Source organism: Oryctolagus cuniculus, chromosome 14 (genome assembly GCF_051225735.1).
Source record: "Oryctolagus cuniculus isolate XC-2025 breed Fujian yellow rabbit chromosome 14, ASM5122573v1, whole genome shotgun sequence".
Taxonomy (NCBI): domain Eukaryota; kingdom Metazoa; phylum Chordata; class Mammalia; order Lagomorpha; family Leporidae; genus Oryctolagus; species Oryctolagus cuniculus.
The window spans coordinates 24,431,410-24,575,588 of record NC_142880.1 but is presented as its reverse complement, the minus strand read 5'-3'; positions in this window follow the sequence as shown (position 1 = coordinate 24,575,588).

The following is a 144,179-nucleotide window of genomic DNA, read 5'->3' as shown; positions in this document are numbered from 1 at the left end:
AGGCCATAGCAGAGAGCTGTATTGTAGGTGGAGCAGCTGGGACTTGAACCAGCACTCCTATGGGATGCGGGCACTGCAGGTGGTGGCTTTACCTGCTATGCCACAATGCCAGCCCCCAGATAACTCTTTCACATAGGGATTTCATTTCTTTTTGGTAAATTCCCAGTAGTAGGATTGCTGAGTCATACGGTATACTTATTTTCAGCTTTCTGAGATATTTCCATACTGTCTTCCACAATACTTATACTAGTTTACATTCCCACCAAGAGTGGATTAGGGTACTTTTCCCCCCCACATCCTCTTCAGCATTTATTGTTTGTTGATTTCTATGTGAGAGCCATTCTAAACCGGGGTGGGGGGGGTGAGGTGAAACCTCATTGTGGTTTTGATTTGCATTTGCCTGATGGTTAGTGATCCTGGGTATTTTTTCATGTCTGTTGGTCATTTGAATTCCCTCTCTTGAAAATGCCTCCTGAAGTCCTTTTCCTATTTCTTAGCTGAATTGTTTGTTTTGTTGTTGTTGAGTTTCTTGAACTCTTTATAGATTGTGTGTTTTAATCCTTTATCAGTTGCCTAGTTTGCAAATATTTTCTCCCATTCTGTGGGTTGCCTCTTCACTTTGCTGAGTGTTTCCTTTGCATCACAGAAACTTCTCAGGTTGATGTAATCCCATTTGTCAATTTTGGCTTTGATAGCCTGTGCTTCTGGGATCTTTTCCAAGAAGTCTTTGCCTATGCCAATGCCTTGCAGAGCTTTCCCAGTGTTCTCCTATAGCAATTTGATGGTATCAGGTTGTAGATTTAGATCCTTGATCCATTGTTGAGTTGATTTTTGTATAAGATATAAGGTCTTATTTCATACTTCTGCATACAGAGGTCTAATTTTCCCAGCACTATTTGTTGAAGAGACTGTCCTTTCTTCAAGGATTGATTTTCCAGCATTGTTTTGTTGTTTAATGTTGCTTTAACTATTTGGGGGGGTCTCTTCAAAATTGATCAATGCCCAGGGTTATCCCACAGTGGATGCAATACTCACCCACACTGCCACCTGAACCACAGAAAAAATCTTCAGTCCTCAGTGTGAGCATGGATCCCTCTGCAGTGGCCTATCTCAGGCCGTCAGGGAGCTCTGAGTCCTGGCACCAGACATGGTGATTACCCAGAGACCCAGTTACACCTCATGCCCTATCATGCAGTCGTAGAGTTTCCACAGTGACAGCATACAAGTCTCCCACAGCCATGGGGTGCAGAGTATCTGCTCCTTCCCACTAGCCGGTCCCATCCACAGAAGGAGCAGAGACTTACCCAGAGCCAGCTGCTGGAGCCTGTGATATGTTGAGGATGTGGGCACCTCACAGTCCTGTGTGAATGCCCCAGCCTCCTGTCAATCCTGCCAGCCAGACTCAAAGTCAGTGGGGAAAGTGGAATTTTCCCTCTGGTAAAATTCCCAAATCACATGCGTGCACCAGTACCACCTCGGCCTCTATTTGTGTCAAAATGCTGTCTTATCCCTGCCAGTTGCCAGGCATCCTTGTGTGTGAATGGGGAGAAAGAAATGTGTTTTTCTTTTGTTGTGTTAGGTGGGTACCCTGCCCCCCAGTTGGTCTCCAGGCCACACTCAAAGGCAGTGTGGTCCACACGGCTCTCCCTCGGGTCATATTACCAGTGGCACGGGCTGTGGCAGTCTTCTCTCACTTTGCTCCCCAAAGCTGACATCTCCTCCAGTTTCTGGCTGTGGGGATCATGTGTGATTTCTCCACTTCCTGCTTCACAACTGTGCCTTCCACGCTGCTCCACGGCGTCCTTCTCCCTTCTGTGGAATTTCCATTGCAAACCACGCTCCAACTTTCCCCTGGGAATGTGCTGTCCACTTTTCTCCTGCTGCATTTCCCTCATATAGAGCAATGCATTTTTTCCCCATTCAGCCACCTTGCAATCCAAGATGACTTCAATAACAGGAAAAAAAGAGAAATTGAGTAGTCCACAGAAGCCTTGTAGGTTTTATTTTTATTTTTTAGTAGATCTGCTGTGCTTCCTGACACTTTATCCTAAGTGGTGTGTGGCGGTCAGTTGTTAATGCAATGTCATACTCTTCAAAACAGTTCACAGTGTTCTTCTCATGGAGGACAAAATAATCTATTTTTCTTAGGATTCTTTTGAAGAAGTCCAGTGATGAAATCCTTTAATCTCTGTTGACACCTTGATTCACTGTTGAAACACAAAATAATACAATTCTCTTTCCCAATGTCTGGATTCCACAAAGTTCACAAATATCAGAGTGCACAGATATGCCAAATGATAAGATGGAATTTGATATATTTGGGATCTACAGCAGCAACACAATTGGTTCTTTAGACGTTTTGGATAGTTTTTCAGACTTTGCTGTCAAAGGCAGTTGAAGTGAAGCTGACAATGGTATTGGAGGGTCTCATTTTCAAGACTCTGAGGTCAGATTTTCCCTGGACTTTATGACAGCTACACTTCATGTAGAAGGCCACATATGAAGGGGTCTGGGATTCTCAGAATTGTATAATGTCTAAAAGTGTAAGCCAAACTTCTTGAGTTGAGTATATCATCTCAGTTTGAGTCATATTTGCATATCGCCTATACTTTTCATTTTATAAATTTTTAGAACATAGACACATATGTCTATGAAGGGGAGACTTTATATCACTAGTGCACAATATCACATTTCTTACCCCCAAATAGAAAATAACCAAAACATAAACTGGTAGCAGTTCCATAGTGGAAAGAACTACTTTGCCTTTGCTGTGAAGTAGACCTGGGCTAAACACACATGACTTACATGTACAATTCAAATACTTCATTGGTAACATTGGGTAGTTTTTTTTAGAATCATATCATAGACATAGTTGCTTTATTTGTAAAATGGAGGTAATTTCATCTAAATTTTAGTGTACTTCTAAAAAATATGTACAAATGCTATGAGAAAAACCACGTAGCAATACTGAGACAAAGTAGATAATCAGTAAATAGCAGCTCTTAACCATAATCATGTATTTTGAAGCTGTTTTTGAAATTTTCTCCTCATTTCCACCTGCTAAAATCTTACTCAAACTTGAAGATTTAAATTTAGAAATTTATTCTTCTTCCAGAATTTCTCTTATTTTTCCTCCTATAAACAAAATTTATTGCAGCATTGTGAAGTAATTTGAAAACAGAAACACAAAAAGGAAAAAATTGAAAATGTAAACTTTTTTCTTTTATTGCATGTGATTTACTCTAATTTTAAAAAGAAGCAAAGGATGATTAATACAAATATTTGGTGAGTTTTTTTTTCCCAAAGAAGAGCTGTTTTCCAGACACTGGTTTCTTTTTTAATTAACTTAAGAGGAATTTTACATTAAGTGTCATGATTTGTTTTCAGGTTGTAACAACATATACACACACATACACACAAATTTCAGAAGACAACTTTTTAAAATAACAGACTGCTGAACCTAAAGAGATTATAACTAGAGACCTTATACCGATAATAAAAACTCACATAAAGAACAAGATTGTGTTTATGCTTATTCTTTAGCTTGACTTGAAACAGAGTGCCACACACACTAAAACTTGCAGACTAAGTGCTTCTATCATTAATGACGTAAAGCATATTCTGTTTCTGTACTGTTGGATATGTGCCTATCAAGACAGCAGAAGGCTATTAAATCTGAAGAGATCAGAGTATAGCACAGCCTAGAATATCGCCAAATGACTAATACATGTCTATGCATATCACAATTCTTCCTGGCATCATTAGTGTACTTCAAATGAGTTTATGTTGTTAGAGAACAACTATTTAATCTAGTTTAAAAATGAAGCTGGATATTGTTTTTACTTTTTAAGAAGAATTGTTCCATTTTTAAATCAATCAAATCTTTTAAAGATTTTATGTGTTTATTTATTTGAAATTATTTTTTTGAGAGTCAGTGAGTGATCCTATCCATTGGTTCACTCCCCAAGTGCCAGCAATAGACCAGCTGTTCAGGCCTACCTTGTGGATGGTATAAATCCAACTACTTGAGCCATCACAGCTGACTACAAGTGTTGCATTAGCAGAAAGCTGGAGTCAGGAGCTGGAGCTGAAAATCAAACCCAGGCAGTGACAAGCACGTGTCCTAATAAGCGTGTTAAGCACTAGATCAAATGCCCACTGCAAACACTGGAAATGTGAAGGGCAATATCAGATAAACATCTTTCAAGGAGATTGGATTAAAATATATAATACGAAACTAGATTTTTTTCCATAACAGAATCAAAGGTAGCATATGCACGGATTTAAGTGGATGTGTATAACCCCCATTCTCAATAACATGTTATCTTCTTTGACTTTGATCTATTGTAAAAGTAAAAACAAATATGAATATTTTCTCCCTAAGATTATTATGAGCAACATCTGACCTCAGAAGTTGTATGTTTTCATTTTAACACTTTGTATTGTTTATTTATGGCTGCCATAACAAATTAGCACATGCTTAATTGCTCAAAAAAACTACTCATTTACTTTCTTATGGTTCTGTAAGTTAGAAATCCAACCTGGGACTCACTGAGCTAAAGTTAAGATGTGAACAGGGCTGCTTTCCTTCTGAAGACTTGAAGAGAGAATTTATTTTCTTGCCTTTTCCGCCTGCTGGAGATTGTCTGCATTCCTTCTTTGGCCTGCGCTTTCTTCCTCCGTTTTCAAAGCCACAAGTGTCTTAGCTCTCTGACCCAGGTAGGACATGTTCTCTGCTTTTAAGGACATCTGAAATTAGATTCAGCCTGCATGGAGGATTGCAGGATAACATTTCAAAGTCTGTATTCTTAATCACTTTGGCAAATGTGGATATGTGAAGTTAGATATCCACAGTTTCCGGAGATTAGGACATGGACTTTGGGGGCCATTTTCCATCATCCATCCACTTCTAACAAAGAAAAGCAAAAGGAAATTCTATTTAGAGTGCTTCTAATTTACATTGGTTGCCATGGGTCTGGGAAAAGCTGTGGAGGCACAACTTTTAGCTTGTATTTTCAATAATGATCCACTTAGAATGATTTGCATCTTAACAAGACAAAATTGAGAAAATAGAAGTGAGCGCAAAAGTGTTAAACTTTTGGTGCCATTATTTTCACTAGGACAAAAAGGTATTTTACTAGAATTTGGGCTCAGGGAGGCTGTCTGTAGAGGCTCTCAACAATTAACCAACATTGCATAAAGTCCTATAATACAATGGAGGAAAGAATCTTACCTGAATGAATTATATGTGGCTTAAATAATTAATTGTATATAAAAGACCCAAAACAGTACTTGATCCAAACTTATTACTCAACAGAGCATATTTCTGCATCTCTCCTTATAATTCAAGGTAAAATAAATTAGTAACACTATGCCAAAGGGGCAGAGAGTAAATAAAAGAGGAAAAATAGGGTGAATAAAAAAAGTCATTGTTCTCTCCACTTGGCAAGGGACCATAGAGAGTAGATTAAGAGCAGAGACCTTCTGGAGGAAGATCTCTGAGCTCTGTGTGCATCTGTCTAGAAATACCTGTTAGAATCCTGTACCCAGAAACCCTCAAAATGTTTGAATATTTATAATCTGTAAGTGCACAGTTCACTGAGTAAAAAATGTTTGTAGGACTCTTTGGGGAGAAAGACTGGGGAAAGTACGCTACACATTTAATACTGATTTTGCTTCTGAGGGATTAGTCTTTTATTCAGTCATTGGGTCTAAATCTGAAACCTGAATCTGGTCTGGAAACTGGAAAAAAAATCTTATTTGGTGAACTGCTTTCAACCTTCTTCTGATCATTCATTTTTGCTTCTTTTCGGAATATATTTGGATCCTTGTTGACTTCCTGTATGTGAGTAATTACAGATAGCAGATTCCATTAATTATCTCCAGATTAGTCCCTTCTCATCATTGCCCACTCCTTCCAAACATGCTATTCATTGTTTTCCAAGAACTATGTGGCACCGTCCAGTCCCTGATGCTTTAGGAGCCTACATCTCTACATGTGTAGGTCTATATCAAATCCTCTACCCTGAGGCTTAGCCTAGAGGAGAACGCCATGACCGGCATCTCTGAACTCTCGCTGTCCTATAACTGTTTTCAAAATTTAAAATTGCTCAAAACTAAAATAGATTGTTAAAAATAAAATATTCACTATTATGTATTGAATAGTGTCTGTTTAAATTGATCCAATGATGCTTTTCTAACTATCTTGCATGTAATAGATCTAGGTTATGATAGTCTCATTTCTGTATTAGAAAATTTCCAGAAAATAATAGAGAAAGCAAATTTTCAATCAAATGACTCACACAAGGGCTACAATTACATTCAATAATCCTTATAAGTTTATTTTTGCATGAGCTACAGAAAACTTGCACAGAAGGCAAAGGCAAAAAAGGAATGAAAAAGAGTAAAGTATATGAAATCAAACTACAATTTATCTGGTGAAGAAAAAATTATCAGTAATCTCAATCTTACATGAAAACTTAGTTTGGTTTCAGGTATCTTCTTGCATCAGAATGAAATGTTAGAGACTTAGGAGAAGGTGGGAGTAATTCTGTGACCCTGACTCAGCAGAGCTTAAGAATGTGAGCATGAGGGTAAAAGAAATGATTCAAACTGGCAGAAGCACTGAGGGATGTATTTTCAAATACGTCTCTATATATCTATCTATCTGTCATCTATCTATTTATTAGCTATCTATCTATCATCTTACATATAATCATTTTTGCTATAGCATTTTTATTAGCTCATCATGTTTTTCCTTCATACCAATGAATAATAGAACTTCCATTTTCAATAATTCCCCTTTTCTCCTTCTTTGGTACTGCTGACACATCTTCAACATTTACCCTGTCTTGCTACAGAGCTTGCCTTTTAATTAAAGTCTGCCAATAAAAGAGTTCACATTCTTTATCCACAATGACTGGTTTAGGCATGAGTTCCTTCAAGTAAGAGGAATGAGTCATTTTTTGGAAATTTTGATGAAACTAATTTTGAGTAACAGTGCAATGTGAAGTCATCTGACTATCTATCTTTGTCACTTAAAGGGAAGACGACACCTAAAGATGAAGCAAACTTGGAGGGAAACAGATCTGACAGATGGAGGGAGAAACTGATTCCTAATCACATTGTTTGAATGCTTGGGACCTGCCATTTACGAGGTCAGTACATCCATTGGAAGCTCCCAGTGAGTAAACCAATATATTTCCTTTTTTAAATGTCTGTTTAATCTGATTTCTGACTCTACTCATGCTTGTAGTCTGCTGCTACGCAATTAAGATTATGGGCTGCATTTCTTCTCCTCTATGGTTTCTAATTCTGAAGTTTTAAGTTTTATAGAACTTTGCTTTTCCAGCTTCCCAGGCAATGTTTATGTAGGTAGAGAGTGTATTTGGAACATCGTCTTACTGAGAAAATGGGTACCTGGACCTTAGGCTAATTTAGAATCACAGATAATGTGTTTACTATGAACTCAGGTGTCAATTGAACAAACACTGAACTGAACTCCATGGTTTAGCATGAACTAAGGTTTCTCATATTGTCTCATTGACTCAGAAAGTTTTTACAAAACATAATTATCATATATGGTACTGAACACAAGCAGAAGTAGACAAGCTGCATGGGTAGGCAACCAGATCTCTAATTCATTATACAACGTACCTTACAACACATTTCTCTCTATCTCTACTTCTCTCTTTTCAAACCACACTTATCGATGCAGAGGAAATGCATTTATCTTTTATTTGTTTTGAAAGATTTATTTATTTATTTGAAAGTCAGAGTTACAGAGAGAGGAAGATACCTCGAGAGGGAGAGGGAGAGGGGGAGAGAGAGAGAGAGAGAGAGAGAGAGAGAGAGATATGAATCAATCTTCCATTAGCTAGTTTGCCCCTCAAATGGTTGTGGAGGTCAGGGAAGAGCCCGGCCAAAACCAGGAGCCAGGAGCTTCATCCAGGTCACTCAAATGTGTGCAGGGCCCAAGCACTTGGGCCATTTCCACTGCTTTTACCAGACCATTAGCAGGGACCTGGATTGGAAGTGGAGCAGCCGAGACTTTAGTTGGTGCCCATATGTGATGCTGGCGTCTCAGGTGGTGGCTTTATCCACTACACCACAATGCCAGCCCCAAGGGGCACCGGTTCTAGTCCCAGTTGCTCCTGTTCCGATCCAGCTCTCTGCTATGGCCTGGGAAGGCAGTGGAAGATGGCCCAAGTCCTTGCGCCCCTGCACCCGCGTGGAAGGGAAGAAGCTCCTGGCTCCTGGCTTCGGATCGGCGCAGCTCTGGCCGTTGCAGCCATCTGGGGAGTGAACCATTGGATGGAAGACCTTTCTCTCTGTCTCTACCTCTCTATAACTCTGTCTTTCAAATAAAATAAATAAATAAACTCTGTCCTTCAAGTAAATAAAATAAATCTTTAAAAAATGACTGTATATAACTTAAAAAACAATTAATATATACTGAAACCAACACTTTTTTTTTTTCCACAGGCAGAGTGGACAGGGAGAGAGAAAGAGACAGAGACAAGACAGAGAGAAAGGTCTTCCTTTGCTGTTGGTTCACCCTCCAATGGCTGCCGCGGCTGGTGCGCTGCGGCCGGCGCACCATGCTGATCCGATGGCAGGAGCCAGGTGCTTCTCCTGGTCTCCCCTGGGGTGCAGGGCCCAAGCACTTGGGCCATCCTCCACTGCACTTCCTGGCCACAGCAGAGAGTTGGCCTGGAAGAGGGACAACTGGGACAGAATCCGGCTCCACAACCGGGACTAGAACCCGGTGTGCCAGTGCCGCAAGGTGGAGGATTAGCCTATTGAGCCGCGGCGCCGGCCAAACCAACACTTCTTAATCATTACATTTTATTATTATCTGCACTTAAGGTATTTTTGAACATTTTATTTATTTATTTGGAAAGCAGAGCAGCAGGATAAAGAGAGTTTGAGAGAGAGCAGAAAAGAGTGCTCCTTGAGGAGAAAGAGAGAGCGGGCGAGAGCGAGAGAGCAAGCTAAAGAGAGTGCTCCTTGAGTCTTCATTGCTGCCTCTGAGGGCTTGGAAGGACTGGATCAGAGGTACTCCAATATGGAATGCAGGTATCCCACCTGGTGTCTTAATTCCTATGCCCAATTCCCACCCCAGTTATTTTAATTGAATTTTGTGGTGGATTTGCCACATAGTAGCATGTTACTGCTCATCTTTTCTTGCCTTCTCATTCAGGAAAATCATGTTAGTAACTTAAAATTGGCCTTAGTCGGCAGGCACCGCGGCTCACTAGGCTAATCCTCCGCCTAGCGGCGCCGGCACACCAGGTTCTAGTCCCGGTCGGGGTGCCGGATTCTGTCCCGGTTGCCCCTCTTCCAGGCCAGCTCTCTGCTGTGGCCAGGGAGTGCAGTGGAGGATGGCCCAGGTGCTTGGGCCCTGCACCCCATGGGAGACCAGGAAAAGCACCTGGCTCCTGGCTCCTGCCATTGGATCAGCGCGGTGCGCCGGCCACAGCGCGCCAGCCGCGGCGGCCATTGGAGGGTGAACCAACGGCAAAGGAAGACCTTTCTCTCTGTCTCTCTCTCTCACTGTCCACTCTGCCTGTCAAAAAAAAAAAAAAAATTGGCCTTAGTGAGAATGCTCATTCCATGGAAACTGGCAAATGCTAAAAATAAACTCTTTCCCCTGGAATTGATGGTTGGTAAACAACTGCTAGCACATGACTGCATGTAATTTTACAGAAATCCAGCTCTCCTTAAGATAGGAAACCATTTCAAGTAAGAGAGAAGACTATTTTTTGTCATGAACACTTTTATTCAGATTTTTAAAAAACAGGATAAGAACACATAGTATGAATCTTTTCCTTTTAAAAAAATTTTGCTAATTAGAACAGATTTCATAGGTAAAATTCTAAGAAGCTAACCACACTTCCCTCACTCTCTCTTTCCCTCCTCCAAACCCCCTCCCCATTTCTTTTCTTTTTTTAAAAAAATTTTGCAAAAACGTATTTTTGGTATACTCTATAATCACAGGCTTATTGCATCACTAACTATAATATTAAACAAAGAAAAAGTAGAAAAACCACAGTTCCATAGGCATATCAATAAAGACAAAAACAGCAATCAAATCACAAGATGTCTGTTCTGTTCTTACACTTTTTTTGGTATTCTGTTTTAAATATTACATGTAAAACAGCTTGTTAGAATATAAGAATTAGCTGTCTGTCATGGCTAATGAACACTACCAAAAAAGGGGGTTTGTTTGCCATTAATTTAACAAGGAATCCACAGAGATTTGTGAACTGAAATTAGGATTTCAAGAAACAATTCTGGGGCACTGAAACTCAGGTCACCATGGGCTTCTCTCTCATACACTCTCTAGAGTAACTGCTGTTTGTGCAATGACTTCCTTTTGAGACACCACTGTTTATTAATATTTGTGCTTTTAGCTGATTAATGATTCCTTTTGTGTTCAGTAGTTTTTATTACATTTTAGGTAGGAGATCATATGCATGTTTATTTCATAATTAGGTAATGTAAAATTTGTGCTTTCTTTTTTCTGTGCAAACCGTCAAAGTACCTAAATTGTGGAAATAAAGTGTTAAAATGTAAAATGAATGTAACTCCAAAGTGTTTTCTGTGGGAGTTCATTGGATTTGCCAGTGATTTTAGTACATGGCTACTCAATTGCAGCTTTGGCAGAGGTGCTATATTCTTTTATGTTGCAGTATAAGCTGCTAGTTTAAAAGAAGAAATATTAAAAATAAACTGTGCCATTCACTTTTCCCATTACTAAGGGTCTGTTTTTGCTAGTAAAATAGAATCTAGGTTTCTAAAATGTATTAGTAAGATAGTATCTGACAAAATAAAGCAGAAATAAAAAACAATCAGCCAAGCAACCAAACAAAAAATAAAAGAAAAAAAAAATAAGAACGTTTGTTAGCCCAGGGAACACTTTGTGCAGGTATTTTACAGAGTGAAGACTTGGTATTGAGTCTTGCATTGCTAAATGATTTTGCACAGGAATTATATTGACACAATCTTGAAACGCTTTTCCATTAGGAAACCAATTTTCACTTAAGTGGTGAAATCAAGCTGCAGCTTGATTGTTATAGTGAGAAGGATTATCCTGTCAAATCAGATGTGAAGGCAATGTTTGTGTTTAGACAAATACTGAAAATTATTTGAGTGCAAAAGAGCAGCACAGCAATAAAGTTGTAATATAACAAAATAAGCTTTAAAAAAAACTGGCCTCTATTCTTCCCTTAAAATGGAATTTTACAGTGGTTCGCTCAACCTATTCTAAAAAACAGCATCCTACAAAGCTTAATAGTTCTTATCAACAAAAATTTTATTTTGATTATATTGAATGTTTGAGAGACATTTGTTTTCTATACTGGTTTGTATGTGTTATTAATATTGTTTGTTTTTTATCATCTAATATTTAAAGCTTTTCCCCTTTAACTAAAGCCTTTAATTTGGGGTGATTCTTTTGTTATTTATAAGTCATTTTATAAAACTGATTATAAAAAGTTGTTTTTGTAAGACATGTAAACCATAGTTAGGTTGTTTCAAACCTTTCACAAATGAGGAAGTAATAATTTATCAAAACTGACTTTCTCAACGACAAAGTATGTGGCTTTGTTGTGTTCTTTGAATGTAGTCTAATGACAGACTTGTTATTTGAGTTTCTAGTCAATACAAACTACTATCATGAGAAGTATATAGTCTACAGATGATGTAACCTCAGTGTTCCTTAAAAACTAGGTTTTCTAGGGGCCAGCGCCGTGGCACAGTAGGTTAATCCTCTGCCTGCGGTGCCAGCATCCCATATGGGCACCAGTTCTAGTCCTAGCTTCTCTTCTTCCAATCCAGCTCTCTGCTGTGGCCTGGGAAAGCAGTAGAAGATGGCTCAAGTGCTTAGGCCCCTGAACCCGTGTGGGAGACCTGGAAGAAGCTCCTGGCTCCTGGCTTTGGATCGGCATAACATCGGCTGTTGTGGCCATTTGAGGAGTGCCAACGGAAGGAAGACCTTAGGGACTTGGGGCAGGAATTTAGCTTAGTGGTTAAAATGCCAATTAAGATGCCCACATCCTAGGAGTACCTGGATTCAATTCTCAGCTCTGCCTTCTTACTCCAACTTCTTGATAATGCAGACTCTTGGAGATTGCACTAATAACTCATGTAATTTGGGTCCTGCTACCTATGTTGCTGACCTGCATTAAATTTCTGCGTTCTGTTTTCAGCCTCAGCCCAGCCCTGGCCATTGCAGATACTGGAGATATGAAACAACAGATGGGAGTGCTCTCTCTCTCTCCCTCTCTCTCTCTCTCTCTTTCTCTCTCCCTCTCTCTCTCTCTCTCTTTCTCTCTCTCTCTCTCTCTCTCTCTGTGTGTGTGTGTCTGTCTTTCTCTCTCCTTCTCACTCTCAATTTTGTTTTTTAATTCAGGAGTTGACCATGTATTGAGGTAGAATACTCATACATGCCTCTGTGATATGGTCATTAATTACAGAGATAGCAAAAAGTAAACTGATAAGACACTAAGTCCCCAGCCTGGGTGCTATGTCTTGATTGCCTGTGACTACCCTAAATTCATGAGTTGCAGCTATCTCCTGTATTGATGATATTTGAAGGCGGGATCTTTGGGAAGTAATTTGGTCATGAAAAAAGAGCCTTCAGGAAAGGGGTTAATGTCCTTTTAAAAAGGGGAGGCATGGGGTCCCTTTGTTCTCTACCTTGTGAGGGTACAAAGAGAAAGCCTCCATCTACAAACCAGGAAGTGGGCCCTTACCAGCTATGGGATCTGCTGGTTCCTTGATGCTGGAGTTGTCCATCTCTGGATCTGTGAGAAATTGATGTTGGTTGTTTAATTCTTCCACTGGTGGTACCTTTTTTATAGTGATTTGAACTGACTAAAATATTGTTGGTAAGGTCCTTGTATGTATTCTTGAGGCCCTCCTGGAAATGTAGTCTTGGAACACATAGTTAAGAGGTTGTGCTTTTACTATTGCAGTGAAGACAGACATTTTTTTCTTATAATTAAACCTTGGTTGGCATACCCATTGAACTGGTATGGACGTTCATGCATTTGGTCAAAAGCTTTTGGCCAAGGGTAGGGGCTTAACAGAGACAGTTGAATAGTTACTATCTTAGTGATGGCTCTTTGGATTCACCATTCCAAATCCTTCCCCTCTTTTCTTTTTTGTCTGCATCTTTTTCTTTTTTTCTTTTTCTTTTTTAATTTGACAGGTAGAGTTATATACAGTGAGAGAGAGACAGAGAGAAAGGTCTTCCTTCCGTTGGTTCACTCCCCAAATGGCTGCTACAGCTGGCGCTGCGCTGATCCAAAGCCAGGAGCCAGGTGCTTCCTCCTGGTCTCCCATGCGGGTGCAGGGGCCCAAGCACTTGGGCCATCCTCCACTGCCCTCCAGGGCCACAGCAGAGAGCTGGGCTGGAAGAGGGGCAACCATGACTAGAACCCGGCACCCATTTGGGATGCCAGCGCCGCAGGCGGAGGGTTAACCAAGTGAGCCACGGAGCCGGCCCCTTCTCTGCATCTTAAAATTACATTTATCAGAAATAACATAGCTATGGGCTAGGAAGGGAAGTAAGGATCTGGAGAGTCCACAATTTTATAGGAGTTGCAGGATTTCCAAAGGACGGCCATGTATTGTCACGGCAAAAACTCAGGACTCAGAATCAAGAGGTTTCAACTGCAGTTCCAGTTCTGTCATCGACCAGCAGGCATGACCTTGGGGACTTACTTTATTCTTCAATATGATGAGGTGGTTAGAATACTAAGGTCCTTCACAGTCACACATTATATGATTCTACTATGACTTTCACCACTCTGTTTTGTAAATAAGAGATTCAAATCTGAGCTGTGCTATGGAAGCTTAGTACTGTGCTGGTTTTAAAACATATTTTGTTACTTCTTTAAAAAATGAGAAATAGTGTGTGCATACTTTCCTGTAGCCACTGGGCTTTATATCAACTGGTTCTTGATAGTTTTATACCTAAAAGACAACATATATCAAGGGGATGGTCCTCTCTGTAACTCTTGACATATTTTACATCATTGCACCAATGCATTTTCAGCTATTTGTGCCGATGCTACCGTGGTAGTCAAGGTCTGAAGGCGTCCTTGTTTGACTTAATTGAAATGGAGTTTTCTGAACTTCTTAATACTTTATATATATCTTCAAGTGAGAATTGTCAGTGACTACAGTCAGTGATAGAAGAAATGTGTCTTTCTGCAGAAATCAGTGCTTAAATTGTGTCTGTATGAGTACAGTTAAAGTTAATTGAAAATAGATCAATTGAAAATTGAAAATAAGAATAGTAATAGGAGAGGAAGGAGGAAGAAAGGTGGGAAGAATATGTCTCTAAATTTGTATTTATGAAATGCATGAAATTTTGTGTACCTTAAAAACTTTCTGGAGAAAAAGGTTTCTGTGGATCACTATGTTTTCCTGTGACAGAGGTAGATAATGTTCACTATTGTATTTGAGTTGTACAGATTTATTATGATAAATAGTAGGAAATTGGGTAGCCTGGCTGCATACCTGCAATTAAAGGGTTTATTAAAGTCTGTACGCTCTCCAAACTTCAGTATGAATTAAGCACAGTTGTTGCCAATAACTGATCTCTTATTCCTGCATCAATGCTGTTTTTCTCAAAGCAATTGATGTGCTTTGAGTGTCTCCAGTTAGTTAAATATAGATGTGTCTGATTTATTCCAAAAGAATAATTTATGATCTTGCCAAAGAAGGATTTATTGCTTTCTGACTAACAACGTGAAATTCATATTCTCCACAATCAATTCAAAAAGTCAAAGATTAAAATGCAACAACCTGGACAAATCTCAAAAATATTGCACTGAGCAGAAGAAACCCATCCCATACTAGCCTATGGTGATAGATGTAAGAAAGTATTTTGTTATGGAGGGAGCCTTGAATAGGAGGAGCAATGAACTGGCTCAAAGAAGCATGAGAGAACTTTCCAAGGTGATGACCATGATTTATATTTTCTTTTGTGTGATGTTTATACAGGTGTAATACAAATGTCAAAATTAACTGACTTGAGTACTTTAAATATGCATACTCTACTGTGTGGTAATTGTTTTTCATTACAAAATAGCCTAGGAAAGTGTTATTCTGAATGATAGATATTTATATACATAAATAATTACTAAAACTTCCAATTAAAATTATGGGGATTGCTGCTTTCAAAAAGGCAACTTGAGAAACTTTTTGGACCTTCTCTCCATTGAAACAACAAAAATAGCAATACTGATTATGTATAATTCCCCAATAACTCAGAGCTTTTTTTTTTTTTTTTTATAATTCTTTTTTTTTTTTTTTTTTTTTTTTTTTGACAGGCAGAGTGGACAGTGAGAGAGACAGAGAGAGAAAGGTCTTCCCTTGCCGTTGGTTCACCCTCCAATGGCCGCCGCTGCAGCCGGCGCACCGCGCTGATCCGATGGCAGGAGCCAGGAGCCAGGTGCTTCTCCTGGTCTCCCATGGGGTGCAGGGCCCAAGCACCTGGGCCATCCTCCACTGCACTCCCTGGCCATAGCAGAGAGCTGGCCTGGAAGAGGGGCAACCGGGACAGAATCCGGCGCCCCGACCGGGACTAGAACCCGGTGTGCCGGCGCCGCAAGGTGGAGGATTAGCCTATTGAGCCACGGCGCCGGCCGTTTTTTTTTTTTTTTTTGATAACTCAGAGCTTTGTAGAAACTGTTCTAAGGATATACAGGAAATATAAGTAGGAAGTACTAATGGAAAATTCCTAATCAAATTACCCAGAGTTTTGTATTTGGGTCACAACACCATCCTTCTCTCCCTCCCTAGACCTCATGGAAGAAGCTCCTCTCGATAGATGTAACTGGAAACAGGGCTACCACTTCTCCAAGATCTCATTTTAGGACTACAGTACTTGAGATGGGCAAACCATCAACATTTCTTATTGCCCACTTCTAGCTCCATGTTTTAGAATTCTGTTCTACATAGGAACAGTTGAAATGTCTAGTTATTTCTTCTTCCATTCACGCAGGCTGAGGACACTGGGCCCCAGTCACCTGTGTTCTAGCTTATTCATAGTGTGGAAGTTCTACTGTATGAGAGAGCCAGAAATCCCAGAGGTGATTTCACTCACCTTTTACCCCACTACTAAAGGTAAGAGTGTCATTCTGAGAAAAGTGGGCCATTGTCCTTATCTCCAGATTATTGGTTTTTCTTGGAGGGTCCTGAGTACAGAAAGATTCATAGATTTCTCCATGAGAATTTATTTTATTTGGAAAGGAGTGTGAGGAAGTCCAATTCTAAGGGGACTGTTGAAAACAATAAGGACTTTGGTGGTAACCATTTAAGTGAAAGTTGATCATGAGAAAAACATCTAATCAATAGCCAGCTAGAAGCTTAACAAAGATAACCAGAGAAAGCAAAAGCTAACAACATTTGTTTGATGAGAATAAACCCCAAAGACTAGCCTGAAAAGTTAGTCTTTTAAGGGGTTCAAAATTTAATCGTATCACATTTTGAGTAAATTATCCTGAAAGGCATTGTTGAGTACAATAGGGCAACCAGCTGGTAATTGGTAGAGGTTAGTAGCTGGGTATACTACATGCCTTACAGAGGAAAGCAAATAACAGATAAATCAGAGGAGCAGACAGTTCAGGTTCTTATGGTGTGAATGCTAGTGTTCCTCCAAAATTCATGTATTCTAATATAATCCCCAATGCGACAGCATTAAGAAATAAGATGGGGCAGTTTGGTGCAGACACCTACATCCCATATTAGAGTATCTGAGTCAGAGTCACGATTCTGTCCCTGATTCTAGATTCCTACTAATGTACAACTTGGGAGGCAGCCCATGCAATTGAGTCCCTGCCACTTGTTTTGGAGACCCAGATTGAGTCACGGTCTTCTGACTTCTTCCTGGCCTAGTCCCAGCTGTTGTAGACTGAGGAAGGAGCCATTGGAAGGAAGATTTCTGACTCTTTCCCTCTTTCTGCCTTTCATATCTATATCTATATCTTTAAAAGAGGTGGAGCCCATTATATAATGAGGGACGAGCTTCCTGGAAGAGGATTAGTGCTCTTATTGAAGAGGCCCAGAGGAATTGTCGTGCCCCTTTCACAAGGTGAAGGATCACTGTTTAATGAGTCTCCGTGAGCCTTCTTCGCCTTCAGAAGAATTTATTCCAGAAGTAAATGCATGTTTTTGTTTGTTTGTTGGTTTGTTTATTTGTAAGCCACTGAGTTCATGGCATTTTATGGCAGCAGCTTGGATGGACTTAACACAGAGAGACTGTGCATACCCCAAGACTGAGAAATGGCACCAGGGGTTGCACATTGTGAAGAAAATACACTTCACTTAGATAGTTCAGCTAAGTCACACCACAAACAACGGAAATAACAATGTGGTGGGGAAAAGAAGAAGTTCAGGATTCACAGTTGCTACAGTGTTTTTCTAAAATGCCCAGTTTTCAACAGAAAAAGTTCTGGGACATGCAACGAAACAAGAAAATGTGGCCGATAAAACAGGGGCCTTGGAAACTGCCAATGAAAGAAACCAGATGTCATGTTTGACAAAGACTTCAAGACTGTTATTTTAGGCCAGCGCCGCGGCTCAAAGGAGCCAGGGGGCAGGCATTGTGGCATCGTGGGTTAAGTTGCTGCTTGGGATTCCCACATCCAATATTGGAGTATCAGTTTGAATCTCAGCTGCGGCTTCTTTTTTTTTTTTTTTCCCAGGTGTGAGATGTGTAATTGTTGGTCAGGCTTGCTTCTACACTTTTTTTCTCATTTCATCACCCAGAAGTTTCTCATCTTCTTCAGAATAATTCCCATAGTCTTCCCCCTCAAGAGAAGTAACCCACAGTCTTATGGGGGGAAAAGGGTGAAGGTCCATATTCTGCATTTTCTTCAAGCTGGCATATGGGGGCGTCGAGCTGGTTACGGGTACTCTTCTCTTGAGGTCTGCCCTGTGGTGTTGAAGCTTGGCCTTGGAAAAGATGGTCTGGCACGGCCCACAGGGCTGATCGTGTCATCTGACGGACGCACGGACTGGAGGCCCTGTCTCACCATCATCTTCTGGAGCGGGATGCCTTGTGTTCTGCGGCCCCGTGTACCCTGTAACGGCGCGCTGTGTTCTCCGCCCGATTACAGTTACAACGGTCAGAGACCCGCGCCGAGGGGGCTGGGGAAGCCCGGGGAGCCGGGCTGGCGGCGCGAGGGAGGCGGTGTGGAGTGAGAGGCACCCTGCGCGAGCCAGGGAGGGTCGGGAGGAGGACGCGAAGCCCCGGCCGCGGGTCTGAGGCGACAGAGTCCCAGGCAGCGCTCCTGTCACTGAGCTCCGTGACGACTCTGTGCTGCCTCTTGGAAAGGCCGGGGAGTCCGGCACTCGCTTGTCCCCCACCCCCCGCGGCCAGGGGTCATTGGGAGCATCCCAGGGGACCTGGGCCCCATTTCTTCCCATCTGCAACCCAGCGCGGGCCTGCTCCGCGCAGAGGCCGCGCCTCTCAGCTTCTAATACAGTTTCGTGCTAATGCATCCTGGTAGGGGACCTAGCCACCCCCATGGAAGACACAGATGGATTTCCTGGCTCTTGTCCTCTGCCTCAACCAGCTGTAGATGTTGAAGGAAATTGGGTAGTGAACCAGTGTATGGAAGCACTCTCTCTCTAATTCTCATTCTAACTCCCACTCTCTTTTTCTCTTTCAAGTAGCTTAAAATACACAACAAAATTAAAAAATAAAGAACTCAGACACAAAAAGACCACATATTGTGTGATTTCACTTACATTAAATATATGAATAGTCAAGATCATAAAGGTGAAAATTAATTTTTGATGTCCCATGGCTCAGGGGAGGGTCCAGTAGGGAGTAACGGCTTAATGGGTATAGAATTTCCTTTAGGAGTGATGAAATTATTGTGGAGATGTACAGTGGTGATGGTTGTACAATATTGTGATTGTATTAAGTGCCATTGAATTGTACACTTCTAACATAGTAGAAATGGCAGATTTTTTATTATGATATCCCACCACAATAAAATAATGCAAAAAGAAACAAATGAAAATCACATCACTTTATATATTTAAGAATCTTAGAGAATTCCACATAATATCCAGATGTCTCATAAAGTTGCATAAATGCAAAGACATAGGGATTCCAGCACATCATAGCAAACATTTTGAAAGACAAAGGAAATCTTTATAAAAATATTTATTTATTTTAAAGTCAGAGTCACAGAGAGAGGGAGAGAAAGAAAGACAGAGATCTTTCATCTGTTGACTTACTCCCCAGATGGTCACAAACAGCAAATCCGGGAGCCAGGAGCATCATCCTGCTCTCTCTTGTGGGCAGCAGGAGTCCAAGTATTTGGGCCATCCTCTGCTACTTTTCTCAGGCCACTAGCAGGGAGCTGGATTGGAAGTGGAGCAGCAAGTTCTTGAACTGGCTGCTGTACCTGCTATGCTATAATGCCAGTGCCCCAAACACAGTCTAAAAACAGAAAGAGAAAAATGACTTGTCATGTACAAGGAACTCCAATGAGATTATTAAGTGACACATCATATTAAAATCAAAGAAACCATAGGTCAGAAGGTAATGCAATCATATTCAAAATGCTGGTTAAAAAAAACCCTGTCGATCAAGAGCTTTTTGCTCAGCAAAACTACCTTTCAAAAATGCATGTGAGGTAAGCATTCCCACATCAGAGGAAATTCATTGCTAGTAGACCAGGATGAAAGTGACTCCATGTATTCTGAACCTACATGAAGAACAGAGAAGTTCAGTTCTAGACATGTTAGGATTTCTCCATTCCTGACCACCAGTGGCCCACAAGTAGACCTGCTTCTGAATGCTCCTCTGCTTTAATTGCTGCTCACCTGGCTTTGTGAACCTGGGTCTCAATTATTTGTCCTCTGGCTAGTTTCCTGATCCTCTCCCTGCTTCGTGTTAACGCTGGCTCTTCTTTGGTCTTTGGCTTGGGTGTGCTTTTATGTTATTCTCTCCCTGTGTTCTCCTGTCCTGCTTGAGTGCAGGACAGGTTTAGTCTTATCTTCCACCCATTTCTACTATAACCTTCACAATCCAATCAAATTTGATAATACTGACATCATAACTAGGGAGAAAGACTTTAGGTTTATGCATAGTAGGTGCTTTGGCAATAAATAAGTTTAAAATACACATTTTAGATAGCATTTGATCTCATATAATCATGTCATACAAACCCATAGAAAAAGTATGAATTTGGTTATTGTATATTGTCTATTTATCAAAAAATTCTGGGTTTAAGCTGAAAACATAGGAAATAAAAATAATTGCAAAGGCTCTGATTTATTGTATTTAAACAAAACTAAAGAAGTTTATCAATTCTTAGTTGAAAGATTAGATTTTGCAATGCACAATGCCTTTTCTTCAAAAGTAGCAAAACACTATGTATTAATAAAATGTACACAATTTGAATTTACTTGGAAACCAATTGATATTAAGGGTGTGGAAGAGTCATTCATCACCAACGTTTTCTGTAACAAACTTGTATAATATTAAGGTGAGTTTGATGCAATAGCTTAAGTGAAGAAGAGCTAGTTTCTTTGTTCTTGGTATAATTTTGTCACCATATTTCCCTTACGGCTATGCTGTTGAGAATCTCATGGTCAGAAATAACTGGCTTCAGATTCATGAAATTGTTGGGATTTTCACTTCACAACATGAGATTGTTTTGGGCAGAGTGATTTTGGTCCATTTACTATGACCTCTGCTACCCCATCTGTGTTTACAGATAGGTCACTGTGACATCCCAAAGTGGTAATTTGTAGCCAAAAGGACCACAGTATGCACTGGCACTGCAGATTGTGGCAGAGAAGTCTGCAATGAAGGCACGTAGGTGCTTTCTTTCTTTAAGCATTATTTATTTATTTATCTATTTAAGGTAGGTAGGAAGAGAGATATAGGGAGGGAGGGAGTGAGGGGGAGAGAGCGAGCGAGCGAGAGAGAAAAAGAAAGAAACTGGTTCACTCCCTAAATGCCCACAGTTGAGGCTGTGCTGGGTTGAAATCAGGAACCTGGGCCTCATACTGGGTCTCCCACATGAGCGGCAGAGACCCAAGTATTTTTACTATCAACTGCTCTCTTCCAGGGTGCACATCATTAGGAAGCTGGGTTGGGAGCAGATTTGAACCCAGGGACTCAGATATGGAATTTTGTCATCCTTACTGCCATGTCAAATGCCCATGCCAGCTTACATGCTTTCTAAGAAGAGGTGAATATTAGTAAAAATGTTCTCTTTTAATATTTTGTTACAGAATACTTCCTATATAGAGGATTTTTGACTGGACTTTGCTAACTCTGATATGGGCCTTTTTGCTTCAACTCCTTATATTTCCCTCAGATTTCCAGTAGCTCCTGAATTTAAGATTGTGCTGTAGAGGAAAACTGGACTTGGAGTTAGAAAGATCTAAGTTTGGATTCCTGCCTCCATCAGTTACTATCTATATTTTGATGGGGAATATCTTTCATGTATCTGATCCTTTGTTTTCTTTTCTGTCAAATGGGGTCTTCAAAGTTCACAGAAAATGTGCATTATGAAAAAAAAAGCCTGCACAGATTTCAAAATTATTTTGTACCCAAGGAAACTTACCTTTTAATCTCATTTTCCATGAACTTTTTGAAATACCTGTAACTTCTGGTTGTAAAGATTAATTGTGATGATACCTGAGAGGTCACTAAGAGGTTTGCTTTTGAGGTAACACCGGGGATGTTAAGACTACAATACCACAGTGCCAAAAAAATCTGAAAATGCAGATACACAGGAGACACCCTACAGGTTACCTTCTTACTGTATTGCCTTAACCAATGTTGATATCAGACATTGCTAATGGCACTGTAAAAGACACATTTATGCAAGACATTCTCTTTATAAGACAAATGAAGGCTACTGTCCCAAATCTGCAATTTTTGACTTCTAAGATTTCAAAAATGACATCAAAGGGTGTCTCTTCCTATTTTTTAAATCTCTGTTGTTGTCTTGTATAATATGTAGTATTTCACCCGGATTAACTGTATAGTATTTAAATTATAGTTGAGAAATCCAGAAATTGTTGCTTATATTCTTCTATTCAATAATAAACATTTCTTTGGAAATCTTCATGTCAAGGCATACCCTCTTCACGATGGTATTTATTATTGCAGGTTAGACAATATTATAATTCATCTGCAAAGAAAAAACTACCTGTGAGTTATTGTGCCTCATGCTGTAGTTAACAAAGTGAAATGAACTCGGTGACATTTTAAAGTATTTCAGAGATGTTTTCTAAGGTCACCTACGTCATTAGAAGTGCTTTATTTTACCAGGGTCTCTGCTTTCACTTTTGTTACTTGTTACTGTCTACCTTTTCTCATTCTATCTCCTTCTTAGAGAAGGAGACGGAAGTGGGAGGAAGTGTCAATTTTGACAGCTAATTTTGTTGCCATGGTTGCCTGGGATGCCAATGAAAATTGTGATCATGAGGAGGCGATCTAAGACATTTAACTGGGTAACTGCCAGTAAGACCTTACCCGAATAAAATGGGACTACACACTTGTTGGGATGCTGGCTTCTATTTTGGTAACACAAGATTAAGCTTGTTTTTATTTAAATATCTATAATCCAGAGTTTATGTTTCTTCAAAAATGAAGTCCTTAATCTTTATAAAGCCTCTCTTTGGGAAATAGCCATAAAAGCAGATGATTATTTTATGGCTGGCTAGAGCCATAATTAAGAACCCACAGAACTGCCCCTTCAGAGGCCGTAGTGACACAGTGAATGACAGCATTTTAGCTGGAGTATGCCCAGGGATTCGCATTTGCTTCCCAGCTGTGCTGCTAAGGCTGCTTTAGAAGCTGAAAGATCTCTTTTTAAATGCCAATCTAAGTGTCCATTGAGCTGCTTGGGAGAAGACATTCATTTTGTACACTGAGTCTAGAATCATTTATTATTTTGTGTCCAATTGTAAGGTAGTCCTTGGACAGCTAAGAAAGTAATTTCAGTTCATGACTATTAAATGCTTGATTCTATATTTACTAAAAATTGGGGCCAGAGTTGTGGTGCAGTGGGTAAAGCTACCTCCTGTGACTCTGGCATCCCATATGGCCACTGGTTCTAGTCCTGGCTGTTCCACTTCTGATCCAGCTCCTTGCTGATATGCCTAGCAAGGCAGCAGACCTGGTCCCCATGTGGGATACCTGAAAGGGGCTCCTGACTCCTGGCTTCAGCTTGGCTCAGCCTTGACCATTTCAGCCTTTAGGAGAGTAAAGCCGCGGATGGCACACCTCTCTCTTTGTCTCTCCCTCTGTCTCTGTAACTTTGCCTTTCATATAAAGAAAATATATCTTAAAAAATGAAATAAACAAAGTATCTATTAAAAATCTACCTCATGTTGCCAATGGGATAGATTATCAAGTCAGGGAAACAGAGCTCTCATAACACAGAAGAGAATATCTGTAATCAATGAGCATTTGTAATACCATTTGTAATACTATAATATAGGGAAAAACTGGAGTTTCTGATTTACTTAGGAAGGCTTCTTGGGAAAAGTGATGAGAAAGAAAGATCTAAGCAAAATAAAAAGAAAGGGAGAGAACTAACAATACAAAGAGTAGCGTAGTAGAGGAAGACGACATTATACAAAGGGAAGGACATGTACAGAGGCCTAGAGAATAAAGGAAATGGAATAGAAACACGTTTTGTAAGATGATCAAATGATTGAGTGGAGTTGTAAGAGCAAAAGGAGGATCAGATATCAGTAGGGGAAATGACCAGAGGGTTGAGCAGAATACTGGAAGTGAGAGACTTATGAAAGATGGTGTGAGTCTTATGAAAGATTCTAACTTTATTAAATGGTGAATGATGAAGGCCTTCAAAATATCCAAAGAAGGACTGAATGTATACTAATTTTACTTTAACGAAGCCAATTGAGCAGTAGATTATAGATGAACAAAGTGGAGGCCAGGATTCCAGGTATAAGGCTGTAAGATGGCTACAGTAACCCATAATTGTAGTAGAGTGGATACAGACAATGCAATTAATAAAAAGAACAGGGATCAAAGGAAGAGTTTTAGTGATATCTATCTATATATATAGATATTTACCTATATCTATATATCTATATATCCCTATATATCTATATCTTTATATATATCTGTATCTATACCTATATCTATATATCCCTAGGGCTCTGCTATTACTTGCATAAAGGCTAAAAATAAGGCAAGACTAGATGCAGGTTTCTGTTGAGGATATCTGCATGGAGAGAGTTGCTATCCACTGAAGAAGGGAACATAAAGGAAGCAACAGATGATGGGGGTGAGTGAGAGGGCATAGATATCATATTTGGCTTTGAATTTGATATATTTAAATTGTTTATTGGACCTATAGAGGGAAATGTCCAGTCTGCAATTGGATATACATATCAAGAATCTGGGAGGAAGATAGTCTAGCAAAAATTTTAAAAATCACAAGCAGGTATAAAGATTAAACTATGGTAGAAGAAGGGATTTCTTTAGATATATTGTATACAATGACAAGCAATTCCTGTTCAACTTAATTTTTTAATGTTTCGAATTTTCAGCTGAGTTTATAAAAATCTAGCCAGAATTATTCTTTACTTAGATCTCCTACTAAAGTAAGATCCTTACTATGATCTGAATGATACTAGTTCATTAGATTACATATTGTGGGACAGGTGCTGTGGGGTAATGGGTTAAGCAATCACTTGGAACACCAGCATCCAATATGGGAGCTGATTTGAGTCCTGGCTGCTCCACTTGCGATCCAGCTCCCTTCTGATGTGCCTTGGAAAGCAGCAGAGGATGACCCAAGTCCTTGATACCCTGCACTCAGTGGGAGACCATAGGAAGCTCCTGGCTACTGGCTTCAGCCTGGACCAGCGCCTACCATTGCGGCCATTTGGGGAGTGAACTAATGGATGGAAGCTTTCTCTCTCTGTCTCTTCTCTCTCTCTCTCTCTCTCTCTCTCTGTGTATTAATCTGCCTTTCAAATGAATAGAAAAATTTTTTTAAAAAAGACTACATTTTGCTTTCTTTTCAGTAAACTAGTCTACCAAGAAGATTCAATAAAAGGAGTTAATACAATTGATGTGTTCTAACACAAGAAAATACCTTTTCTAGCTGATAATTTATTATTGTATAAAGTTTTCAAATTATTATGTGTCCACATATTATAACTCATTTATCTAATAAGTATAGAGTTTCTGATTTTCTCTGTGTTTTCTGAAAACATCAGGTAAACACACATACTATCAGCATTTAACAAGTATTCATTGTCTCAGGCAAAAGAGGTTATATCAGGACTTTATTCTGGCAATTAAATCACGACTTTATACTTGCAACTGGTGTTTACCAGATTACCCCTCAACTCTAACCACAATTGGATCATCTTTAGAGAATACAAGTATTCTATTGATTAGGGGGAGGTTTTAGTGAGAGTTAAACACATTTAGAGCATGTTTGTGAGATATAAGGAGAGCGGTACTAATAATGTCATGTAGCTATCAATTGGATGAGCTGCTTTATTGAACAGGGGCTCTTTCCATGTTCTTCTTTTTTCATCATTATATTGTCTTCTTCTTGTTCTATTTCAATAAAGTACAATGGAAATAAAATTCAATAATTTAAATCTTCTGAATTGAATACTATAGTGGTTAGGGTAGTGACACAGTTGACCCTAATACAAAACATTTGAACAATTTTCCAGCATTCCATGTTCAAAAACAATGGAATGCATGTATTGTCTTCTGTTATGTATAGAGTCAACTCATTGTCTTATTATTTTACTTGATATTCCTTTGATTATTTTAATGATTAATCATGAAGTTGAATGGTTGATTTTCTCAGAGAAAACTTTTTTTTCACTCATCATTTAACTTTGGAGTGTTTGATATTTTTATGCTTGTTTCTTAGTATTTCTATAATAAAACCTATTGTATTTTCTGTCTTATAATTTCTCCCCACCGAAGTTTAGAAATTCTTTGCTGGCTGGTGCCGCAGCTCACTAGGCTAATCCTCCGCCTTGCGACGCCGGCACAACGGGTTCTAGTCCCGGTTGGGGCGCCGGATTCTGTCCCGGTTGCCCCTCTTCCAGGCCAGCTCTCTGCTGTGGCCAGGGAGTGCAGTGGAGGATGGCCCAAGTGTCTGGGCCCTGTACCCTCATGGGAGACCAGGATAAGTACCTGGCTCCTGCCATCAGATCAGCGCGGTGTGCCGGCCGCAGTGCGCTGGCTGCGGCAGCCATTGGAGAGTGAACCAAGGGTAAAGGAAGACCTTTCTCTCTGTCTCTCTCTCTCTCACTGTCCACTCTGCCTGTCAAAAAAAAAAATTCTTTGCCTATATTAACATTGGTTAAAAATATATCTAAATGTAGGAAAATCACATGGAGGTGCAGAATAATGGTAAGCATTTCTGAGAAATTTGGTGAATTTTTGGTAAATGAAGAAAGCTTCTCCACCCTTATTCATTCATTCATTGAATCAATCAATCTCCTGAATACCAACCATAGACCAAGTGCTATGCTTAATTAGCCATGTTTCTTGCATATATAATGTTGATATTCTTGTGGGACATGAAAAGATATTAAAACAAATATTTGTTTCTGAGATGATATGAGCTATAACAGAGTCATATATGAAGAGTGATAAACATCAAAGAGAAAAATTTTAGTATTTATTATAGAATGAATTAGAGAACTCTTCAAAGGAAGACCTGAACTGGATGGAAAATGATGAGTAGGGACAACTCAAGCAGTAGGAAAAAGAGAGTCATATTCTGAAAGGAGAAAAATATATTTGCAAAAATATACAGACCTTTCTATTAGATTTCAAAATTGATAAAGACAGTGGTCATTACTAACCTGATAAATTTTGAAGCCCTAGAATTTAGCCATCTGCTTTGAAATAGTATATTCTGAGTGCTTAAAAATAAATTAGCAATTAATACGTTCAACTCTGCAAAAAATAATGAGAGGTACAAAGGAGAAGAAAGAGGTTTGTTTTAGATGGAGGATGAGGAGGGGTCATTAGTTGCCATTCCTGAGAATGGTGGAAGAGATGAAGCCTGTGACCAGCCTTGCACCTGACATTCAGTCAATAAGATAAAGGCAGAATTGGCCATTTTATCACCTGACATTGTAATATTATTCAATATTGTATCAAGGTCATCTACCTGATAATGGTTGAGAAGTTAAAAATATTAATTATAGCTTTAAAGTTAACTAAACATAAATTCAAAGTAGAATTTTATAAAGTATTAGTAGGGCAGTCACACGTATGTGCTGAAAAAAAGAGTTAATATCACTACTGAAATGCCACTTACATTATCACCTAGGTTGTAATTTGTACAGTAGACAGCACCCTATTTAGGACTTGTTTCAGAATTGTCAATAGGCCTGATCTGTTTCACCAGTATTGTTGCCATGCAAAACATTGATGATTGTCATAATCTACAATGCCTCAGTGTGTTAGTGCAATGTATTGTGTTTAAGAATATCATGCTGTGGTAGTGTGTGTGTGTGTGTGTGTGTGAGAGAGAGAGAGAGAGAGATAAATGATAATCATGTAACTTCGATGCCATGCTCTGAAGTTATCTAAACTGCAACATTTGATGTGATTTCTGAAGTCAGACTGCCATAGCTGATTTTTTCCTTAACTTCCATTTTCTTGAAGTGAAAAACTGTGTTTTCTCCACAGTTTCAGAGAAAACTGAGGGGTTGTGTTCTACCTTGTGTAGATCTACTAGTGAGGAATTTTTTTATCTGTGCCAAATTTGCTGCTAAATAAAACTAATAAGGATTCATCATGACAAAAGTTTTTTGGTAATGAGGAAAAATTACTGTCTTAAATTTCAGTAAAAAATAGTATTCATAGATACAAACCCAAATGAATACACATTCCATAAATATAGTAACTTTTGTTGAACTGATGTCATTAAAGGATTCCAAAAACAGTTCATATAGTCCCTAAGCTCCCCATGAAACATTACTGGTTTTTCCAGGAGTGGTGTTAATCAAAATCTCTTTGCATTTTCATGCTCATTATTGTAGGCGTTCTACACTTGGGCATGATTTAAATTACCATAAAATGCAATGAATCTGGAGCTGGCGTTAAAATGTTATTAAGATGACAAGTTGTGATCAGTGCCTTCTCAGATGGAGTTGGTGATAGGGGTATCCCATTTATTAATCCTAGCAGAGGTCTTGCGTGGCTACTCATTAATCATTTCCCTTTCATTAAGATGTCTTTAAAGATGTAACAAGGAAAAAAAATCTGTTGTTCATAACACTGCCTGAATATTTTAATCTTGGGTGGCTCAGAGTGACTCTGCATTTGGCATTTGGATTTTCTCTGCTGATTTGTCTCCTTCCTGCTCTCCAATTATTCTTCAATGGCATTTTCCCTGGTCTTTAGTATTGCTAAACACTTGAGAGTCATAATGATTCTCACATCCCAAATTCAGGGCTGTGAAGTATGCCCAACTGTGGAAATCTGGAAGTTAAGGAATACACACACACACACACACACACACACACACACACACATGTGAACCATCTGTTTTTTTGGCAAATTGCCTTATATGCTTCCATAAAAATCATAAATATCAACACCATGCTGATAGAAATAAATATACATAGGAAAGACATAGATTTTCTCTATCCAGTTTTTTGCTTTGTTTTGTAGATATTAATTTGTAAACCATTTGCTTGAATTTGTAATAAGCAAGTAGCTGTGGTTGCCAATGACTTAAGAGCAAAAAAGAGAAATTAAAAGTTAATGGAACACTTAATAATTGAGCTTGAACATTGTGTCTTCTTCCTTTAAGAAATGGTAAGGTAATATCATCATTCAGGTGATACAATCTGAGTACCAAAACTCCTGGGTGCTGCTCTGGTCTACCTAGAATGCTACCTGACTCGGGCTCCTGATGAGCCCCTTCTCATGTAGACTCTGGAAGATATTAGTTATAGTTAGTAAGAAGTTATATAGTTAGTAAGAAGTTATAGTTAGGGAAGATATTAGATATAGTTAGTAATTGGGCTCCTGCCACCCATACGGGAGACCTGGATTGCATTTTCATTTCCTGGCTTTGGCCTCAGCTTGGCCCCAGCTGTTGTGGGAATTTGGGGAAGAAACCAGCAGATTGGAATCTCTCTCTCTCTCTCTGTATGTTTTTTTCTCTTTGATTCTCTCAAATAAAATTAACATCTCAAAACTGATTGTCAAAAGATAAAGTATAACAACAAGATTTTCTTATAATTCTTACTCATTATTTCAGTTTCCTCTTATAGCTAAGTTATCATTCACACACTGTTGTAATCAACAGGAAAAACTATGCCTTTATCTCTAGATATCTGAAAATACATTTTTCTTTACTCTCTCTTATTCTGAACAATTCATCAACTGGGATATATCTAGGATACACTAGATCCCCATAATGGCAGCTGCTCTCCATACTAAGTCAGAACCCTAGGAAACTCTTGACTATTTTTGCTTATACCTGAAATGTACAACCAATATGTAAAGAAAATTTTTGTATTTGTCTTGTTTAAGTACATTGTGGATGAAGAAATCATAATATCCTTTAGATATTTCTTTAATAAAGAAAAAATAAAAATATACTTCTAAGATTTGTACCTAGTCAGTTTACTTACTTGCATGAATAATAAGAGGAATAGAAAAGGTAGTCCCTTCAAATTCATAAATTAATTTATTTAGCTGGATTTTTCCCTGTGGTTGATGACTTTACATCATTAGCAAAGATTGTGGAACAAGGTTTGCAAAAATAAACTCTCTTTAAATGTGGCTCATAATTTTCATGAAGAAATTAAAGACGATAATCTAAAATTCTCTCTCTCTCTCTCTCTTTTTTTTTTTTTTTGGACAGGCAGAGTTAGACAAGGTGAGAAAGAGAGAGACAGAGAGAAAAGTCTTCCTTCCGTTGGTTCACCCCCCAAATGGCCGCTACGGTTGGCGCGCTGTGCTGATCTGAAGCCAGGAGCCAGGATCTCCCATGTGGGTGCAGGGCCCAAGCACTCCACTGCCTTCCCGGGCCACAGCAGAGAGCTGGACTGGAAGAGAGCAACTGGGACAGAATCCAGCGCCCTGACCGGGACTAGAACCCGGGGTGTTGGTGCTACATGCAGAGGATTAGCCTAGTGAACCACAGCACTTCCGATAATCTGAAATCCTAAAGTGCTTTGGGTGGTTGATTCAGGGAGACAGATCTGTGCACGTGCATTCATCAGCCAACTGTGATGGAGGAATTTGTACCAGATTAGTCACCCTGCAATTAACAATTATAAAACCAGAAAAAATCTGTTAGTCTAGTATTTTGGGGTGTTGACAATATGTACTCGTGTTTTCTGCCTAAGGTGTTCTTAGATTAAGAGACAGAGTTTTGGGCAGTTGATAGCAGTAGGAGTCTCTGGAGGCAATGCACCAGAAATCTGAGTGGTGTGTGGGCAGTTGGATGCAGAACTACTGTGGAGACCTCTGCAAGTCATGTTTGTAGACTGGACAGTGCATGTGTAGAACAAGACTACACAAATCTAAGGGGAAGCTGCTACAGGGCCAAGAATGGGTAAGAAATCCCTGAAATTGTGCTGTGCCATGGGTCTCTTTTGAAGGGCAGGGATCATGTATACTAGGACCACTACCTGGAATAATGCCTACTCTAGACCTTTCTTTAAAAGTATAAACTCAGACTGGCATTGTAGTTTATTGGGTTAAACTGCCCATTGCTGGGAGCACCGGTTCAAGCCCCAGCTCATCTGCTTCTGATCCAGTTCCCTGCTAATGTGCTTGGGAAAGCAGTGTAAGATGACTCAAGTATTTCAACTCCTGTCACACAGGTGGGAGACCCAGATAAAGTTCCTGGTTCCTGGCTTCATCCTGGCACAGTCCCTGCATTATGGCCATTTTGGGAGTGAACCACCAAATGGAAGATCTTCCCCCTCCCCGTCCCCGTATCTCTCTGTCATTCAAATAAATAAAAATTTATGGACCCAGGTTTTCAAAAATGTTGCAGTGGAGTCAGAATTTGGAGGTTGAGTCCATTGCAATAGAGGGGATTGGGAGTTAAATGTGTAATCGTATAGAAGACATAAACCAAATCACATAAGTATAAAAAGGTAGAGATTGCCAGGTTGTAAATAAAAGAAGACCTAAATATACGTTGTCCATGAAAGATGCTCTTCAGAAATGAAGATACAAATAGATTAAGGCATATAACTTGTAAACCACACAGCTGAGTAAATTGGAATGGCTATATTCCTAAATTGATTTTAAGATAAAGAGTATCACATAAGATGTTATCATATTTCATAATGGTCAACGTACAGCTTGTTATCAAGACATAATTCAAAATATAACATCAAAAACCATGAACAAAATGTATATAACTAAGAATGAAATTGAGTAGAAAGTAACTTATCCTCAACAAAGTTTATTTTTTAATAGAACCCGCCGGCGCCATGGCTCACTAGGCTAATCCTCCTCCTGCGGTGCCGGCACACCTGGTTCTAGTCCTGGTTGGGGCGCCAGATTCTGTCCCGGTTGCCCCTCTTCCAGGCCAGCTCTCTGCTGTGGCCCGGGAGTGCAGAGGATGATGGCCCAAGTCATTGGACCCTGCACCCGCATGGGAGACCAGGAGAAGCACCTGGCTCCTGCCATCAGATCAGCGCGGTGCACTGGCCGCAGCGTGCCAGCCGCAGTGGCCATTGGAGGGTGAACCAATGGCAAAGGAAGACCTTTCTCTCTGTCTCTCTCTCTCCCTGTCCACTCTGCCTGTCAAAAAAAAAAAAAAAAAAAAAAAAAAGAGAGAGTTAGAATCAAGATTAAATTGCTTTAATAAAGTTGTCTTATGTTGGAGAATGAACAAAGGACATATTTTTACATGTGTTTCTAAGAATTCTGTAAAAATTGTGTAGCATCCATGACCTCAGACTTTGAGAAGACTAGCAGATAATCCACATGTAGTGCTCTGACATTTCTGTTTGACCTATTGTGAACTTCCAAGGTTGGCATTTAGGAAGTTTAGATACTGAATGATTCCATAGAAGGAAAAAAAGCACATGGAGTGAGGATTGTTCTGAGCATACTCCAGGCTCACTGTCTCATTTGGAAGATTTACTTATTTGTTTCATTACTGAATTCTATTTAGTTCTAACAAAAGTACTTCCAAATGTGTATGTTCTGGGTTTACCCATTTTTCTTGTGAGATCATAGGCAATAAACATGCTGACAGTAATTTCTAGGCTTGCTGTTAAAAGCTGTGATTCAGGGAAACAATCAGCATTTAATTTCAGTAGAAACTGGAAAATAAAATAACTTATTGCATATAAAATATTTTTAGGATGTACTATTGTAGCTGTGTTATGCATGTACATGTTCTCACTTAAATTTGAGCAACTTGAGTATTGTTTATGCCTTGAAAATATGCAAGAAAATTTTTGTGATAAAAATTACTAAATGCTTTTTGCATATGCAAAAAGAACTTTCTACAGTGCTTTTAGTAGCAAAGCACTGATTTAAAGGTTAGAAGAGTGACTGTAAATCTGTTATTATGACCCACTCTGAGTCTCTCTAAAACCATGGCCTCTAGGCACTTCATTTGTTAGTAAATATCATGGTGAATGGTAAATGTCTCTCTATTCTTCATTCTCCTTCTTAGATTGGAATAGGTTTATAACACTAGTGCATGCTTGATGCTAACACTGTTGAACAGAGACGTAGCTCGTTTTCTCTCAAAATTACATTTCTAGTTACTAATTGTTTTCATTTTCATAGGATTCACTATAAATCTTGTGTATAACATAATATCTGAGGATATTGAAGAAGCAATCAATTCTAGTTGCTATTTCCACGGCATCATTACTTTTCCTAAGACATAGTACAACACTGAACTCATGTTGATAAACCAGTATTTTAGGAACTAAAGGACTTAAAAATTTATTTATATAAAAGCAACAAATTTTATGTGTTTCATATAGACTATTATAAGAACACAATGACACTTCACACCCCATCCACCATACTTGTTCCCACCCTTCCTTCTCCTTACTTCCTTATTGTTTTTAAATTTTCGCAGTGACATAATTTGAATTTACTTTGTAATCACAAGATTGATGTTCCACCAAATAAAAAATTCAACAAGTAGTAAGTGGACAAACCACTGTTTCTTAGGAGTATAGACAAGGGCTATAAACAATAATCAAATCTCAAAATTGGGGCAGGTGCCATTGCACAGTAGGTTAGTCCTCCACCTGTAGTGCCGGCATCCTATATGGGCGCTGGTTCTAGTCCTGGCTGCTCCACTTCCAGTTTAGCTCTCTGCTATGGCCTGGAAAGCAGTGGAAGATGGCCCAAGTGCTTGGGCCCCTGCACTCGCCTGGGAGACCGGAAGAAGAATCTGGCTCCTGGCTCCTGGCTCCTGGCTTCTGATCTGTGCAGCTCCAGCTGTTGGCGGCCATTTGGGGGGTGAACCAACAGAAGGAAGACCTTTCTCTATGTCTCTCCCTCTCAGTGTCTGTTATTCTACCTCTGAAATAAATACATAAAATCTTTAAAAAATATCTCAACATGTCAACTTCACTCATATATGTGACTTTTTTGTATTGCGCATATTAGTTACCACAAATTAGAGAAAATGTGATATTTGTCTTTTTAGAACTAGTTTATTTCACTAAGCCTACTGGTCTCCTATTGCATACTCTTGTAGTGAAAGACAGAATTTCATTCTTTTTTATAGCTGAATACTATTCCATTGTGTATATAAACTACAATTTCTTCATTCAATGAAGGACTGAGAGGTAAGGCAGATCATCTTTATGGAGTGTGCAGTGTTCAAGGAATTCAATACACATCCCTTTTTCTTCCTTTCAGAAACTGAAAAAGATATATAATTAGTTCTGACCTCCAAGGTTAATGAAATGGGGTGGAAAGAGAAGTGTTCATCCATTTTGTGTGTATGCACAAGAAAAGAAGACTAGGGTCTCTTCTCTGTTTCATGCTTTCTTGATGTTTGGATTTGTCCGTGTGACGTCACACCTGAAATTGGGAAAAATGCCATCCTGGGGAAAGGTACCAGGCAAATATAAGTGACAGAAGGTCAGATGAGAAGGCATAGATATTACCTATGAAGTTGTGGGTCTCAAGGATTATGAAAGTTGAATTTTACCAGGTTGGGGCCATAGAAGTGAAATGACACAGTTGTTAAAAGGATTTCTGGGGCTTAGTATAATACCAGAACAAGGAGGTTCACATACAGAGGAGTAGCTCTTATGTGTTTATGGGAGGAGGAGAGGCTATATATAGGGAAGTTTATGGTTTGTATTGAAGATGCTCAGTCTTGTGTAGGGTAGATACTGGTACATGCCAGGCACTCAATCTAACTTAAAAGTGATATGACATAAAGATGAAAGAAAACTTTTCATAGATACTCACATACATAGATATTAGTTATTGTTTTTCTGTTCCTCACTCCAGTGTTTTGGTTTAAGTTAAATTAAAATGGATAGGAAGATTTTAAATATATATATATATATATATATATATATATATATATATAGCGAGAGAGAGAGAGAGAGAGAGAGAGAGAGAGACAACATCCCTCCAGGCCACTAAGACAACATGTTCAGACACATGAGGTGTGTATATGTGTATGTGTTGTTAATCACATACATTGGAAATTTAAGGAAGGAGTACTTCTTAGTGATTGAAAATGATATTGCTTTCATTACTTAAAGTGTATGGACTTTAATGGAATTGGCCTGAGATATCATCATGTGAGCTACCTATCTAGAAGCAAAGAAATAATTACTGACTTAATTGGCTGGATTAAACTACAAAAGTAGACAATTTCAGATTTGTATTCCGAAATGGTGGTGTACAACCTAAGATGACCAAGAAGTTGATATAAATAATGAAATTATATATTTTGTCCCCTCTCAGAATGTACCAGAGAATGTGACAGTCTTTTCTATTCAGTTTTACATGGCCAATATCTTTCCCAGGTAAATGGGTCATTCTATTTGTATAAATGTGTGATTTAATGAGTGGAAGGGGTTCTTTATTTTGGTAAGCTTGTTATGTTTCATAGCAATTTTGAATTAGATGGATTGATATAGATAAAATTTAGTTAGAATCAAAAGCTTTTACAGTTAAATAAAAAAAGATACAGAAATGATGTCAAGGGTCTCCTTAACCAGGAAGGTTAAGTTTAAAATAATAAAATAATCATATTTGGCAGAACTCTTCTCCCTTTTGCAAAGACATGGAGACAATGAACAGTCTGAATGCACAACAAATTCAATTGAGACTATTTAATTTGTTCTAATTTTATAAAGCATAGTTTTTTTAAAGTTCCTACATGATACTTAATACCAAGAAAAGACCAGTTGATAGTGACTATTATTAGCATCGTTGCCCACCATTGAGATCAAGTATTTGAAAACCGATTGGAAAATATCCTTGTTAAAAATTTTGATTCTATTTCTTTTGTATTCAGGCAGAAGAATGTGCTTCAGCTTTTATGCTCTATTGCTGGCCATACTCTTCCTATATGTTGGTGGTGCTCAAGATAGAGTCATCAGATCCAGGAAGTTTGCAGATTTAGCTGGACTGCCAGTTGACAGCTCATGTTCTGATGAAATTGCAGAGAGTACGCATACTTTAAGTTTTCTGTAATAAATTGTACTATGGAGACCAATGATCTATTGTCTCGTATGATAGGTGCAGTCATCTTTGCTCTTGCCAAGCCTCCATGCAGGTAGAGTAGAACATAGTTCCTTACTCTGCTGTTAGATTAGGAAGGTAACTTTCTTTCTGACTGTGAGTGAACTTCAGCAGAAATATGATTGTGTAATGAATTTATTGCTTGTTTTTCTTGCCTTTTTTTCTAGAGAGACAGATTAAGTGTTGCCCTTTTTTCTAAATCCTGCAATTTGAAGGCACATGGAGCATAGCTCCCTTATATCCACTCTGCCCTACAGCAAATCTGCAGCCTCATTTAATATGAGAGAGAAATAAATTTTGTTGTGAGCTACTAAGACTTGGAGCTTTGTTACTGTAGCCAAAGCTAGCAAATAGAAAATCAGACAATAATAGAATCAGTTTTAGAGAATCAGTAAATCTACTTGACAGGAATTAGATTTCAGGGAAAACTTGTGAAAACTCTTAAGTCAGAAGTGAGAACAAGTGTAAGGACTTTAGGGGAAGATAAAAAGCTAAAGAGATTCAGTTAATACTAGAATACAAGTGAGATACTGGTGGAGTGGTACCTTATGGATGCATCTACACAGATATTATAGAACAAGTTAACAAATCAAGCATTGCTTCAGACATGGGAAACTACAGTGTTCATCTTTTAAGAAATTCATAATCTAGTAAATGGAGTACAGAGATAAAAATGCAAGATTACAAGTGTGTAAATGTATGGAAGAAGTGCCCAGAAGAGAAAAATTAAGTTTGTTTGGAGACTTTTTGAAGATGTTCTATGTAAGATAATATCTGGGTAGAGTTTTGAAAAAAGAACAATAATTTTGCAGCATAAAGAAAGCTAAGAGGGTAATCAAGACACACAGAAGAGCAGGTGTTGTCCAGAATGAACAGTAAACCATCCAATTTGGCAGGAGCAGTAAGTGTTGGCTTATAAAGGTTGGTGGGGTGAGATGAAAATGAGCATTTATGGGTCAAATCAAGGAGAGAATTTTATGCCAAACTGAATAGCTTGGCATTTGTTCTAGGTAATAAAACTTCATTGGGAAAGTTTCTAATCAGAAGAGACAGATGATCTGATTTTCATTTTAGAAAGATCACTTTGGTGGCTCTTAAATGGTCAGTAAGAAAGAGCCAAGACTAGAATCAGGGGATATTAGTCTAAATAGTTTCTTGAATTATTTAATATAGTAGAATACAATCATATTTTGCATATGATTTAAACTGGGGAAACTGCAAATCAAATATGTTAAAAATTGCTTTGGAAAGTTCTTTGGTTTCTTCACATATTAAAACAGGGAGTTCAACAGTAACATCTTTGATGCTAGTGAATAGGTCACTTTCTTGTTGTTTAAGCATCTGATAAGCAGCAGCCTTATGAATTTTTAAGTCTTGGAATACTCATCCTGGTGAGGTATTTACACTGGGATAAGGACAATGTAACTGAGAAAATTGAGAAAATATTAATTTACGTCTCTCTACTCTTGCTTGCAATGAAGTCTGTGTTCATTGAGAAGATGAGAAATTCTTTCACACCTTTTAAATTCTCTGTTGTCTTCTGTTTGTTGTTCTTTTTCTTGAGAAATCATTAAGTTTTATATATATGAGACCCTGTAAGTAAAAGATGATACAATTTGTAACTTAACCTGACTCTTGACATTAAAAATTGTTCAAGAATATGCTCAAGTTAGGTTTTTTTTTTTTTTTTTTTTTTTTTTTTTTGACAGGCAGAGTCGTCAGAGAGAGAGAGACAGAGAGAAAGGTCTTCCTTTTCCATTGGTTCACCCCCCAATGGCTGCTGCGGCCAGTGCGCTGCGACCAGTGCACCGCGCTGATCTGAAGCCAGGAGCCAGGTGCTTCTCCTGGTCTCCCATGCGGGTGCAGGGCCCAAGCACTTGGGCCATCGTCCACTGCACTCCCGGGCCACAGCAGAGAGCTGGACAGGAAGAGGAGCAACCGGCACAGAATCTGGCGCCCCAACCAGGACTAGAACCTGGTGTGCCAGTGCCTCAGGTGGAGGATTAGCCTAGTGAGCCGTGGTGCTGGCCACAAATTAGTTTTTATGAAGATTTTTGAAAAATTTTATTAGAGGGAGAGAGATTGAGAGATAGAGAGAGAGAGAGAGAGAGAGAGAGAGAATATTTTCCATCCTTCAGTTTACTCCCCAAATGGCCACATCAGCCAGGACTGGCTCTGGCCAGAACAAAGCCAGGAACCAGGAACTTCATTCTGGTCTCCCACGTGGGTGCAAGGGCACAGGGACTTGGATCATCTTCTGCTGCTTTCCTAGGCATATTAGCAGGGAGCTGGATTGGAAGTGGAACAGTCAGAGCTTAAACCAGCGCCCGTATGGGAGGCTGGTGTCACAGACAGTGGCTTAACCCTTTATGCCACAACGCTGGCTCTCAGGTTTTGGTTTTGACTTTTGAGAGTTTGGAAATATGTGGAATTAAAAGTCCTTGCTTTGCTCTACAGATCCTTAGCTTTTTAATTTTTAGTTTGTATTGTACCTATTTATGGGGTACAATATGATAATTCTACATCTGTATATGATGTGTACTCATCAAATCAAAGTAGTTAGTTTTTGGCCCTTCTTAAATGTTTATTTTAAAAATTTTTATCTTTTTATTGGGGCAAAAGCTCATTCTTCTTCAAGAAAAGTTGTCTTCCCCCTTCTGGGTTTATGTCTCCTGCTTTGTTTATGTAGTAAAGTCCATGATACATTACAGGTTTTGATAGGATTATTTTTATCTCATTTAAAACATTCAGTCACACTTTGTGGTAAGTGAAAGGCAGTGACTTTATATTCTTAATGAGAATGCTGAAGATCAGGGCGGGTAGTGATGGTGAGGAGGAACTAGAATCCAGATCTAGTGACTAATTTCAGTGCTTTTCAAATTGTTGCTACACCACTAATTAGAAAAGCACTGGCCACAAGCAAACTCTACACTTCCAGCATCAAAAGGTGTCAAGAAACCTTCAGCAGTTTAAAGGATTCTGGTGGCCTGGGTGGATCTTTGTGAAAATTAGAAAATGATTCTCCTTGGAGGGCAGACGGAGTCCCGTGTGATAGCACTTGCCTAGAAGAACACTTTTTACCTCTCTGTCTCTCTGTTGCATGCACACTCTCTCCCTCTTGGTGTGTGTGTGTGTTTGTGTGTATTTTATGTTTTATGTAATCAAAGACAGGTTCTACCTTATACCACACCACTTTACTAGGTGATGTCAGAGTGCTTCTGAACTGATCACTTTTCTTTGGTGTAGTATGGCTCTTAATTTATGTCTTGTAACTCCTTGCTGTGTCTACAAGTCTTTGTGTTTTCTCTCAATCTGCTTTTGCTTTTTAAAGGGACAACAGCTGTTTTGGGGAATATAAATGAAATACATTTAAATAGAATATAATAGTTTTCAAACATGGAAAAATGTGCTCTTTGTTATAATGAGCTAGAAATTGAGAGCCTAACAATGAGCCACAAAAATCTTTTGGAGTTCAGTCATTGAACTTTTCTTCAACAAATTATGTCCTTTTCATTTTCTGTAAACACATTTCTGTGTGCATCTTTTTCCATGGGACAGATATCCCTGCTGCTTTCCGAGATTTAGTGTAATTCTATGCATTTGGAAACAATATCCTTGAAGGGCATCTGCATTAAAGCAGGGCTAGAAATATGTCACAAATGAGTTGTTTCTCTAATTTGCCTTCTCATATGAGGTTGGTAATTGCTCTGTAGAACAGAGCACTATTTTCTTTCTTAAGAGCCCTGGGATTGCTCGAAGTGCAATCAGGAATGAATAGACTGGGGTATGGAAAACACTCCCACACACCCCAACAGAAAATAATTACAACACTTATTTTTAAAATCTCTAGCAATTTAAAACAGGTTCTTCTCAACTTGGTTATGACTCATGTTAAAATGTGTATTCTAAAATGATATGACAATTAAATTTACTAAATTCGACTTTGACATTGTAGGTTTAAGTGAAGCCATCATTGCCTTATAATAAAATCAGTATCAAACCAAAATACACATATTCAAAAAGAACATGAAATATGCCTGTGTGTCCCGTAGTAGTTATATATGGCTCAGAGTAAAGCCTTTTTATATTACATATTTAGCTGTAGATTGGCAGGAGGAGGATAATAAGAGACGCTTCTTGTTAATATTGCAAATAAAGAGTTGGGGAAAAAACAACTAATTAATGTGTTTGACTTTTCATTTTCCCTTGGATTAAAAGATTTCATGTATATGTTTAGTGTCAGCTATTTACTGAATAATCAAGTTTCTTTGCTGGGAAGTTACCATCTGTTGTAATGAGCCCTTGATTAGAAATATGGAAAAATTCTTCAACCATACACTTGCAACCCCTTGCATAAATTCAACTGTGGCATCAGATTAGTTGATGGATCAGCCTAGGCTGATGGATCTCTAGGCTGTTCCTTGATTTCATGATGCTGAGGTTTCCACATGAGTCACAGAAACATTTCCCAGTTCTTGAATCCTCTTTAGGGGGGATTGATCTGTCTAGCCTCAGTTCTGTGATATCCAGGGGATTCAGGCCGTGCCTCTTCTCACTAACCTGCATTCAGTAGAGTTTTTGTCCAAAGTATATTGCCTTGTTTCAACTGGAAAGTATTGTGTGGATCCTTGCACTTCATCCAGAATGTCTTTACATTTACTCCTTGGCCATCCTTGGTGAAATTCCAGTCTTTATTTTTGGTCTTTACCCTTAGCTAAGAAAAAATTTAATGCAGAGCTTTTATTTCATCTTCCTGTGCTGTCAATCTCAAGTGTCCTAAACAGCATCTGCTCTTGATACTTTGCAGCTGAAACATGGGCCGGATTACTCTCGTTTCAGCCCCACTAGCTATTAAAGAAGTCAGTCACAGGCACATCCTGAAGAAACAACCAGCCAGGATTAGGCAAATTTTCTCCAATAAAAGAAGATACAACTCAGTACCCCAGAGTACTAAAGAAAACCTCTTCCATACCCCAGTCTATTCATTCCTGATTGCACTTCGAGCAATCCCAGGGCTCTTAAGAAAGAAAATAGTGCTCTGTTCTACAGAGAATTACCAACCTCTTATGAGAAGGCAAATTAGAGAAACAACTCATTTGTGACATATTTCTAGCCCTGCTTTAATGCAGATGCCCTCTCCCTCTCCTCCCCCTCCCCCTCCCCATTTCTCTCCCTCTTCTTCTTCATGTTTCCAAGCTAACATCCTTCTGGAATACCTTAAATGGACATCCAGGTCTTCCAACCCTTCTCCTAAGATTATTTCCCTAAAATTTGGTTTTAGCAAATACTACTGTTTTATCTAGCTGTTAATAGTTTTAAGATGTCCTATGTTTCCTACCCCTAAAATTGGTTTTAAGAGTTAAGTGCATTTGGGAAACAGCCTATACTCTTTTTTTTTTTTTGTAGAATCACATCACAATATCCATCACCATACTAAGGAATATGACATATATTTTATTAAAATACTTTTCTCTTTGCTTAACAAGATTTATTTCATAAAAATAGAACATGTTTAAAATAAAATGCTTTCAAGTAATGTTACTTGGAACCCAGAACTTCATGTATTTAGGAAGGGAGGATGGTCCTCATGTCTATTTTGTTTACATCAGATGCTAGGTGTATGCATGTAGATGACCTGGTTTTTCAATGATGCTGCACAAAGAGCATTTTAAGAAGTTTTGTACAAGAAATTACCTTCATGAAAAATTTTAAGTGGTCGGTTGCCCCTCTTCCAGGCCAGCTCTCTGCTGTGGCCAGGGAGTGCAGTGGAGGACCAGGATAAGTATCTGGCTCCTGCTTTCGGATCAGCGCGGTGCGCTGGCCACAGTGCGCCAGCCGCGGCAGCCTTTGGAGGGTGAACCAACGGCAAAAGGAAGACCTTTCTCTCTGTCTCTCTCTCTCACTGTCCACTCTGCCTGTCAAAAAAATTTTTTTTAAGTGGTATTCTTTTTCCCACCATCAGGTAGATATGGTTATCTGTGAAAATATCCCTTTTCCTCAAAATTTATGTTCTTTATGATGAAAACACATGAGATAAAGGGAAGAGTATTCTATCCAGAATTTCTTAACTTATTGTTGCTTTAATATCATGAACAACACAGGGATGGTAACACTTATTTATGAATACTATTTTGAAAAGCTGAAACAAGCACTTTAAAATGAAAACTCAGAACACAAGCTAGAATTTAATAATAAATGTCAGTTTCCACATAATAAAAGTCCATTTTCTCCACATTGGTTGGATAAGAGATCAATTGATGTTGTTTTATTTCATATCAAAGGGAATAAAATCTTGTTGAATATTCTGCCTCAAAGGAAAGAGAAAGCGTGCTTTCTAGAGATGTAGGTGTGGAAGTTGATGCAGAGACTTTACAGGGAGGAACTGTCACCCAATGCTGTGTGTCCTGGCTCAGTCATTTAAGAAGGAAACTGTTTTGAAAGAGAGCATGATGAAAGGCGGAGGTCAATTTTTGTTTTTGAGGAGTGGGCATGAGAGAGGGTTCTCATATATTTTTTAACTTTTTATTTCAAAAGAATTTTAAGTTTACCAAAAATAATTTGAGTTGTTCAAAGACTTCCCATATACACTGTGCCCCAGATTCTATTAATAACATTGTAGTGTATTTGTCACAGTACGTAAACCACATCCAACTTTTGATATTTATTTTTAATAAAAACTTCTATCCCTCTCACAACCTCTAATAATTGAAATTTGCTGTTTGTATTGAGTGATTTTTAGCTTTTCCACATGAGGGAAGATCATGCTGTGTTTGCCTGACTTATTTCAGTTAACTTGATGCCTCTAATTCCATCCATTTTGCCATAAATGACATGATTTCTTTTCTTTTCATTGGTGAATAGCATTCAATTGCACAAGTATACCATAATTTCTTTATGCATTCACACGATGGTGGACATCTTGGTTGATTTTGTATCTTGACTGTTGTGAATAGTATGACAATAAACAGGGTGGATTATTTGATGCAGTATTTCATTCCTTTTGAATATATGCACAGTAGTAGAATTGCTTGATCATATAGAAGTTCCATTTCTAGTTTGTTAAGAAATCTCCAATCTCCATACACTGTAGCTGTATTGATTTACATTCCCACTAACAGTGTAAAAGATTTCCCAATTTTCCATATCCTAACCAGCATTTGTTACTTTCTGTCTTTTTTGATAACAGTCATTTTAACAGGGTGAGGTGATATCTCATGGTGGCTTTAATTTTCATTTCCCTACGTCTAGTGATCTTGAATTTATTTTTTCATCTACATGTTGGCCATTTGTGTTTTTTCTCTTGAGAACTGCCATTTGTGACCTTTGGCCAATTTTTAACTGAATTCGTTGCTTTTTATTGTTGTTGTTGTTGAGTTTTTTTGAGTTGCTGATATATTCTGGATATATTTTGCTTGTCTAGGAAACACTTTATTTCTCCTTCCCTTCTAAAGGATAGCTTTGTTGTATATCATGTTTTTGGTGAGAAGTTTTTTTTTTTTTTTCTTTCAAGACCTTGAATTTATTGTCCCATTTTCTTCTGTCCTCTAGGAGTTCTGCTGAGAAGTCTGATGTTAGTCTACTGGGTTTTCCTTTTAATGTAAAGTGACATTTTTTTCTGTCATAGTCTAGGATTCTCTCTTTGTCCTTAGCTTTTCACAATTTAACCAAAATATGTCTTATAGAAAGTCTTTTTTGATTGAAACCGCTTAAAATTGTTTGAGGTTCCTGTACCTAGAAGTCCATGTCTCTTTCAAGACTTGAGAGAAGTTTTCAACTATTGTTTCATTCAGGAGGTTCTCGAAGACTTCTTCCTTTCTGTCTGCTTTAGATATCCCTACAATATGAATATTTGTTTACTTAATGCCATTCTATGTTACATATACTTTTTTTCCTTCATTGCGATTATTTTTCTTTTATTTTTATCTGACTGATTTATTTCAAAAGTATTGTACTTCGGATAACTCATTCTTTCCTCTATTTGATCTATTCTCAGCTTCATTCTTTATTTCATTGTAGTTTTTAGTGCTGAAATTTTATTTGATTATTTTTAATGATTTCTGTCTCTTTATTGAATTTCTCATTCATATCATGTATTGATTTTTTTTGTTTCCTTAAACTGTCTGTATTTTCTTGCATCTAATTGAATTTCTTTAGGATCACTAATTTGAGTTCTTTTTCAGGCATTTCAAAGATTTTCTTCATATCAGGAACTATTTCTGAAGAATTTTGTATTCTTTTGGAGATGTTATGCTTCCTAACTTCTTGTTTCCTGTGTTCCTACATGGACATCTGTTCATCTAGCTTATCTAGTGTAATATTCCCTTCTTTTTTATGGAATAAATTTCATTGGAATATACCTTTGTGTTCAAATGCAATGAAAGTTGTTGTTTGGCTTTGGTTCTAAGTAAGTCCGGAGTGTAACTGTGAGTGATTTTTTTTTTAATTTTAATCAACGTCGTCAGCACTGTATACAATTTCTGCAGCTGTCTAGTCTGCAGCAGTTCATATAATTAGAATTATGACCTTGATGTGAACATAGGCTCCCTAACATGTGTATCCTCAGTCCCCAGAGAGTTGGGTGTCAATCACATTAGGGATCGCGATGCCTAGATTTTCATTATTTGGTGCTAAGGGACACAGAAGGGGCTGTCTGTTTTTCTCTCCTGGCAGACTGAGTAATGCTGGGATTTGTGACATCAAGAGCTGTGGCTCTGGGACTCTTTGATGTGGAAACTTCTTAAGGCCCTACTGGGACAGTATAACTGGTACTAGGGCTTATAGCCTCCAAAACCATAGTCCCCACACTGCAGGACGTGAATGGGACTCCAGAATACACTGGGGCTTTTTCTCTGGCAAGTGTGTCTGCAATGGTGCAATGCAGGTGGGTTCCTCTAGTCCCACAGGGTGGATTCTGGTAATCATGCAGAATCTAGTACTAACAGGTGCAGTTCTGGAGGTACAAGAAGAGGGATCATTATCCTCAAAGTTTCATGGGGTGTAAGACAATTGTGTTGCAGAGTTCTTACAGACTGAAGCAGAGGAATGTAAACAGGTCTCTCAGGTTCTGCAAGTGAATGTGAGTTATCTCAGGGATTGCAGTACCGACTGGGACAACCTTAGATTTTCAGGGCGTGCAAGGGTGATGTTTTGCATCCTTCACCATATGTTAAGAGATGCACAGGGGAATCTCTTAGGTCAGTCCTCTCAGACGTTTTATGGGCTACTGCTAGTACTGAACCTGGAGAAGCCAAGTGGAATTCCCCCGGATGGCACAGAGCAAGTGAGTACAGCTCTGGGGCTTGTGCCCACAGTTCTCTCCGCTACAGGGTGCAGGGGGCCTGCTCTCTGCCCTGTTCTCTGGGTCTGGCAGCTTCCTGTAGCACTGAGGTTGTTTGCTGTCCTTTAAGTCAGAATAGAGGTTAGTAGGGGCTCTACCCCAGAAGCTCAGAATCTTGCACGTTGGGAGCGGAGGGAAGCAATATCTTTCTTTTTCAGAGCTGAGTAGTCACTGAAACCCCAGTGAGCTCTATAAGCTGGATTTGAAGTAGCCAGGCCTGTGATATTCTCCCCTATAGCTAGTGTGCCAGTCTGGGCCACGGTGGGGACTGCTGGGATGATTTCTTCTTACTTTTTCCTATTGGGGAGCCACCATGGTAACTATGGGGGTCGCAGTGGGTTTTGTTCCTCTCTGTCTGCTGACTTTTGAAGTCTGCTCCTGTTGCCATTCCTGTCACATTTTTACTGAAATTTTCCTTCAATACGTCCCTTGGAAATGCAGTCCTTCCTTTTGGTTATGCTATTTTACTATTACTGAGGTGAGTGAGGCTTCTTTCTTTTCAGCTGCCTTTGTCCCTAATCAGCTTACTCTTTTATTCCATTTTCTCCCAGGTTTTCTTCAAGTCTTAATTTTCTCCAGAACATTTTTCCAAACAATTACAAGCATTAAAACTCTTCACTATTGGAAATTCTGATCATAGATGTTTAACATTCAATTATATGTTTTGCCTTATTCTTTAATATAGCTGAAATGGATACTAAGTGATTGTAGTGTTTTTTAGTTTCATTTCCTTTGTATCTCTGCACAATGCTGGTTATTAAAATTCATTAGCTATTTGTTAATTGCTATACCATCACAGAAAAAATTACTATCATTTAGAAGGAATCACATTTTCAATTTCTACTTTTCACTTAGCCACTTGCCTCTCATAGAACTGAAGAATACTAGGGGCTGGCGCTGTGGCCTGCAGTGCCAGCATCCCATTTGTGCATTGGTTCAAGTCCCGGATGCTCCATTTCCTATCCAGCTCTCTGCTATGGCCTGGAAAAGCAGTAGAAGATGGATCAAGCCCTTGGGCCCCTGCACCCACATGGGAGACCAAGATGAAGCTCCTGGCTTCTGGCTTATGGGTCAGCGCAGCTCAGGCTATTGTGGCCAGTTGAGAAGTAGACCAGCAGATGGATGACCTCTCTCTCTCTGCCTCTCCTTCTCTTTCTGTCTAACTCTAACTTTCAAGTAAAATAAATAAATCTTTTTTAAAAAAGAAATGAATGCTAACGATAGAAACAATGCGTTTATTCTCCAAGTCAGAAAGGGGTAATACCATCCTGTCTGAACCATGGCTGGCAATAACCTGCTAGTCTCCCATCAGCATTCCACTGTGATTTCACTCAGAACCTACAAGATCAACAGGAAATGAATGTTGTCACAAAGTGCTTGGTTACTGTGTCGTCTTCTATAGTCCAACAGTGTAGGGGCCCCAACACGTTAGGCATTCTTGACTTCCTGTGAAGGCATTACAAGGTAAGATTGAGACTAACTGATCAATATCTTCCTTTGTAAGAGAAAAGAAGGGGCAGTCAGCCTCAGGTTTTACAGTGTAATTTAATTCTGACTGCGTTCTCCATTTCCCTAATTCAATTGGCCTTTCTCCCTCAGCCTCTCTGAATATTATTACTTCTCTCACTTTGGGAACTATGCCTTCTCACACAGAGGGACACGTCTGACTTTTGACTCTTCTTGAAGGTACTAATACAGTTTTTTTTCCTGATGTTAATAGAGGCTTTGTTACCTGAAAATCAGTTTAAGATTCAGCTGACTCCAAACAGAGAGGTAGAAATATGGTGATTACTGCAATTCTAGTTCAGAACCATAACCAGCAAGACTTGGTTGGTAAGTTTGACACGCAATACATTTTCTTTTCTTTCTTACAGAGCAAAACAGTAAGCAAGGAAAATGCATTCTTTATTTGAGCTTCTGTTTGCTCTCCACTTATTAAAATTTAACTTTGGTATTATTTGGACTCAGAAAGTTTTGATACCTTCTCAAAGAGATTCTTATCAAAAGGGCCTCCACATTTGATGGAAATACTTCTGTCAGAGTAAATCTGGAATGATTGAGTCCACTCCATGTAGAACCCATAGATCTTATCCTCTGATTCCCCACATTTTTGCCTCACTAGAGAGAGAAGAGGGATTTCCATTCATTTTGCACCATTAAAAGCATGTTAAATTCTACATATGTTTAACATCCTATGAAATCTGACAGCATGCTGTTACTAGATTCTGTGAGTAGTCAAACCAAGTCAATTTCTGTTAACTTTTTTTTTTATTGTTTAAGAGGGAGGCCACCAGTCATTGGTTCACTTCCCAAATACCCTCAAAAACCTGGACGAGACAAGGGCCAGTGCTGGGATATGGGAATGCAAGCCAGGTGTCCCACATAAATGGCAGGAAATCAATTACTAGAGCCAACACTATGGCCCCCAGGGTCTGCATCACCAAAGAGCTGAGTCAGGAACTGGAGTTGGGTGTTAAACCCAGGTACTCTGATATGGGATGTGAGCAATTTGACAGCAGGCTAAACATGTGCCCTGAGTCAGTTTTTAAAAAATACATTTAAAGCAAATGGTAGAAGTTGTGATTCTACTAAAAATGATAATTATATCTTGGAAGAAAATCTGAAATGTTTATGACTGCAGAGTAGTAACTTTATATACTAAAACAAGTAAAAGAAAGCCTGTAAGAGTTTTGAATAAGTCAATTATGTGCCAATTTCCTTTGGAAGGTTCTTAAGGTGAATTTATAGACATATAAATGAAAAGAATTCAAGCATAGCCATCCCTCAAGCCTCCATGTATTTTAATCAATCTCAGAAATCTGCTTCAAAACATGAGACATTGTTAGAAAAAATTCAGAGGTGGTGGTTTGGTGGGTATCACATGGGTAGAAAATTATTTTGATCATTCGAATATTAAAATGCATTTTATCTAAGGAATAATGAAATATTTAAAGCATCAGTGAATATTAAATTTTCAAAGACTAAACTATATTATAAACAATTATCCAAAAACTGAGCATTCACGAGTGACATCATTTTGAAATAAGACAGCATTCAGATTGGTCCTTAGCACTGGCTGTTTCCCTGTGGCACATGGGCTCTGTGCAGTCATTCTGCGGATGTCTACACTCTGAGTCAGTATGTCGGCACAAAGGAGACCTTTTAAGCTACAGAAATGCACATTTATAATCAAATCTAACTGTACTCAAAGACATTCATTTTCCATTTCTCAGTAAATAATCCTCCCATATTCTCAATTACAGCCTGAGACAGTTTGAATTTTTTATACCAGATATTTTGCTTTGGTTGGTAGATTTTAAATTTCTATAACTTGACAGTTAAAGTACTTTAACCCTGACTGGCAGTTTCCATTAGAGGAGTAACTTATTTAAATGATTTCTGTATGATGGAAGAAAAAATGAAAAAAAAATCAAATGGCCTTCAAATTATGTAGTTCTTTATTTCTAAAATGTAATCTTTCCTTCCTTGTTAATAAACCAACAATAGCAAGCCGGCGCCGTGGCTCAATAGGCTAATCCTCCACCTTGCGGCGCCGGCACACCGGGTTCTAGTCCCGGTTGGGGCGCCGGATTCTGTCCCGGTTGCCCCTCTTCCAGGCCAGCTCTCTGCTATGGCCAGGGAGTGCAGTGGAGGATGGCCCAGGTGCTTGGGCCCTGCACCCCATGGGAGACCAGGAAAAGCACCTGGCTCCTGGCTCCTGCCAGGATCAGCGCGGTGCGCCGGCTGCAGCGGCGGCCATTGGAGGGTGAACCAACGGCAAAGGAAGACCTTTCTCTCTGTCTCTCTCTCTCACTGTCCACTCTGCCTGTCAAAAAAAAAAAAAAAAAAAAAAAAAAAACCAACAATAGCAAATGTGGAAAATTGCTATCTTATAACAGGAGAGCAATATTTTAATGATTCTGATACTAAAATGAAAACCTTGTTTTAAAACACTTTATATGTTCTGTATTGCTGTCATACTTTATTTTTGTGAGATTTTTTGAATAAACTGCTGAATAAATACTTGAATAATAATATTTCCTTTTAATTCGTTTTCCTGTTATTTGCCTTTTGGGTTTAATAGGGATTGGGTTTTAATCGAGGAAGAAGTAATGAAGGTACCAGAAGCGAAGTGACAGGCTGTTTTTAGAAAATCAAGGTCAGGGGTAGCAGATACAGTATTCCTCTCACTTTAGTTTGTGGTAGGGGCTTATACCAACTGTAAGGGGCAATATCTATACAGTGTCATGATCATACTTTGCATTCTACACGAGTTCAAATTTTTGTTGTTTTTGTTTTTCCTCCCTCTTGTTCCCCTCAGGTTCACACATGTAATTTTGTAGACATTTGATTCATTAAGAAGGTGGGAATGAATTTGGGTTGTGCCTGTTTTATATGTTGCCTACTTTATTGCCAGCCACACTCTCAGCGGATGCTTGACATCTTACACCTGCATGTATAGGAACAGCTTCCAATCTGCTCTTCTTGGAATTTTCATTCTGTTGTAAACACTGTGATGTCTGAATTAAATGAGCTTTTTAAAAATATTCTTTTTTATTTATTTGAAAGAGTTACATACAAAGAGGAGAGAGGAAGAGGGAGAGGGCGAGGAGGAGGTGGAGGGGGAGGAAGAGGTAGAGAAGGGGAGGGGGAGAAGTGGAGGGGGAAGGGGAGAAGGGGAGGGGAGGGGAGAAGGAGAAGGGGAGGGGAAGGGGAGGGAGAAGGAATCTTTCAACTGCTGTTTCACTCTCCAAATCTCCACAAAGCCAGGGTTGGGTCAGGCTGAAGCCAGGAGCCAGGAATTCCAACCTGATCTCTCATGAAGGTGGCAGGGAGCCAGGTACTTGGGCCATCTTCCACCGCTTTCCCAGGTGCATTATCAAAGAGGTAGATAGGAAGTAGTGTAGCCTAGTCTCAAACAGGTACTAACGGGATCCTCACTTCACAGATGGCAGCTTAATTCACTGCTCCACACCACAAACACTGAAGTGCTAGTTGGTTTTAAAAGGCGTATATGATTATCATTGAAACCCTAATCGAGCTGTTGGTAGCTCCAGATGATAAAGGATATTTTCTATTTCAAGGCCTGCATGGTCTAGTCTGTGCCTCCATTTTTCACACCTCATGTCAAGCATCTTATTATCACCTGCCTCCACAAACTCATATCTATCTAATTTCTGGTAATCCATTTGAAGTCTCCAAGTGGTTTCAGAGCTTTTATATGTATTATCCCATGAATGGAAGCCATCTTTTTGATTAGTTAACTCCTACATATTCATAAAAGCCAAAAGCAAGTACTTCATAGACAAGTGGATAATTCTCACCCCATGTCTCTTCTGGAACGTACCATAGTAACAAAGGATGGTAACTGTTGTCTGCTTACATGCCAGTCACTACAATCAGTCTATCCATTTACTTGAGGATATGAAAAATAAAAATGGAAATGCATTATTCATTTTTGTATCATAAGTCCACAGCCTTGCAACTCTATACATAGTAATACTTATAAATATTTGATTAATCAATCAATATAGCAATTCAGGTTTAGTATATGCATAAAACATCTGTCTTCATTCAGTTACTGCATATTAACATGCCAGCTTAACATTTCAGCCTGATTAAGACGTAATCTTACTCAAATATCCTTTTTTTGTGACGTACCTGAGTGGGTAATGAAATTCTAGAAATAATGGGGCCAATATTGTGTCATAGTGGGCTAAGCCTGCACCTGCGGCACCAGCATCCCATATGGGGGCATTCATGTCCAGCTGCTCCTCTTCCCATCCAGCTCTATGCTTTCTCATGGGAAAGCAGTAGAATATGCCCAAAGTGGTTGGGTCCCTGCACAAGTGTGGGAGACCCTTAAGAGGCTCCTGGCTTGTAATTGGCCCAATTCAGGCCATTGCAGCCATTTGGGGAGTGAACCAGTGGATGGAGAACCTTTTTTTTTTCTCTCTCTCTGTGTAACTACCTCTCAAATCAATAAATAAATCTTTAAAAAAAGAAATTTTAGAAATAATCCTGATGAATATTCTTCAAGAGACTCTGACATCAAAATGCAGAGGAGAAAAGTAGTAATGAAAATTCGGCAAACTGAGAACTGAAAATGTATGTTTTATATCATTAGAGTGATATTTATTTATATTTATTTGTACTTCTTTTCAAATCTAATTTCATATTTTCTGACAAAAATTTAAACATATTAACAGCTGGCCCTGATAAGAACAAGTACTGTTTGTTTATATATTAACTTGGCATTAGTGTCTTCATTCAGTAGAGGAGGTTAAACTATATTTGAATAGATCCATTAAAAAAGAACACATGCTATTCTTAGGTAATGTTTATATGGTGGAAGGAGTCACTTGCTCTGCAAGGTTGGGTTAAGGTGTCATGTACAGTGAAATGTGCATTGTTTTGTGAATTGAAGTATTTTTTCTTTGAGGTCCAGTTTTAGAGTAAAAAGTTGAGTATGAATAAACATCTTTTTAAAAAAATCTAATTTATTTAAAAGGCAGAATATCAGAGATAGAAATAGAGACAGAGGTAGAGATAGAGGCAGAGACAGACAGAGACAAAGAGAGATAGAGACAGAGAAAGAGATAGAGACAGAGAAAGAGATAGAAATAGAGACAGAGATATAGAGACAGAGATGGAAGCAGAGACAGAGATTCAGAGATAGAGATTCAGAGACAGAAAAAAAGATATAGAGACAGAGATAGAGATAGATGGGGCTGGCGCTGTGGCATAGCAGGTTAATGCCTGAAGTGCATGAAGTGCTGGCATCACATATGGGTGCCGATTCACTTCTAGTCCTGGCTGCTCCTCTTCTGATCCAGCTCTCTGCTATGGCCTGGAAAGCAGTAGAAGATGGCTTAAGTCCTTGGGCCCTTGCACCCACATGGGAGACCCAGAAGAAGCTCCTGGCTTCAGATCAGCTCAGCTCCAGCCATTGTGGTCATCTGGGGAGTGAACTAGTGAACTAGTGGATGGAAGACCTCTCTCTGTCTCTACCTCTCTCTGTAACTGTCTTTCAAATAAATAAAATAAATTTTTTAAAAAAGAGAGATAGAGATAGAGTCAGAAACAGAGACAGAGTTAGAGACAAAGACAGAGACAGAGATAGAGACAGAGATAGAGACAGAGCTAAAGATAGAGACAGACATACAGAGCTCTCCCATCAACTGGTTGACTCCTCAAATGCCTACAAGAGCCAGGGCTGGGTCATCAAAAGTCAGAATCTCTGGATGCAATCTGCATCTCCCCTATGGGTGTTAAGAGCTCAAATGCTTGAATCATCCCAAGTGTATCCTCCTAGGGGTGCGATAGCAGGAAGCTGGAATCAGGAGCCAAGCTGGGACAGGAATACAGGCTAAGCATCTGGCCAAGTGTCTGCTCTGAAATTAGCATCTTATTATGACATTTTTAGTGTTTGGCATAGTTAATATTTTCAATATTTCCACCAGAAGCTTTGGACTCATTGTGCTGGTAAATAAGCATCTACTCCATTTCCTGGTGGACTCTTGCTTAGATGGGAATCTTTCCCAAAAGTATCAGCTTCTAACAGGAACTTTTCACTTTTTGAAATTATATATGTAAGAGTACAGTGAGGAAAAGGGCCTTTTCAGTGTGTGTTTTTTTAAATAAAGATTTATGTACTTGAAAGTCAGGAGAAAGAGGGAGGAAGGGAGGGAGGGAGGGAGGGAGGGAGGGAGAGAGAGAGAGAGAATCTTTCATCTGCAGCTTTACCTCCAAATGGCTGCAATGGCCAGGAATGGGTCAGACTGAGCCAGGAGCCAGAAGTCAGGAGCTTCATCTAGGTTTCCCACATGGGTGCAGCGGCCCAACCACTTGGGTCATTTTTCGTTGCTTTCCTGGGGACATTAGCATGGAACTGGATCAGAAGTGGAGCAGCCAGGAATCAAACCTGTGCCCTTATGGGTTGCCAACACTGCAGATGGCAGCTTAACCTGCTGCTGCACAGCATTGGCCCTCAATATGGTTTTCTTTCCTCTGTGATACTAACGATCTTCTCTTCGTCTGAAAGGATCATAAAATTCTTTTTTTTAAGATTTATTTTATTTACTTGAAAGATAGAGTTAGAGAGAGAGAGAGAGAGAGGGAGAGAGAGAGAGAGAGGTCTTCCATCCTCTGGTTCACTCCCCAGATGACTGTAATGGTCAGAGTGAGCTGATCCAAAGCTAGGAACCAGGAGCTTTTTCCAGGTTTCCCACATGGGTGCAGGGGCCCAAGGACTTGGGTCATCTTCCACTGTTTTCCCAGGCTGTAGCAGACCGCTGGATCAGAAGTGGAATAGCCGGGACTCGAACCTTTGACCTTATGGGATGCCAGCACTGCAGGTGGGGGCTTTAACCTGCTGCACCACAGCTCTGGCCCATAAATTCTGAAGTTTATAAAGTAGTGCTACATTTCCAGATTGCTAAAAGAGACATTTTTATTTTATTTTTTATATTTTTTAAAAAATTATTTAAGGTATACAAGTTTCATGTATTAATATATATAGATTTAGGAATATTGTTATACTTACTCCCCCTCCCCCAACTCCCTCCCACCTGTGCTCCAACCCTTCCTCATCCTCCCTCTCACATTCCCAGAGATTGATTTTAGTTCCTTTGTCAAAATTAAGTTCGTTGTAGATGCATGGATTGATTTTTGGAGTTTCCATTCTGTCCCAATCATCCACAAGTTTGTTTTCGTGATGGTACCAGGCTGTTTTATAAATTTCCTGTAGTATATATTGAAATCAGGCATTGGAATGCCTCAGGCTGTATTTTTGTTGTATAAGATAGCATTAGCTATTTGGGGTCTCTTGTTTTTCTATATGAATTTTAGCATAATTTTTTCTAGACCTGTGAAGAATGTCATTGGTATTTTGATTGGGATCACATTGAATCTGTAAATTGCTTTTGGTAGTGTGGACATTTTGATGATGTTGATTTTTCCAATCCATGAATATGGAAGATTTTTCCAATTTTAATGTCTTCTATTTCTTTCTTAAACGTTTTTGTTAATTTTCATAGTAGAGATCTTTGACATCTTTGATTAAATTGATTCCAAGATATTTGATTCTTTTTGGAGCTAATTTGAATGAGACTGATCTTAAAAGTTCTTAGCCATGATGCTGTCTATGTATAAAAAGGCTATTGATTTTTCCACATTGATTTTATATCCTGCCACTTTACCAAACTCTTTAAATAATTCCAATAGTCTCTCAGTGAAGTTTTTAGGATATTCTATATAAAAGATCATGCCATCTTAAACTGGGATGGTTGGATTTTCTCCTTTCCTATTTGCATTCTTTTGATTTCTTTTTCTTGTCTAATGGCTCTGGCTAAAACTTCCAGGTCTATATTAAATAGCAATGTTGAGAGAGGGTAACTTAGTCTGTTTACAGATCTTAGGGGGGATGCTTCTAGCTTTTCTCCACTCCATAGGATGCTGGAAATGGGTTTGTCATAGATTGCCTTGATTGCGTTGATGAATGTTCCTTCTATACCCAATTTGCTTAATGTTTTCATCAATAAAGGATGTCATATTTCATTAAATTCTTTCTTTTCATCTATTGAGATAACCATATGGTTTTTGTTCTTCAGTTTGTTAATCTGATGTATCACATTTATTGATTTGAAAATGTTGAACCATTCCTGCACAGCAGGGATAAATCCTACTTGGTCTGGGTGAATGATCTTTCTGATGTGTTGCTGGATTCCATTAGCTAATATTTTGATGAGGATTGTTGCATCTATGTTCATCAGGGATATTTGTCTATAGTTCTCTTACTCTGTTTTAGCTTTCTCTGGCTTAGTAATTAAGATGATACAGGCTTCCTAGAAGGAGTTGTGGAGGATTCCCTTTCTTTCAATTGTTTTGAATAGCTTGAGAAGAATTGGAATTAGTTCTTTAAATGTCAGATAGAATTCAGTGGTTAAGCCATCCAGCCATCCAGCTGAAAAGCCATCTTGGGCTTTTCTTTGTTAGAAAGGTCTTTATTGGTGACTCAATCTCCATCTTGGTTATTTGTCTTTTTAGGTGTTCTATGTCTTCATGATTCAATTTTGGTAGATTGTATGTGTCTAGGTATCCATCCATTTCTTCTAGATTTCCCAATTTGTTGGCATACAGCTCTTTGTAGTAATTCCTGGTGATTTTTTTTCCTTTGGTATCTGTTAATACACTTCCTTTTTCATCTCTGATTTTATTGATTTGGTTCTTCTCCCTCATTTTTTTGGTTGGTTGGGTCAATGATGTGTCAATTTTCTTTATTTTTGCAAAAAACCAGCTTTTTATCAGCTCTTCATTTCACTGATCTTTTGCTTTTTTGGTTTCTGTTTTGCTTATTTCTTCTATAATTTTAATTATTTTTCAACCTACTAATTTGGTGTTCAGTTTGTTGTTGTTTTTCTAGGCCCTTGAGATGCATTATTAGCTTGTTTATTTAGGATCTTTCCAATTTCTTCATGTAGACACTTATTGCTATGAACTTTGCTCTTAACACTAGTTTAGCTGTATCCAGTAGGTTTGATATGATGTATTTTCATCTTCATTTGTTTCCAGAATTTTTTTGATTTCTCTTTTGGATTCTTCTATGACCTACTGTTCATTCAGGAACATGTTGTTCATTCTTCATGTGTTTGCATATGATCTAAAGTTTCTTGAGTTGCTCATCTCCAGCTTCATTCCATTGTGGCCAGAGAAGATGCATGGTATAGTTTTGATTTTTTGGAATTTGCTGAGACTTGCTTTATTGCCTATCATATGGTCTATCCTAGAGAAAGTTCCTTGCACTGATGAGAAGAACATGTATTCTGCCACTATAAGGTGAAAGTTCTGTAAATATCAGTTATGTCCTTTTTGTCCATAGCGTAGATTAATATCTGTTTTTTTTTTCTTGAGTTTCTGACTAGTTGATCTGTCCATTGATGAAAGCATTGTATTGAAGTCCTTCATTTCTATTGACCCCCATTTCTATTGTATTAGAGTCTATGTCTCCCTTTAGATCCATTAACATTTCTTTGAAATAGCCAGTTGCCCTGTAATTAGGTACATATACATTAATTATAGTCACATCTTTCTGTTGAAACGATGCCTTAATCATTACATAGTGCCCTTCTTCATCTCTTTTTACATTTTTTTATGTTAGAGTCTATTTTGTCTGATATTAGGATGGCAACACCTTTTTTGCTTTCTGTTAGCAAGTAACACCTTTTTCCATCCTTTCACTTTTAGTCTGCATGTATCTTTGCTGGTGAGATGTGCTTCTTGTTGGCAGCAAATAGAATGGTCTTGTTTTTTTTTTTTTTTTTTTTTTTTTTTTTTTTTGACAGGCAGAGTGGACAGTGAGAGAGAGAGACAGAGAGAAAGGTCTTCCTTTGCCGTTGGTTCACCCTCCAATGGCCGCCGCGGCTAGTGCGCTGCGGCCGGCGCACCGCGCTGATCCGATGGCAGGAGCCAGGAGCCAGGTGCTTTTCCTGGTCTCCCATGGGGTGCAGGGCCCAAGCACCTGGGCCATCTTCCACTGCACTCCCGGGCCACAGCAGAGGGCTGGCCTGGAAGAGGGGCAACCGGGACAGAATCCGGCGCCCCGACCGGGACTAGAACCCGGTGTGCCGGCGCCGCTAGGCGGAGGATTAGCCTAGTGAGCCGCAGCGCCGGCCCGGTCTTGTTTTTTAATCCATTCAGCCAGTCTGTACATTTAACTGGAGAGTAGAGGCCATTTACATTCAAGGTGACTGCAGCTAAGTATTGATTTGGCCCTGCCATTTTTCTATAAATATTCCTGTTGTTAACTGCATTTCTTTTGTACTTTTCCTGTTGGATTTCCTGCCTTCATATTCTTTCATAATGATGGCTATCATTCTGTGTTTCTGTCTGCAGCACATCCTGAATGAAGACAAATTCTTTCAGTTTCTGATTGTTATGGAAGGTCTTTATTCACCTTCATTCATAAATGAGAGCTTTGCAGGATACAGTGTTCTGGATTGACAGTTTTTTTTTTTCTTTTAAGACTTGGACTATATCTCACCATTCCCTTCTGATGAGAAGTCAGCTGTGAGTCTGATTGGAATTCTTCTGAAAGTAATTTGGTGTTTATCTCATATACATTTTAGAATCTTTTCTTAAGTTTTACTGTGAAAAGTTTGACTACAATGTGTCTTGGTGAAAATCTTTTCTGGTCATTTCTGTAAGTAGTCATATGTGCTTCCTCTACTTGGATATCATTTCTTTCTCCAAATTGGGGAGGTTTTCTTTCTATTTTTTCACTAAATAGGTTTTCTCATCCATTCTCTTTCCACAACTTCAGAAGCTCCTAAGGCCCATGTGTTGGGTCATTTGATGGTACCTCATAAATCTCCAACACTTTTTTTTTAAGTTTTCTATTTCCTCTTGGTTTTGTTTTTTTTCTGTTTTTTTTTTTTTTTTATTACTAGGATTTACAAAAATTTGTCTTTTACTTTGTATATTCTTTCTTCTGCCTCACCAAATCTGCTGTTAAGGGTTTCCACTACATTTTTTAGTTGATCTATTGCATTCTCCATTTCTAATATCTCAATTTAATTTATCTTTAAAATCTCAATTTCATGGGAAAAAAATCTTCATTCATGTCATGAATGGTTTTGTTTAGTTCATGGATTTGCTTCTGATTGCTTTTGAGTAATCCCGTGATTAAATTTTTTTTAAATTCCAGTTCCAGTACTTCCTCAATCTCTTCATCTTCCCATTGTAGTACTGAAATGCTGTTGTGTTCCTTTGTAGGGGTCATGATGTCTTCCTTATTCTTGTTTCTTGAATTTCTGCATTTGTTATTAGGAATTTGTGTATTTGATTATTTATTTATTTATTTATTTATTTTTTACCTCTGATGGCTTTTATCTTTGACCTATGCCTCTGCTGCTTAGTGGGATGTCTACACTTTCAGTGAATACCAAGGGTGTGGCCAGGGAACTCTGGTCAGTGCTCCAAGGTGGGGCAAGTATCCAGGGTAACACCTGAGGTGGGGGTGTGATAGATCTCATTGTCCAGGTGTTAGCCATCATTGTGTTCTGCACCATTGTATGAACCACACAAATGATCTTTGTAGTCCTCACTGTGAACACACTTCCCACTGGAATGACCTGCTCTAGGCATCGAAGGAGCTCTGAGTGTGTGGTGCTGCACCTGATGATTGCCCAGAGATCCAGCTACACCCTGCACCTTCTCATGTAGCACTGAGTCCCCACAGTCTCAGCACATGAGGCTCCCACATTCACTGGGTGCTGAGGTTTCTCTTTGCTTTGCCAGCCTGTCCAGTCAACAGAGAGGCAGATGTTCTCTGAGACAGCCCTACAGAGGTGTCTTGATCCTGGGAGGCTGTGAGCACCTCAACACCCTATGTGATTGCCTAGCCACCTCCCAACAGGCTCAAAGTCAGTGGGCACTGTGGATTTTTCCTTCATCTAGAATCTCTGGATCACATACATACACAAGAGCCACTGGCCAAATGTTCTCTCTCCAGCACTGCCACCAGTACTGCTGAGAAGATAGCACCCTGTCTCAGCCAGTTGCTGTGTGCACGCACAAAGCCTTCTGCAGCTCCCACCCAAACACAAAATGATGCCTGCCATTACTCAGCCAGGCAGTGAGTGCTGTTGTGGGGAAGCTGAGGCGGGATAAACATGCCCCCTCTATTTCTACTGGGTCTGTGGGCAACTGCTAGCAACTGCTGGCCTCCATCTATGCTCTCCCTTCAGCTATATCACCACAGGTTGCTGCAGTCTGGTCTCAATTCTGTCTCCAAGCTGCTGCCCACTCTGGCTCTTGGCTGCTACAGTTGTGCATTGCGTTCATGTTTGTGCTGCTCACCTGCACCCTCTCCACACAGGTCTGTGGCGTTCCCCTTCCCCATTTAGGATTTCCAGTGCAATTTTCTCTCCAGTTCTCCCCTGAGAGTGCTCTTTGTACTTTTTTTTTACTGTTTATCCTAGCACAGTATGTTGTTCTCTAATTCCCTGTCTTGGAATTTCAGAGGTTTACATTTTGATTGGAAATAGATTTATTAGGAATGGTATCATTGACCTGTTGATACTAACTGTGGTGTGTGTTGTGTGTGTGTTTTCTTTATAAAACTGAGAACACTCATGTGGCAATAAAAATCTGTTGAGTTTCAAAGGTATTTGAGAGATAGGAGTTTGGCACAGATGCTCAATCACTATTTGGGATGTCTGCATTCCAGTTGGAGTGCCTAGTATGGGTCCTAGCTATTCCACTTGCAGTTTAGCTTCCTACTAATGCACACCCTGGCAGAGAGCAGATAATGGCTCAAGTACTAGAGTTTCTGCTGCTAACCTGGGAGACCTGGATTGAGTTCTGGGCTCCTGGTTTAAGCTTGTCCCAGTCCTGGGTATTTCATGAGTGAAGCAGTGGATGAAAGACCTATCCATCTCTCTGTCTCTATTTCTCTTAATTTAAGATAAAGTAAAAATAAATAAATGAAAAAAATGTGAAAGGCATTTGATGGTGAATATTTAAAAGCATGTAAATTTACTAAAATTTATTGTCAACATAGAACACTGCCTATTCCATGGTGCTTTACAGCAATGATTTTTTTTTTAATTGGGTGGGGGGATGCACACATTTTCTCTAACAGGAGATTGTAGTATCCATTTTGCATTGTAATCTTGTTTACCAACACTAAGAGCTTCTGCTCCAGATAGCAGACACTTGGCTGTTTCCTGTGACTTAGAGGAGTGTTTGATTAAAAAGGGATGATTGCTTTGCCCTAAGCTCAGTGCGTTTTTCCCTCATCCTGGAAACCAATATTATGCCTCTAGGAAAGCTACTGTGGCAAATGACAGACAAAAAAGGCAAAACACCATCACTCAGGCCTCAAATCTACTGATTTCTTAAACATAAGAACAAAAATAGAAAAGCCAAGAGCAAATGTTTTCTTTTTAAAAAGATTTGCTTATTTATTTGAAAGACAGAGTTTACATACAGAGGGGAAGAGACAAAAAGACAGAAATATCTCCCATCTGCTTGTTCACTACCCAAATGACCACAATAGCTGGAGCTGGGCCAGGCTAAAGCCAAGAGCTAGGAACTCCATCTGAGTCTCCTTTATGGGTGGCAGGGTCCCAAATGTTTGGGACATCATCTGCTGTTTTCCCAGGCACGTTAGCAGGGAGCTGGATTGGAAGTGAAGCAACCGGGAATCAAACTCGCACGAGCTACTGCCAGTGTAGTAGGAAGTGCTACTACCGCCAGCGTAGTAGGAAGTGGCTTAACCTGCTATGCCACAACGCTGTCCCCAGATATTTTTTATTATATAATTTTATTTCAGAATTTTAATCTAAAGTTTCAGGGGACAGAGTTACACTGCATATCATTAAGACTATTTGAAAGGATTTTTATATAAATTGGAGAAAAGGAGGACGTAATGATAGAGAGCATGGAGACAAAGAGATGTAGCAGTTGTCTTCCCAAGAAAATGACTAACTTCTAACTTCTCTTTATTTATGTCCTCCTGTTGATTCTCCTTACACTCAGGAGAGACTCTTTTGGAGACCCATTTGCACCAGCATCTAATGTCAGTGCTCAGGCTGATTAGAACACAGTAACTGTGTCTTAACACTTGGAATTTGAGAACCTGTAACTGATTAAAAAGTGCTACTATTTATTTAAAATTACCACTGACTGTATGAAAAAATGACTTCTTATAATGGAAAACACAGATATTAAGTCGCTATTTTATTCTTTGGTTCAATGAGATAATATGAAACATTGCTGAGCTGGAGGAAAATAAGAAGCAGATACAGGAAAGCTGCAAGTACTTCCAGTGTTATCCTGAAAGCAGAACATGGGCACCCTGCTTCCCTCTTCTATCACAGAGAACAAAGGTTGACCACGGAAGACATTACATCCTGACTAGACCTAGAAGCAGTTCCACGGCATTCTATGTGAACGAGCTTTACTAACTGGTCTTTATTTGCCCTCCCACAGTTTGCCATCCCTAGAGATGCAGTCCTTAGTGTTAATCACTTCTCTAAAAATTTGCAGATCTTTTAGGGTGGGGGTTGTGGTGTAGCAGGTTAAGCCAATGCTTGGGACACCTATGACGTATATAGGAGCACTGGTTCAATTCCTGGCTATTCTGCTTCCCATGCCACTCCCTGCTAATGTGCCTGGGAGATAGCACATGATGGTATAAGGGAGTGGATCCTGCAATTCAGGTGGGAAACTAGGATGGCATTTCTAGCTTCTGGCTTTAGCTTGGCACAGCCCAACTATTGTGGCCATTTGGGCAGTGAACCAGCAGATGGAAATCTCTCTCTCTCTTTCTGCCTTTCAGATAAATAAATAAATCTTAAAAAACTTCACCAATCTTTATTGAAAGTTGACATGTGAGTTAGAATTCAAAGTCACACGCTTGAGAAGAATGTATTTCCTGAATGTCTCTTATATATATGTACAGTACAGGAAGGCACTTCAAAAACTTTGGGGAAAATATAATTAAAAAACATTTTTTTGTTATGAAAATTTTAGAAAATTCATATTCCAAGTTCAGGGAAAGCACATGATTTGAAAATAACTAGGCTTCTAAAGGCATTCGGATCCGGCTGAAAAGCCCATGAGAGTATTTCAGGCATGGAAAGCCAAGACACTCTGGCAAAAACAAAAACAAAAACAAAAAACAAAAACAAACAAACAAACAAACAAAAACCTAAATGAAAGATCTCTGTGAGTGAGATCCCAGTAGAAAGAACAGGTCTTCAAAGAAGGAGGTACCTTTCTCTGAAGGGAGGAGAGAACTTCCACTTTGACTACGACCTTGTCTAAATATGATCAGAGTCGGAGAAATCAAAAGGCTTCCATAGCCTTGGAAACTCATGACTGGAGCATAGGGAGATTACTGATGCCATAAACAGGAGTGTCAATTTGTAAAGTCAACAACAGGAGTCACTGTGCACTTACTCCTCATGTAGGATCTCTGTCCTTAATGTGCTGTACATTGAGATTTAATGTTATAACTAGTACTCAAACAGTATTTTTCACTTTGTGTTTCTATGTGGGTGCAAACTGTTGAAATATTTACTTAATGTATGCTAAACTGATCTTCTGTATATATAGAAAATTGAAAATGAATCTTGATATGAATGGAAGGGGAGAGAGAGCGGGAAAGGGGAGGGTTGCGGGTGGGAGGGAAGTTACGGGGGTGGGGTGGGGAGCCAATGTAATCCATAAGTTGTACTTTGGAAATCTATATTCATTAAATAAAAGTTAAAAAAAAAGAAAAAGAAAATAACTAGGCTTGGATTTCAAAACATTTTGTACCAAAATAATCTTACCTTTTGAGTTTTCCATGAGGCTTTTGAAGTGTCTTCATACGTGTTAATAAGCTTCTTTTAGTTTTACTCTTATTATTCTTTTATTACAAGAGTCTTTTCCAATTAAGAACCTATGAGGGTTGAAGAAAACACATTTTTCCTACTCAACCACTGCATTTCAGGTTTAATAGCCTTTTAGGCTGATTATAATTTTGGAGAGTGACCATCCTTCCATTATTTAACATTGTAGGAAAGTCATTGAGGGATATGCAATCTGTATAGCATCTCACACCTGTCATGATTTCATTTCATTGAGAACAGCATAGGTAAAGCTATGGGATTTTTTCTTAAATAAAACCACAGTGGGGGCTGGTGCTATAGTGTAGTGGGTAAAGTCTGCCTGCAGTGCCGGCATTTGATATGGTCACCAGTTCGAGTCTCAGCTGTTCCACTTTGGCTGGGAAAGCAGTGGAAGATGGCCCTGCACTTGGGCCCCTGCACCCATGTGGGAAACTGGGAAAAAGCTCCTGGCTTCGGATCGGCACAGCTCTGGCTGTTGAGGCTATCTGTGAAGTGAACCAGTGGATCAAAGATCTCTCTCTGTCTCTCTTTCTCTCTCTCTCTCTCTCTCTCTCTCTCTCTCTGCCTCTCTGTAACTGTGCCTTTCAAATAAATAAGTAAATCTTAAAAAAATAAAATAAAACCACAGTGCGCTCTGTCAACAACAGAGAGAACATACAATGATTTGAAGGGGAGAAAGTTTAATGTGAAGTTGAAGCTATAAGAATGGAGTGAAGTAACAAGTGATTTGGTAGTAAAAATTAAAGAAACTATGGAATACAGGAATATCATATCCAAGTCAGAAACATTCAAATGAGAGCTGAATAGAGCACTCGAGGGAGAGACTCCTCCGTCTTTCTCTCTCCATGGATGAGATTAGACCCTGATAGAGATGACACAGCCACGGCTTATTGGACAGTGTGAAACCTGCAGGAAACCTGCTCTGGTGGTGCCTGGAGATGATCTTCACAGGAAACTGCTCCACTAATGCACTCTGCTCAAAAGTGCCCAACGGTGAGTGCCAGGGAAACTGCTATATTACAAGACCTGGACTTGGTGTTTGCTTCAGGAGCCTTTCCAGGGAGCAAATAGGACCTGGAGACAGAAGACTTTCCTGCTACAGTGACTCCTCGGTGCCTTCTTTGTCAAATCTTCAGTATTTGAAGACCAACATCCATTTTCACAGATATAACAAAAAGAGTAAATTTTGACCTCGGAAATAATAAAACAATTAGTCACTCATATTCTTGAAAAGAAAGAGGAAAAAAAGATTGAGCTTTAAGATGAAAATGACAAAAAAATAAACACACAGTGCTGGAACAGAATAAATGAAGACTAGACTCCAGTTCAAACCAAAATGGGAAAGGGTGAATAGTAGTAGGGTTGATAGTGGGGACAACAATTGAAAAAGCTTTTAAAATATGTTTAGAGAATTTAAAAATATAGAATTGAGTAGTTAAAGTTATCAATATTGTGTTAGGCCTTGTGGGCCTAATAATAACCGTGAGAAGATGCAAGCAACAGAGAAGGCAGCTTTGAAGGATGATTCTATGGCAGGCACTTTGCTCCGCTTTAGTGGGCTTGCTAATTTATACTTATTTTTTTTTTATTTTTTTGACAGGCAGAGTGGACAGTGAGAGAGAGAGAGAGACAGAGAGAAAGGTCTTCCTAACAAACATAAAAGTAAGAATTATTTTACTTTCATCATATAGATAAGAAAAGTGAGCTTCAGAAAAGTCAAATGACTTGTTCAAACCCATAGACTTGGGGCCAGTGCTGTGGCGTAGCAGGCAAAGCTGCTGCCTGCAGTGCTGGCATCCCATATGGGTGCTGGTTCAAGACCTGACTGCTCCACTTCCTATCCAGCTCTCTGCTATGGCCTGAGAAAGCAGTAGAAGATGGCCCAAGTCCTTGGGCCCCTGCACCTGTGTGGAAGACCTGGAAGAAGCTCCTGGCTCCTTGGATTGGCACAGCTCCGGCCATTGTGGGCAACTGAGAAGTGAACCAGTGGATGGAAGACTTCTCTCTCTCTCTCTCTGCCTCTCCTTCTCTCTCTGTGTAACTCTGACTTTCAAGCAAAATAAATAAATCTTTAAAAAAAAATAGACTTAGCATTTGGCCAAAGTCCAAATCTGATGAATTAACTCTAGATAATGTACCTCAGTGCAATGCTGAACTGCACTGTAGAAAGAATAAGAAAATGTCTCACCCTTTGAAACGAAACAAAACCAAAAGCTACTAAAAAATAACAAAAACAAGACTTTGATGAGATAACTCATAACTACACATGTGATACTACATGGTTATATAAAATCTATGTGTGGTGCAGATTGTAAAAGCCAAAGACTTAAAGAGAAGTAGCTTGGTAAACACTGGAATAGAGATAGTTTTAAACATATCATATTAATTTTTAATTTTTTTCTGAGATGATTGACATCCAAAGCAGTTGCACAAGTTCGATGCATACAACTTGATAAATTTGAAGATGACAATCCACTCGTGGACACATCACTGTAAACCATGCTGTGGACATATCTGCTATCTCCAACAGTTTCTTTTCTACTTTTTCTATTGTTTTGGTTTTAAGAACAGTTAACCTAAAATACTCCCTCTTAATATTTGTGTCAGTACAATTTCACTGTTGTACAGTACTAGTGTATGATGCTGGGTACTAGAAATCTAGGATTTACTCATCTTGTACAACTGAAACTATGTGTCCTTCGGTGACTACCTCCTTGCTTTGCTTTCTACCAAGTCTGCGGTAAGCATTACTCTACTTTCTGCCTCCACATGTTTCACTATTTTAGACTCCTTGGTATAAGAGAGGTCATGTAGATTTGTTATTTTTTTATGTGGCTTATTTCTTATAGTATACAATTCTTTATGTTCTATGTTACAGCAAATGGTAGGATGTTCTTAATTTTATTTTTAAGGCTGTATTGTGTGTATATTTACTGTCACTTATATATACATGTGTATTTGTGTATATATGTATATATACATATACATATATATATATATAAAACTTTTTCATCTATTTGTTGTCGTATGTATGTTTGAAAATAAAGAAGAGCTGGAGTCGCGGCTCACTAGGCTAATCCTCTGCCTTGTGGCGCCGGCACACCGGGTTCTAGTCCCGGTCGGGGCGCCGGATTCTGTCCCGGTTGCCCCTCTTCCAGGCCAGCTCTCTGCTGTGGCTTAGGAAGGCAGTGGAGGATGGCCCAAGTCCTTGGGCCCTGCACCCCATGGGAGACCAGGATAAGTACCTGGCTCCTGCCATTGGATCAGCGCAGTGCGCCAGCTGCAGCGTGCTGGCTGCGGCGGCCATTGGAGGGTGGAGGGTGAACCAACGGCAAAGGAAGACCTTTCTCTCTGTCTCTCGCTCTCACTGACCACTCTGCCTGTACAAAAAAAAAAAAAAAAAAAAAAAACCAACCAAACAAAAAAAAGAGTAGTGAGTGTAAAATTAATCACAAACTCTTTTAGAAGAAGAGAGTTTTTATATTAAATTGGTTGGAATATTGGCATCTGTTCTTGCTAAGAAAATGCATAAGAAATAGAAAAACTCAGACTGATAAACTTACCAAGCATCATTATGTCTTTTTTTTTTTTTAAAGATTGATTTATTTATTTGATAGGCAGAGGCAGAGAGAGAGAAGCCTTCTACCCGCTGGTTCACGCCTCAGATGGCCTCAGCGGCCAGAGCTGAGCTGATCTAAAGCCTGGAGCCAGGAACTTCTTCCAGGTCTCCCATGTGGGTGCAGAAGCCCAAGTCCTTGGGCCATCTACTACTTTCCCAGGCCATATTAAAGAGCTGGATCAGAAGTGGAGCAGCTGGGACATAAACTGACACCCATAAGGGTTGTGACACTGCAGGCAGTGGCTTTACCTGCTATGCCACAGTGCCGGCCCCATGATTATATCTGAAACGAATTGCAATGCAAGTTTGCAACCTAGTTAAGAATTTCTTATCTAGTGTATAATTTCATCTCCATTAAGCAAAAAGAAATATGATCACCCTCTGAATCTCCAAAGAATGTGATGATCTCATCACTTTCCCAAAATAATTTAAAAACTAAAACATAGGCAGAAAATTCCATTCTCTGTAGTATAATAATAGATACATAGGTATGATAGTTACGTATAATTTTCAAAAGATCATTTTTTGCAATGGCATCCACAAAGGAAAAGCAGGATAATAGATAAGATAGTTACTAAATACATTTAAGCTGCCAAAAATAGGGGGCAGCACTGTGGCGTAGTAGGTTATAAGCCTCCGCCTGCAGGGTCAGCCTCCCATATGGGCCCCAGTTGAGTCCCAGCTGCTCCCCTTCAGATCCAGTTCTCTGCTATGGCCTGGGAAAGCAGTGGAAGATGGCCCAAGTGCTTTGGCCCCGTACCCACATGGGAGACCTGGAAGAAACTCCTGTCTCCTGGCTTCAGATCGGCCCAGTTACACCTGTTGCATCCATTTGGAGTATGAACCAGCAGAAGGAAGACCTCTCTCTGTCTTTCTTTCTGTATGTAACTCTGCCTCTCAAATAAATAAATAAATCATTTTTTTAAAAAGATGCAAAAATATGAATTGAAAAAAATAGAATGGGACATTAATTCTATCTGAGGAGAGATATAAGGCTTCCTGGGGTGAAATTAGCACATTTTTTACTGTATAAATCTACTGCAGCTTGGGAGCCAGATGATACTGGTATTTTAATATGAAAAGGTCATTACCAAAAAATCTGTCAGGCTTCCTTAATCTTATTCATTTCTCTGAAATGATTCAGAAAGATAAACCATATAGTTTTGCCTTGTTATGCTGTTTTTCTCTTATTCTGGGATTGTTTCTGCTTTTTGTAATTTCATGTTTATGTTTGTTTTACTAACTGGCATTTCTTTGCCTGATAACATGTATTTTCCCCATCTTTGGGAAAAGAGTCACTACTCTCCACTCTTTCTTTCTGGAGCAGAGCCAGAGTTGATATACTCTACCCCTCTATCCCTCCATCCTTTCAACCCCATGAATACAGGGTTGATAACATAAGCCTAACCAACCAGTATCATCCAAATTCTTAACCTAAACTACTATGTCACCAAAGGTCACGGAGTCTAAATTAGTCTCCCGAGAAATAAAACCTGGGCTTTTATTTGAATTATTGAGAGAGAAGCACTCTCTTTATGTTGATGTAGCTGTGTGGTATGCATTGTAATATGAGTGGCCCTATCAAGCATTCATGTCCAAACTCCACAGGAACATAAAAATACAACAAAGGAGAACAGATCAGAGCAAAGGATAGAAGGAGCTGCACTGCTTCAATTATGCTGTCATTTAAAATTTTGGATCCAGTCATTTCTTAAGCTTTTGGCATTCACTCCCTTGAACTACCTAGTTTCATGAGCCAAAATATTCCCCTTCAAGTCAAATGTGTCATTTGAGTGAATTTTGTATTATCAGTAACTGTAAAAGCCCAAGCTGATCCACTCTCAAAGATAGAAAGACTAATGCTATGAATATATTCTCTTTAAAGGCTGGATAAATTAATCCCACCCAATGCTTTACTAGGTTCATTGACACAGCAGAAAGTTACTGTATGAACCAGCTCATCATTCACTTATTTAAACAAATTTTATGCAGATAAAGTGCATTATTTTAAATTTATTTGACCATTGGAGTTACAGACAGTGAGAGAGAGAGAGAGACAGAGAGAAAGGTCTTCCTTCCATTGGTTCACTCCCCAAATGGCTGCTACTGCCAGTGCTGCGCCGATCCGAAACCAGGAGCCAGGTGCTTCCTCCTGGTTTCCCACGCGGGTTCAGGTGCCCAAGCACTTGGGCCATCCTCCACTGTCTTCCTGGGCTACAGCAGAGAGCTGGACTGGAAGAGGAGCAACCAAGACTAGAACCCGGCACCCATATGGGATGCTGGCACCACAGGTGGAGGATTAACCTAGTGAGCCACGGCGCCAGCCCCTCATTTTTTTCTAAGAGGAATTGCTCTTCTCTATTTTTCCTGTGTATTCTGTCCATCATTTTCTCCATGCTGTCTTTATACTAATATAATCACTTCAGAGAGGGTCACCATTTTCTATTTTTCTCACACTTGGCAATTTCAGTCAAGATTGTTCACTCTATAATTTAAGTGAATGTGTATGTGTTCATGCATATGTATATGTGTGTGTGAGTGTATATATGTGTTTATGGTAACAACAATATTAAAATATGCTACTAGACTGAAATTCAAAATAAAAACTAGATGCTGGAGAGTTCTGTATTCTATGTTCACTTCAAGTTCAAAGCATACTACTTGATCAGTACATGACCAACTTTCCCCCTAATACTTTGTGAAGATGCATCTTGAAGTGTTATAAATAAAGAACTGCAGGTAATATAGCTTGACTTTCAGAGCAAAATTGTGATGCTATTCATCTTCTAATACATTTTCCCAGAAATTTTACCAAGAAATGGAGCTAGAGAATAATCTTAGAGCTCTTACATACCATTTGGTAAGTATTTATTCAAAGATAATAAAATGCTTATGTTCATAAAACTATGTTGTATGTGTGATGGCCAATGAGATTGCCAGAAACCTGTTACCTCAGTATTTTAAACAAGAATAAGGGAAAAAGTAAATCAATGATACTGAGAAATTATTGTGTAATGGCTCACAAAGGTCTGGGGATATGTGAGATGTGCATTAGGAAGTTCCTCCATAGTGCAGTGTGCAGTGAGAAACAACTAGAAAAATAAAGATGGTGGGGTTCACTTATATAGGATTTTCAGATCATTTCATCTGAATTGTCACGTTATAAATAAGCCTGATTCTTAGTATCAGTTATACAGCATCCTACTACATGATACCAAATTTCTTGTAGCAACATTTAAAAAGTAATTGTATGTCTTTTTTAAGGAAAAAATAGAACTTTTTTTGCAAGCAGTAATGAATATTCTTGATTAGAAGTTAGTGTAGTAGATAAAACACATAAACAAGTAGGAAAAACTGCTTGAAAGTTTACTTATGGTCTCATCCAGAAATGCCAGAGACAAGATTATCAAGTAGTATAGGAAAATGTGAATCCCTGAAGCATGGCAAACATATCTCTTAGAGTCAGAAAGTGCAATCAGGACAAAAATGATGCCTTATTTATATAAAATATCAAGTAACACATTTTATTTTTAATTGGAATGTAGACAGAAAATTTAGTCTAAAATTCAAGGATAATCCAGATGTGTTCATAACAATTCTATGAAAGAATAAATATTAAGAAAATGGTGGGTTTTTCTTGCTTGTAGCCATGTTTATAACAATATCAGAATACATGTTAACTTTCAAAGCACACAATGATGAAATAAGTAGGGCAAGAATTTCTAAGAAAATATATTTATGCATGAACACAGTATTGATTGGGGAAACTTTAGATTCAGGATCACAGTTTACCTAGAAATCATCAAGCATCCCAATGCATCTGTTGCTATCAAATGTATTTATCAACATTTTGCATCTTTCATGTTTTGTGGATTCTTAAGAATGGCAAAACGCTATATTAAATTTTAAAATATTATTTTGGTATATAATTTTATTTGAAAATATTTTAATCTTTTTGAAAGGCAGAGAGACAGAGATAAAGACAAAGAAATTGCCTTCATGCTGGTTCACTCCCCAAGTGCTCACAGCAACCAGGGTTGGGCCAAACTGAACCTAGGAGCCTGTAACTCAATCCAGATCTCCCAGCTGGGTGGTAGAGACCCAAGTACTTGAACCTTTACCAGCTGCCTTTCAGGATGAACATTAAGAGAAAATTAAAATTGAAACACTGCCAGAACTTGAACCCAGGCACTTGGATATAGGATGCAAATGTCTTAACTGATGCACCAAATGCTCACCCATGAATTGTCACTTTTTAAAAGTTTTATAGTCGAGAGGCCAGCGCTGTGGTGTAGCGGGTAAAGCCGCCACCTGCAGTGCCAGCATTTCATATGGGCACTAGTTTGAGTCCCAGCTGCTCCACTTCCAATCCAGTTCTCTGCTATGGCTTGGGAAAGCAGTAGAAGATGGCCCAAGTCCTTGGGCCCCTGCACTCATGTGGGAGACCTGGAAGAAGCTCCTGGCTCCTGGCTTTGGATTGGCACAGCTCCAGCCATTGTGACCAATTGGAAAGTGAACCAGCAGATGGAAGACCTCTCTCTCTGCCTCTCCTTCTCTCTGTGAAGCTGACATTCAAATAAATAAGATAAATCCTATAAAAAAGTGGAATAAGCTGTGTTTTGTGAGCTTGCTTTATTAAATGGATATATTCTGGCATAATTTGGGTAACTGCTGTTCAGGATTTTATGAGGTAAATATAAAAATTGCTGTTTTAAAATTTTCACATTTTATATAGAAATGGTGCCATGACAAGCTGAATGTTCTAAGATCCGGCATGTGTAAGGTGGGCTAATGGTAGACAAACTGAACATTCTGAAGTGCTCAATGATGGCACCAGTCTTAATTATAAAGAATGGCCCATGAAATGACTTAATTATCACAATTATTTTCCATGCTGAGAAGAACAAGCATAAACTAAATGTTTCCATGTCTCATGACAAGATTGCTTTAGAAAATAAAGTCTAATGCTTATGTAAAATGAGTGAGCAGTATATTTAAGATACATAGCTCATTTACATTATGAAAATCACACTACCTATGGTTTAAAACAAAGATTAACATCAGACACTTGTTTCATGAATTATTCTTCAAAATGTATACAAGATTGACAAGGGGATCAGCATTTCAATTTTCTATGTGCAGCAAAACAACTTGATCCCTCAACATACAGACAGAATTCAAATTTTCCACAAACAATATCAAGGGAATTCTGTGCTAACACTCTGTCTTTGATAATGTTTTCTGGTGTTCCTCCCTTTGTCTCAGAAATAGCCCATACAGAAAGATAAGTATATAATGATTCACTCATACAGATACATTTGTCCTTTGTATGCACATTACTGCGTGAGCATGCTTCTGAAATATGTGACACCAATGAATGATAATTTATTCAGCCAAGCTGGTATGCCTGTGGCTCTTTAATCCAGCACAGATTTTTAGAAATCTGGATACCCATCATACCCTCAGAGAATGATAATAAACATGGTATGATCAGAAATAAGAATGTATTTTGGAGTAGAATAAAAGTCCCTTTACTTTTGAAAATAAACCCCCAGGTTTTCAAGGGAACTTAGGTTTTGGAAAAAATGCTTGGGGTGCTGCACTCGGGCTCAGAAGGCTTACTCATTCCATCTTTCTAATTTCCTGGGAAATTAGAGAAAGATACGTGGAGCCCAGTCATCTTACAGTCTGTGTTAGTTTTTTTGATTTTTTTCTGGCTCTATTGAAATATGATTGTCAAATAAAAATTGTATACATTTAAGGTGTGCAAGGTAATGATTTGGGGGTGTCATATTGTCTTCCTTGTTCATGTTTCTTGGATGTCTATATTTCTTTTTATGCGTCTGGGGAATCACTTGTTGGTATCTCCGCTGGAGGCTTTGTTCTTGGAAATTTGCCTCTGTGACTTGATGGAACGCCTGTGAATTACAGTAGATGTCCAGAGGAGTGTACTGGGTGGGGCCAGGGAGCTCTGGGTGGCAACTGTGCATACGACAACAGTCCAGAGTGACACCCAAGATATAGAGAAGATAGCTTTTTCAATCTCTTTGCATAGATTTTTTGAGATATATGAAGGGCAATGTAAATAAAGATTGGTATTTACAGATATAGTGTAAGCTGTTGAACTTATAATAGTGTGTGAAGACCTATATTCCCATGGAATACATGATAGGTACTATTAATGTAGTGTTTGGAAGCTAAAAACTTATTCAAAATGCTTTGTGCTCAGATAAACTAGAAATTAGTTATTAACAGCTCTGTTATCTTCTTTTTTTAAAAAGATTTGTTTTTATTTATTTGAAAGACAGAGTTACAGAGAGAATGGTAGAGCCAGAGAGGGGGAGAGAGGGGGAGAGAGGGGGGAGAGAGAGAGAGAGAGAGAGAGAGAGAGAATGAGAGTCTTCTTTCCATCTGCTGGTTCACTCCACAACTGAATACAATGACCAGAACTGAGCTGATCCTAAGCCAGAAGCCAGGAGCTTCTTTTTTTTTTAAACTTTTATTTAATAAATATAAACTTCCAAAGTACAACTTTTGGATTACAGTGGCTTTTTCTCCCCCATAACTTCCTTCCCACACACCCACAACCATCCCATCTCCCACTCCCTCTCCCATTTCATTCACATCAAGATTCATTTTCAATTAACTTTATATACAGAAGATCAATTTAGTATATACTAAGTAAAGATTTAAACAGTTTGTACACACACAGACACACAAAGTATAAAATACTTTCTGAGTACTAGTTATACCATTATATCACATAGTACAACACATTAAGGACAGAGATCCTACATGGGGAGTAAGTGCACAGTGACTGCTGTTGTTGATTTAACAATTGACACTCTAATTTATGACATCAGTAATCACCCGAGGCTCTTGTCATGAGTTGCCAAGGCTATGGAGGCCTTTTGAGTTCGCCAGCTCCGATCTTATTTAGACAAGGCCATAGTCAAAGTGGAAGTTCTCTCCTCCCTTCAGAGAAGGGTACCGTCTTCCTTGATTGCCCGTTCTTTCCACTGGGATCTCACTCAAAGAGATCTTTCATTTAGGTGTTTTTTTTTTTTTTTTTTTTTTTTTTTTTTTTTTTTTTTCAGAGTGTCTTGGCTTTCCATGCCTGAAATACTCTCATGGGAGAAGCCAGGGCTTCTTCCTGGTCTCCCATGTGGGTGCAGGGTCCAAGCATTTGGGTCATCTTCTACTGCTTTCACAGGCCACAGTGGAGCTGGATCTGAAGAGGAGCAGCTGGGACTAGAACCAGAGGCTATACGGGATGCATGCTGGGGCTTTAACCCACTGTGCAACAGTGCTGGCCCCATAGTTCTGTTATCTTCTAAAAATGTTTTTAAAGCTGAGAGTAAACAGAAACCCCAGTAGAAACTGATAATTTTCAAGGTTTGCAGAACCTAACATCTTTGAATGTCAAGCCATTCCTGAGTATTAAGAGGCAGTTTTTTTGTCTTGTTCCCTAGCCTTGCACAGCTTCTTGCTGTGAAAAACAGCTACTAGTATGCTACAGTCAGGAACCAACAATACCAGGGTTCCAGAGTTCAAAACATTCTAAAATTTCATATGATTTCCTTAGTTGCTCATGTAAGAATGCAAATGCTCACTTCGTTCCATCTCTGTGTGTATTGGTGGGGAGCAAGGCTTCTGATAAGAATGTTCATTGAAATGATGCTTAGAAACTTGATTTACAACAATTCCACTAATATTTTTATTTATTTATTCATTTTTTTTGACAGGCAGAGTTATACAGTGAGTGAGAGAGACAGAGAGAAAGGTCTTCCTTTTTCCGTCAGTTCATCCCCCAAGTGGCCGCTATGGCCAGCGCGTTGAGGCCAGGAGCCAGGCGCTTCTCCTGGTCTCCCATGCAGGTGCAGGGCCCAAGGACCTGGGCCATCCTCCACTGCCTTCCCGGGCCACAGCAGAGAGCTGGACTGGAAGAGGAGCAACCGGGACAGAATCTGGCACCCCCACTGGGACTAGAACCCGGTGTGCCGGCGCTGCAGGAGGAGGATTAGCCTATTGAGCCACAGCGCGGGCCTAACAATTCCACTAATAATTACTATGATGATGATGACAATGACAACAATGATGATAATGATGATGATGATGATGATGATGTCTGAGGAATTATAAAACTTTTACTTTAAACTTAGACTTTAAAGTGCAGTGATTCATTCTGGCTGTGCAAATAAATCTACCCATTGATTGGAGTTGGAAGTATGTTGACCTCTTCATGACATCAGAGTCATTTTTAGAAATGTTTGTTCTAGGATAAATAGCTAATGCAACAATCTTGGACAGTGCCATCTCTAAGTTTCTTACTTCACACCTCACTTCAGAGCTCCCTTTCTAGTATGGCATTCTGTGATTTGGAATAGCAAATATTTCTCACATTACCATATTTGAAAAATGCATAAGGAGTTGTTGTTTCATTAGTACTCATTTTCCTATCTGAAATGAGACAGTAAAGACAAGCATATGCTTTATTTTGGGTTTCATATTTTGAGAGCCTATTGCATGGTTTTGAAGTGGTAGTATCCACTGAGTTAAAGATACTATGGATAATACTGAAAATATTTGGTAGTGAATGCATGAAGATAATATGTGCCAGCAAAAGTGAACCCTAATGGGAATTACATTGGATTTAGGTGATGATGATCTGTCTATGTAGGTTCAGTAATTACAACCAAGGCACCATCTGCATGTAGGATGTTGATAAGAGGATCAGGGAGTGTTTGGGAAATCCCTGCACTTCCAGTGTGTACTTTGTTGTAAACTGAGAGTTCTCAAAGTGTTTAGGAAACTAAATTCTATTAAAATAATATACACAAAATGATCATTATTACTATGCTTACTTAATTTTGGAACTGATTGCAATGCAATACAATTGTAATAAATTTTTTTAAACCTTGATATTTTGTTCAGGGCATATGGGAAGCAAATAGTATTGAAATTTATATTTCAGCATAATGTGAAATTTAATCAGTTTTTTGAAACTAAAAGAGACACTAGATTTGATCAGCCTGAGGCTGTGCGAAAGAAATAGAACACACCTATACCAACTAATGCTGATTAAATAGACAACCAAGCCTGTGGATCACTGACCTTGAGTTTTGAAGAAATGTGATACAGACATGAACAAAATAAACAAGTTTCTGACCATTATTAAATCAAAGTGAATATGAACCCTCAACAACATCATTTAATATATTAGGGCTGCTAACAATAACAATTTTATTTAATTTAATAGTCTTAACTACAAATGCTGTGTTATTTTCAATGCTTTGTATTTTTGATACAATTTAATTTCCATAAAATGCCATGAGAAAAATAGTCTTTTTATCTCTGTTATACAACTGAAGAAACAAGTGTGAAAGGGCAAGTAACTTGCACATTGTTTCACAGTTAGAATGTGGCAAAAAGCATCAGGGCTTTACAAATGCAAACCATTTATAAGAAAAGAAAACTCATTGGGAAGGGAAGTGTTTTCATTGCTGAACCTATTATACCATAATATTTAGAATTGAGTGTTCCAACTAAACATAATCCAATAGTTATACTTTTAATATTAACTGAAAATACAGATTGAGTTTGGCAAAGTAGATTCTATTTCTTTAATTAGAGAGTAGGTTTTCCAGTTTCCATGTGAGGGCAAGGAAAATACAAACATTTGTTTTTATTTCTCAACTGTGATTAAGTCCATGATACATCAAGTTTCAAGAAAATATATAAAGCTCACTAAGGAAACTTCTTATTTTGAGTTTGAGGCCTGAGGACCAGTGGTGCTGATGTTTGAGGATAGAAAATGATTCCTCAGTGCAAAGAGAGAGAATTCACCCTTCATCTGTCTTTTTGTTCTATTTGGCTCTTTAATGGATTGGATGATGCCCACCATCAGTGGTAACAGCCATCCTCTCTACTCAGTCTACCAATTCAAGGGTAAATCTCTCCTGGAATCACCCTTACAGACACACCCAGATATAGTGTTTTCCCAAATACCCAGACATCCCTCAACCCAGTTATATTAGGAAGGACTTTAAAAGTTATCCCTTAAAGGGTTTTGAGAAAAAAACAACTGTTTCTCATGTAATAACTGAATATAATAAACTTACGTTAATTTTTACTACTTATTTTTTGTTAGATAGTTGAACAAAGGTTATTTTCATGCTATTTTTTTTTATCTAAGTGGTTTGCTGCTTTAAGTCCAATCACTTGAAAAGTGTGATCTCCCTTGTACATTAGGATTCTCAGAAACTATTGTTTGCAAACATCGTTTGTTTTCAAATCATTTGTGGTGAAGAATCATTCTGTTCTTATTTTCAGTTTATCTCACATTTGTAGGTAAAATACATGTGTATATACATAATACATAGTGATTTCAAGGATGAAATATTTTCTTTAAAAAAATCTACTATGCTAATTCAAGTAATTATTTTCACTAAAAAGACATATATCTGCTATTTATTACTTAAATTATCCATCCAGGCAACCAATAAGGAAGCTGGGTGGGGCTGAGGTCTTAATAGAAGCCTCTAGAACAACCTTATGTTGGAAACTGACTGTTTTCAGGTAATGAATTTCAGTGACAATAAATGACTATTATAGGTCCAAAGTTGAAACATCTCATTGTCCAAAATAAAAACAAAAATTTTAAGTTTATAGTTACCATAAATGTGGTCAATTATCTTAACCTCATTGAGTTTCATACTCAACTAATCTTACACTGTACATACTCTGTGTGAAACTGTAGGCTCACAGATATTGGTGACTTTCATGTTTTCTTCTGCCTTTCCTTGACATGCTTATTTCATTTTCAGAAGAAAGTAAGAGAGCAAATGAAGAAAATTGGCAATAGTCCTAACTTTGTGATTAGTCCTCATATTCCAGACTTATAGGAATGCTGCTTTGGTTGAGGGTCTGGTACTTAGGAGAATGTTCCTAACTCAAAAAAAGAAAAGAAAAAGGATATGATATGGTTCTTTGGCAAAAGATGTATTCACAGTTAAAAAAAACCTGTTTTTATTTGTAATAATTATTAGATTATTATTATTCTATTTAATTGATTATTCATCCTTGCAGGAATGCAAAGGTAGAGTATTGTAACAAGCAAAAAATCAAGAGTTCGTGCTTTTCTTTTCTTTTTTTTTTTTTTACATTTTTTAAGAGTTCAGTGATTTTCAGCCATAATAGTGGTTTATAGTAGTGTGTTCAAGGGTGGTTCTAGCCATTTTATAAAGGTGATTATTAGTAAAACTTGTCATGAAATCATGGAAACTCCTGAATAAGAATAATAATACTTACTTTCAATGCAATAGCTGTAGTGATTGTCTTATATCTATAACATTATTGAATTGGTATGGGGGATGTCTGGTTTATTCTAGACAATAGGTGAGATGTAAGAGATTGTATTTCCAAAATGAAAAAGATATATGATTGCTTAAGGTACTTACCATGGATTTAGCAGACTTATGAGGTATAGCTCCTATCAGCTATAGCTATACAATAGTATAGCTATTCAACAGTTTCTTGTGTAAAACAGAGGTTTTGAGATGTAAACACACCTTGCTATGGGGAGTAGCCTGCAAAGTGAAACATCTGTACTTCTTGATTCCTTGTATCCTGAAAATTATTAATTAAATGCTTACTGGGCAGGATCTCTGATTTGTTTGTTTATGTTTGCTCAATTTGTCATATTATATTAAAAGCAATACAGTGTAGTATTTCAATTCTGTACTTAAAAACTGTCTATGGGCTCCTGTGCCAATAAAATAATTTAATTAAACAGATATTGAAAATATTAATTTTTAATATTTTGTAAAGAAAGTCATCTCTCTCTTTACCTTTCTTTCTCCAAAAATTATTGATGATTTTTCTATTCTATTCCAAAATACATTTAATGTAATTTTGTCAAGTATCATACTGACACAAGATAACTTTATAGGTGAAATTTTATCAATAATGTTGGAATTTCCTATCCTAGCACATAATTTTCTTTATTTCTCCCATTTTTCTGTATAATAGATATCTTTGTAGTTTTATTTTTTTACTAATGCTTATACATCATTTATTAAATTCCAAAGCATTATGTATATTAATTACATAATTTAACATTCTCCCTTGAATTATTATATATTTTTCAACAATTAAAATCAGTACTGCATACTTCATTGGAACAAAGATGTGAAGAAAAGAGCCTTGCTTTTTTCTGCAAACTCCACCATTGTCCTTGTATAAGAAGTTTTCAAAAAGTGCATGAAAAATATGTATTATGAAAAAATAGGTATGAATTTCAAAGACCAATTGTTATACCTTTGAATAGAGCCTAGTTTGATGCACAGAAAAGGGTAAAATATCAGTTTGCAAAGAACTTCTATCAGAACAACAGGAATTCTGCAAAAAAGAAAAGAAAGCAGTTGCAAACATCCAACTGATAGTGAGGATGAGTAGAACAGGGAAGCACTGATGCTTCACCAGATCAGCAGTTTACAGGTCGATAACTCACTGTAGGAAGGGATGCAGTGATGTTGAAGTAAACCCCTCTGCTGCAGACCATGAATATCAGTTTAGGAGGAAAAAACCTTGTCTGTGCCCTGGCTGAAGAGCATGGACAATTAATAGCAGAAACAACACCAAGCGCCACAGTCATCTCAATTAATTCCAGTTACACAATTCTCACTGAAAAATCGAAGTGAAATAGTCCTTTAACTTTCTGCCAAAACTTTTTGCCCAGTTCAGCCAGAGACAAGAGTAAAGCTTTAGGCCAGCGCCGCGGCTCACTAGGCTAATCCTCCTCCTTGCGGCGCCGGCACACCGGGGTCTAGTCCTGGTCAGGGCGCCGGATTCTGTCCCCTCTTCCAGGCCAGCTCTCTGCTGTGGCCCGGTAGTGCAGTGGAGGATGGCCCAAGTCCTTGGGCCCTGCACCCCATGGGAGACCAGGATAAGTACCTGGCTCCTGCCATCGGATCAGTGCGGTGCGCTGGCTGCGGCGGCCATTAGAGGGTGAACCAATGGCAAAAAGAAGACCTTTCTCTCTGTTTCTCTCTCTCACTGTCCACTCTGCCTGTCAAAAAAAAAAAAAAATAGTAAAGCTTTCAATGAGATATTTATTTTTGTCAACAAGCATTATATATTATATATTATATAATACATTATATATATATATATATATATATATATATATATATATATATATAGCAGAGAGAGAAGTTGAGACAGTGAGAACTTCCCTCAGCTGATTCATGCCCACAATATTCAGGGCTGGGTCAGACTGCAGCCAGGAGCGAGGAACTCTATCCAGGTCTCCCATGTAGGTGTCAGGAACCCAAGCACTTGAGGGCCATCATTTACTGCCTCCTAGTGCATCAGTAGGAAGCTGTGTTGGAAGCTGAGGCAGAAATCACTCCCAGGCACTCAAGTATGGGATGTGAGTATCCCCAGTGGAGATAAAAGAATGATGATTGTGGGAAGTAATTTTATGAAACTTTTAGCTACAATATGAACCAGACTTTTTTTTCATGGAACACCGCTTATCTGAAAGAAAGGCTAACAAAAAAAAGCTATGGTTGTTCAGGTATATTTGTCTCCTTGCAAATAAGCCAAGTGAGTCTGACATGGAAAGGGAACATAACTGAGAGTATGGTAGCTAAAGAGTATCTTTCTGGGGAAAACTCAAACTTTGGAAAACTTCAATCTGCACCTTGAGTTTGACAGCTCCCCTACCCTTACGACTTCTGATGAGATTAGCTGTGATATTAACGAAAGAATTTTTTACATTATCAGTATTTTTAATAATTTACTACATGGCAAATATGAATTAAATAATACTTTATATAATTATTAAAATAAAAAGGCATTATTTATGTATACAATAATATAAAATATTAATTTGTCATTTATTTATTATAAAATATTTAAAATAAAAGTCAGTAAATGTAAAAATATCATTGTCATGAAATATTATTTAAACAACATATTGTATATGTAAACTAAATGGTTAGATAAATATGTGATAATAACCACTGATTTTTCTGAACAAAATGCACAATTCAGGTAGTAGTTTTATATTTTCTGGGGAAAACACTAGATAGGGTATAGATGTGAAATAAAAGAGCCAATCCATTAAGGATGACATTGTAATTATAGCAAATGTCTTAGTGGGAATACTTAATTGATTCCTATGCTTAGGATCTGTTTTCCTCTTTGTCTCATTTGTCAGCTTGGCAACTGTGAATAATCATGGTGTTCTAGTCTTGTTACAACTTTAAGAAGAAATTTTATATCTTACTTTTTTTGAATAAGATACTTAACAGATCTACTCTCAGCAGGTCGGGGTGAAGGCAGCAATCCTAAGGGAAATACAATGCACTTCAGCTATCTTCCAAAGGGTGTCAAGCTTTTTAGCTGAATTTCCCCAGTAACAAGAAGACTGCACAATCAAATCTGTTCATTCTCACACCAGCTCTTAACAGTTTCAGATGAAACATGTATCTAGGGATACCAATGGGCTTTTTGAATTTCACACCTACTGGCTGCTAGATGCGTAGGTGTTTTCAGAATAGGTTCTTCAGACATGGTAATTGTGTTCACCAGACATGTGTAAACATGTAATTGAGCCTTGTGTTCTCAAGTTTCAAACTCAAGTAGCATGCAAGTGATCCATGCAAGCCAAGGACGTGTAGCTTTATTCCTAGGGAAAAAAATTCTAAGTAGCTTTCAGAATAAAATTCTTCCAAATGCTCAGCCTTCTTCTATAGCTTAATGGAATAAAAAGATGCCGTGCCTGAAATGTATAGATGTATATACAGGCTTTTTACTGGCACAATGTTTACTTGCCAATGTATGTGCTACATCAGCGTGCATGTGATGAAAATGATAAAGTTCAGATCAAAAGAAATGATTCTCATGTGATTTGTAAGAACAGTGATGTTTGATAGACTTCACTGAATACCGCTGTGTGTATTCCTAAGGCGAATATTAGAGAAATTTTACTCTCTTTTCAATTTTCCCCATTCAAAAATCTTAAAAATAATATGAGTAGTAACATTGTTTTTCTTATGAGGAGCAGTAGGGCATCACTGCATATGATAAACATAGTGATATTTTATAGGATGCTAAAATCTGCTCTCACAGGACAAATATAACTGCTTACTTTGTGAAAATGTAAATTACGGGAGCTGTCCTCAAAGTGTTTGTGTGATGGTTGTGTTAGGCAGAATCATGGCTCCACCTGCACCACTCCCCTCTCCCAGCACACACAGGTTGTCCCTGTCTTCTCCAGAAGTTGCAGAAGTGTTCCCTCACATGGTGAAAGAGTCTCTGAAGATGAGTGAGGACCCTGCCTGTGAGATGAGCAGAGTGTCTTCAATTGTCCAGGAAGGCTCAATGCAAACCTTTGAGATACAGAACCTACCTGACTTGGTCACAGAGATGGAGTGGAAGAAGCAGGAAAGACTCAAACCATGGTGACATCTGGCCCACAGCAGCTGGCTCTGAATATATAAATGGAGATGATGAAGCAGAAAGCTGGCAAGACTCTCAGCTGACAACCATCCAAGAAATAAGGATCTCAGTCCCAAACTACAAGGAACTGAATTGTGTCCACGACCCAAGAGAGCAGCAGGTGGCGCCTGCCTCCCCTAGAACTTCCAGGAAGAAGCACAGCCCTGCCATCCATCTTGCTTCCAGGTCCAGGACATCCACGTTGGCTTTCTGACCTACTGATTTGTAGAATTGCAAATTTGCATTGTTTAAACCACTGAATTTGTTGTAGCTTGTAAGAACAATAATAGACAATAAATTCCCCCAATTCACCTAAGTAATATGAGACTCTTCTATAGTCTTCTTTTGCTACACAAATCCTGCATTTAGCTGTCCTTATTGAAGTTTCCAACAAAAAAGATTCACACAAGCATTTCTGATGTGTGAAATAAAACACTGTAATTAATCACAATATTTAAATATAAGCTTTTATTTAACAGGACTTGTTATTTTTGTGATTTCAGTCAGTCTTGACACTGCTTGATTCACAAAATCAAACAATCAGTGCAGCCAATATTTACATTGTGGTCTTTGCTTTTGATGCTTCTGATAACACCACAGAAAATGTGTTCTAAAGAGTTGGTATTTAGTTTTTCTCCCAAAGGATTTCATACAAAGGTTCTGAACTTTACATTAAAAGGTTTGCTTGTCTTGTCAAGAAGAAATGTCCTTATTGGGTTAAGCACAATACAGCCTTGGAAAATACTTTCCTTTCTACTGAAAATGAACTAGGGTCTTGTTACTTTTTACTTGTTGAACTCTATAGTTAGTGAACATTGAGACTTTGATGATAATGTATATTAAAATATATGCTATCTCGGGGCTGGTGCTATGTCAGAGTGGGCAAACCCTCCCCCTGTGTCTCTGGTATTCCATATCAGTGCCAATTCTAGTCTAGCTGCTCCTCTTCTGATCCAGCTCTCAGCTATGGCCTGGAAATCAGTAGAGGGTGGCCCAAGTGCTTGGGCCCATTCACCAACATGAGAAAAGTGGAAAAAGCTCCTGGCTTCACATCAGCTCAGCTCCAGCCATTGCGGCTATTTGGGGAGTGAACCTGCGGGTGGAAGATCTTTCTTTCAGTCTCTCCTTCTCTCTGAAATTCTACTTCTCAGATAAATACATAAAATCTTAATCTCAAAAGGTGAAGAAAGAGAGAGAGAGAAAGAAGGAGGGAATATCATTATGTTCTTAGAATTGTATCTATGAACTATATTGAATTTGTTCTCTGTATTAATATCTCATGAATGTGAAAAAATAATGTAAAAAATGATTCAAATTTTAGACATACAAAAATTTTGAAGAAAACCCTGTCCATGAATGCTTCATGCTACTATACCTTCTTTGAAGAAACTTTCTCAAGTATATATTTTTGAACAGTGTAATAATCAGATCTGTTGTGAAGAATAATTCATTGTTAATACCATAAATAGGAACATAAAGAAAATATTTTTCATTGCATCTAATATTCTATTCTAATTTATTGTGTTATGATCCATTGAGAAAATATGAACCTCATTGTAAATATGTAAGATATTATATTTTAAATTAAATTAAATAAGTCATTTATAAGGAATGTGTTCAATGACTCAATGCTCAAAATATATATTGACTCTTTTAGTCACATCAAGAAAACAGACTGCTAGGGAATTGTGTCTTTATTTACCATTTTCTCCATTTTAGTGTAAATACATAACAAACACATAAGTTTAGTGCACTATGATTTTCCTATATATAGTTCAATTGTGTCAAGAACATATAGACGATAACACCTGTGATGTATTTTTGTGCTGTTGCTTTTTCTGTCATCAAGATTAGGCCAAGTCTACTTGCGCCTTTAAACAACATCACCTGGTATGATTTGCTTAAGTTTATAATATAGCTAAGTTAAATTTAGGAAACTGATTGTTAAACATTATATAATGAGATGAATGATATTGAAAGCAGAGGTTGGACAAGAACAGTGAAGATAAAGGAGACCAGGAACTTCAGGGGCACATAGGACCTTAAGAAGTGTCCAGTGATACTGACAGTGGAGGTTGGTAGGCGAGAATATGCTGGGAAAAACATTGCTTTTGTTAAGTCAAAGTTAATATAAAAGTTATATTAAGCATGTAGAATATTACTCACATTTTTGTTTTAGGGGAATCTTTATAACCCTTTGACACCAAGAAAGCTACAATGGCCATAATCTGTAATACAATGGTTAAAGTCAGTATCTGTTATATATTTTTTCAATCTACTGGCAGGAGATATTCTACCTTTTTCATTAGCAATCAAATACATTTTATGGTACCATCTTCACAGAAATCATCAAATGTGCTAATGCTGTGCCTTTAGACTTTTACCACATTTTCACTGTAAGACAGATCTTATTAGTGACCACACTCTGTGGTGACATTTTCTAACATATTTTAAATTCTATAGGAGCCAAATGCCAAGTGTTCAAATGTCAATATACATGTCCATAGAGTTTCTATTTCTGCTTTAGAAAATGGCATTTTTGAAAGTGGAGCTTAGATTTCTTGTATTCTTTGGCGTCAGTGTAATATCCCTGTATGATACAGTCATGTCAGTTCTCCAATCTTTAACTAATTTAGTTTGTTTAAATACAATATACTCAGTAAAATTTGAATTCCACATAAACAGCTAATGAATAGTATATTTATATATAGGAAAGTTTAACATTAAAATTTACTCTTGTCTGAATTTCAAATTACTTGGGACTAAATTCTATCCTATTTTTTATTTCGCTGTTGTTTTCTAAATGAATGATAGGACACTTTCTTCTTGTTTCCTTTAGTATAAGGTGTTTAATTAGCACAAAGTGTAATCATTAAATTTTCTAGTGAGGTCTTAAAATCTAGCGTGAAATAATTTTTGACTATTTGATTAGATGTACAAGCCTATAATTTTTGACTATTTGATTAGATGTACAAGTCTATGCTATGATCTGTTGCAAACATCACAAAACTGACTTAATTCAATAGTCTCAGACTAATTATAATTATTTTGAGATAATAAAGTAATGATGAACAGTCTGTGTATTTTCCTAATTGTAATATGGAGAAAGAGATACAAGATATAAAAATAAGAAAAGAGGGGCTGGCATTGTGGCATAAGTGGGTAACCTACAGCTCCAAATCCCACATGGGCACCAGTTGCAGTCCTGGCCACTTCCCTCCCCAATCCAGCTATCTAATATTGCACCTAGGAAAGCAGTGGAGGATGGCACCCAGGTGGGAGACATGGAAGATGCTCCTGGCTCCTGGCTACAGCCTGACCCAGCTCTGCTGATTGTGGCCATCTAGGGAGTGAACTGGAGGATGGAAGATTCTCTCTCTCTTTCTCTCTCCCACCTTCCCTCCCTGTGTCTTTCTGTAACTCTGAAGTTAAATAAATAGACCTTTCTAAAAAAATAAGAGAAGATATTGACAGAGTACAAGAAGATTTGAAGGAAATGGAATCAAAATGGATGTGAAGTAATCTCCAAGTTTATGAGCAGATCATTGCTAACTTGCTAAGCACTAGAAGAACAATATCAGAGTAGACATTAAAGAGAATCAGATAATAATGCATGCCAAATGACTAAAAATCTCTTCTATTGATATAGATTCAGTCAATAGAAAGAATGAAAGTATGTAAACAAGAAGCAAATAGAGAAAAAAAGAAGAAAAAATGTAAAAGTAAGGAAATGCTTTAATGAAACACTAAAATAATTTTAACTAACTATACAGTGGAAATAATGGTTAACCAATCATAAGTGATTCAGTTATGGATAAGATTCCCCTTATTACAATTAAGTTATATTTAGCTTAATTTAACTGTATTTCAATTTAGATGTTTTATGTTCATCAACAGGAGTGAGGACAGGTCAGATGATGAAAATGCAACATTCTGTACATCTTAAAAAAAAAAAGTAGTTTCCCTGGTTTCCTATCCCCAAATTTATGGCTAATTTAAAACAGAATAATACATGCCCTAAGTAACAATAAGTGGAAGGAACATGGACTGAATTCATGCAGTGAGACAGATTTTTCCATGGTGTAGAATTAGTGTACAACTAACATTCCATGATTTTCAAGAAAAATATTTTATTTTAGTGAATTTACCTAAAAATGTTAATGAATAACGAAAATATGCCAATATCCTATTCTTGATGGTAGAGAACAGTGGAGAATATAGTAGATATAATTCCTACTACCTTAAAATGTGTGTTTTGATGGCAATTACAGTCTGACCTAAGCTTATATATAAGTAACTGCTATTAAACAGGAAAATCCATTGCCACATTAGAAAAAAGTTTGTATATTTTGATGCATGCACAGTATGTTGTAAAGTCACAGGAATCTCCAAGGATCTTCAGATATTTTGTGGAAACCCATTCATCTGAAGGGTCTTCAAAAAATTCACAAAAATGTGTATTATGAAAAAAAGTTTGGATTTAATTTTTTGCACCAAAATTAGCCTATATTTTAATTTCACTTTTCCATGAAAATGTAGTTTCAGATAGAAACCGAGTTGTAGACAGAAATGTTTCACATCTGATAGATAAATCCCTTGTCAAATGAACTTATGAATGAATATCCTGAAATACGTTTCCTGGAAGAGATCATGACATTTCTAGTTTAATAATAAATGATTGTTTTTTCATGGTAATATTTTTGTTGTTATTTATAATAGACCAAACTGTGTAATGACAATTGCAATCATAAATTATTATATATTAACTTTACCTAATTGATTGAAACTTCATATATTACAAATAGAAAATTACCATCTCTTTACTGCATTATTAGAATATTAGGCAAAATATTTTATTTCCTGTTTGAACACAATATTTGCTTTTAAATAACCTGACTCACTATTATTATTTTGCAAATTTCTTTTCATAGTGACAATGCAGTCTTAAATGGAAATGTGCAATTTTCTTATTTGGATTTAGCCCTTTCCACAGGGATAATCTGAAATATTTCAATCAATTTCAAGCTTTGTATTTGCTTTGTCAGCTTCCATTTCTATGTCAGTAATAACCTTGTCTATATGTTATATGAAAGAATAAAAGAACTCTAAAAACTTGCTTATGTCTCAGACTTGCTATGAAAATGAAAAGCTCTTAATTATTTATACCAGTTTTTATATCAATAAAAGAGGCTACCATTTGCAAGCTTAATGCCATCTTTGATAACAACATGTATTTTGAATTAAGTGAAAATAGCATAAGTGGTTCTGTGTTTTTTTCTTTTTTAAGTTTTATTTATTTGAAAGTCAGATTTACAGAGAGAGAGGGAAAAACATTGTGAGAGAGATCTTCAATATACTTGTTCAATCCCCAGATGGCCATAACAATCAAGGTTGGGCCAGGCCAAAGCCAGGAGCCAAGAGCTTCATCTGGGTCTCCCATGTGGATGGCTGAGGCCCAAACAGTTGGACCATCTTCTTTTGCCTTTTCTGGCTATTAGCAGGAATGTGGATCAGAAATGCAGCAGTTGGAAAATGGACTGGCCCCAATATAGGAGGCTGGTGTCTCAGGCAGTGACCTTACCCGCTACACCACAACACCAGCCCCTTAGAATTGACTCTTGATCCATGAAAAAAAAGTGCTTGTAGCTTTTTAGGTTAACAAGAATGTTGTCTTTCATAAAATTCTATGAAAAGTGAAGTAAACATGTTAAAAATATAAAGTGCTGATGTGCTAAAACTGCCATTTCTCTCACCTCTGTGACTGTGATATAACATGTACTTTCCTGAGTTAAAAAAAAGTCTACCCCAAGGTGAAATGAAATTACATTTCAGAGTGATTCACAAAATGCATTTGAAGCCAAAAATGTTTTTAATATTAATAAACTTATCTTTCCATTTGAGAGGTGAACAAGCACCTGTGTGAATAGTGTCCAAAGTCTGCATGTAACTGCCTTTTGAGGAATGAAAAATAGATTAAGTGTAATTAAATGATGAGTTAAATATTGATGAAAAGAGATTTTCCCTCACCATGTGTCTGCATCAACCTTATCATGTGCAATATATTGAGGGCCACCAGGATTATTTTATTTTTCCCAGTGTCAACATCTGAAAGAATTAACTGAATGGTAAACTGTATCCCCAGGAGATTTATTTTTTTCTTAGCTGTTTTTAAAAAACGGTCCTTAGAACTGTTATTCGGGTGCATATTATAGAGATAGATGGCCTCCTTCTTTAATTCAGAATCCTTTTTATGCTGTTACAATAGCTTCATTTAAACACTTTAAACACTATTTTTAATATCTGCTGCATTGATGTTTGAAAGAATTAAGTTGCAGAGAAACAGAATAAGTAATTCAGGTGGAGGGGGTGCAACTTCACAGACTTTAACTACTTACATGTTTGTACTTAAAAGCAGCCTGAATTAAGATCATGGATAGAAATGCTATCAAGCATTGCAAAAATCACTAGGATGAACACTGGAATAACAGGAATATTGTATATTTTGATTATGGAGGAGATCATTGACTATGTATAAAGGTACTTCAAAAAGCTCTTAGAAAACGGAATCCATTTGTTTTGGGGATGTGGGGGCGGTAGCAGGGGAATAAAAGGGAAAGGGGGATAAGGAGATAGAGAGGGAAAATTAAAGGAACAGTTTCAAACTATTAGGGATTCTGAGAAATCTTTCTCATTACTGTCTTCAACCTGTGGAACTAGGAAAGCTGGCCGCATTACTCAGTCTCAGCCTCAACACATGAGAACCAGGCAAGTCAATGGTGTAACTCCCGTCAAGTTCGAAGTCTTGAGAAATAAGGGGATGCTTGCTAAGTTCCACAGACCAAAGCTTGACATTCAGGGGCTCTGATGTCCAAGGCCAGGAGAACATAAGTTTCCCAGCCCAAAGAAGAAGGCAAATTCTCCCTTCCTCAGTCTTTTTGTTCCATTTGAGCTCTGAACAGATTGGAGCTTCTTTATTCAGTCTAGCCATTTCAATGCTAATCTCATTTGGAAACACCCTCACAGATACACCCAGAAAAATGTCCTTCCAGCTACTTGGGCTTCCATCAGCTCAGTCCAGAGGACACATAAAACTAAGCATTACAAAGTCATTTCATTTGAATGAAGGAAAAGATTAGATGAGGAGTGGAATTATCGTGGGGTGGCCCCAGGCTGGGGTTGGCCCAGGTTTGTGTCTCCATACCAGAAAGAGTTCAAGAAAGAGACACAAACAAGGATAGCAAACTTTAGTTAAAGTGAGAGCACACACTCAAGGAATATGTACGGGCAAGCTTGTGAGAGAGAATGAGCTAACATTAGCCAAGTCCAGGGCCGTTCTTTTATATGGAGGCATAGGTGGATCTGGGACAGTGTTTAATTGACTACTTAAAAAAAAATTAAAGATTTGTTTATTTATTTGAAAGGCAGAGTTACACACAGAGAGAAGGAGAGGCAGAGAGAGAGAGAGAGAGAGGTCTTTCATCAGCTGGTTCACTCCCCAGTTGGCCACAGTGGTTGGAGCTGCACCGATCCAAAGCCAGGAGCCAGGAGCCTCTTCAAGTCTCCTATGTGGGTGCAAGGACTTGGGCCATCTTCCACTGCTATCCCGGGCTGTAGCAGAGAGCTGGATCGGAACTGGAGCAGCCGGGTCTCGAACCGGTGCCCATATGGCATGCTGGCCCTGCAGGCAGTGGCATTACCTGCCATGTCACAGCACTGGTCCCTTGACTACTCAAAGGAGGCAGAATTTGGGCAAGGCTCAAGTCTCACCCATTTCCACGCCCCTTCTTAGAAATCCCAGGCATTAGGGGCATGATGGGCTTGGGGTATGTGTGGTGTAGGTAGGGATTCAGGACAGGTGCTGGCAACCCTCAGCTGGTTTTTGCTAGCTACTTCTCTAGCCACGTAAGAATGACGTGTGCTGAATAGAAATGGAGCAAGATTTGGAGAGGGAACTTGACCCTAACACATAATGAGGCTGGTGATGAAATTTTATAAATATTTCTCAAGGCATGGGACACAGACAAAGGATTTTAACAGCTCAGTCTTAAATTGTGTATTCAGGAGAGGTTTAGAAAATTTTCACACCTCAATGAAAAGCATCCAATTCCCAGCAATTCTTGGGGTTCGCCTGTGTCTGGCAGCTGCACAGAAAGCATTTTGTCTAAGATATTGTCCTGGCGAGAGCATTCAGCCTAGAAGTTCAGAGGCCTGCAGCTCACATTGGAGTACCTGGGCTTGATACTCAACTCTGGCTCCTGAGTCCAGTTCCTTGCTAACGCAGGCTCTGCAAGGCAAAGGTTCCAGTGACTGGATTCCTGTCACCCTCGTGGAAGACCTGGCTTGAGTTATTGGCTTCTGCCCTCAGCCGGACCCAGCAGCTGTGGCAGGCATTTGAGGAACAGGACAAGCAGGTGGGAGCTCTCTCTCTCTCTGTCTCTGAAATAAATAAACATTTTGAACAAGCTGACCTTCCTTAATTCTCATTTTTTGCAACTCGATAATTATTGCTGCCTAAATGCATTATAATATTTTGTTTCCTTCACTTTGTTTTCCTTTTAATTGTATAAGCAAAAGCAGTGCTTCCATAGGTTATCTGTGGCTTATTGGTTGAGTCAGAATATATCAACAGCACCTGAATTCCAGCAGTTTCCAGAAGCTAAAAGCCGAAGATACACAAAATAGACATCCTAGCTGCTGCATAAATCTGTCTAGAGAAACTTGTTTTGAATTATGGATGTTTGTGTCAGTTGGCTTCTGTTAGTTCTGTTGAGGTGGAGTCTTGTCTCTTTTGTAATATCATTGATGACAAGCTACTCTTTAGAACAGAAAATAATTGAATTTTACTCTGTACTTCGGGTTTTCTTTTCTTCCCTTGGACATTTATAGGTGTGTTATTTACAACATAATCTCATCCATTAGTTATTTATGTGACTCTTCAAATTTCCATCACATACAAATAATACTTTGAAAGTACCTAGATGATTATATCATGTTACATATTAGCTGAGACACTGTAGTGTTCGATTTTTTTTGATAAGGCATGGATATTTTATTCTGAATTCTTTTTAATAGTGAAAAGACATGAATTTTTAGATAGCTTTATAATATCCTTTGTGATATTAAAGTTTCACCTCACTGATTTATTTCAACATTTGCAGTTTAATTAAATTAATAAGTACACGATTCTGGTTCAGAGAATATGAATTTACCTAATAAAAATAAACCTTAAAACATGGCATGTATTTACCTCAGCTCTTGTAAGGTATGTACCTGGAGAAAATCAAAAGCTATAAGGTGTGCTTTTAGGAAAATCTTATAAGGCTAAAGAAGGAGGGACTATTACAGTAAAAAATTAACTAAGACATAAGGTCTATAAATTGATGATAAAAGATGGGGGCAATGACACAGGAGGGGCTGGTCCTGTGGCGTAGTGGGTTAAGCCACTGCCTGCAACATGAGCATCCCATTTAGGTGTTGATATGAGTCCAGGCTGCCTCACTTGTGATCCCTGGGAAAGCAGCAGAGGATAACCCAAGTTTTTGGGCCCCTGTACCTACATAGCGACCTGGAAGGAGCTCCTGGCTACTGGCATCCAACTGGCCCAGACTTGGATGTTGTGACCATTTGTAGAGTGAACCAGCAGATGGAAGTTCCCCTCTCTCTCCCCCTCCTTTCCTCACCCCTCTGTCTCTGTAACTCTGCCTCTCAAATAAATAAATAAATCCAAAAAACAATGGCACCCATATGTTTAACTCTGGGTTAAGCATGAAACATGAAATAATTTCTGCCGTGATCAACTGGTGCCAGCTCTACAAGGGTTCCACATTTTGCCAGTGAACTTTTCAGCACTCAAAAAGACTCAGTCCAGGGGCCAGCATTGTGGCACAGGTAGTTAAACCTCCACCTCCAATTCCTACATCTCATTTCAGGGCATCAATTCTAGTCCTGGCTGTTCCACTTCCAGTCCAGCTCCCTATTACAATGGAGGATGGCCCAAGTACCCAAGTGGGAGACCCTGAAGCAGTTCCAGGCTCTTGGCTTCAGCCTGGCCCAGCCCTGGTCATTGTAGCCACTTTGGGAGTGAACCAGCAGATGGAAGATCTCTATCTCTCTCTGTCTCTCCCTCTGTCTGTCATTGTGCCTTTCAAATAAAATAAATACTTCAAAACAAACAAACACAAAGACTCAGTACTGACCAGGTCCCATCTGTTGTCCCACACCTTGTGCAGTGTCAAGTATGAGGATCATGTTCTCAGTTATATCCACAGAGATTGCTTTCTGATCGATGATAACAACCCATAAATAATCTTGTTTATCAGAATTTGATTTTAATAAACATTATCATCAGAATTGGTCATCTAGTTGATAAAATTTCAGGAAGGGGTGAAAAATGTGGCAATGAAACTAGAAAGAGGAACAGTGAGAAGAGAGAAAAACAGATAACTGAGAAAGAAGGTGGATTTTATCATTACAAAAACAACTGTGCAGGAATTTATTGACCTCAGGAAATGAATGAATAAAAGGAGCGATGTAAAAGAGAAAACTATTTTTGCTAGCAAAAGAAAACAAATCTCGGGGCCTGCACTGTGGCATAGTGGGTTAAAGCCTTGACCTGCAGTGCTGACATCCCATATGGGCGCTGGTTGGAGTCCCAGCTGCTCCTCTTCAGACCCAGCTCTCTGCTATGGCCTGGGAAAGCAGTAGAGGATGGCCCAAGTCCTTGGGCACCTGCACCCACATGGGAGACCTGGAAGAAGCTCCTATATCCTGGCTCGGATCTGTGCAGCCCCAGCTGTTGAGGCCAACTGGGGAGTGAACCAGAGGATGGAAGACCTCTTTGTCTCTACCTCTCTCTGTAACTCTTTCAAATAAGTAAAATAAACCTTAAAAAAAAAAAAAAGAAGAAAAGAAATCTCTTTTGATCCCATATCTACCGTCAGCTACTATCCAATTTCTTTCTCCTCTATAGAAAAAATTTTCAGAAACACTATGGCATGTTGTGTTCAGGATCTGAGGTTATTTGTATTTAAAATTTTGTACCCAGGGTGGACATTTGGCCTAGTCATTCTGACACTGGTTGGAATGCTAGTATGCATTTCAGAGTGCTGTTGGCTCCAGTCACAGCTCCATTCCACATTCTAGCTTCCTGCTAGTGTGCACCCTGGGAGGCAGCAGGGTGGCTCAAGTAGCTGGAACCCTGCCATCCATGTAATAGACCCAGATGGAGTTCTAGGCTCCCAACATCTATCTTGCTCAGTCCTGGCCGTTTCCTGTATTTGGGTAGAGAAATAGTGAATAAGAGCTCTGTCTCTGCCTTTCAAGCTAAAAAATTGTGTACATTACTGAATATCAAAAATATATAGCACTCTTTATTTTCTGTAGATGGATGCCCCACAATCTCTCTCTTTGCTTTCTCTGTGATATAATTTTGCTGAGGTTAGGGTGAGAATGAGTATGTAGCTTTTTGGTAAATAGTAAATCTTTTAGACTTTCTTTCTTTTCCTTTTTATTTCCTAGAGAAAAGGGATCTTGGCAGAGGGAAAATAATTATTTCTTTAACTAATAGTTATTTTGGCTATTTTTGAACTATAAGCTCAGGGATACTCTGGTGCTAGGCTGGAACCAAATAGATGTGCAAATTTCCCATTCTCCAGCAATGTTTTCATCAGGCTTTTCCATAAAATTAGGCATAAACTTAAGCTTTCTGGGAAAAGTGATCTGTTTACTTAGCTGAACCATACAAGAACAAAGCATAGGAAGTCTGAACTTTCTAGGACAGAAAACTACCTGAGTCCAGTCTGTTTCAAGACTGAAGGTAAACCAGATGTTTTTATTTAATCTGGAAGTTAAAGACAAAAATGCTATTTTTAAAAAATAACATTTTTAGTCTCATACATGTATATATGAATATATATTATGCATATAATAGCTATATTAAAGTTAATTTTGATTCAATAGGACTAATAAGAGCATCATTCCAGCAGAGAGAGGGAATAAACTTCTTTCTCCTCAGCCTCATCGTGAAGGTAGTGAGGATGAGCTAATACTGGGTCCAACATTTTCTATCTTCTATTTTATTTATTTATTTTTTGACAGGCAGAGTGGACAGTGAGAGAGAGAGAGACAGAGAGAAAGGTTTTCCTTTTGCCGTTGGTTCACCCTCCAATGGCTGCCTCCTGGCGTGCTGCGGCCGTTGTGCTGCGGCCGGCCGGCGCACTGCGCTGATCCAATGGCAGGAGCCAGGTACTTATCCTGGTCTCCCATGGGGTGCAGGGCCCAAGTACTTGGGCCATCCTCCGCTGCACTCCTGGGCCACAGCAGAGAGCTGGCCTGGAAGAGGGGCAACCGGGACAGAATCCGGCGCCCCAACTGGGACTAGAACCCGGTGTGCCGGCGCCACTAGGTGGAGGATTAGCCTAGTGAGCCGCGGCGCTGACCCAACATTTTCTATCTTCTAATTTCCACTGCATTTCATATTAACTAAGGTTTTTGGTGTGGCTGTGGAAATAGAGTGTCGTGGAGAAAACATGTTTCCTTGAAATAGCACAAGGGACAAAGAAAATGTTCTTACAATTTCTGAAAATTATCAATTAAATAGAGATTAAAGAAATTAGGGGCTTGAGTATGAAAGGAATAAAATACAGACTAAATATAAAATTATGGTTGTCAGGGACATACATTGTTGCTAGAGATGGCATCAAAGTCAGTATAAACTTGCATTATTTTCTTTTATTAAAGCATTTTTTTGTATTGTTAAGAAGGAGACTGCTAGCCTGAGAGATGGGATACTTTAAAGGGGAAATGAATGTGGCTTTGACAACTTCAGGAGTAAGAAACTGATGCGGGTTGAAGCCCAGGTGCTACCGTTTAATTGAAGAAATGGAAGGGCTCTTTTTCCTTCTAAATGAAGGAAGGGTAAGTGTGGAGGCAGGTGGTTTAATCTTCATTAAGTGGGAGGAAAAGGTGGAGTGTGAAGAGTTTCAGGCTTGATCTTGCAAGGTCTTTCTCTAATATAACAACATTTTTGTTTCAAATTGTAAGTCAGAAGCTTAGAGTGAGAATTACACAGTTATAAATCCTCAGATCAAAGTAAAGTGAAAGGTGGATTTGACTGGGGATGGTAAAAGGCTATTTAGCTATGCTGTCTGGAATGATAGAAATATCAGACAGCAGAAATAGTGTAGGCAGTAGTTAGGAATTACATTTAATAATCTGAAAGAAAATAAGAGAAGGGAGAGACTCTGTAGAAAAGAAAGGGCATATTTCTTCTTGATTTTCAAGGCATCAGCAGCTAAGCCAGAAGCTGATTTTACTAAGATAACTTTGTTCCTACTGTAGCAAAAGGTTGCCTGCTTGCCTATCCCCCACTAACCCATCTAACAGGAATCACTTATTAAATGATCTGAGGAGAATGGTTCACCAGCATGAGATCTTTGAAAATTTATCTGAAAATGACAAAAGGAAAAAAGGAAACTGACACCTGCAAACTCTTCGATCTTTTTATATTATTTCTGTTTCCTGGATAAATGAATATTTAAATGACCCAAATAACTGCAATTATGTACCATGTTTCTATATTTCCAAAGATATTTTTAAAATAATATGTGTTTTGTGTAAAAGGTCTCAGGTCAAATATTAGTATATCATCAAAATATATTATTGTGGGAAATCTTCAACAGATAAATTTAGTTTTTATTTTTAAGGATTTTACTTTGTAATTTTTAAGTAGAAAATCAGAAAAAATTATCTAGCCACAAATGTTTAGTTAACGAATAATTATCATTACAGTGACAAATTTTCCTAGTAGAGATTTTAAATATCTCTACTTTGGAAGTCAAATAAGATACTGAGGAAATCTTAAAACATAATTTCATTATAAAATCTATATATCAAGTCTAATTGAGAGAAATGAATGCAGGTTTTCTGTTTCCATTAACACCACTTATTTCTTAATATTTAATGCTTTAAGATATGTAAGTTCAAATAAAGCTTTAACTAGGTTTATAGAATAATATACCATTAGAAAGTATGGAAACATTAACCAAGCTCTAAAAACTCTGCAGTGCTTGCTAATTAAATTAGGGAAGAGGAAATCCTTGGGCTCTAGCTAATAGAATGAAATGATTAATAAGTTAACGTAGTTCTACCTTGCGGCACCGGCACACTGGGTTCTAGTCCCGGTCGGGGCGCCGGATTCTGTCCCGGTTGCCCCTCTTCCAGGCCAGCTCTCTGCTGTGGCCCGGGAGTGCAGTGGAGGATGGCCCAAGTGCTTGGGCCCTGCACCCCATGGGAGACCAGGATAAGTACCTGGCTCAAGATATGCTGTCAGTAATGCGGTTTAATTTGAGTAAAATTTTTATCAGTATATGCATCTTCAAACTTGTAAAAAAACATATAATTTAAAAAATTTGATGAGAAAATTTTCACTATACCCTCTCCTTGATGGAATGATACTCTTATTAGTCCTATTGAATTAAAATTAACACTAATATAGCTATTGTATGCATAATATTTATTCATATATACATGTATGAGACTGAAAATGTTATTTTTAGAAAAATATCACTTTTGTCTTTAATGTGCAGATTAATTGAAAACATCTGGCTTACCAACAGTCTTGAAACAGGCTGGACTTAATGTAGGGTAGTTTTCTATCTTAGGGAGTTCAGATTCCTATGCTTTGTTCTTGGATGGTTCAGCTAAATAAGCATTATTACTTTTCCCAGAAAGCTCTTAAAATATTGCTAAGATGGTATCAACAACAATGTCCTCTAACCACAAATCTTTATTGTAAATTCAATGAGAGCTCACTGCTAAGAAATTAAATGCTTCAGTAAAATAGCCAGCTTACTGATCGAGCCACAACCCCACTGAAATCACACATCTAAATTGTATTTTGTGTCCTGATCCAAAGATAAATGTGTTTTCACATCAGACCAGTTCAGCCTGCATGCCCTTGGCCACTACGCATGTCAAAAGACCAGTTCATCAGAGGGTATTATCCTCATAGACTTCTGGACAGTATTTTGTCCTTTATAAAACTTCATGTTTAGTTTCCATGACTGAGTCTCCTGGGACTATAATGTACTATTACCTAGAGTTCTACATTAAATTCAAAACTCTGTTTAAAGATTCTAGTAAAGCAAAATTTAATTGCAAATCAGCATTAATGTATCCTATTTTAATGTTAAAAAGAATAAGATACTCTAATCAAATTGTATGGTTGCCGATTATGGGAGGTATTCTAGAACTGACTAACCTCAAGCATGGCTGAAGTCCAGCAGTATCAGCAACAGCTAAATTCCTGTGAAAAATGCAGAATCTCATACTCAGCCCAGACAACAGCTGCTGCATATTAAAAGGATTCCACTTACATGACTCTCGTTCTCATTAAAGTCTAAGAAGACTTGATTTAGAATATTATACTTCATTCACTAACCCCAGAATCTTCTGTATTCCCATCTGTAAGACCTCCCTGGGCTAGATAACATAGATAATAGCAGCAGTATTTCCTGCACCAAAGGGCCTGACAATGAAGGGCTATTCAAAAGGATTATGGAAACTGTGTATTATGAAACAATTGGCATGCATCTCAAACATTTTCATGCAAAAATAAAGATATGTTAATTCAATTTTCCCCACAAACCTTTTGAAGTACCCTTGTGTGATGATAGTTGGTTGAACAGAATTATATGGCAACAAGAAGAGGAAATAAGCCTGCTCTAGAGAATAGAGCAATTAACCTGAAAAGACAAGGGTATCGTCCACGTTTTCAAACCATCATCACCAAAGGGTTATGAGGGAACTCTGCTTAGGGTACTACATGCTATATTTCATTTGCACACTCCAAGTAAGTCTACATAACTCCTTGCCAGGATCTTTATCCCAGCACATTGGAGACTCATTGATCAGTGTCCCACAACAATTGCAGTTTTACTAAAGCAATGTAACTGGATTCTACCAGGGCTAACCTCACAATGCTGTTGTAGTTACCTCAGAAAGCCATAAACATCATTATACCTCCCGGGTAATCTCCTGCTTGATGTCTCACCTACACATACCCTTTTGAGTCCTCGTCTTTAACCCGCCCCCCAAACCATCTAAAAATCGTGCTTGTATTATCAACCTCTTTTTGAAGCTTCTGTTTTCCAAGAATTTCACTCTAACAGAAACCTGCATGTCTCCTGATAATACTTTTTTCCTAAAGTCCTCTCATGTGGTAATTGTTTTTTTCTCGCACCCCCAAAATCACTGAGATTAAAGGCAAACTGTTCTTAAGGTCTCTCATTGATGACTGGAGACCTATCTCCCACTATTTTTCTAAAATTGACAATTTTGAATCTCCTTATAGGACACGACTACAGTCCTCATTGCGTTGTCATTGATAAATATCTGGTTCTCCCTTTGTCTTACTTCATTGTTGTTCTCACCAAATCTACTTATGTGTTATTTCTCATTGATATGAACAAATGCAGAAATAATCCTTCCAATCCTTTGGCTTCTCAGTTCCTTTATTTATTCCATTGAAGGGAGCTTGGCTTCTACTTCTCTCAGCCACTCACCGATGAGGTCATAGCCTAGGCTTGTGAATTTTAGCAGCTGTAAGCTTTCTATTACCCCAGTTTTGCACATCTCATAATCTGATTACTCCCTCTTCTCTATTTTACTTTCTCCAGAATTCCAAAACCAACAGTCTATTGACATTAGTGTGACCTACTCATTGAGCCTATCCATCTCTTTGCTTGCTTTTCTCCTTCTTTTCTATATTCTTAATGCATTTTCTTTTTCTGTCTACACTTGGTGATCTATCTTCATTGCATGGATTCATATATTATGTATATGTCGACAATACTCAAATTCTTATTGTCAGTGTACACTTCTCACTTGAACTCCAGATTAAACCTGCTATATACCACTTGTGGGGAATTATCTTTGCTTCCTGGGGCTGGCATTGTGGCACAGTGAGTAAAGCTACTGCTTGCGATGCTGGTATCTCATATTGGAAAGCTGGTTTGAGTGCCAGTTGCTTCACTTCCAATTCAACTCCTTGATAATATTCCTGGGCAAGTAGTGGAAGACAACACAAATGCTTGGTTTCCAGCCACCCGTGTGGGAGATCTGGTTGCAGTTCTTCACTTGTGGCTGCAGCATAGCTCAGCCCAGCCTGCTGTCATCATTTGGAGAGTAAACTGCTGGGTGAAGTTCTCTGTCACTGACTCTCTCTCTGTCTCTGACTTTTAAATAAATAACTCTTTTATTTTTTTTTTATTTTTATTTTTTGACAGGCAGAGTGGACAGTGAGAGAGAGAGACAGAGAGAAAGGTCTTCCTTTGCCGTTGGTTCACCCTCCAATGGCCGCTGTGGCCTGCACGCTGCGGCCGGCACACTGCACTGATCCAATGGCAGGAGCCAGGTGCTTCTCCTGGTCTCCCATGGGGTGCAGGGCCCAAGCACTTGGGCCATCCTCCACTGCACTCCCGGGCCACAGCAGAGAGCTGGCCTGGAAGAGGGGCAACCGGGACAGAATCTGGCGCCCCGACCGGGACTAGAACCCGGTGTGCTGGCGCCGCAAGGTGGAGGATTAGTCTAGTGAGCCGCGGCGCCGGCCAATAAATAACTCTTTTAAAAATGTTAGCTTTCTTGATATTATTTGTGTGTCTCTGCTGCTAGAACCGTGTCTGGGACATGCTTAGCCTTCAGTAAATGAATCAATGTACTCATGCCCAACAAAGCAGAGAGGTAAGATAAAACATGACTTGTTAAATAATTCTGGAGTAATATGATGAAGTATGAATGAAGAGTGCAAGTGTGTCGGGGCTGATTATAAGGAGTCTCTATTTTATTTTTCAGGTAGAAAGGAATCTGAATTGATCCTGAGCACTTGAGGTGTCTCCTTTCATAGATTCTGTGGATGTTGAATTCATCAACATGGAGTGAAAAATAAAATATGAAGCAATCTTTCTAAATCTTTCTAAATCAGAATTTACTTCCTCTACTCTGAATTTGATATTTGTATGAGATTATTAAAATGTAGATGTTAATGAGTCACATGAGCATTTAGGCCAAGAGGAGGGACAGTGTCACCTATAAATAAATACGGAAGGAAAACTGATACATCCTTTAGAGTTATTAATTCAATAAATATTTGTATATAATAATGTCCTTAATCCCAGCTTGCCTGAGTTCATGAAACAAAACTACTTCATTATATTTAATGTTCATACAGTTGCTTGATGCCAACATTCACATACCAGCATGTATACATGTATATTCACATACATGCATATTTTTACCATGCATATATTTTTTTATTTGTGTTTACTAAATTAATAGCTCAAGTCTTCAGTAAAATATACTTTGTCATCACAGTTTTTTTAATGCCTTATGGAATCATGGAGCCATAAACAATTCTCAGAAGACAATTCCTAGCCTGATACCACTTATTTCGAATGTCATCTCAATTTCTATAAATTTTGGAAGTATATGATGATGTAAACTGCAACTTTAAGAAGTATTATGATAGACAACAACTGTATAAAAGACATTCAGTGTTCATAGAACAATATGTATAAAATGAACGCAATTTTTTGATTATCATGAAGATTTAAAAAAATTATGGAATGGAAGAATTTGCATTTATGTGTGGCTTCAGTACAATACTTCATTAGAATTTTGAAAAGACATGCTACTTTAAATTATGCAATTTTACTCCAGTATAAATGTTTATGTAGTTGTAGTGAATGGGCCATTTTGTTATAAAAGAGAGATGAATGTGACAAAATTGGGCAGACCTTGCTGTAAGAGCCCCATGTTTTTTCCTCCAATCACTTCAGCTTAATATCACTTTGAATGAGTATCATTCATCCTTCCGAACAGCACACAGATCACAATTGATGATTTACAATTGGTACAGGATTCATTAGGGAAAGCTTTCTGTTTAAAAAATATTTTATGTATGTTCTGCATATTTTTAAAGGTTTATTACAGAGAGAGAGAGATAGAGAGAGAGAGAGAGAGAGAATCTTTCATTCGCTGGTTCAGTCCCCAGATCCACAATAGCATGTCCTGGAGCAGGCCAAAACAAAGAACATGAAGTTTAACAGTTGGGGCTGGAACGGCTGCTCTTCTGGCATGCCATGCTACAGTGCCGGCCCCCGGGAAAGAGCTCACGCACGTGGGCTGCAGGTAGAGGGCCCTGTTACCCTGAGGTAGCCAAGCTTCTCTGTGTACATTCTAAGCACTCAACACATCATCTCAGCACAGGGAGCAGAGTTCCACTTGCCAAATTTCATTTTTTTCAGTTTCCCTTTAAGAAATTTGTCCAAATATTACCTCCATAATATGCCTAAAAAAGAAGTTTATGGTTACATCTATGAATAAATTATAATTTTATTCAAAAATTTGTGTTTATTAAAATATATAATTTTACATGACAAAAATTACTTTAAATCTGCTTTGGCTTTAATTCTTTTGTTATCATAAAGTTAAAATAGAATCAATCTTTGTAAACAGAGAGAACTGATCACCATGGTATTTCACCGATTTTTTTTAAGTATGAAATCGTTTGAAAATAGTAATCTATTTTATTTATTTGGAAGGCAGAGAGAGAGAGAGAGAGAGAAAGACAGAGAGACAGAGAGAGCTCTCTCATCCACTAGTTTACTCCCCAAATGCTTCGAGTAACCAGAGCTAGACCAGGTCAGGAGCTGAAAAATCAATCCAGGTCTCCCAAATGAGTGGCAAGATTGCAACAACTGGGGCCTTCCAGGGTGCACATTAGCAGGAATCCAGAACAGAACCATAGCTTGAAACCAGGGATTGTAATATGGTTTGTGGACATCTCAAGTGACATCATAACCACTCAGCCTGCTCTTACAAACATCTTTATGCTAAATAAAAGAAATCCATGAGTCTGATGAAAGGAAAAACTTCCTAGACAGATATAAATTCCAAAAAGTGTCTCCATCATCCTTTATAAGTGGATCTTATTTCACCAGGTCTTAATTATGGGTTGTTGTAGGCAATGGATTCATAAAACACATGAAGACTGGTGATTGGGATGTGGAAGCAGTTATGTTGTTGTCGGATTAAGAAAACTTACACTACTATGTGAAAAATCCCGGGTCTGCTATAGGATGAGAACACGTGAAGTAAAATGGTACACCAAGGACAACATTTTGCTGGCTGTTGTACAAGTGTATGAAGACATCTGAAGGCCTTCCAGCCCATGACAGTAATCAATGGAGCCCATGAGAGGTGGTCTAGATAATAAAGTGAGCCAATGAAATATATTATTATGAGATAAGTTTTATTGTTAAAAACGTGTACATTAATGGAATCAATTGTTATAAAGGAGCAATTAATGTAGCAATATATTTTTGATATTCATCTTTACTATAAAAATAAACAGAAAGAGGGCAAAATCTGATATATGCTTATAAATTATCATTTGTCACAGCCTGCCTGAATAAACTGATAAACAAGATGAAATCTGTTTTTTTTTTTTTTTTTCAATTTCTAGCTCGAAGTCTGGGAAGCTGAAATGCAGGCAGGAGATTCCAGATTTAGTGATAGGATTAAAAGATGAAAATATGAAACTACATTCTGACTGATTTCAGCAAGAAATAAAAACATCAAGGACTTTTATATGCAAAATGAGTCATTGCTGGGCCAGTGCTGTGGTGTAGCAGATAAAACTGCCGCCTGCAGTGCCAGCATGCCATATGAGTGCCAGTTCGAGTCCCAGCTTCTCCGCTTCTGATCCAGCTCTCTGCTGTGGTCTGGGAAAGCAGTGGAAGATGGTCCAAGACCTAGGGTCCTTGCACCCGCTATGGGAGACCTGGAAGAGGCTCCTGGATCCTGGCTTCAGGTTGGCTCAGCTCCAGTCATTGTGGCCATTTGAGGAGTGAACTAGAGGATGGAAGACCTCTCTCTTTCTCTCTGCTTCTGCACCTCTGTAACTCTGCCTTTCAAATAAATACATAAATCCTAAAAAAATAAAACGTTGAGTCCATTTAATTGATGAAGTTCACTGAGAGGTTACTATATTAAGTACTTCAAATGAAGCACCTTAATGTATTAGCTTATTTATGTTAATCTAACACAGTGATATTACTTTCATTACTACTAAAGCTGAGCTACTGAGAATTTCAGCACGTTTTCCAGTGTTACCAGGATGCTAGGTGCTGGTTCTGGGGCTGTGTCCATTCTCTTCATCACTGTTGCAGACTGCTTTCCATAACTTACTAAAAGAGGGTGATGAAGTCCATGCTGGAACTGTGTTTAATAACATTCAGGAGTGAAGAAATGGGAAGGCAGTGGGAGAGAAAAGGAGGAAAATCATGAGATTCAAGAAGAAAAATTGTGAGAAAAACATAACAACCTCAGATCCAGCACCTACTAAGCTGATAACCCTGGACAAGTTACCGAAACCCTCTGTAGCTCAGTTTTCTCATCTACATAAGAAGAGTAGTGATGAAAGTAATATTACTGCATTAGATTAACATTACACAAGCTAATACACTAAGGTACTTCATTGAGATACTTAAAAGAGTGATTGTTCAATGAACTTTATCAATTAAATAGGTTGAACACCCTATTTTGTAGAAAACACTGATATAGTTGATATAATTTTTCACAAATGCCTAACAAATAAATATACCCCAAATCATCAAACATTATTAAGTATATCATTTCATTTATAAACATCATAGAACAAAACACAAAATTCACTCACAATTCTTCCATTCTGTCATCAAATATCTTCATTTCTTTCTCAATTCCTTTTTAAATATCTAGTATCCACCCAATGACATATATTGCTGAATTCCAACTTAACACTCTAAGTAAATTCTGTATTTCCATTAAACTCCCATGATTATAATTTTATAGCTGAACTGAATTTTTCCAAATGTCATACTTAGTTCATTCTTTTTTTTCTTTTCTTCCTTTCCCCTCTTATATTAGGTAATGTGTAAAGAAAGACACTTATGTTTGAGCCTTTTCTTTCTAATAAATTATTTTATTCTGAGATTATACTCTGATTGAAAATGGTTTCTCAGGAGCCAGTGCTATGGCTTAATCAGTTAAGCTTCCTGTGAGACCAGTATCCCATATGGGCACCAGTTCTAATCCCAGATGATCCACTTCTGATCCAGCTCCCTGCTAATAGCCTGGGAAAGCAGTAGAAGATGGTCTTAGTAGGGGATTCCTGCACCCCCATAGGAGACCCTGAGGAAGCCTGGCTCCTGGCTTCAGAATGGCCCAGCTCCAGAGGATGCAAGACTTCATTCTCTGTCTATAACTCTGCCTCTCAAATAAGAATAAATAGATCTTTAAAAGAATAAAATGATGTTTCATAAATATTAAGAAAAATCTAGTTTAAAAAATAATACTATTTTATGGTAATTAGAAAAATATATGCTTTATCAAGTCCATTACAGTGTTAACATATTTTTACTATCTATATGATCCCAAAGAAAATCAATAAATTTAAACATTTTTGTTCTCAGTACATTTCACTTAATCCCCACCCCCCAATATATGCACCGTTTATTGAAGAGACTGTTCTTCAGGTTATTATCTTGGCTACCATCTCAAAAATATGCTGGCAATTCATGTATAAATTTATTCCTGTAGTTTATAATCTGTTTCTTTAGTCTATTACTTGTTAATCTTAAATTTCAAAATAAAATCAAAATTCATGCAAGAGTTCCTACAATAGAATAACATTGAAATTCTCTCATTTCAGGTTTGAAGACTAGAGACATTTCTATAATATTTATTTTGACCTTACAATAAAAAAGGGACTTTTGCTATCTATGATAAAGTGCAATGAAATATTTTGTAAGTGTGTACATGAAATAATTCCCTTTCAGTAAAAAAAACTAAAAAACACTTGCAGCTAACTAATGGTTTAAAACTCTAACATAGTTTGAAGTCTTTGAAATGAAGTTGTTGGAATATGGACCATGAAAAGATTTCAAAACATGAATATATTTCAATAACTTTGTAAAAATTGCAATTCAATTACCTGCAAAGCTTAAAGCAATTATGTTAGATAATTTAGGAATATAAATTTCAGAAAATATGCAATTGTTTTCAATTTCATCTCATAACCATATAGACTCAATTATACTGTTTTCCATTATGGAAGACTAATTAGCTTCACAAACTCTGCATGTTTGCCATGCAAGATATCATAATTAGGATTCCAACTTTTAGTTTATAAACATCTATCTTTTGATTTACAGTCTTATGCTGAATTATTTTCTGTACACCATTTGGAAAATATTTCTTAAACAATTGTTTCAATTATTCTTTGACCTTGTGTTCAGGCAGAAGGAAAAAAAGAATTTCATGGGATATTTTAAAACTCAGAAAATAAAGAAGGAAATGTATCTTTTAAGATCTAGTACAACCTTTAAAGGCTTTCCATTCTGCATATTTTCAGTCATCTCTGGGGCTTTTGTCCTAGGAAACTTCCTATTAAATTACAATTTAATTTTAGTTTTGAACAAAGATGATCAGGTAACAAAATATATAAAAAAGTAAATAAATAAAATGTTACAGAGACAAAATGGATGAGGAAGAAAATAATAACTTAATGATGTTTCATTAAACAACATCAGTTCCAAAATTGCTGTATTGTTAAGTGCATGTTATTAATGTGGATGAAGTGTGTCTAATGGGACATTAAAGCTTAAGAACACCACCTTTAACTCACAGGTTTAGATCTACTTAGAGGACAAGGAGACAATAAAATAGCTAATAAATATAAACAATATATGATAAGGCTCCAATAAAACTGTAAGATGGAAGTTGACAGTAGAGAGGCAATTAAGTGTAGTGTGAATTGGGTTAGATAATTTATGCCTTTTCCTACAGCTTGTGATAAAGTCAACCCTTTCATAAATAATTTTAATCATGAATTTAGGTGTCAGCTATAAATAGACTCTTTTCTGAGCCACAATATTTGAAGCCCTATATGTATAAAAGTTTCTGTGTAAGAGTTAATACAAGTACATGGTAAATAGAAGGTGTTTGGATTATGGCAAGTTCACCTTTTGTGACATAAGTCTCAAAATACTCAGTTTCATTCTATAATTAAATCTCTGGGGATATTCTTTGAATAAATAATCAATTCAACTATTTATAGCGCTTATAATATGTAAGATTTGACATAATAAATGTCACTTGAACTTGCTTAAATTTTTCTAGTTAAAATAAAGTTAGTGTCACATTTTTCATTTAATTTGAACTCAACCTACTTAAAAATGCTAGTTCACATGCAAATATCGAAATCTTTCAGAATGAGGGGCATGCATTGTGGTGCAGGGCATCAAGCTGCCTCTTGGAACACTCTCATAGCTAAACAGAATGCCTGTTGAACTCCAGGCTACTTCAGTTTCCAATCCAGCTTCCTGAAAATGTACCTGGGAAAGCAGATGATGATGAACCAAGCACTTGAGGTCTTACAGCCCAGGTGGAAAACCCAGATGGAATTTCAGATTCCTGAGCTCAGCCTGGCCCAACCCAGCTTTTGGGGACTTTTGGAGAGCAAACTGGTAGATGGAAAATCTCTGTATTACTTCTTCTCTTTTATCCCTCTCTCCCTGTCACTCTGCTTTTCAAACAAATCTCCAGGATGAAAGAGGAAGCTCTATAACAAAGATAGCATGGATTTTTATCTGATAAAGACAAATTTTGTCAAATAATTAGCCAAACCTGTAAGGAAAAAAAAATCAGAAATTTCATTTGATTTATTTTACCGTTTAAGTCTTTTGATATGCTTATTCGAAAATCATCACACATAAAAGAAAAAAACAAGTAGGTTTACAGAATGAATTTTCTTGAATCAAACATCTGACTTAACTGAATTGTTTTTATAATTTGAGGCTATTCTGTCATAGTTTTTGGTCTTGAAGATTCCATCCGTTATTAGTCCTCATTATAAAGTATTTCTGCCTTTATTGGATTTCAAAAAGCACAGTGAATATATTTCTAGTTATAACTCGCAAATCTATTTTTGTCATCACATTCAGAAGTATACTTCCTAGGGGCTGGCGCCGTGCCTCACTTTGTTAATCCTCTGGCTGCGGCACCGACATCAATGGGTGCCGGTTCTAGTCCCGGCTGCTCCTCTTCCAGTCCAGCTCTCTGCTGTGGCCTGGGAAGGCAGTGGAGGATGGCCCCAGTGCTTGGGCCCCTGCACCCACATAGGAGACCAGTATGAGGCACCTGGCTCCTGGCTTCAGATCAGTGCAGTTCCATCTGGAGCTGCCATTTGGGCAGTGAACCAATGGAAGGAAGACCTTTTTTTTTCCTGTCTCTCTCTCTCACTGTCTATAACTCTATCTGTAAAATAAATTAAAAAATTTAAGAAGTATATTTCCTAAATTAAGAGAGTATTTTAAATTTGACCTGTAGATCTTTATTTTATTGCTTATGAAAAAATTTTAGTGTTTTGAGATAAATATATTTATATGACACAATCCTGGAAAATAAGTATTTCCTTGTCTTCTTAGTGGCACTTAACTTTGATGATATCTTTGTTTTCTTGAAAAGTACTGGAAATGGATATTTTACCCTAAAATCCTATCACAGTAACAAATGTGATCTATCAGGGCAATTCAAAGCACACATTCCTTGTTGTTTGCGTAGAATCTCTTTGTACACAAAGCTAGCATTGTGCTACTTTCTTATATATAAAATAAAGTAATTGGTTGAAAACTGCTGATCTCCAATTTTAATTTTAGCCTAATATATAAATATTTCTTAATGAATTTAAATCTGCCTTTCTTTTATGCCATAATCTATAGAGTCAATTCCATTAGCTCTGGAGCTATAAGTCACATGATGGGTATACCTGTAGAATCAAAAAATTCCAAAGTACTTCCCAGCAGCAAAAGTCTGTAATAAATCTGTAATAAATTTTTTTTCAAAGTTTTTCAGTTTATTTTATCCATTTTCTTTTCCTGGAATGCTTTCTTCATGCCAGCAAGCTTTGAAATTTCTCTACAGCCTATCTTTTAAGTTCTAACTAAATTCTCTCATTCCCCACAAAACCATTATCCTCCAAAGCAAATTAAACTTTATAGTCTATGTATCATCTATGTAACATTTTTTAATGTTTGTTTTTATCTACTTGAAATGGAGAGAGAGAGAGAGACACACAGAGAGAGAGAGAGAGAGAGAGAGAAACTCTTCATCTGACAGTGGACTCCCCAGAAGCCCACAGTAACCAGGGTTGAACCAGAAAGAAGCCAGGAACCTGGACTCCACTGTGGTTTCCCACAGGTGGCACAGGGCCCACGCACTTGGGCCACCATCTACTACTTCAGAAGCAGACTAGCTGGAATCTGAAATGGCACTCTGATATGGAATAAGGGCATCCAAGCGATGACTTAAGCATCTGTGCCACAACGATTGCTTCTCTGTGCTCCTTCAATCTGTAACCCAAATTAGCTACCATGAAATGTTTGTTGATTTTAATGATTTGGATGATAAATAAATCAAAACCAAAATTTGCTTAAAGTTCTTTTTACTGGAAGAGGCAACAGAAAATAAAAATGAAAATAAGGCTGGTAGCTTTTGGATTCATCCCGTGTCACAAAGTCTAGTGACCCCAGCTTGGATGGTCAATATAAACCAATGCTTCAGCAACTGAAAGAAGGCCTCTGTTCTGAGGGAGCAGTGTTTTCAGCAACATGCCTGAGGATCCACCACATTTCTCAGAGATGGCAGAATGTTCAAACTTTTGAGACTAATTTTCTAGCAACCATATATTCCAAGATAATAACAAATTAATTTTACACCTAACTGTCCTCTAATATGTGATGTGACCTTTATTTTTTATATATATTTTAAAAATTTATGCATTTAGTTTCGTTTATTTGAAAGGCAGGACACACACACACACATGCACTCACACACAAAGTGGGGAGGCTCCCATCCATTGATTCAGTTCCCAAATGAATGCAATAGTCTGAATAAGACTATTGATTGGCCATGAGCCAGGAACTCCATCCAAGCCTGCCATATGGTGGCAGAGATCCAAATACTAGTGCCACTTCATTCTCTGATGCCTTCCAGAGTGAGCACTAACAGAGAGCTCATGTTGGAAGTGGAGCTGGGAGTCAAACTGAGGTGCTGAAACATGGGATGCAGGTGTCCCGGGAAGTTTCTGAATCACTGTGCCAAACACACACCTCATGGAGTGACTCTTAAGTTCTTTGTCTAGCATGAATGAAGCTTCTCAAATGCCTAAGACTCTGTAAGGAGTCAGAGGACATCAAAGAGTGGCCTGTGCTTTTTCAGACCACTCCTGTATTTCACAGAGGAACATGATTTGAACATACTTTTCATTAAGAGCATCATTAAAAAATTCTAGGAGCTGGTGTTGTGGCTAGGGGTAAAGCTGCCACCTGTGGTACCAACATTCCTTATGGGTGCCAGTTTGAGACCTGGTTGCTCCACTTCCAATCTAGCTTCCTGCTAATGCTCCTGGGAAAGCAGTGAAAGATGGTCCAAATGCTTGGGACCCTCAATCCATGTAGGAGACCTAGAAGAAGCTCCTGACTCCTTACTTGGGGCTGCCCAGCCTTGGCTGTTGTGGCCATTTGGGGACTTGAACCAGCAGATGGAAGAACTCTGTTTCTCTATCTCTCCCTCTCTCTGTAACCCTGCTTTCAAATACATAAAATAAATCTTTTTAAAAATTCTAGAACACATAAAGTGTCAAAATCCAAGAACAGATAAAAGATTCCTATGTAATATTTGCAAGATATTATCAGAAAGAAAGTAATCTAAAGCATGATTCTTCCAAGGTAAAAGTGTATGGTTGAACAGCTTGAAGTCTAACATTTCTGAGTTATCAAAACAACTATTTGAATCTATATGCATGTCATCTTCCCCTGATCTATCCTGTCCTTTCAGCTTCCATCCACCATGAAAAAATTAGAAAGTAAGACCTTATGTTTCTTCTAAGAGTTTTTCAAATTGTAAGTAGGGTTAATCACTTTCATTGGGTATATCTAACATGCTACTTTGTGATGTCTACAATGAATAATTTGGTAAGATATATGCCAAATTAGGCACTGCTCATACATTTACTAATAAATTTCAGGCCTCCCTATGAATACTAATGTACTTTTCATTCTCATTTTGAGTATTATGATCACTATTATCTGAAAGAAAACACTCAAAGAAATAAAAAACTTCAGAATTAAATAAATTTTGATAATAAAGTAAAGGTTAGTTATTAACAACTCTTTCTGTAAGTAAGCTTATTGTTGAAGTTAATAATGGGGGTTGGGAGTGAAGTTGGGAGCTTGTAAGTGAGATAACATGAAAGAGTACGAAAAAGTGGTTAATACAAAAACACTGATGAATTCATCTTTCCAATTGTACACATCCAAGGATAATTATCACCAGATAAGTTAATTGTGGCACAGGACTCTAGCATGCATACACATGTGGAGCAACTACTTAGTTTAAATGGACAGTTTGGGTTCATTTTGCCACGGCTGATGCAGACCGTTGAAGAAGGTGCTGTGCAGCGTAGTCTAGAGTGATTTTGAACAGACTGTGATGCTAGCACTTCCAGCAATGTTCTGTCATCTGCTTTGGTGGCGCTAAAAGATCATGTGCATCTCCAGGGGTGAATGCACCAGCATGCCAAAGGAAATGACTCAGAAAGCCTTGCACGTCATTGATCTTGCCCTGGACCTGTTGCAGAAATTAGCATCAGAGCCCTTCAGAAATTTTAAACTATTTTAAGCTTTGAATAAAAGCAATGATCAAACTGGCAAGAAATATGAACAGAATGTCAATCCTCCTATTCGTATGGCCCAGATGATTTAGAGTGGTGAACTGAGCAGCATAAGGCAGCAGCTCTTCACCCAAGTCCTTCAGATCCCATGCAGCCACAGCATCAGGACAGCCATCAATGAATTTTTAATTTTGAAATTTCACTGTTACCTGAAAGGGTTTAATGTACTTGGTGCATCATAACATATATAATTTTCAGTTGTAACATTAATCACAATCAGTCTTATGTTTGTGTAAATATTCTAGTTGCCATAAAATTACTCACTTAGGAAAAATAACTCTTGAGAGGTAAACAAAGTTTTGCCAGGAGATGGCAAAGAGCAATTCTTAGTGTGAATCTTGCTAGGCCAGCTAAAGAAGAATCCCCTTACCCTTAATATCTCCTCTCAGTAATCTTACATTCCCAGGGCCCTCTCACTGTCCTCTAGCTCTAAAATTCCATTTGTCCTTGCTGTATCCAGAGTTGAACTCAATCTATCCCCTACTGAAATAGTCTTGAAGAGAGTCTTGCTTAGTGTTTTTAACAAGCGTCAGAATAATTTGTCTTTGAAAAGAGCATGCCATGTTTCTCTTTCTTTATATTTCCATGATGTGACTTTTGTTCTTTATCTCCATTCTCAGTGTTGGAGAGAAATGCTCAGGATTAGTAGCCATCAGGAAAACGCATATTAAAACCACAATGAGGTTTCCACTTACCCCAGTTAGAATGGCTTCCAATCAGAAAACAACAAACAACAAATGCTGGTGAGGATGTGAGAAAAAAGGTACCCTAAACTGCTGTTGGTGGGAATGCAAACTGGTGCAGCCACTGTGTAAGACAATATGGAGATACTTCAGCAATCTGAATATAGACTTACCACATGATGCAGCCATCCCACTCCTGGGATGCAATATAATAATTGTCTATATAGCATTTACATTTTATTAGGTATTTTAAGTGATTCAAAGATGACTTAAAGTGAATTATAGGCATATACCATAACATTTTATCTGTTATTTGAGCATCCCCAGATGTTGATATTTGCAGATGTTCTGGAATCAATATTCAGTAGACACCAAAGGAAAATTATATAGCCATCAGAATTTCAACAGTGGATTTATACTATATGTATTAACAGTATATTCATGGCCCATCAAATAGTGCTTTTGACAAGATAGCATAAGAGACATGAGCACTTCAATTTCTAAAATCTCTGCTTACTAAATGAAAATTCTGATTAACTCCACTATTTTCTTAATTAATATGACTCAGACAAAATTCCTCTCAAAACTCCCTTCAGTTCTCTTATTAGTTTCATTGTTATTCTGAACTCACTTCAGCTTGTCTCTGACCTAATGTACTGACATGCTCAAATGATACCATGAAATAAATGCCTAATTGTTCTCAGAACAGGACACCTTCCACAATGCCACCTAAAGAAGCTGTGACAGCCGGTTTCTCACAAAGCAAAGTCCCCAGAGGACACCCAAGCACATGTCACTAATCACATATACATACCATTGAATGACTATGTATAGTGATACAAGTAATATAACAAACATAAATTTTTCTTTCAATGTTAAAAGATAAAAACTCAGCAATAAATCATGTTAAAAATATGGGAAGGTGTGACTTTCGGTTATGATCAAATAATTTATGATTATTAAATAATCTCTTCAAAATCAACTAAGAAGTTGCACCAAATACAATGAAACAAACATTCTAGAATATTGAAATGTAACCACAAGAATAAAAAAGTCCCAGAAGTGCTTACCTTTAAAGAATTGTGAATATCAGACAGAGTCTAATAGGGAGACAGATGGCAGAAATGTAACATATGGAGTGGAATAAAAACAGTGGGATTTGACTTAATGACAATGTATAGGGGCTGGTGCTGTGGCGCAGCAGGTTCAGTCACCTCCTGAAATGCTGATGTCCCATATGGACGCCAGTTCGAGTTCCAGCTGCTGCACTTTGGAAACAGCTCCCTGCTAATGTGTGTGGGAGAGCAGAGGAAGGTGGCTCAAGTGCTTGAGCCACTGCCACTGACGTGGGAGACCTGGATGGAGCTCCAGGCTCCTGGCTTTGGCCTGACCCAGCCCTGATTATTATGGTAATTCAACAGTTGAACCAGCAGACAGAAGATTCTCTCTCTCTCTCTCTCTTTCTCCTAGCTCTCCTCTCTCTCCCTCCCATCTCCCTAACTTTGCATTTCAAAAAAATAAATAAAATCATTAAAATGATAGCATCTAAATATGTATATCTAGCCAGAAATACAATAAGAATAGTAACTTAAAACTACAGTCTGCTCTTGACATTATTGATGGCAAAATTATGTTCCTTCAAAATTGTTGGGAGCTAATACATCACAATATTTTTGTGCCTATGTGAAATAGCTATATGCTTGGAGATCAACAATATAGAAGACTTTCTAGATATGGTACCTATATTAGTCTGAAGTGGAGAAGTTGAATACCTATAATTGGATGTGTTGGGTAGGGAACAGGAGGAGAAAGGGCATTGGGAGAAGAAAGGGCATTTCAGATAAGTAGACAGAAAAGTAAGAGAAAAAGATATAGACATGTTGTAAATAGAAATGTTGTAAGGTTATTCTGTGTACCGGTAGTTTAAACGGAATTGCAGTGAATTTTAGAGGTAGTCAGGAACCAGATTCAGATTTTTTTCCCCACATGGATAGAGAAACATTTCAGAAACTTGCTTACTGGTGAGGGTTGTCCCAGATACGTAGATTAGATATGTGAGTTTGTTGCAAGCAGTGATAGACTGGAATGAGAGAGAGATTATTATGGTCTCCCAAATAATGTGGAATGAAATGATAGACTTACAGCTGGCATTCTCAAGGTGTTTGACCTTGAAACTCCTTTACACTCTTAAAATGATTGAGGGTACAAAGATCTCTTGACATTTTCTCTTTACTTCTAATTACTCTCCTGGAAATTAAAATAGAGCTTTAGCAATTCTTAGTTTTAACTAATTGAAAGTATCAACAAACCCACTGCATAAACATTTTGCATTTATAGGAACATAACTATTTTCCAAATTAAAAAAAATCAGTGAAAAAGAAGAGTGGCTTGTCTTGCAATACCATGTATCTTTTCAATATCTGGGTTAATAAGACAGAAGGATCCTTATACCCACTTCCATATTAAAAATAGTCAATCTTGCTTCAGTTGATTATAAAAATAATCTAGGCCTCACACAGGCAACAGGCATGAGTTGGAAAAGGTAAGAGAATTTTAATGTCATTTCAAATAACTTTCTTTAACACTACACCAAAACATAACAAATGATAGTTCATTATAGTTAAGTTGTAATGTGGTATCTGAAACTAGATTAATAAACTTTCTCTGGGCTGTTGCACTAAAACCCATTAGTCATTTCATAGTTTAAATGGGGTTTTTCCTCAAGAAGGATTGTATAACATAACACATTGGAAAATACTGAGTCACTACATTATCCACATCTTACAGATATTGATATATTTCATTCTGCAGTGTTTCTGAAAATTTATTTTTTTATGTATTTCAAAGGTAGTGTGTGTGTGTGTGTGTGTGTGTAAGCCAGGAGCCAAGAACTCCATCTGGGTCTCTCATGTGGATTTCAGGGGCCCAAGCACTTGGGCCATCACTTGCTGCTTCTCAAGGTATGCATGAGCAGGAGGTTGGGTCAGAATCAGAGATGGGATTGGATCCCAGGTACTGTGATTTTGGTTTCCACATACTAAGCAGAGACTTAACTTGCTATGCCACAACACTAGCCTCCATTATGTAATATTTTGAAGAGTCCTACTTGTTATCATGTCTGATCTCATCAGAATAAGTGCAATCTTTGATGTCAAGACTATGATAAAATAACAGAAAAGCACATCTGTCAGAATGTATCCTGATTATTAAAGGATACATGATTGAATTATTACATTAAGAACTTCTAATTATTTTTAAATTATTCTAAAACTGAGAAGAACCTTCAGCTTCAAATATTAAAATTACAGCTATTGGCATATTAATTATTTTTCCATTAAATTATGATGAAATAATGGAACAAACAAGACTTCACACAGGAAATCTCAAATGATAATATCTTTCTGACCTATTTTTCTATTAAAATAATTTATTAAGTATAACTTCAAATTATGATAGTGATTCATGACTGGTGAACAGTTGAGAAGGTTGGTATGAAATATTCTTGATCCAATAATAGACTTTTTAAAGTAATATATCATAGAAACTATAATGCCTCCATTTTCCTTAGATATTTCTTATCTCACCTTCAACACCTGTCTCTGTGACCTCATTAGAATTATACACTTTTCATAATATTAAAATTTGAACAAGAAATGGTAAGAAAAAATTCACAACCATTGATGGACAGAGGTTGGTACTGTACCCCAAATTACCAAAAAGGAGGAAAATATCACTTATTTTGTTCTAGATCCAGTTTTTTTTTTTAATTCATTTTAAGCCTAGGCTGCATGGCCTTTGCTATATCAGTTAGTTGTAGTACACTTTAATTACATATAAATAAGGTATAAATTAGATGATTTTTCAACTTCCTTCTTTTTTAATGATATTCAGTCATCAATCTATAACCATAGTCACTGAAATTATTATTTTATTATGTGTTAAAAATGTCCTGTGAGCTCTTTCAAATAAATGAATCATTTTGATAATAATTGTTATGGTGTCATGATATTTTAAGCCTTTTCCTGGTAAACTTTTAGTGTGTGCAATTTCTAATTCTACATATAATTATTAGATGATAGTTTTATTTTTAAGCAAATTCAAATTAAATTTCCTTCTTCACGTTTATTGAGTTATTATAGGCTATTTGGAAGTGCAAAATATTTTGCAAACCTAACTCTCTGATTCCTACTATCCATTGTTGACAAAAATAAAAAATTAGAATTTAATAAGAAAATAGCATCAGTTGGTAAGGGTATAAATAATGTAATATCTTCTATATGTACTTTAAAAAATAGTTTAGTTCCTTTAGATGATTGGACATAAATTAATCCTCCAAACTGAGTAGAGTTTTAAGAAATCACAATTGATTTTTATTTCCGTTTTTCACACAAAGAGAGAAGGAGAGGCAGAGAGAGAAAGAGAGGTCTTCTACCTGCTGGTTCACTCCCCAGATGGCTTCATAGCAGGAGCTGCACTGATCTGAAGCCAGAAGCTAGGAGCTATCTCCAGATCTTTACATGTGGGTGCAGGGGCCCAAGGACTTGGGCCATCTTCTACTGCTTTCCCAGGCCATGGTAGAGAGCTGGATCGAAAGTGGAGCAGACGGGACTCAAACCAGCGTCCATATGGGATGCTGGCACTGCGGGCAGTGGCATGCTAGGCCACAGTGCTGGCTCAGGTTTTTAAAAATTATTTATTTATTTGAATGGTAGAGTTACAGAGAAAGAGAAAGTGAGATCTTCCATCTGCCAATTCACTTCCTAGAAGGCCACAACCACAGGGGCTGGGACAGGCAGAAGCGAGTCCTGAACTCCACTCACTCTGTCAGGTGGTAGCAAGGGCCCAAGACCTTGGGTCATTTTCTGCTGCATTCCCAGGTGCAGTAACAGGGAGTTGGACTGGAAGCAGAGCATCGAGGACTCAAATCAGCATTCATATGGGATGCTGGTGTTGCAGGTGGAGGCCAGTCTACTGTGCCTTAATGCTGGCACCCTGTGATGGAATTAAACAAACAAACAAACAAAAACAAAACAGAATAAAAGAGCTCAGTCATGCTGAATTTCTCACTTACTGAAAACTGAATTTTCTTTTTTGGAAAAACCATTTCAAATAAGGCATCTTATTTTGTATTTGAAAACCCCACTCCTGTATAATCCACTGCTATCTTTGCCTTCATCTTTTCTCATGTGTGCATACCTAAATGGAAATATTTTTATATCTTTAAGATAAAATGTCCACGTGAACTAAGAATATGCACAAAGTATTTATATACATATAGCATATAATGAACAATTTTGTACAATTATATTATGAAGATAATGAGCAATAATGAACAATTACTGAATCTCTCAAATAATTGATTTAGCTAAGAAATCTAGTAGTATACAGTTGCTCCATAGCAAAAGCATGATTTGTTAAAAATTTTTTTCTTGTGCCTTATCTAAATCAAACTCAATAATCCATCTCAAGGCATATTATCTATTCAATTATATTTGAAATTTATTTTTGTGCATAGATCACAAAATAAATCAATTAATACTTTTAAGACCGTAGATACAAAGTCATCAGAAGGAATTAGTGTGCACATTTAAGCCCTATGAGAAAAATGTAAATTGATCTTTTTTTCTTGCCTTGAAAAATAATTTTTGATTATAATAAATGCAGCTTATGTAGAATTATAGGGCCTAATTATAGCAAAATTTCCAGCTATGGAGAACTTTACTTAACACTGACCTTGAAATCGCTCTTCTAGCTTCTGCCAAGAGGAGATTTATCCATACTTTAAATGCTGTGGCTTTCTTGGCCTCACAGAAAATGTACCCTCAGAAGTCTCCAATACGTTTTTTTCCTTGAGATGGAGCAATATTTTCTGACAGAGTAATTGAAGCTGTAGTTATATGTTGATACCGCATTGCCTGAGGCTTAAGAGACAGTGCTGGACGAATTCTTACTTTCTGTACTCTCCAAAAATGAGTGTGATGGCAAAAAATTAATCATGTCTCTCATTCCAGAAAGATGAAGGAGGCTGAGATGAGGAAGTGCAGCTCCTTGAGTGGAGTTCATGTTCAGTTGTGAAACCGAAGTTACACTCCTCCATTACGTCACTGAGGGGGAATTTTTTTAAAAATAGAAAATAATGTATAATGAAATGTATTATTTCCAAAACCAACAAACAGCATCTAGTAGTCATGTGGAAATGTATGTTACCTTCTCGCCTTCCCTGAGACAAGTGTGGTCCTTAGGTCAGCAACACCAGAATATCTGAAGTGATTGTTAAAAATGCCATTTCTTAGTTTTCAAACTGTTGAATCAGATTGTGAGAGTGAAGGCTGAAGAGTCTGAATTTTTAATGAGAACTCCCAGGAGACTCAATTAATGGTGAAGTTTGAGAACTGCTGACTCCGAGCTTGGGGATGACTGGGCCACAATTAATCATGAAATGAACTAAATTTTCCCTATTTAGACCTTCTTGATGTTGACTTTCTACACAGCCCACACTGCCTTATACTGACTCTACAAAACTGCCTTTGTTTTATCAAGTTTGGACTTTTGTACATGACCTGATGGAAAACATTCAAAGCTATTATATAGTGGAATTGTCTCAGGAGAATCAATTTCTTTATCTTCACAGTAATTTTGGGGTATCTTTAGGAATATGATTTCCTTTATATAACATACAATAAAATATAAAACAGAAGTACTAAAACAATGATTTCTCAATGAAAAGTCATATGTAAGAGAAAAATAGATTACTATATTAATACTAAATAAATTTTATAATTTATATATATATATAGTAATGTGTTTAGAAGTGTGTGCGTGTGTGTCCATGTGTGTGCATGTGTGTTTGCAAATCTTTCAGGAACATACCACATATTAACTTATGTCAAGGGGGCGCATTTGGCTTGGTGGTTATGATGCCTTTGTCCCACAGTGGAGTGCCTAATTTTGACTTCTGGCTCCAGCTCCTGACAACAGCTTCCTGATCATGTGGACACAATGTGGGCAGCAGTGATAAATCAAGTTATTCAATCCCTGCTACCCACAAAGGAAACCTAGATTGAGTTCCTGGCTTCTGGCTTTGGGTTTGGCCATGCCTGCCCATTGCAGGTATTTGGGGAGTGAACCAGTAAATGGAAGTTCTGTCTCTCTTTGTCTCTCTCTCTTCATGTCTCCCTGCTTCTCTCTCTCATATACATGTAGATACATAATATTATATGTGTGTGTAAATGTATTATAAGCATATAATGAGAAAGGGGAGAAAACCACAAGAAAGGGGAGAAAACCAGCAAATAATCAATGAGCATTTGACAAATGATGATAAATACAATGAAGAATAAAGCATAGTACTGGGGTGTAATGTTATATAATGTGGTTATATAATAGTCTGTCTGATAACTCAGTTCAGAATGGAAACCTGAAGGAGCTGAGGGAGTAATCCATGCAGCTTTTACAGAAAGTGCATTCCAGGCAGACAAAACATTTAGTGCAAAAGCTGGGGGAAGGAGAGCGCTGACTCAGTGTCCTCTAGGGAAAGCAGGGAGGCCAATGCAGCTGGAGTAGGGTGAGGGAGGTCATCTAGAAGGAGATGATACCAGAAAAGTAGCAAAAGGGGCTGACATTGTGGTACAGTGAGTTAAGCTGCAGCTTGATACACCAGCATCTCTCATCAGAGTGCTGTCTCAAGTATCAACTGCTCAGCTTTTATCCACCTCCCTGATAACGCACCTGGGAAGTAGCAAATGCTGGCCTAAGTACATGGCCCCTGCTACCCACGTGGAAGACCCAGATGGAGTCCCTGGCTCCTGAGCTGAGCCTGGTCCAGATCCAGCTGTTGAAGCTATTTTGAGAGAGAACCAAAAGACAGAAATGCTGTCTGTCTCTCTGTGTCTCTTTGTCTTTCCCCCCTTTCTCTGTCTCTCAACCTTTCAAATAAATAAAAAAAAATATTTTCTTAAAAAGCAGAGTCGAGTCCTATAGGTTGTCTTGAGGACCTAAGATTTACAATGAGTGAAGGGGGGAGTCACTGCGGATTTGAGGCAGGTGACACTGACAGTTTTAAAGGAGTTACTCTCATTTCTCTGTGGGCTGTACAAGAGCAAGAGAGGATATAGATCATTTACAAGTCAGCATATACCAGTGGAATCGGGGAATGGTTGGATTCTGGGTACATTTTCACAATACAATGTGTTGTTAAATTAGATGTGAATGTGAGACAAAGAAAGGACAGAATATCTTTAAATTTCTTGACCTAACATCTAGATCAGGTTAATGGCACATCATATTAAGCTGCACTTGTGAGACTGACATCCCATATCAGAGTTCTTGTTTGAGCCCCAGCTGCTCTGCTTCTGATCCAGCTCCTTCTAATGTGTCTGGGAAAGTAGATGTTGACAGCCCAAGTACTTAGGCCCCTGCCACCCACATGGGAGACCCAGATTATAGCCCTGGCTCCTGGCTCCTGTCTTTGGTCTGGCCCAGTCCCAGGTTTTGCTGCAATATAAGGGGAGTGAACCAGTGGATGGAAGATCTCTCTCTCTCTCTCTCTGTGTGTGTTTGTGTGTGCCTCCCCCACTCCCACCTCTGTCACTCTTTCAAATAACTAAACAATTCTTCAAAATGTATGGAGAATCATATAGCAAATTTATAATAATAATTATAAAGAGGAACAATGTTGGCATTTTTGGGGGTTAGCAGGAAGAATAAGGTGAGTGTTTGAGGAGAGAGAGAGGCACGTGGGATAAAGTGCTTAGTTTTGGGCCTAGCAAATCTGAGATGTCTGCTGGGCAGGCACAGGAGGTGTTAGGCAGGCCACTGAGCACAAGCAGCTGGAGTTCTATGCAGAGTTAGAGTTACAGGTGTGAATCTGTGGTCATTAAGAATAGATATTATGTTATGTCAAAGACCACTTGGGATCACCTAGGTAGCACAGAGGGACAAAAACCATGTCCAAGAAGAAATCCTCAGAAGAAACCCCTCGGATGTGGGGTCAACAGATGAAGGGGCTAGGATCAGTAAGGAAACCTGAAAACATGAGAGTGAGGTGCCTGAGGAGACAAGAAAGGTTCAGAGATGATGCTGAGGTTGTCCGTAGAAAGCAAGCTGATCCCGGCATTATCTAAAGGTGAATTACAATGGGATGGGCTTTTGATGCAGCAATTAAAATGCTGCTTGGAATCCCATATTAGAGTTGTCTTGGTTCAAATCTTGGCTGTGCTTCCAATTCCAGCTTCTAGTTAATGAACACCCTAGGCAGACTGAGTTCTTGGCTCCTGGCTTTGGCATGGTCTGGCCTTGGCTGATTTCGGAATTTAAGGATTAAAGTAGGGAATAGAAGATCTCTTTCTATATGTCTCTCTTTCAGCCATTCTGCTTTTCAAGTAAGATGAAAATAAATAAATAAAAATAGAAATAAAGTTGGAGTATGAGAGGATGATTTTGTAGCATTATTGTTTTTTCCATTCCAAATGAAGGAAATTGAACTTGAAAAGTAAATATTAATACTTCAAAATATGGGTCAATTATGGGATGACATGATATATTACATTCTTAACATATGTTTTGAAATTTTATACAATATGAATAACAGAGGCTGGTGAATATTATTAACAACAAGCGTGCATACTCCACTGTCCTCTCACAAACTTGCATTCTCTAGGGTAGCAAACAGACTCAGTTACACACCAACAAATAATGCTATCTTTTTGAGGATGGTGGATTTGGGTTAGAAGATTCCTTGGAAGTGTATGGCATGTTCCTTTGAGTTCTCTGCTCACAATGAACAAAATAGCAGGGACTTTCATTTTTTTTTATTTACCAAATATACAATGACACTTCTGTGACTTCCTTGAAGTTTTAAGTTTAATAAAAATTTTATTTAGCATGATGAGACTTTATACTTTTCACCGAAGAATAAGAATTCTCATTAATAATGCCAGAGTTGGAATTCCTAAATCCTCCTTTGACAGGGAACCATGTACCCGAGTGTTGGCAGACATGATGCATATCCAATGAGACATACTGTCTAATGAAGTTAAGTTCAATGTCTTAATCAAACCTTGTGTGAACACTATAATTAATAAAATATTTAGTTAAGTGTGATTTCCATTCTTATTCATCTATTTGTTATTAGTCTGAACACATAGTAAATACTCAATACATTCAGTTGGATCACAAATGATTTTATGTAGATCATTAAGAATTTGATCATTAAGAATTTTTCCTGAATGTCTTAGACATATGAAAATGTGTAGTGGTGTTCTTGTAGTAGCATGCATCACACACTATGCTTAATGTCATTACACATATCCTTTTGTGTAAATTGACATTTTCCTTTTGAGCATGAATGCATCATTTTACCATGCACAATAGAATTAATGCACCTTATTTTGTGGAAAATAAATGCTATAATTTATTTTTTTTATTTTTTAAACTTTTTTCTGCATCACTTTGCAAGAATTATACTTAAAGTAAAATTGGTAATTTTAGCATAAGGATTACAAAATTACAATGTAACATTAAGATCATTTAACCTAGACATAACTGGCTCATAACTTTTAATATAGTTTTTAATGCAATAATGTTACCATTATGTTTCTATCTAAAATCTAGTTTGCTAAGTAGAATTTTTCCATTTGATAGAGCAGGTGATTAAATAGTGAAATCAATGACCTTATCATTTAAGAAACTGTGGGATAGTATTTCCTGATTACATGGGTAATAGCAAAATACTATTTGTGATTGTTAGGAATAATTCATATTATTCCACTCAGAAAATAAGTTATAAACAGCTATGCACTATTGACTTTCCTTTTAAGTGATTAACACAGGCCTATAGCACATGTTTAGTATATTCACGTATCTTTCCTCAAATATGTTCTGTATACATTAAAATAATCAATCATGAAACATATCCACGCACTACCACAAGTAGAAGTGAAGCATTGCTGTAAATCTACAGTCCCTGAGATGTACTGTCAGCAAGGAGCTGGGTCTCATACATGCACAGTGTGCCTTTCTTTGGTTGAAATTTATTCAAGACCTAGATGTGCCCAAGAAGGGAAGAAAAGCACTCCTAAGCCATTTCTGGTTCCCTTTTCTCTGATATACCCATACACATTTTCTTTTATACTTTTTGGTAGACTTAAAAAAAATCTCTATCGTCTCTGTATCTATCTATAAATGCATATTCACTTAAAGGCATACATACACACACACACACACACACACACAGATCCCATGTAGGCGTCAGAGACATAAGTACTTGAGTCACCACCTCTTGCCCCACAATGTGTGCATTAGCAGGAAGCTGGAATTGGAAGAGGAGTCAGGTCTTCAACTTGTGCACTCTGATATGGAATGTTGTTGTCTCAGGTGGTGTCTTAATTGCTATACCAAATTCCTGCTCCTATTTCTATGGATGAACTACTAAAGCCATTAAAATATACATGAACATGATATATTTCAATAAATAATTATCATAATTATGGAGTAATAGTGTGGATTTTTACTACTCATCTTGTTGTGGCAACATAAGATAAGTTGGGTAGAAAACCTAGAGAAACAAACATTTAAAAATGAAATTACTTTAGAATAGTAGCTTTCATACTTTGATCTTCAGTTTCAGCAACTTTCCTTGTGGAAATTCAGTGTGTATCCCATAGCGGGGGCTGGAGGGGCTACCCACTAAACATCCCTCTTTTAGGGGAAGGCTTCCAAGTACAGAATCCAGGAACTCTGCTGCATACTTTGAAAAGTAGTGACGTATAAACTTCACTTTTTATTAAACAGTAGTTTTAATGATGAAATTTCTAATAAAAACAACTACTGTGTTTCATTAAGCTAATGTGACCGAGTCTCTGCTGTGTGTCAGGCATGTTTCTGGGAGCCTAAGATGCTTCTTGTGCCCTTTAGCTTTTCCATATTTTTACAAAACCATTGCCATTCATGGAAGTTTTCTGTTGTAGAAGCATTTGAATATGGTTTTTGGTTTATCCTTGAGTTGTTTCTGTGTCATTTTTCTTGTAAAATTATATAGTCCAGTAAAATAAATTTAAAAATATATAATGAGGCTGGCGCCGCGGCTCACTAGGCTAATCCTCCGCCTTGCGGGGCTGGCACACCGGGTTCTAGTCCCGGTTGGGTAGCCGATTCTGTCCCGGTTGCCCCTCTTCCAGTCCAACTCTCTGCTGTGGCCAGGGAGTGCAGTGGAGGATGGCCCAAGTGCTTGGGTCCTACACCCCATGGGAGACCAGGAGAAGCACCTGGCTCCTGTTATCGGATCAGCCCGGTGTGCCGGCCGCAGCGGGCTGGCTGCAGCGGCCATTGGCGGGTGAACCAACGGCAAAAGGAAGATCTTTCTCTCTGTCTCTCTCACTGTCCACTCTGGCTGTCAAAAAAAATGTATATATATAATGAAATATTTTTACTTTGAATAACTTGAATGACTTACACTCATAAAAATAGGTACAAAATGCCATTTCTACAGTGGTCCTTCATCTGGTAGTGTGAACTAAGGTGTAAAAGTTAGGCATTTAAATCTCATCTATAGATTGCACTTCCCAGCACCAAACCCACACTTTTCCTGTCTTTACAATCTACAGATGTCCGGACTGCTTTGACTAGCTGATCAGACCAAAATTTCCAGTGTTTTCCTTAAAATGATTCTTGTTTGTTACTCCTTCCATATTTTATCCACCCGTGGTTCTTTTGATTCTATGTCAAAAGTATAACTTCAGTCTGTCTATGTCTGTTCATATCTAGGTCTGACATGTGGTCCAATACTTTATAACATTTCTGGTAGGCTATTGCAAAGGTCTTTTAAATTATTCTCTGCATTTGTAAACTGATTCCCATGTGAAGTGTTTTTGATAATACAGACTAATCAGAAAAATTAAAGTATGTTATATTCTCTCCATAACACCCTTTCAATTAAAATGGTAAAGTCCTAATAATAGTTTCTGTGTACTTTTGTTCTTTTAGTCTTATCCTACCTCTACTAACAACAGCTAAAGTGGCCTTTCTTCTCTCCTTCAAAAGAGCCAGCCACAGTCTGTCCTACTAGCCTTCCCACATTTGCTTTTTTCCCTTTTCATGAAATACTCTTATTATTTTCTTTGAAAAAATGAATTGTTTTCTTGTTTGAAAAGGGGGGGGGGAGAAGGAGAGAAGGAGAGAGAGAGAGAGAGAGAGAGAGAGAGAGAAACGGAGTCCACCCATTATTCACTTCCCAAATGGCCACAACAGTCAGGGGTGGGGCAGGTTAAAGCCAGGTCCCAAAAGCTTCATCTGGGTTTCCTATGAGGTTGGCAGGAACTCAAGATCTTGAACCATTATCCACTGCTTCCCAGGCATATTATCAGGGAATTAGATTGAAAATGGAGTAGCTGGGACTTGAACCAGGCACTCCAAGTTGTTGTGGCTTACCCTGCTGAACCAAATACCAATCCTTCTTTTGTTAAATAGTTTTATTGAGATAGGATTCACATAGTATATATTTCAGTAATTTAAATTGTATGCAGGGTCTTCAATAGTTCATGGAAGTTATGGCCTGACATAAAGCAGTGGAAGATGGCCCAAATGTTTGGGCCCCTGTCACCCATATGCGAGACCCAGATAAAGCTTCTGGCTACTGGCATCAGCCTGGCCCAGCACTGGCCGTTACGGCCATGTGGGGAGTGAACCACTGAATGGAGGATTTCTCTCTCTCTGCCTCTTCCTCTCTCTTTGTAATTCTGATTTTCAAATAAATATGTATTTTACAAAAAGATATTAGCAGTTAGCAGATGGATAGCTCATTTTAAGAAGGGAGAAGATGTCGAAGATGAAGCTGGCAGTGCCAGACCATGTGCTCAGTTTTTGAGGAAAAAGTTCAAGTTTTTTGTATCTAATTGAAGAAGATTGGCAATTAACAGCAGAAACAATATCTAACACTATAAACAGCAGTTTACGCAATTCTGACTGAAAAATTAAAGTGGAGCAAACTTTGCTCAAAAGATGCCAAAACTATGGCTCCCACACCAGCTGCAAAGAAGGAGAGCCTTCAATGGAACTTCTAAACAATTGAGATCAAATTCCCAAGTATTCCCTCAAAGAATTCTAGTAGAGAAGGACCACAGCTACACTATACAATCCTGAAGACAAACCAAAGTCCCCCTATGATTTCAATAGGTAGTCACTGACCAGTCAATAAGGTATATCTGTTAATCATTCTGTAAGTGTTTTGGGCATAATTTTTAACATAATGAGTATGCTCATGTTTTCCTAAGAAATATAAAAATAGACCTTATTCCAAAAAAAAGAAGCCAAAAATCTACTAGGGCAAAAAATAAATGTTGGCACTCACAAGTTAACTGTATGAGATAATAGAACAGTTAGTACTCACATTCTTTTTTAAAATAGATATGCTAAGACAAGCATGCTTAATGCAATTTAAGAAACTCTCACTTAAAAAGAAGTGTATAAAAATACTATTAACCAGATTGGACTGAGCTTCCATTATAGCATAACATAGTTATGCTTTTATAAACATCAAGTGGCCAGGCATCTTAGTATCATAATACATTTTACATTTTATATTCACTTTCCTTGTAATAAAATGTTCTTAAAAATTTCATTTAAGGAATTGGTACTGTGGCATAGTGGGTAAAGCCGCTGCGTGCAGTGCCAGCATCCCATATGGGTGCCGGTTCGAGTCCCGGCTGCTCCATTTAAGAACCAGCTCTCTGCTATGGCCTGGGAAAGCACTGGAAGATGGACCAAGTTCTTGGGTCCCTGCACCCGAGTGGGTGGGTGCATTGAGACAGAGAAGCATGCCCAGTTGGTAATGGGAATGTGGTTAAAAAATAGGGAAGATTTGAGAATTTTTTTTTGATTTTGTAAAAGTGATACTAAGTCTTGTAAGATGAATGAGAGTGAGAGTTACCCTGAATATCAAAGCTAAAATGGACAATCCAAAGAAAGAAAACAGCATGGGAAATTGCTAAAGCCTATCAGCTTATTGGAACTCTTCAAGTTCAAGTAAACGAACTTTGCAAATGTTTCTTCCAGCTCTTGTTAGCGTTTCTTCAGCCTGGGTTCCTGAATACGTGATATATGCTACAAATTAAAAAAAAAGAATACTTGAAATACAAGCACTAAAAATACAAAAGCTGAGCATCTTCAACCCCATACTTTAAGGGACTACTATTCTGTTGGAATATACATAATTTATGTGAGTTTCAAAAAGCAGGTATTACTAGGCTTAAATACAAAATATAAAATATATAATCTTGAACACATTTTTGTATCTTCTGGTATATCAGTATAATGCAATTTTGTTAACTTTAATTTTCCATTTATATGAGTATTGAGTAATTCACAGCCAAAGCAGGCTGAGTATTACTGAATGAATAAAAAGAAATCATTGAATGTTCATCTTCTTACAAATGTACCCACATATCCACAAGATAAAGGCCTTTCTTTCTTTTTCTTACCTTCCTCCCTCTTTTCCTTCCTTTTAGTCTTTCTCTATAAGTTAATCAGTGTAAATTAGTCAAAATGAATAGTGTTCATGAATTTAATTCTCCGTGTGTCATACACTTACAATTTACACATAAATTATTATTTTAGATGTGCTGTGCATATTTTTCAGAAGTTTTATGCCCATCAATTAAGACAACTGCATCCAAATATCTGGGTCCAATACTCAGCTCTAGTTTCTGATTCTAGGTTCCTGCTGAAGCAGACCTTGGGAAGCAATGTTGATGGCTCAAGTAATTGGGTTCCCGCCACCTGTGTAGGAAGCTCTGGTTTGAATTTCTATCTCTCGACCTCAACCCAACCCAGGCTCTGCTGTTGAGAGAAACAGCAAATGAGAGCTTTCTCCATCTCTCTCCTTCTATCAAATAAATAACACTTTTAAAAGTAAAACTTTAAGTGACTATCTTATGATTAGTCTTTTGGGACAAATAGAGATTTTTTAAAATCTTGAAAATCAAATTATAATTGCAAATCATTCAAGTCTACATCTTAAATACGCACATAATTTCTCACTCTGTTATTGAGTCTTTACATACAAACTTATTGCTTTTTTCTTTTTTTTTTTTTTTTGACAGGCAGAGTGGACAGTGAGAGAGAGAGAGACAGAGAGAAAGGTCTTCCTTTGCCGTTGGTTCACCCTCCAATGGCCGCCACGGCCGGCGCACCGCGCTGATCCGATGGCAGGAGCCAGGTACTTCTCCTGGTCTCCCATGGGGTGCAGGGCCCAAGGACTTGGGCCATCCTCCACTGCACTCCCTGGCCACAGCAGAGAGCTGGCCTGGAAGAGGGGCAACCGGGACAGAATCCGGTGCCCCGACCGGGACTAGAACCCGGTATGCCGGCGCCGCAAGGCGGAGGATTAGCCTAGTGAGCCGCGGCGGCCTACATACAAATTTCAATACAGGAACATGACATCCTACCAAAAAACCAGAAACCTCTAAGGCGAAAATAAATCATTTTAATTTTGATCGACTGGAAATTGAACATGGATGTGAGGATTGTTTGAATTTAAAATAAAACCACTAGATGGTGCTCTGTATCCTGATGGTCAGAGAAATAACAGGCTGTTTAAAATAATACAATTCTTGAATCTGGTGTTACCAAGGCAACATGCTCAGGTTTATCTGGTCACTTTTCCTTGTGCCCATTTCTCTCTCTTCTTTCTAAATAATTGGTTTTCCTATTTTATGCACCATGTCTATTAGGGCAGGGAAGAATTGCAAGGAAAACATGAATGTAATGTATTGTACACTGTTTTGGAGTAACTTACTACATATCAGTCAATTCTGAGAGAAATACAATGAAACTTTTGCTCATGGTCTGAAGATCTGAAGCAACTTGCAAGCTGATTTAAGATCACGCCACAATGCGGGCATCCCATGTGGGTGTCAGTTAAAGTCCTGGCTGCTCCACTTCTCTTTTTTTAAGATTTATTTATTTATTTGAAATTCAGAGTTACAGAGAGAAAGGGAGGGAGGCAGAGAGAGTGAGAGTGAGAGTGAGTGTGAGAGAGAGAAATCTTCCATCCACTGGTTCACTTCCCAAATGACTGCAGTGCGCATGGCTGGGTCGGACAGAAGGCAGGAGCCACAAGCTTCTTCTAAGTTTCCCATGAAGGTGCAAGGGCTCAAGCACTTGGGTTATCTTCCTCTGCTTTCCAAGGTCCATTATCATAGAGCTGGATTGGAAGTGGAGCAGCTGGGCCGGTGTTGTAAGGTAGTAGGTAAAGGTGTGACATGTAACATTGACACCCTATGTGGGTGGGAGACCCAGAAGAAGCTTCTGGCTCCTGGCTTTGGCCAGGCCAAGTCTTGGCTGTTGTGGCTATTTGGGGAGTGAATCAGCAAATGGAAGATTGGTCTTCTGTCTCTTCCTCTCTTTTTGTAACTCTGCCTTTCAAGTAAATAAATAAATATTTTTAAAAATCTCAATCATAAAAGGAAATGAATAAATACATAAAATACTTTGTTTAGCCTTAATTGTGAGGTTTCAGTAGTAAATATGGCTTGTTCAAGAGGTAAAAAATTACTAAGATGACCACTAACTAACTTGAGTTACATGCAGGGATTTGTTTAACAATCCTAGTCTCCATTTTTGAAAATGTTTGGACTAAGCCAAATGATTTTTGAGGCTTCACCCAGTAATTATATTATTTGATTTTTCTTTTTGCCACTAGAACTATAGGAATTGAATGAAAATTGTAGTCCACAATAAGCAGAAAAATCTCATGAATGAATTGGAATTTATAGTGCATATTTGAAAAGGTAAAGTCTAAAGAGAAATGAATGTGCAATCTGAGGTTGCTTAAAACCCAGTCATGCACAGACCTGTGTGTTTGTTCAACTAAGAAGGTTGCAGATGCTCACAAAGGGAATGCACTCTGAATATACAGAAGTCATGTTTCTCCAAACATTTGGAGATGCAATATGACTGTGAGAGTTAGGATAATAAAGTAAAACCATGATCTTCAGAATGACTATAGAAAAGTCCTCTAAACTGTCAGTGTCTGCTACAACAAAGCAGAAAGAGGAAATTACGACATGCACTTATGTGAAAAACAAGCTGGCCCATTTTATCAATGTATTTTCTGAAGATACCCTACACTGGAATCACCGTTGGTAGTTGCTGAATCTATATCTTCTTGGACTGTATGTGAAATCAAACAATTAGAATCTGTGTAGGGTGAGTTTTGAAAATCTTTTTTGACCAAGTTCTTTAAAAAGTTTGAGTAACATTTAAGTAGAGAACACCTGCTGTTAATGATTTGAAGAAATATGTAATCATGAATGTAAGAAAAAAAAATCACAGAATATCAACAAACTGGAAATTGGCAACATCTCAAGATGTTCTGCTTAGGGAAGAGAGCACAGAAAATTTCTTAAGAAGAGACTGAGCCTTGAAAAGATCAATCATGGAGATAGTAAGAAAAAGCATTCATGACTTACATGTCTCTCCATTTCAATAAATTAAAAAAGTAGCATTTAGTTAAGTGGCTATCTTCTGTTATGCAGCTCAAATTATATTGATTAATAGTAATATTTAATAGATAATTAAATGAAGAAATTAGGAGAAGCTTATTGGGTACAAAAGGGAGAGGGATTCATTGGAGTAGCTAATTTGAGTTCAAATATCTTATTTTCAGTTATCAGTTCTTTGTTCATTCTATTGTAGACTGGACCACTTCTGTTGTCTAATTCTCCCATAGCTTTGCATAATTATAGTGCTAATGCTATGAATTTTTCTTATTTTATGTATCAAATTTATTGATTATCTACTTCTATACATTAGTTTTAGGCTCCTTTCTCTTATTCATCATTGTTTTTCAAGAGCCTACACTGTAGCCTTTGAATTATTGGATAAAGAAAAAAATAATTATGTGAATTAGCTGGTTTATATAAGTCATCTTTTTTTCTATTATGCAATCTTTTTTCTTAACTTGGAAATCTTTTATTTGAGGTGTACAAACTTCATGCATTTCATAAATACAACTTTAGGAACATAGTGATTCTTCTTATCCTATCTGCACTCTCACCCACATTCCCACCCTTATTCCTCCTCCCTATTATATTCCCATTATTATTTTCTACTAAGATACTGTGGGGAGCAACTGGGAGCAACTCGGACTAGACTAAGTTACTGGAATTAAGACTTATTCTATGCATCTGCTTTCCCACAATATGGCGCTGAGAAGGGAAACAGCTTCTACACAGCTGCCTCCAGTTCAACCAATAAACTGTGGGACCTGCTCCTGATTGGAGGAGAGCAGCGTACTCGGCGTGTGGGTAGCAGAGTTGGGATTGGTGGAAGAGGACTATAAAGGAGGAGAGAGACGGCATGCACCAGGAACATCTAAGGGGAACATCTAAGGGGAACACCTGTGCAGCCCCCGAGAGAGCCGGCCGGCGGTGTGCCGCTCCCCCGCGGAAGTGGGGAATGTGGCAGGGGGAACCGCCCCTCCACGGAGGTGGAGGGTCGGTAGCCAACCTGGGAAGAACCAGCAGCAAACCTGGGGAGGGCCGAGCAGACAAAAGAACAACGCAGGGTCCTGTGTCATTCCCCCACGAAGACGGGGAGTGACATAATGGTGCTGTGACTCGGATATGAAGCCTAGGCAGGGTTCAGTGTTGCTCCTCCACGAAGAGGGGGAGCGACATAATGGTGCCGTGACTCGGATAGGAAATCTAGGAGGGAAGAAACGGGAAGAAGTGGAAAATACCGGAGAGAGAGACTAGCAAAGAGCCTAGGTGCCGGAAGAAGCTATTGAAAGCCTAGGCAGAGACTCGGATATAGACTGTGGGAAAGAAGTTAGGATTTAAAGTGAGAGCAAGAAGAAACTTAGACTCAGATATGGACTGCAGGTTGAAAGTGAAAGTGAAACCTATAAGAAACTTAGACTTGGATACGGACTGTGGGGAGAGGCCAGGAGAAATGAGGGAGGAATATTGTTGGAAGAAAACTTAGGGAAACATACCGGGTAGAGAAAAATATGTAATGGAGGATGTAGCCGCAGGGGCAGGCTGAGGCGGAGACGAAAGCTACTTTGGGATTCGTCGAGTTAGCCCGGGAATAAGGGGCGAAAAGTTAAAACCAGAAGCAGAAACGTAAGCCAGGTTGGAATCCGTCAGATTAGCCTGGGGAGCAAAGGACGGGAAGCCAAATCGTGGGGTGGAAACGTGAGCTGGGTTGAATTCGCCAGGTTAGCCCGGGGAACTTGGATTGAATGCTAGTGGCGGAAACGTGAGCTGGGGCTGTGTGACTTGCGGAAGCCGCCGCGTGCAGAGAGAGCACAGGGGGTGAATAGATAGGGAACGCGGGGCTGGCGCAAGGCCGTGGTGCAGGCACGAAGGGCGTGGAGACCGCGGAGTGTGCGCGCAAAGCCGAGCCGCGCAGAGCCGGGAGCCCGCCGCAGGGCGGGCGCCGGGAGGCCACGCAGATGAGAGAGGCGCGGGCTGAAGCGGCTCAGAGCCGGGAAGCCGCCGAGAAGCAGCCTCGGGGCGGGCGCCGGGAAGCCGCAGGGATAAGAGAAACAGAAGTTTAGAAGTAAAATGAGAGAAATAGGAATGCTGGTAGATAGAAGTAAAATAGGAGAAATAGGAATGCCTGGAGATAGGGAAATAGAGAAAAATAAGGCCTCCCCACAACATGGCAATGAGAGAGCTTGGATTCGGTCTGCCTGATTAGTAAGGCAGTAAGCACCAGCAGGCAGCTCAACCAGAGTATGAGCTGCAGGTCACCGAAGATAGGCACGAATCAACACCAATAAGTCTCCCCACAATACGGCAATGAGAAGGCTTGGATTCGGTTTGCCTGATAGGGCTTGTAAGCACCTGCAGGCAGTTCTAGCAGGGAAGAGCATGTGCTGCAGGGCACCGAACACAGGCACGCATCAGCGCCTAAAAACCTCCTCACAACATGGCGAAGAGAGGACCCGGATTCGGTTTGCCTGATTGATAGGACTTGTAAGCACCTGTGGGCAACTCCAGCAAGCAGAGCAGAGTGTGTGCCGCGGGGCACCGAAGACAGGCGCGTATCAACGCCAAAAAAATAAAAAGAAAGGGGGATCTGTGGGGAGCAACTGGGAGCAACTCGGACTAGACTAAGTTACTGGAATTAAGACTTATTCTATGCATCTGCTTTCCCACAATATGGCGCTGAGAAGGGAAACAGCTTCTACACAGCTGCCTCCAGTTCAACCAATAAACTGTGGGACCTGCTCCTGATTGGAGGAGAGCAGCATACTCGGCGTGTGGGTAGCAGAGTTGGGATTGGTGGAAGAGGACTATAAAGGAGGAGAGAGACGGCATGCACCAGGAACATCTAAGGGGAACATCTAAGGGGAACACCTGTGCAGCCCCCGAGAGAGCCGGCCGGCGGTGTGCCGCTCCCCCGCGGAAGTGGGGAATGTGGCAGGGGGAACCGCCCCTCCATGGAGGTGGAGGGTCGGTAGCCAACCTGGGAAGAACCAGCAGCAAACCTGGGGAGGGCCGAGCAGACAAAAGAACAACGCAGGGTCCTGTGTCGTTCCCCCACGAAGACGGGGAGTGACATAATGGTGCCGTGACTCGGATATGAAGCCTAGGCAGGGTTCAGTGTTGCTCCTCCATGAAGAGGGGGAGAGACAGATACATTTTCAATTAACTTTACACACACAAGATTAACTCTATACTAAGTGCTCAACAAATAGTATGAAAAAAAAAAAACCACTTTCTCAACAGTTGAGACAAGGGTTCTTTAAAGTCATTGACCTCAAAGTGTCAATTTCATGTCTATTGATTACCTTTCAGGTGTTCTATTTGTTACCGTAGATCAAGGAGGATATATGGTATTTGTCATTTTGGGACTGCCTTATTTCACTAACTAATATTTTCTAGTTTCCATTTTTTATTACCACTGTGTAGTATTCCTTGGTGTACATATCCTGTACTTTCTTTAAACAGTCTTCTGTTGACAGATTTGTGTTGATTCCATATCTTAGCTATTGTGAATTGAGTTGTAATAAAAATGGGGGTACAAGATACTCTTTCATAGATAGATTTCATTTCCTTTGAGTAACTTCCCAGGAGTGGGATGGCTAGTTTTCATTAGTCTGTTGGCCATTTAGATTTCCTCTTTTGAAAAATGCCTGTTTAAATTCTTTGCCAATTCTTAAATGGGTTGTTTGCTTTGCTGTTGTTGAGTTTCTTGAGCTATTTATAGATTCTGGATATTAATTCCTTATCAGTTGCATAGTCTGCAAGTAATTTCTCCCATTCTGTTGGTTGCCTGTTCAGTTTGCTAAGTGTTTCTTTAGCTGTGCAGAAACTTCTCAATTTGATGTAATCCCATTTTTCGATTTTGGCTTTGATTGTCTTTGCCCTGGGGTCTTTTCCAAGAATCTGCCTATGCCAATGTCTTGCTGGGATTCCCCAGTGTTCTCTAATAATTTGACAATATTGGCTTGTAGATTAAGGTGTTTGATACATTTTTGGTAGATTTTAGTGTAAGGTGTAAGGCAGAGATGTTGATTCATATTTCTGCAAGTTAAATACATTGTCCTTGCTCCAGGGATTGATTTTAGCTCCTTTGTCAAAAATAAGTTGGTTGTAGATGCATGGGTTGCTTTCTGGAGTTTCTATTCTCTTCCATTTGTCTATTCACATGTTTTGGTGCCAGTACCAGGCTGTTTTGGTTATAATTTCCCTGTAGTATGTCTTGAAATTTGGTATTGTTCTTTTTTGGTTTCTGTATACATGGAATGTTTTTTCCACCCTTTCACTTTCAGTCTCTGTGTATCTTTGTTGGTGAGATGTGTTTCTTGTAGGAAGCACAAAGATGGGCTTTTTTTTTTTTAAATCCATTCAGTCAGTCTATATCATTTAACTGCAGAGTTGAGGACATTTACATTCAAGGTGACTATTGATATATAACAATTTGACCCTGCCATTTTTCCATAAGTATTCCCATTGTTTATTTTGGATTTCCTTTGTGCTTTTACTGGGAAATTTTCTGCTTTCACCTTCTTTCATAGTGATGACCATGTTTCTGTTTTTCAGTGTGTAGCACATCCTTAAGTATCTTTCATAGGGCCAAATGAGTACTGACAAGTTCTTTCAATTTCTGTTTGTTTTGGAAGGTCTTCATTTCACCTTCATTCATAAATGAGAGCTTTGCAGGGTACAGTACTCTGGGTTGACAATTTTTTTTCTCTTAAAACTTGGAATATATTTTGCCATTCTGTTCTAGTCTGCAGGGTCCAATGAAAAGTCAGCTGTGACTCTTAATTGGAGATCCTCTGAAAGTAATCTGACATTTCTCTCATGCACATTTTAGAATCTTTTCTTCATGTTCTACTGTGGAGAATTTGACTACAGCGTGTTTTGGTGAAAATCTTTCCTGGTCATTTCTATTAGTTCTATGTGCTTCTCCATATGTACATCCCTTTCTTTCTCTAAATTAGGGAAGTTTTCTGTAATTATTTCATTAAAAATGCCTTCTAATCCATTGTATCTTTCTACATCACAGCTTCAGAAACTTCTTTTTTTTTCTTTTCAACTTTTATGTAATAAATACAAATTTCCAAAGTACAACTTTTGAATTGTAGCAGATTTTCCCCTCATAACTTCCCTCCCACCCACAACCATCCCATTTTCCACTCTCTCTCCCATCCCATTCTTCATCACGATTCATTTTCAGTTATCTTTAAATACAGAAGATCAACTTAGTATATACTATGTAAAGATTTCAACAGACTGCACCCACACAAAGTATAGAGTACTGTTTGAGTAGTAGTTTCACCATTAATTCTCATAGTGCAACACACTAAGTGCAGAGGTCCTACATGGGGAACAGGTGCAGAGTGCCTCCCGCTGTTGATTTAACAATTGACAATCTTATTTATGATGTCAGTAATCACCCAAGGCTCTTGTCATGAGCTGCCAAAGCCATGGAAGCCTCTTGAGTTCACCAACTCTGGTCTTATTTAGACAAGGCCATAATCAAAGTGGAAATTCTCTCCTCCCTTCAGAGAAATGTACCTCCTTCTTTGATGACCAATTTTTTCTGCTGGGATCTCACTCACAGAGATCTTTCATTTAGGTCATTTTTTTTTGCCTCAATATCTTCGCTTTCCATGCCTGTGAAACTCCCATGGAATTTTAGCCAGATCTGAATGCCTTAAGGGCTGATTCCAAGGCCAGAGTGCTGTTTATGGCTTTTGCCATTCTATGAGTCTGCTGTGTATCCTGCTTCCCATGTAGGATCATTCTCTCCTTTTTGATGCTATCAATTATTTGCAGACACTGGTCTTATTTATGTAATCCCTTTGACATTTATCTTTTTGATCAATTATGAACTTAAACTGATCATTTTAACAAGTAAGATGGCATTGGTACATGCCACCTTGATGGGATTGAATTGAAATCCCCTGGCATGATTCTAGCTCTACCATTAGGGGTAAGTCTGAATGAGAATGTGCCAAACTGTACATCTCCTCCCTCTCTTATTCCCACTCTTATATTTAACAGAGATCACTTTTCAGTTAAATTTAAACGACTAAGAATAATTGTGTGCTAATTAAAGAGTTCAACCAATGGTATTAAGTAGAACAGAAAAAAACACTAAAAGGAATAAAATAGTAAGTTGTTCTTTGATAGTCAGGACAAGGGCTGATCAAGTCATTGTTTCTCAGAGTGTTCATTTCACTTCAACAGGTTTCCTTTTAAGTGCTCAGTTAGTTGTCACCGATCAGGGAGAACATATGATATTTGACCCTTTGGGGATGATTCCTCCATTTTGTTGCAAATGACCGGATTTCATTTTTTTTTACTGCTGTGTAGTATTCTATAGAGTACATATCCCATAATTTCTTTATCCAATCTTCTGTTGATGGGCATTTAGGTTGATTCCATGTCTTAACTATTGTGAATTGGGCTGCAATAAACCTTGAGGTGCAGACAGCTCTTTTATTTGCCAACTTAATTTCTTTTAGGTAAATTCCAAGCAGTGGTATGGCTGGGTTGTATGGTAGGGTTATATTCAGGTTTCTGTGGAATCTTCAAACTGACTTCCATAGTGGCTTTAGCAGTTTGCATTCCCACCAACAGTGGATTAGTGTCCCTTTTTCCACACATCCTCGCCAGCATCTGTTGTTAGTTGATTTCTGTATGTAAGCCATTCTCACTGGGGTGAGGTGAAAACTCAAGTAGGGATGGTAAATCTCCTCTTTTTATTTATTTTTTTTAATCAGAGGAGAGGATTTGATCAGTTCTGTTGATGTAATCTCATGCTCACCTCTTCTCCTCCAAGGATTCAATGCCTGGGAGCCAGCCCCAGTGGGTGTAATATGCAACTGCACTTCCACAAGGACCACACAAAAAGGATCCATGCATTCCTCAGTGTGAGCACATATTCTGCACCTATGACCCTCAGCAGGCCATCATGCAGTCCTGAGTGTGTGGAGATGTCCACATCGACTGCCCAGACACAAAGCCACAATCCTGCACCCTCCCAGTCAGCCATAGTATTTTCACAGTCCCGGATCACAAGGCTCCCACAGTCATGAGCATTCGGCTCCCTTTACTCTCAGCTGGTTCTGGTGTGAGGACACAAGCTGTCATAGCTGTAATATATGTCCAGAATGGTAATTGTTCTCTCTTCGCCAGCTACAGGACACCAATGCCAGGTGGTCAGGGAGAGAGAAGTATGCCCCCTTTTTTCCCCTTCAGGTTGGCAGGTACACTGTCCCTCACTGTGCTCCAAGCCGGACTCATGCATGGCTCTTTCCTCAGCTTTATTGCCAGTGGCTTGGGCTGCTGCAGTATGGTCTCACCTCACTCTGCAAAGCTGGTGCTGAGGCTCACATCTGCTGCAGTCCTGAGCTGTGGATGTCCACACCCTCCACAAAGATCAAACAGTGTCCCTCTAATTTGCGTTGAGTTTCCTCTGCAGCTTTCTCTCTAGTTGTTCCTTGAGACTGTACTCTACTTTTTTCTATCTATGTTCCCCTTGACTAGAGCAGCAAACTCCCTCCCTATTCCACCATCATGGAAACTCTGTATTATAAATCAATTAATTCCATTAGAAGAAGGTGCATATTCAGTAAATATATTATCTATTTACTGCTGATGCAACAGTATCAACTCCAGGAAGTACATTGCATGCTTTGAGGCAGAAAAAGCTTGCCTACTACCAAATGTTAGTAACACAATGGGAATGTTGTGTTCTTTTAAAACAGTATCTAATGGAGTAATTGGTTGTATGTAGAGGTGACAGGGAAAAAGGAAGTATAGAACAAAGATCACTGTCAGGACTAATTTGAATAAGAGCATGTTCTTAGGAATATCATATGCTGGGGGTGGGCAACAGAAGAGAGCTATGTACTATGATATACTTCTTTTTTTTTTTTTTTTTAATCTTTTATTTAATGAATATAAATTTCCAAAGTACGTCTCATGGGTTACAATGGCTTTCCCCCCCATACCGTCCCTCCCACCCACCACCCTCCCCTTTCCCACTCCCTCTCCCCTTCCATTCACATCAAGATTCATTTTCGATTATCTTAGTATACAGAAGATCAGCTTAGTATACCTTAAGTAAGGATTTCAACAGTTTGTTCCCACACAGAAACATAAAGTGAAAAATAATAGATGATTTTTTTTAAATGATGATGAAATCAGATCAGACCTATTGTCATGTTTAATCCCAGTGAGAGTCAAGTTGGGAATTGATAGTTTCTTTTTTTTTTTTTTTTTTTTTTTTTTTTTTATTTTATTTTTGACAGGCAGAGTGGACAGTGAGAGAGAGAGACAGAGAGAGAAAGGTCTTCCTTTGCCGTTGGTTCACCCTCCAATGGCCGCCGCTGCAGCCGGCGCACCGCGCTGATCCGATGGCAGGAGCCAGGATCCAGGTGCTTTTCCTGGTCTCCCATGGGGTGCAGGGCCCAAGCACCTGGGCCATCCTCCACTGCACTCCCTGGCCATAGCAGAGAGCTGGCCTGGAAGAGGGGCAACCGGGACAGAATCCGGCGCCCCGACCGGGACTAGAACCCGGTGTGCCGGCGCCGCAAGGTGGAGGATTAGCCTATTGAGCCACGGCGCCGGCTCTTTTTTTTTTTTTTTTTTTAACAGAAGATCAGTTTAGTGTACATTAAGTAAAGATTTCAACAGTTTGCACTCCCATAGAAACACAAAGTGAAATATACTGTTTGAGTACTCGTTATAGCATTAAGCCTCAGTGTACAGCACATTAAGGACAGAGATCCTACATGAGGAGTAAGTGCACAGTGACTCCTGTTGTTGACTTTACCAATTGACACTCCTGTTTATGGCATCAGTAATCTCCCTATGCACCAGTCATGAGTTTCCAAGGCTATGGAAGCCCCTTGAGTTCTCCGACTCTTATCTTGTTTAGACAAGGTCATAGTCAAAGTGGAGGTTCTCTCCTCCCTTCAGAGAAAGGCACCTCCCTCTTTGAAGACCTGTTCTTTCCACTGGGATCTCACTCACAGAGATCTTTTTGCCAGAGTGTCTTGGCTTTCCATGCCTGAAATACTCTCATGGGCTTTTCAGCCAGATCCGAGTGCCTTTAGGGCTGATTCTGAGGCCAGAGTGCTATTTAGGACATCCGCCATTCTATGAGTCTGCTGAGTATCTCACTTCCCATGTTGGATCACTCTCCCCTTTATTTATTCTATCGGTTAGTGTTAGCAGATACTAGACTTGTTTATGTGCTCCCTTTGACTCTTAGTCCTTTCATTATGATCAATTGTGAACTGAAATTGATCACTTGGAATAGTGAGATGGCATTGGCACATGCCACCTTGATGGGATTGAATTGGAATCCCCTGGTATGTTTCCAACTCTACCAATTGGGGCAAGTCAGCCCGAGCATGCCCCAAATTATACATCTCTTCCCTCTCTTATTCCCACTTTTATGTTTAACAGGGATCACATTTCAGTTAATTTTCAACACTTAAGAATAACTGTGTGATAATTACAGAATTAAACCAGTCATATTAAGTAGAACAGACAAAAAAAAAATACTATGAGGGATAATGTATTAAGTTGTCCATTAGCAGTCAGGGCTATGCTGATCAAGTCACCATTTCTCATAGTGTCCATTTCACTTCAGGAGGTTTCCTTTTTGGTGTTCAGTCAGTTGTCACCGATCAGGGAGAACATATGGTATTTGTCCCTTTGGTACTGGCTTACTTCACTCAGCATGATGTGTTCCAGATTCCTCCATTTTGTTGCAAATGACTGGATTTCGTTGTTTCTTACTGCGGTATAGTATTCTAAAGAATACATATCCCATAATTTCTTTATCCAGTCTACCATTGATGGGCATTTAGGTTGGTTCCAGGTCTTGGCTATTGTGAATTGTGCTGCAATAAACATTAGGGTGCAGACCGCTTTTTTCTTTATCAATTTAAACTCCTTTGGGTAAATTCCAAGGAGTGGGATGGCTGGGTCGAACGGTAGGGTTATATTCAGGTTTCTGAGGAATCTCCAGACTGATTTCCATAGTGGCTTGACCAGTTTGCATTCCCACCAACAGTGGGTTAGTGTCCCTTTTTCCCCACATCCTCACCAGCATCTGTTGTTGGTAGATTTGTGTATGTGAGCCATTCTAACCGGGGTGAGGTGAAACCTCATTGTGCTTTTGATTTGCATTTCCCTGATTGCTAGTGACCTTGAACATTTTTTCATGTGCCTGTTGGCCATTTGGATTTCCTCTTTTGAAAAATGTCTATTGAAGTCCTTGGCCCATCTCTTAAGTGGGTTGTTGGTTTTGTTTTTGTGGAGTTTCTTGATCTCTTTGTAGATTCTGGTTATTAACCCTTTATCTGTTGCATAGTTTGCAAATATTTTTTCCCATTCTGTCGGTTGTCTCTTCACTCTCCTGACTGTTTCTTTTGCAGTACAGAAACTTCTCAATTTGATGCAATCCCAATAGTTGATTTTGGCTTTGACTGTCTGTGCCTCCCGGGTCTTTTCCAGAAATTCTTTGCCTGTGCCAATATCTTGAAGGGTTTCTCCAATGTTCTCTAATAACTTAATGGTGTCAGGACGTAGATTTAGGTCTTTAATCCACGTTGAGTGGATTTTTGTGTAAGGTGTAAGGTAGGGGTCTTGCTTCATGCTTCTGCACGTGGAAATCCAGTTTTCCCAGCACCATTTATTGAATAGACTGTCCTTGCTCCAGGAATTAGTTTTAGATCCTTGATCAAATATAAGTTGGCTGTAGATGTTTGGATTGATTTCTGGTGTTTCAATTCTGTTCCATTGGTCTATCCATCTGTTTCTGTACCAGTACCATGCTGTTTTGATTACAACTGCCCTGTAGTATGTCCTGAAATCTGGTATTGTGATGCCTCCGGCTTTGTTTTTGTTGTACAAGATTGCTTTAGCTATTCGAGGTCTCTTGTGCCTCCATATGAATTTCAGCATCATTTTTTCTAGATCTGCGAAGAATGTCTTTGGTATCTTGATTGGGATTGCATTGAATCTATAAATTGCTTTTGGGAGAATGGACATTTTGATGATGTTGATTCTTCCAATCCATGAGCATGGAAGATTTTTCCATTTTTTGGTATCCTCTTCTATTTCTTTCTTTAAGGTTTTGTAATTTTCATCGTAGAGATCTTTAACGTCCTTGGTTAAGTTTATTCCAAGGTATTTGATTGTTTTTGTAGCTATTGTGAATGGGATTGATCTTAGCAGTTCTTTCTCAGTCATGGCATTGCTTGTGTATACAAAGGCTGTTGATTTTTGTGCATTGATTTTATATCCTGCCACTTTGCCAAACTCCTCTATGAGTTCCAATAGTCTCTTAGTAGAGTTCTTTGGATCCTCTAAGTACAGAATCATATCGTCTGCAAAGAGGGATAGTTTGACTTCTTCCTTCTTGATTTGTATTCCTTTGATTTCTTTTTCTTGTCTGATGGCTCTGGCTAAAACTTCCAGAACTATGTTAAATAGCAGTGGTGAGAGTGGGCATCCCTGCCTGGTGCCAGATTTCAGTGGAAATGCTTCCAACTTTTCCCCATTCAATAGGATGCTGGCTGTGGGTTTTTTATAAATTGCTTTGATTATATTGAGGAATGTTCCTTCTATACCCAATTTGCTTAGAGTTTTCATCATGAAAGGGTGTTGAATTTTATCAAATGCTTTCTCTGCATCAATTGAGATAATCATATGGTTTTTCTTCTGCAGTCTGTTAATGTGGTGAATCACATTGATTGATTTGTGAATGTTGAACCATCCCTGCATACCAGGGATGAATCCCACTTGGTCTGGGTGGATGATTTTCCTGATGTGTTGTTGTATTCTGTTGGCCAGAATTTTATTGAGGATTTTTGCATCTATGTTCATCAGGGATATTGGTCTGTAATTTTCTTTCAGTGCTGCATCTTTCTCTGGCTTAGGGATTAAGGTGATGCTGGCTTCATAGAAAGAATTTGGGAGGATTCCCTCTTCTTCGATTGTTCTGAATAGTTTGAGAAGAAATGGGATTAGTTCTTCTTTAAATGTCTGGTAGAATTCAGCAGTGAATCCATCTGGTCCTGGGCTTTTCTTTGTTGGGAGGGCCTTTATTACTGTTTCAATTTCTGTTTCAGTTATGGGTCTATTTAGGTTTTCGATGTCTTCATGGTTCAATTTTGGTAGATTGCATGTGTCCAGGAATCTATCCATTTCTGATAGGTTTTCCTGTTTGCTGGCATACAGGTCCTTGTAGTAATTTCTGATGATTCTTTTTATTTCTGTGGTGTCTGTTGTTACGTTTCCTTTTTCATCTCTGATTTTATTGATTTGGGTCTTTTCTCTTCTTTTTTTAGTTAGTTGGGCCAATGGGGTGTCAATTTTGTTTATGTTTTCAAAAAACCAGCTTCTCGCTTGGCTGATTTTTTGTAATGTTTTTTTGGATTCAATCCTGTTAATTTCTTCTCTGGTTTTAATTATTTCTCTTCTCCTACTAGATTTGGGTTTGGTTTGCTGCAGTTTTTCTAGGTCCTTGAGGTGCGCTGAAAGCTCATTTATTTGGTACCTTTCCAATTTCTTGATATAGGCACCTATTGCTATAAATTTGCCTCTCAATACTGCTTTTGCTGTATCCCATAAGTTTTGATATGTTGTGTTGTTGTCTTCATTTACTTCCAGAAAGTTTTTGATTTCTCTTTTGATTTCTTGAATGACCCAGTGTTCATTCAGGAGCATGTTGTTCAGTCTCCATGTGTTTGCATACTTTCTGGGGTTTCCTGAGCTGCTAATTTCCAGCTTCATCCCGCTGTGGTCTGAGAAGCTGCATGGTATGATTCTAATTCTTTTAAATTTGCTGAGACTTGCTTTATGGCCTAGTATGTGGTCAATCCTAGAGAAGGTTCCATGCGCTGCTGAGAAGAATGTGAAGTCTGTAGATGTAGGGTTGAAAGTTCTGTATATATCTGTTAGATCCATTTGGGCTATAGTGTCATTTAAGTCTGCTGTTTCCTTGTTGATCTTCTGTCCGGATGATCTGTCTATTTCTGAGAGTGGAGTATTGAAGTCCCCCAGTACTATTGTATTGGAATCTAAATCTCCCTTTAAGTCCCTTAACATATCTTTTAAATAGACCGGTGCCCTGTAATTAGGTGCATATACATTTATAATAGTTACATCTTCCTGTTGAATTGAACCCTTAATCATTATATAGTGTCCCTCTTTGTCTCTCTTAACAGTTTTTGTATTAAAGTTTATTTTGTCTGATATTAATATGGCTACACCTGCTTTTTTTTGGTTTCTGTTGGCATGGAATATCTTTTTCCAACCTTTCACTTTCAGTCTGCATGCCTCTTTGTTAGAGAGATGTGTTTCTTGTAGGCAACAAATAGTTGGGTTGTGTTCTGTGAGCCAGTCAGCTAAACGGTGTCTTTTAACTGAAGAATTCAGACCATTAATGTTCAATGTGACAATTGATACGTAGTGACTTTGCCCTGCCATTTTCCCGGAAATATTTTCTAGTATATGCTTTGAGCTCCCCATGCTCTTTTACTGGTAGGTGTTCTTCCTTTCCCTTCTTTCATATTGATGACCGTGTTTCTGTGTTTCTGAGTGTAGCACATCTTTAAGTATCTTTTGCAGGGCCGGACGAGTGGCCACAAAGTCTTTCAATTTCTGTTTGCTATGAAAGGTCTTTATTTCACCTTCATTCACAAATGAGAGCTTGGCAGGATATAATATTCTGGGCTGGCAATTTTTCTCTCTTAGCACCTGTGCTATGTCTCGCCATTCCCTCCTAGCTTGTAGGGTTTCTGATGAGAAGTCAGCTGTGAGTCTGATTGGAGATCCTCTGAGAGTAATCTGACGTTTCTCTCTTGCACATTTTAGGATCTTTTCTTTATGTTTCACTGTGGTAAGTTTAATTACCACGTGTCGTGGTGAGGATCTCTTTTGGTCATGTTTATTGGGGGTTCTATGAGCTTCCTGTACTAGGATATCTCTGTCCTTCTCCAAACCTGGAAAGTTCTCTGCTAGTATCTCACTAAAAAGGCCTTCCAATCCTTTCTCTCTCTCCATGCCTTCAGGAACTCCTAGAACTCGAATGTTGGTTTTTTTAATAGTATCCTGTAGATTCCCAACAATATTTTTCAGGTTTCTAATTTCCTCTTCTTTTCTTTGGTTTGACTGTATGTTTTCCTGTGCTCTATCTTCTAAGTCCGATATTCTCTCTTCTGCTTCACCCATTCTGTTTTTAAGGCTTTCTAATGTGTTTGTCATTTGATCTATTGAGCTCTTCATTTCATTTTGATTTCTCTTGACTATTACACTTTCCTGTTCTACTAGTTTCTGAGTTTCATTTTGACTCTTCCTTAAAATTTCATTTTCACGAGAAAGATTTTCAATCTTGTCCATTAAGGATTTCTGTAGTTCAAGGATTTGCTTTTGAAAACTTCTAAATGTTCTTATCATAAATTTTTTGAAATCCGTATCTTGCATTTCTTCTATCTCATCATCTTCATACTCTTGGCTTGGGGTGTTTTGCTTATTTGGAGGCATCATAGTGTCATCGTTGATC